The 144,179-nt window shown below is 39.4% G+C and overlaps 2 protein-coding genes across 2 annotated transcripts; one reads left to right on the top strand and one right to left on the bottom strand.

The window, feature by feature from the left end:
• Positions 1-49,929: 49,929 nt before the first annotated feature.
• CEMIP2 (cell migration inducing hyaluronidase 2) lies at positions 49,930-131,328 on the top strand. The gene is made up of 24 exons (XM_027549460.1): positions 49,930-50,460; positions 67,855-68,197; positions 74,815-74,955; positions 75,527-76,088; positions 79,962-80,131; positions 83,896-84,084; positions 85,822-85,991; positions 87,312-87,521; positions 87,825-88,030; positions 88,172-88,241; positions 92,983-93,111; positions 94,892-94,980; positions 100,348-100,479; positions 102,105-102,140; positions 102,869-103,024; positions 105,501-105,678; positions 108,181-108,396; positions 112,462-112,670; positions 116,412-116,594; positions 118,849-119,068; positions 123,481-123,579; positions 126,910-127,064; positions 128,885-128,988; positions 129,327-131,328. The coding sequence occupies exons 2-24, from the start codon at positions 67,867-67,869 to the stop codon at positions 129,521-129,523; spliced, it is 4,152 nt and encodes a 1,383-aa protein (XP_027405261.1). The 5' UTR covers positions 49,930-50,460; positions 67,855-67,866; the 3' UTR covers positions 129,524-131,328.
• LOC113897114 (phosphoglycerate mutase 1-like) lies at positions 89,861-91,218 on the bottom strand. Its single transcript, XM_027549462.1, has one exon. The coding sequence runs from the start codon at positions 91,186-91,188 to the stop codon at positions 90,424-90,426; it is 765 nt and encodes a 254-aa protein (XP_027405263.1). The 5' UTR covers positions 91,189-91,218; the 3' UTR covers positions 89,861-90,423.
• Positions 131,329-144,179: the final 12,851 nt, after the last annotated feature.

Raw genomic sequence — 144,179 nt, 5'->3', positions numbered from 1 at the left:
CAAACAGGAGATGGCAAGAGTAAACATCAACATCTTAGGAATCAGTGAACTAAATTGGACGGGAATGGGTGAATTTAATTCAGATAACCATACTACTGTGGGCAACAGTCCCTTAGAAGAAATGGAGTAGCCCTCATTGTCAATGAGAGAGTCTGAAATGCAGTACTTGGGTGCAGTCTCAAAAATGACAGAATGATCTCTGTTCATTTCCAAGGCAAACCATTCAACAGCACAGTAATCCAAGTCTATACCCCAACCACTAAGGCCAAGAAGCTAAAGTTGTCTGTTCTATGAAGCTCTAAAAGACCTTCTGGGCTTCCCTGGTGGTTCAGATGGTAAAGAATTTGCTACAATGCAGGAGATCCAGGTTCTATCCCTGGGCCGGGAAGATCTCCTGGAGAAGGGAATGGCTACCCACTTCAGTACTCTTGCCTGGAGAATTCCATGGATAAAATAGTAAAAGATGATGCTGTTAAAGTGCTGCACTCAATATGTCAACAAATTTGGAAAACTCAGCAGTGGCCACAAGACTGGAAAAGGTCAGTTTTCATTCCAATGTCAAAGGATGTTCAAACTATCCTACAATTGCTCTCATTTCACATACTAGTAAGGTTATGCTCAGAATCCTTCAAGCTAGGCTTCAGCAGTACATGAATTGAGAACTTCCAGATGTACAAGCTGGGTTTAGAAAAGTCAGAGGAACCAGAGATCAAATTGCCAACATTTGTCAGGTCATAGAAAAAGCAAGGGAATTTCCGAAAAATACCTACTTCTGCTTCAGTGACTATGCAAAAGCCTTCGACTGTGTGGACCACAACAAACTGTGGAAAATTCTTAAGGAAATTGGAAGAGCAGACCACCTTACCTGTCTCCTGAGAAACCTGCATACAGGTCAAGAAGCAATAGTTAGAACCAGACATGGCACAACAGATTCTGGTTAAAAAATGGGAAAGGAGTATGTCAAGAGTGTATATTGTCACCCTGCTTATTTAACTTATATGCAGAGTACATCATGTGAAATGCCAGGCTGGATGAAACACAGGCTGGAATCAAGATTGCAGGGAGAAATAGCAATAACCTCAGTTACGCAGATGACATCACCCTTATAGCAGAAAGCAAAGAGGAACTAAAGAGTCTCTTGATGAACGAGAAAGAAGGTGAAAGTGAAGTCGCTCAGTCGTGTCTGACTCTTTGCGACTCCATGGACTGTAGCCCACTAGGCTCCTCCATCCATAGAATTTTCTAGGCAAGAGTACTGGAGTGGGTTGCCATTTCCTTCTCCAGGGGATCTTTCTGACTCAGGGATCAAACCCCGTTCTCCTGCATTGCGGGCAGATACTTTACCATTCTGAGCCACCAGGGAACCCCGTGTGATCTCACAAAGAAAAATCCCATGTGATCTCACAAAGAAGGAGAAAGAGGAGAGTGGAAAAGTTGGCTTAAAACTCAACATTCAGAAACTAAGATCATGGCATCTGGTCCCATCACTTCATGGCAAATAGAAGGCGACAAATGGAAACAGTGGGAGATTTTATTTTCTTGGGCTCCAAAATCACTGTAGATGGTAACTGCAGCCATGAAATTAAAAGATGCTTGCTCCTTGGAAGGAAAGCCATGACAAATCTAGACAGTATATTGAAAAACAGAGAGACCACTTTGCCAACAAAGGTCCGTATAGTCAGAGCGATGGTTTTTCTAGTAGTCATCTACAGATGTGAAAAAAAAGCATAAAGCATGAGTTCTCAGTCATGTCCAACTCTCTGTGACCCCATTGATTGTAGCCCAGCAGGCTCCTCTGTCTGTGGGATTTTCCAGGCAAGAATCCTGGGGGTAAATAAAGACCACTAAGTGCCAAAGAATGGATGTTTTTGAATTGTGCTGGAGAAGACCCTTGAGAGTCTTTTGGACTGCAAAGAGATCAAACCAGTCAGTCCTAAAAGAAGTCAACCTTGAATATTCTTTGAAAGGACTGATGCTGAAGCTGAAGCTCTAATACTGACTCATTGGAAAAGGCCCTGATGCTGGGAAAGATTGAAGGCAAAAGGAGAAGGGGGCAACTAAGGATGAGATACTTTGATAGCATCACTCACTCAATGGACATGAGTTTGAGCAAACTGTGAGGTAGTGAAGGACAGGGAAGCCTGGAGTGTTGCAGTCCATGGGGTTGCAGAGTTGGACATGACAAAGTGCCTGAGCAAGAACAAAAGAAAAACACTGTAAACAAAAATAAGGTTGTTATGCAGATTTAAATGAAATCCTGTCTACTGGTAAAGAGTTTCTAGAGATTACAAGTCTTATCCTTCTCTTCCTAGTGATAAAGGGAAAAATCCTTACAAATGGAGATTTCCCTGTACATGTAAACATCCTTCACAAAAGGGCAACTTTTGCTCTGCTTTCAGAGATGTTCCGCTGTCTACAGCTTCTCAAGATAATCTTTATGCCAAAGAGGTATATTTTGGTGCGGCAAATTCTATTCCCTTTCAGTTACATGTCATTTTCTACTCTATTTGCTTAGGCTTTCTATTAAAAGAGGTCATTTCATTTAGTCCTTTATGCTAATTTGTCAAAGTTCATCAGTTATCAGTAGAAAACTAAGTTATTTTTTGAGCATTATATGAGTCAAAGACCAGTGTGCTCCTTTGGATTCTTTGTGTTTTCATTCTATGGAGAGTTTAGAGTAGGGTAAGCTTAGCACAGTTTACAGCTATAAATGACTCTTATTCTAAAAGTTCCATATTTTCATTGCTTGTTTTTACTACTGTTTAAGACAATATGTTTTGTGGCTAAAAAATGCAGGGATCCCTTGAAGAAGAAAAACATGGACACTGGCAGTAAAAACACATTCGTTTTGAAATATCCTTGTGAAGATTGAGTAGTTTCTACACTGACAAAATAGATCACATGCTTAAACTTTGTCTGTTGGGAACGTAAGAGGTATGATTCTGGAATGAACGCCGTGTCTTTCTTATTCAACACTTGATTCTGGTGCCTCAGACAGTGCCTGACCCTGCTGCCTGTGAATTTAAGATTCTTTCTTTGTCAGGAAAGAAACTGGAGATGAAGCAGAGAGATTAAGAAAGTAAGTGAAGTGAAGTGAAGTCGCTCAGTCGTGTCCGACTCTTAGCGACCCCATGGACTGCAGCCTACCAGGCTCCTCTGCCCATGGGATTTTCCAGGCAAGAGTACTGGAGTGGGGTAAAGTGAAGGTTTATTTAATAAGGTTATGCTTCTGAGGGAGAGTGGGCAGGCAGGTGCGGAGCTGCAGCCCCAGGCCTCCTTGACAAGCTGGCTATAAGGAACATACAGATGAAGGGGTGGAATAATTACTGGGGAAGGAGGAGTTTTGGGATCATATTCTCTGATTTTTCATCTCAGCTGCCATTTCTTGAGGAGAGGAGGGATCTTTGTCCTTATTCAGCTTAGATCAGAAGTCTCATGGCATTGGTGCCTGATGGGTACTTGTTATCTGTAAGACTAATTTTATTGCAATGAGAGCATAATGAACAATGGATTACATTTGGGCACAGGATATTCCCACCTTTCCCACCTTTCTCTGTCTGCCACTTGGTTCCTGCTTTCCTCTTTCTGTCCAGGGACCCCTGCTGTCCACAAGATGTATAATTTCCTGCCACCTGGCCCCTGCGCCCCTTTCTCTCCTCATATCTATCTACCTGCCTGTTGTAACAAACCTAGTAGGAGCTCAGCAAATATTTGGTGAATGGATAAGTGAATGAGGTAAATAAGCTCATTGCGGGGAATGTCAGAATTTAAAGAACCTAAATATATTGAGGCAAATGAAGGCACCTCTGAAGAGACAGGTTCTTTGAGGTTCAAATTTTTCCCGTTTGGAAGCCACTTGATGATTCTGCTTGATCTATAATAAAGATGATCAGTTGTAACCAGCACAGGGCTTTTCAATTGGATATTCTCCAAATGTTTCTGGAATTGAAGGTGGTAGCAATATTTTTTGGTCCCTTTGTGTTCCTGCTGTTTGTTGCACACTATAATTTTTGAGTCAGGGTTTTCTAGAGTAGTTTTGCTGTAATAAAAGGCTGAATTACTGACAGTCATCTTGTCTTTGTCAACATTATACAGTTCCCTATACTTGTCAGTGTTGGGAAAATGTTACTGCTAACATTAGTATACATCAAGTAACTCAAAGTTATATCGTATTAGTCTTTTGGTGCATATACTCTATTCACATTTTAAATAATTTGCAGTTATTTTCTTATTTTCTTGTCAAGTTCCTGTTTATCTGCTTGTCTCAGATTTTCTGAACACTTTTTTGTCTTTTTTGCTTCTCTTCAGTCTGAAGAATTAACAAATGACAATGTTGGGATGGGGTAGGGGATGGGGAAAGTACTCTATAAATCATCAAAATGCAATGTACTACATATTCTCAGCATAAACTGAAATGAAAAATAAAAAAAAAAAAACAACTGCAAACAGAATCAATTCCTTTGGGCTTATACTGGATTGCCTGCAACACAGATACTGCTATGGGTTGAAGTCATTTTCTACTTTGGCACGACTACGTCCACAGGGAATGGTGGAGTCATGATACAGCAGCAAGGTTCTGGGAGCAGGCCAGCATCTACATCTGTTCTGAACTGTAAGTGGACTGGGAAAATGCTTTGAAAAAAAGCCAGAGAGGGAGGTGAAGGAAAACACAAAACCTTTGCCTTCAAAAGGCCGTGGAAAATGATTCAATCAATTGGAGATTGAATTTAGAGAAAAAACGTTATAGAAATAAAATATATACAATTCTATGTCTTTACCCATTAAGTCTCTCCTTATACTATTAGAATCATATACATAATACGAGCACATCTTATTAGGAAAGACCAAAGAGTCATTCAGACTTCGGATAAGTCTTAGTGATTGAAGTACAATGCCTTAGTAACAGCTTCTAGACCTTAAACATACTTTTAGTGGATCTCTTTCTCCCAAATATGTGACTATACCATCTTGCAGAGATCCTTTATTTATTTATTTTTATTGTTTGCATTAAGAAATACTCTATCAATTGCATGTCATAAAGATCAGGGATAGGAGAAAATGTGGCTGCTTTACTGGAAAGAGTTTGGAAACAGACTGGCCTCGGTTCAAATTCAGACTCCATTATTTCCTGTCTGAGTGACTTCACGCAAGTTGCTTTCTGGCCTTCAGATTTTTCACCTGCACTGGGGATAGTAATACCTAATTCATAAGGTTGTTGTGAGGATTAAGTGAATCCCTGGCTGCATGGAAAGCATGGGATAAATGTTGTCTTGTTTTCTCTATTTTCTATCAGCTCCCTTTTCTTTTATCTTATTGTCCTGCAGACACTGTTGAATATCCAGAGACTTGGTTTCCAGAGAAGGTCTTTTTGTCTGATTGGAGTCAATTAAACAAACTTGGCTTATCTAAACCTGAAATTGTTTTTCTCTAACTAGTAAAGAGTGGCTAGAAAAACCAAGAGAGAAAACAGGCTGCATCAAAACACATACAGAGGGAGATTCTAAGTTTACCTGGAGAAGCTGGGGCAAGGATCAAGTGAGCTATTAAGCCAAAATGCCAAATTCTTTTTGGAAAGACTTTCTGAAACAGCAGTTGAATTTCAGTAAGTGGCAAATGGAAGATTCAAAATAATAGAAATTATAGAAATAATTTCTGCATAATTTAGGAAACTTACGTTTCTTAAATAATTTGTGAGATGTATAAAGAGAGTAACAGGTCCGAGAGCCCTACTCAACTTCTTTGAGTTACTGTAAAATGAGAGAATTGAAATGAAATTGATTACTTCTCCAAAATCACTGCAGATGGTGACTGCAGCCATGAAATTAAAAGATGCTTACTCCTTGGAAGAAAAGTTATGACCAATCTAGATAGCATATTGAAAAGCAGAGACATTACTTTGCCAACAAAGATCCTTCTAGTCAAGGCTATGGTTTTTCCAGTGGTCATGTATGGATGTGAGAGTTGGACTGTGAAGAAAGCTGAGCGCTGAAGAATTGATGGTTTTGAACTGTGGTGTTGGAGAAGACTCTTGAGAGTCCCTTGGACTGCAAGGAGATCCAACCGGTCCATTCTAAAGAGATCAGCCCTGGGATTTCTTTGGAATTTCAGCTGTAGCTGAAACTCCAGTACTTTGGCCACCACATGCGAAGAGTTGATTCATTGGAAAAGACTCTGATGCTGGGAGGGATTGGGGGCAAGAGGAAAAGGGGACGACAGAGGATGAGATGGCTGGATGGCATCACCGACTGGATGGACGTGAGTTTGAGGGAACTCTGGGAAACGGTGATGGACAGGGAGGCCTGGTGTGTTGTGATTCATGGGGTCACAAGGAGTCGGACACGACTGAGCGACTGAACTGAACTGAACTGACTGAAGGTCGCCTTTAATCTAAAATTCTAAAAATTTGGGGAAAGTAGTAGTTTTCTTCTTGAGGAAGCTGAAGAGAGTATTTAAGTTATTTTCCAAGGTCATCCAGTTAGCAAAAGGTAAAGCTTAGATTAAACTGGAATTCTGATTCTAGCTCATGCTTTTAACCCACGTCTATATTGACTGCTAGTATATAGTAAACACATTGCTTATCGACAGTGAAACTATATTCGGTATAGTTCAGTCGCTCAGTCATGTCCCACTCTTTGCGACCCCATGGACTGCAGCACACCAGGCTTCCCTGTCCATTACCAACTACTGGAGCCTACTCAAACTCGTGTCCATTGACTCGGTGATGCCATCCAACCATCTCATCCTCTGTCTTCCCCTTCCTCATACCTTCAATCTTTCCCAGCATCAGGGTCTTTTCCAACGAGTTGGTTCAAACTCAGGTGGTCAAAGTATGGGAGTTTGAGCTTCAGTATCAGTCCTTCTAATGACTATTCTGGACTGATTTCCTTTAGGATTGACAGGTTGGAACTATATTAGCAACAGAGAAAATTCAATCTTTCTGAAAAATATTCTCTAAAATAAATGGTATAGTGAATAACTGTACATATCAGAACTGGGAAATTTGTCAATGCTCTGGACTGTGAACCCCAAGGGTAGGCAATTTGTTGGTTTTTTTTTTTACTTTGGCTCCCGCTTGCCTGGTATAATAGGCATTGAGTAAATTTTTATTGAATGAAATATATTGTATAACCACATTATAAATCATTATAAAGGTTTTTAGGCTAGAAGCAACTTTCTAGCTCATTTAATCTATCTACCTCCCACCCTACTACTTTATAAAAGGAACTGAAATTTGAAGAGTGGAATAAGGAAGCGGTGACTAGCACCCAGGGCGCCTAAGCAATCCAGAATGCCTAAGCAATCCAGAGCTCTTTCTACTTTGTTGCAATATGAATCATTTGCTTCCTGACAGTGTATTCAATGCCTATCTCCTGAGCAGCTGAGATGCTCAGGTCTCAAGTTTATGACCTCTACTTTTTTGCCCATTGTCCATCCTTGAAAAAAGCTGAGGGCATAGCAGGAAATGCCAGCTGGCATGAAACAAAACTCCTTTGAGAGAGAACTAATTTTGCCTGGCCTTGGAGAACTTGCTTGCCTTTTTTCCAGCTGTGTCTGAACCAAGATGGCTGGATTTACAAGAGCCAAGAGGATGTTTCACCATCTGCTTGTTAGGGGGGGAATTTCCATTTCTACTCCTCCAACAGGGTTTTGGAAGGCTACGTGGCTCAGGGCCAGTCCACTGAGGCACTCCTGCTCCTCGGATTGATCACATGTTGCTAAAGGAAAGGAAATTCTGTGTTGAGCTCCAGAGCCAGGGGTGACAAATGGCTCGCATGAATGTGCAACAGGAAGTTATGATCTGAACAGAATTGCACACTGTTGCAAACTTTCTCCTAAATACATGTCACCACATTGGGACAACCAACTGAGAAAGACCAGACTTTAAAGAAAAGAGACAATTTTTTTCTGAATTACAAAAGTACTACATCTTTATTATTATAGAAAATTTAGAAAGTGTAGACAAATACAAAGAAGAAAATAAATGCCAACTATTAGATTATTATTCCAGGGGAATAATCAGGAAGTGCTTTTTTAAAATGTAATTTATTTATTTATTTTTGGTCACACCACACAGTTTGTGAGATCTTAGTTCCTCAATCAGGGATTGAAACCAGGCCCTTGGCAATGAGAGTACACAGCCCTAACTACTGGATTGCCAGGGAATTCCATATTATATATATTCTTTACAGATTTTAAAACATATATATATGGATTCTACATGTAATATTATGTTCTTTTTTCTTAAAATACATCATAAACATTTTTGTATACCATTAAATCTTATTTAACACTGTTTTTAGCAGTTTTGCATAGTCATTTTATGCTGATAACTCTATTGCTGGGTATTTAAATGCTCTTTAGCTTTTTTTTTTTTAATGTAATGTGGTGATAAACCTTAACTGTGACTGTATTCAAAAGCAGAGTCTTTAAAGCACAGTTGTTGAATCATAGCACGACTAGTTTCTAGTTTTAAAGCTTTGCTATCTACTGCTGAATTGCCTTCCAGCAAGGTTATGCCAATTTACATTCCCACCAATGGTGTATTAGAGAGCCAGTTTTTCAGTGTTGCGACTAACACAGGGAGTTAGCTTGTACAATCTTTGCCGATATGATAAGTGCAAAATGTTAGCATTTCACCTTTACACTTAAATATGGGTAGTTGACCACAATACATTTCCTTAATTTAAACCAAGCTAAATTTACAAAAAGGGCTTCCCTGGTGGCTCAGTGGTAAAGAATCTGCCTACTAATAATGAAGGAGATGTAAATTTGATCCCTGGGTTGGGAAGATCCCCTGGAGAAGGAAATGGCAACTCACTCCAGTATTCTTACCTGGGAAATCCCATGGACAGAGGAGTTTAGGCGCTACCGTCTATGGTGTCGCAAAAGAGTCAGACACAACTCAATCACTAAACAACAACAAAAGTTACAAAGACTCATACACAGTCAGGTTTGTTCCCAGAGACAATCATAGCTGAGCCACTTCTATATGCATAATTTTTTTTCTTGTTCCTTGCACAAAAGTCATGATGCCATCCCAGACTCAGTTTTTCAGCTTGCAGCTAATAATACTCATCTTGGAGTAGATAAAGTTTTATATCTTTTTCTTTTTTTGGAGAAGAAAAGTGGTTATTCTGCCTTTTGCAGTTATGATAAGGATATTCCAACAAATATTTATTTCATGAGTATGATAAGTAGGCTGCCAGTAAAGTCAGGGTAAATTCTGTGTAGCAATAGTTTGATAAGAATGAAATGTTTCATACAGTAGAGGTATTGTTGGAGTAGACTTTTTTTTCACTTTCTGGGAAGAAAAACTTGAAACATTTTTGTGGAATTATTTATAAGTTGTTAGAGAGGAACAAGTCATTCTGGTTGGTTGGAGGTTTCAATAGTCAGGAGTAAATATGGCTAGGTTGTTGTGCTCAAGAGAATGACATACTCATCTTCATATTCCTAGCGCTGGAAAACATGTTCTCAGAATTCACTACTTCTCATGAAAGCTGGTACTTGATCTGAAAACAAAACCATCAATGGTAAAGGAGAAAAAAAGTTTATTGTATATCAAAGAAAAGGAGACGATTAAATTAAAATTTTATTTTAAGTAAACTCATGTAATGTTAGCTACCTTTGGCTTCCCCAGTATTTGCAAAATCATCTTTTATAAAAATATATGCACTATATTTCCAAAGCATTTATAGTTTTTCACTTGGATGAAAAATGTTTGCAATTAATAAATACTTTATTTAATATTGAATGTTTATTCTCTGTATAGATAGAAAAGTTTTTCTATACTTGCAACAAGGGGAGAAAATCCTAAGAAAGATGATTTTATTTGTTTTAAGAATTTGGCTTTTCTCGTGTTATGGAAGATCTCACTATGATACAAATGCTGTAGCTAAACACTTTGTTGTTGTTGTTCTTCAGTCACTCAGTCGTGTCCGACTCTTTGCGACCTGATGGACTGCAGCTCACCAGGCCTCCCTGTCCCTCACCACCTCCCAGAGTTTGCCCAAGTTCATGTTCATTGCATCAGTGATGCCATCTGGCCACTTCATCCTCTGATGCCCTCTTCTCCTTCTGCCCTCAATCTTTCCCAGCATCAGGGACTTTTCCAATTAGTCATCGGTTTGCATCAGATACCCAAAATACTGGAGCTTCAGCTTCAGCATCAGTCATTCCAGTGAATATTCAGGGTTGATATCCCTTAAGATTGACTGGTTTGATCTCCTTGCTGTCCAAGGGACTTTCAGGAGCCTTCTCCAGCACCACAGTTCAAAGGCATCAATATTTTGGCATTCTGCCTTTTTTACAGTCCAGCTCTCACAACCGTATGTGACCAGGGGGAAGATCATCGTCTTGATATACAGACCTTTGTCAACAGAGTGATTGATGTCTCTTCTTTTCAACATACTGTCTAGGTTTGTAGTCACTTTCCAATCGTCTTCTGATTTCATGGCTGCAGTCACTGTCCACAGTGATTTTGGAGTCCAAGAAGAGGAAATCTGTCACTACTTCCACCTTTTCCCCTTCTATTTGCCATGCAATAATGAGGTTGGATGCCATAATCTTAGATTTTTTAATATTTAGTCTTAATCTGGCTCTTTCGCTCCCCTCCTTCACCCTTATCAAGAGGCTTTTTAGTTCCTCTTCGCTTTCTGCCATTAGAATAGTATCATTCACTCATTCACATATCTGAGGTTGTTGATGTTTCTCCTGCCTATACTGATTTCAGCTTGTAACTCATCCAGCCCGGCATTTCCCATGATGTGCTCAGGATGTAGGTTAAACAAACAGAGTGACAGCAAACAGCCCTGTTGTACTCCTTTCTCTTCAACCAGTCAGTTGTTCCATATAGGGTTCTAACTGTTGCTTCTTGACGTGCATACAGGTTTCTCAGGAGACAGGTAAGATGGTCTGGTATTCCCATCTGTCTAAGAGCTTTCCACAGTTTGTCATGATCCACACAGCCAAAGGCTTTAGCATAGTTGATGAAATATAGATAGATGTTTTTCTGAAATTCCTTTGCTTTCTCTATAATCCAGTGAATGTTGGCAATTCTTCACCTAAACCCTTAGCTGAAGAAAATATGTTGAAATGGACAAAAGAGGGAGGGATCAATGGATCTAAATTCTGATCCCACCTTTATGACCAGTGAGGGAATTTTGGACAACCCAATACTGAGTCTCAGTTTCTGATCTGTAAAATGTTGGATTGGACTTATTGATCTCTTTCATGTCAAGGAGTTCCTGACTCTATTTGTGATTTTGATAAAGCAGTTTAGCTAGGTGGTACCAAATTTGGCTGATGTCAAATCTAACTAAAGCAAACATCATTTTGCAAAGTATCTCTTTATAGAAGTAGTTTCTTTTTCTTCTGTTCTTTCCCTTCTCTTTTTGGCAGTACGCTATTTCCATCACTTTTTTTTTTTTTTTTTTTTTGCTGCACCAAGCAGCTTGTTGGATCTTAGGTCCCCAACCATGGATCGAACCCATGCCCCATAATTATAACAGCAAAGTAAAAGAAATATGAGTCTTCATATTCCCTGTAGTGGAAGCACAGAGTCCTAACCACTGGACTACCAAGGAATCCCCCATCACTTCTTAGGTGGTATAGATAGAAATACAGTCTTTCCCTTTTCTTCAGTTCCCAAGGGACATCTTTTGCTGAGAGAGGGAATGGAAAAGATGCAATGCTGAAGAAAAAACTGAATTATTGCTATAGAAGCAAGCACAGGGAACTACCCAAAGAAAGAAAAAATAGGGAAGAGGAGAATTGAGAAGGAAGGCTGGAATGGTGAGTGTTTTAAGGACAATGATTCAAGAAGTTAAAGCAACTGACACTGGGGAAAAGGAAAGAATAGGTGGGTGTTTACCAAGGAAAATGTTTATAAAGTTTTGCTCTGTGTTGTGCAATGAGACCCAGAGTTAAGATCTATATAACTCTTGGTTGCTCGCTGGAGCAGGATTGGTCTTTCTTTTAGACATGACAGTGTAATGAACTAGGACAGGAGATGGTCTCTTTGTTTTCAGGTTAGACTTACGAGCTAGAGAGAGTTACTTCAATTGCAGCCACCACTCATAAAATAATGTTATGAATAAATAGGAAGGAAATCCTTTATTATGTACCAGCCCTTTCATATACATTTTGTGTAATATCTTGAACAATTCAACAATGTGGTTTTTTTCCCCTTCATATAAAATTCTGCCTCTGGAAATATGAGCATTTTTATCTTGAGGCATTGCATGCCTATTTTTAGGAGAGTCTCAAAGAAATATTGAATCGAATATGCACAAGTTTGCAAATTTCTGTAATATTCAGCCATTGCTATCTGTCTTCTGCCAGATTAAAAATCAGTTAGGTAATTCTGTATTATATTAATATTACATTGTGAATGGTAGCTGTAGTTAAGTCTTTAAATATACTATGAATATAAAAAGTATGAATGTATTCTTCCAGATCAAATATTTAATGAATATTTAAATGATATAAATACAAATTTTCATAATTATAACAGCAAAGTAAAAAAAAATATGAGTCCTCATATTGAGCATGAATATTAAAAGCCAAGGCAAAGCTTCTAGTATATAGAACTTGGTTCCCTCACTTGTACAAAGTTACTCAGGAATTGGTCTAGCTTGAAAAGAGAACCAGGTCTCTTGACCCCCAGGCCTTGTCTGACTTTTGTTGTGTGATCTACTTCAAAGATATGTCCTCAACTCTCACTCTTTATCCATTTTGTCAGCAGCCCCTAAAAACAGTAATTCAATTATAATTATATTCTGTTTTCTCAGCAGGGATAAGGCTGAACTTAGGATCTTCTGGGTGTTGAAAAGATCAGGGGCATTTTTAGAAAAGCTTAAAGTTCCACACAGGTGCTGTAGCAACCTACCCTCAATCATACCCACACTGGCTGGGTTATTACTTCAGAGAGAAAGAAACCAAGAGCTAGAAGCAAAAGTACTGAATGATAAGCCTTTGGCTCTCTTTGCCTGATAGGCAATGGTGCCCTCTCCTGGCAGAGCAGAGCATTTCCAGAAAGGGGATAGAGAATCTGACTGCTGATGGCTTTGGGTACTCAAATAAATCATTCTATAGCACCTAAGATCTTCCACCTGCCTCTGTATTTATTATGAATTTTATTTGAGTTAGGTGGAAAGCAATATACTTATATTTGTAATTTAAAATGCAAATTTCTATAGCAGTCTAAAATAATTTACAATATTCCTTTTATGTATACTTCATCATATTATCCTTTTAGACATTTTTCAACATAGAAAAGGAATAAAGTTAATCATTATGAAGTTTAACAATAATCATAAATTTCTTCAGAAGAATTTGCTTAGTGTGATGTTAGTATAAAGCTCATAAAAACCAAGCTATTTATATTAGGGACACATTTCTTTTAAAAATGCTATTGGAGAAGGAAATAGCAACCCACTCCAGTATTCTTGCCTGGAAAAGTCCATGGACAGAGGTGTCTGTGGGTTGCAGTCCATGCACATGACTGAGCTTGCGTGCATGAGGGTGGAAGGAGATGGGTTGGTGGCAATAAACTGGTAGAACTAAAAAAAAAATTGCTAAAGAAGAAGATGAAGCCAAATACACACTATACTTTTCAAAAAGACATAAACTATACTTTCAGGTACTATCTTCAGATTTCCCTTACCAATAATATATTCAATGTCCAAATGCCATTGTAGAAAGATGACTAAAGCAACTGTGTAGAAAAAGTTTGCATATAATGCACAGAAAATGTAAAGATTCATTCCAAAAGTCTGCAGTAATAGTTAATACCTGAAAGGCTTGGAGTGTCTTCATATAATTAAAAATTATGCACCTAATAAATTATGTCACTGGAGTTATATCTTAAATAGTATTTGAGGTACAGAATTTGTACCTTTAAAGTGACTTTTAAATTTTATTATACTTCAGATATTTCACTTCTGTGATTTTTCATAGTCTCTAACATATGTGTAATAGCATTTATTTGTAATTAAGATATTTATTTATGATAAGGGCTTCCCTGGTGTCTCAGTGGTAAAAAATCCACCTGCCAACGCAGGAGACTCAGGCTCGATCCCTGGGTCAGGAAGATCCCCTGGAGAAGGAAATGGCAACCCACTCCAGTATTCTTACCTGGGAAATCCCATGGACAGAGGAGCCTGACAGGCTACAGTCCATGGAGTCACCAAGAGTCAGACATAACTTAGTGGCTAAACAATAGTAACAACAATGTATAATAAATGCCTGATCAGTCATGAAAGCTAACTCATAAATACTAGTGTAAAATAGATACATTCTAAATAAGCATTTGTTTAACATATGGATATTGGATTTTTAAAAATGACAATTTTAGAAATCCGCCGTGTTTCATCACACTGCCTCTCTGAACTTCATCTACTTCTTATAAAAAGTATTCTGCTTATTCAAGCAGAAGTTTGCTCCAATCCCCTTCAAATTCTTTCTTTCATATGTATGGTGGATCCACAAGTTTATTGTGTACATGCATTAAACCTTTCGGCAGTTTACAGTTTTAACTCAGTTCTAAAACAGCATCTTCACCATATACAAAACTAGTTGAGGGATGCTGCTGGAAAGGTGAAACCATCCACATGTGCTAGACTCCACCCTCTATTCCTTTGTGCAGGACAAATGCTGGTGTGTATCTGTTAAGAGGGTCATTACCTCCAAAATACAGGTCTATTCCTCCAGCTTCTTTATATTTTCTTTTCAAATGCATCATACTGTTTGTAATTATTCAGCACTCCTATCAAAAATATGAGTAATTCTTAAGATCTATGTCAATGTGTTTTTAAAAGTTATTCTACATGGGAGAACAGTAGCTTTGGGGGGACTTCCCTGGCAGTGCGATGATTAGGACCTCAGGCTTCCATTGCAGTGGTCCGGGATTCTATCCCTGGTCAGGAAAACTAAAATTCTACAAGCCAAGCAGCCAAAAAAAAAAAAAGTGGTAACTTTCAGGATGATTGCTGGGAAATCTTACATATTCATGCATGTTCGATCTCTTCACATATTTAAAAGGAAGGTATCCATTCTTGTAATGTTTTATTAGTTCTTTTATAAGATACTGTAGGCATTTGGAACAGGCCTCCCCAAGATGTGCCACCTTGGCATGTGGATTATTTTGAGCTAAAGGCAAAGAAGACTCTGTGAACTCGAGAGAAACTACTGCTCTTAATTTAATTGGGGGTTTTTCCAGAAAAAATGTTATCAGAAATGCATTTTATCTAAGTGGCCCCAGCTACATGGCAAGGTAAACATCTAATTACCAAATACATGCTCTTTTTTTTGGCCAAGTGGCATGTGGGATCTTAGTTTCCCAACTAGGGATCAAAGCTGTGCCTCCCTGCATTGGAAGGGCAGAGTCTTAACCACTGGGCCACCAGGGAAGTTCCCATCTTGTCTTATCATCCCGTGCATGATCTTCCTGGCCTTGGAAGCCCCAAGCCCCTATTCCATTCCTTGGCTCAGGATGGCATATATACTTCATTTTACCTTTCTGTCTAAAAACTCTCATGTGTGGAAGTCTCTGACTCTTATGTATGTTGGATTCCCATATGTACAAAATTAAATTTTATTTTCTTTTGTTAATCTGTCTCATGTCAATTTAATTAATTCTTAGACTAGTTAGAAGAATCTAGAAGGAGAAAATAAAGTGTTCTTCCTCCTAAACAATATTAATGACGTATATTAGTACACCCAGTGGACCAACAGACTCTTCTGATGCTAGGGCAACAGGCACCCTAGACAGCTCTTTCAGAGAGGAAAAATCTCCTGCTTTACCTTGAGTTATTAGTTGACCACCTATACAATGCTAGCTTCTGAACCTGCAGTTATTTACAGAGTAAACTGAATGATGCTACAAATTAAGATGCAACAACTCAAACTGTATTCTACACAAAAAAATAGATGCCATTTGCTATTTTATAAATTAAACTATTCTGTTCTTAATCATGATGAATACCTAGCTCTTTTGTGCTGGTATAGACATGTATTAGCATAATAGCCAAAGTTGATGAGTCATTTGACAAAGAACCAGATTTGAAGAGGCAATCTGCATGCCATTCATGACTAGACTGCAGCAAAATAACCATACCCACTTTGTATTTTCCTTTCATGATATCATTGCCAACAGAGGCCTGCCATGATCCCACAGCCCACCACTGAGGACTACCGCATTCTGAGACATGAAGAATTTGCAGCAAGTAGCCTGATGTCGCTGTGTGGGAAGAATTGCTTCCATCTTATTTTTTAATTTCCCATACATGTCATGAAACATTTCCATAAGCAAGGATTCTCTTTATCTAGTAAAATATTTTAATTCAAGGGCTTACCTGCCACAATAGTAGATGGCCTAGAAAGCAAATGCAGTTTCAAACACATGGAACTGGGGCAAGGCGCCCTCTCTATTGGCACCCCTGCCAACCTTGCTGAAACACTATATTGAATTTCCCTAAAGCAAGAGAAAACAAAAGGCTTTTATATTGCCCTGTATTTTTATACTAATGGCTTCTTTTGTATAGTTCTATGTATTGCATAATTAAGAAGAAAAAAGGCTATTCACTCTGAGAAGAAAATTCTTTTAAAAATGTTGTTTCTGTTTTTGGATCTCATTGTCTTCACTTTCAGATCTCATTCCCCTCCAAGTCCTTCAACTCTCCCCCAAAGCACCTCAGTAAAATAGTTTGATTTCCCCAGAACATTTTTAATAAATAAGCAAAATGTTGCAAGCCTTGTAAAATATAGCATATGATGAAAAATACTGTTTCTTTTCAATGAAAAAAATTTTTTTAAAAGATTAAAGCTTAATATAGGCACTAACAATCTTACAAGTCTATATATTAGGTGTCAATGAAGTAAAAAATATTTTACAGTGAGGGAAATATGCCACACATTATATTTTCTTCATGCTCTGTACAAAGAATGTGGTATCTTCAAAAATAGAACAGATAGAAAATGGAAGCATATGTTTAAAAAAATGATCTGAGGCAACTACAAGTATCACGTATGCTGAAATTTGGCTTGCTCTACTCTTGTTAAAGTGCTCAGGCAAATATCTCACATGGTTGAATAAATATTCAAAGACAAGCCACTAATAATATTAATAAAAATAAGTCTCTCTGTCCTAAGTGAAAGTCTCTCAGTCATGTCTGACTCTTTGTGACCCCATGGACCGTAGCCAGCCAGGTTCCTCTGACCATGGGATTTTCTAGGCAAGACTATTGGCATATGTTGCCGTTCCCTTCTCCAGGAGATTTTCCTGACCCAGGGATCAAACCTGGGTCTCCTACATAGCAGGCAGAGTCTTTACCACCTGAACCACTAGGGAAGCCCCTAATATCCTTATTTGAAAAAAATCTCAAAGCTATTGACATGTTATCAAAAATTATTAATGTCATTTTAAAAATTATTAATATTATTAAAAATTGAAAGCCCAAGTACAAAACTCTTGAGCTTTGCCTGTTAACAACTTGAAACATGTACTGCAAAAAGACTGAGGCATAGCCTGTCAAACCTTTAAAAAATCAGCTTGAAAAAAATAGTTAGTAACCTTACCTATATTTCCCTTTCATAGAGGGAAGTCTAAGGGCTTACAGATACTACTATTACTCCTACAAATCCTATTTCAAACTGTCACTAAATTTCACAGCTTGATTCTTTCTGTTGAGGTAAGATATGAAGGGACTTGTACTCATTTCAATCTGTTTTATTTTTTTAACAAAGAAATGACCACACTGTGACTAATTTTAAACATTAAGTGAACTTCTAATTTTTATTTATTTATTATTATTAAAATTTTTGGCCATATCATGCAGCATATGGGATCCTAGTTCCCCAAGCAGAGATGAACCTTGTCCCCTGCAGTGGAGTCTTAATCATTGGACTTCCAGAGAATTCTCTCAGGTGAACTTTAATTTCTATAGTTTAATTTCGAATTTAATGTTTCCTACTGAGAAATTTTTGACAAGAGGTAAATAACAGGTTTAAAAGAAATTATACTGAATGTAGTACTTTTCCAGCATTCTCATTTAGGGTGCTCATAAATTGGGGGATTGTTTAGGGAGTGTCATCTTCTAACTCAGTTCATTCAGCTCATTCTGGGAGGCAGAAAATTCCCTTCTCTGAAAAGACTGCAATAAACTTCACTCTAAAGCTGTCATTTAGATAGTGCTGTAATATTATTATAACATGTGACAGTTTATGTTTCCACATTTGTTGATTCATTTGATTCTCTTAACAACTCTAAAGTAGTGAAAATAGACACTGCTGCTAAGTCACTTCAGTTGTGTCCGACTCTGTGTGACCCCATAGACGGCAGCCACCAGGCTCCCCCGTCCCTGGGATTCTCCAGGCAAGAACACTGGAGTGGGTTGCCATTTCCTTCTCCAATGCATGAAGGTGAAAAGTGAAAGTGAAGTCGCTCAGTCGTGTCTGACCCTCAGCGACCCCATGGACTGCAGCCTACCAGGCTCCTCTGTCCATGAGATTTTCCAGGCAAGAGTACTGGAGTCGGGTGCCATTGCCTTCTCCGAAAATAGACACTATTGACCTGTTTTATAAGGTTCCAGAGGTAAGCTAACAAATGCAAGGACACAGAGCTATTAAGAGGTAGAGGCAAGCTTTCAACTCCTAATTTTTGTGACTCCAAACCTCAAGCTCTTTCTACAACCTTAGAGTAAAAGGTTCTAGATTCCTTTTTTTTTTTTTTGCCACGTCACTTGAGAGATTTTAGTTCCCAACCAAGGACTGAAATTGGGCTGTGGTAGTAAAATCACAGAGTCCTAATCACTGGACTACCAGGTATCTCCCTGGATTGCTTTTTTAAACTTGAGATATAATTGACATGTATTAGTTTTAGTTGTACAACACAATGATTTGATATTTATATACATTGTGAAGTGATTCTCACAATAAAAAGCTAGAGACTTTCATAAGGAAACTTACTGCTGCCAACACCCATCACCCCTCACTGAACCCTTCTAGTGGGCCTGAGTCGTGGCCTTCCTGGGTCACAAGGAAAGGAAGGAGAGATAGAGGCAAGTGTAGTCTCAGGATGCTCACCAAAATTTTGGCAGCTAGGTATGTGCTGTCACAGTTTCACCTCTAAGGAATATACGTTAGAAAAGTTTAAATAGATTAGGACTGTCCATTGCATAACTCCTTCCCATCATCCCATCACCGTAGCAACCCACTTGACAAATAAGCAAAAGTTTTATCAGGAAAGCTTGTAAGAAAGTGCCAGCAAATGGAACCCCCATTCCTAGTTCCAAAATTATTTCCAGGATCTCAACTGGTGTTTAGTCTCCTTGTTTTCTGGCATCCTGTGACATTCAGCTGTCACCCATGAGCACTGGAAAAGTCCCAGGTGGATCCCAATACTCCAGACATTTGGCACCAAAGGTGTCACATGGTTTTCCCCATGACTTTCTCAATATCCAGGCTCCATAGATAAGAATGATGCTAGCATTGCATAAATGCTCTTGGTTAAAAAGAAACAAAAAACATCTGTCCTAATAGATTACACACAGTTCAAAAAGGATTGTCATCTATCACTGAATGGCCCTTATGACAACAATGAAAAACAAAACTTACTGAGCATTTTTCATATGCTAAGAAGTATGCTGAGAGCTTAACACGCACTGTATTATTTAATCCTTACAGCCATGTCATGAGACGAGTATTACTCTTATCTCCATTTTACAGATGAAGAAACTAAGTCCCAGAAAGTTAAAGTGACTTGCTAAAGCTCACTTCATTTGTAAATTAAGAAGCTGAAATTTTCAGCGAGACTTACAGCAGGATGTTGGTTATAAAAGCATTGTTTGGGGAGACAAAAGGAAGGACATAGGGGCTAAGAGGTGGTTGAAATAACCACTGACTTCCTTCCTTAAGTGTAAACTTGATTTCATTTATACAAAGCTTCTATAATTTGATGGGAAACAAGTGAGACTGAGATGAATCGTGAATGGGCTCTAATTTTATTTGGATTGGTTAATTGATCAAATATTTTGTTGTACTGTTGTGTAAATAATGCTCTATGAGAACATCTTTTTCTGCCATGCAAATCAAATGCAAGAATCTTTCAGGATGTACTGTGTAGACCGTGCTACAAAGTAGTTTCTTTGCACTGTAAAAGGAAGTAAGAGTAGATTGAACTTTTTTAAAAAAGATAATATGTTTATCCTTTTGTATTTGTGCTTTAATAGCCATGAAACAGTTCTTACAGGTGACCTTATTTTTGTGTCTTTTGTATGTTATTTCTTCATTTCAACCTGAGGGCTCTTACAGGTGACCTTATTTTTGTGTCTTTTGTATGTTATTTCTTCATTCATTTCAACCTGAGAGCCGTGTCAGGGATTTTTCCCATGTGAAGCTACTAAAGTCAAATGTTTGTTGGTCCTGTAAACACTTAGTGTGCTATGACTCAGAGGGTGACTCCTTCAGTCCTGTGATGAAACTGAAAGAGAGTTGCCTCTCATACACAGGTTTTGATCCATTACCTCTCTTTCTTTTTCCTCTACTGAAAAGTAGCAAAGACATTTTAATGGAAAGCAGTAAAAGATTCCCAATCTGGGAACTTTCTTTTTGGTGCCTCTACTTGGTACTTTTTTTCATAGAAGAAAATAAAAACAAAGAAGCAAAGAAACTAGCAAACAAAACCGCATAACTGAATTTCCTTACTTTTCTTTCATATATCATTTTTAAAATTTATAACTAGTTTATTGATATAACATATTCATTAAGCATGCATTCACTCACTGATTTTTCTTTAGAGTATATATAGTAGACCTTATTTTTTTAGAGCAGTTTTAGGTTCACAGTCAAATTGAGTAGCATGTACAGAGGTTTCTGATATACCCTCTGTCCCTACATGTTCATAGCCCCCAACATTATCAATATCCCCAACCAGAGTGATACATTTGTTATAATTAATGAACCTACACTGATACATCATTATCACTCAAAAGTCACTGTTGTTAGCTCTCGCTGCTGTACATTCCATGAGTTTGGACAAAGGTATAATGACACCTATTCACCTTTGTAGTGTCATACAAATTAGTTTCCCTGCCATAAAAATTCTCTTTGTTCTGCCTTTTCATCCCTCCATCTCCCTTAACCTTTGGCAACCACTGATCTTTTTTTACTATTTCCATGAATGTCATATGCTGCTGCTGCTAATTCGCTTCAGTCGTGTCCAACTCTGTGCGACCTCATAGACGGCAGCCCACCAGGCTCCTCCGTCCCTGGGATTCTCCAGGCAAGAACACTGGAGTGGCTTGCCATTTCCTTCTCCAATGCATGAAAGTGAAAAGGGAAAGTGAAGTTGCTCAGTTGTGTCCAACTCTTCGCGACCCCATGGGCTGCAGCCTACCAGGCTCCTCCATCCGTGGGATTTTCCAGGCAAGAATGTCATATAATGTCATATAATTGGAGTCATATAGGACATAGCCTTTCAGATTGGCTTCTTCCATTTAATAATGTGTGTTTAAGATTTCCACATTTTTAATGACTTGATAGCTTAAGTATAAAAATAAAATATAAATATTTTAAATATAGAAGTAAAATAGTATTTAAAAATAAAAGTTTGAAAATGCAAAATATATTTAAAAACGGATAATAGTGCCTGAATACAGAAAAAAGTTAAAAGACATAGTATAGAACACTGATCTCCAACTTTTTTGGTACCAAGGACTGGCACTAACAACTCTTGAACTTTATGAATACTTTCCAAAGTGAATGCCCCTAAAATAACTGCAAATAAGTCCTGAGCTTTTATTTATAATAGAACAATGCTATATACTGCTTAGACCCTTCTAGCAGACTTGAGTCAATGAAAATTTACACATAACAGACAGGTATATTCTCAGATATCTTTTGTGTGTTAGGGGCAGGGGAGGAACAACACTGTACCATTCTGAGCCTTTGAGAAAATTTGTTCTTGCCACTTCCTGTGTTTAAAGAATTGTAATGTATTAGTATCTGACAAGACCCCATTTGTGATAAAAAAAAAATGAAGACAACAGGATGTACTTTTTTCTTGTCAAGGTAGACCTTTCACACCTGGCTAATCAACTAGAAAGTTTGATTTTTGCATGTCTTGGGAAGGAAAAAAAAAAGGTCCTAGATGACCTTGGGGTTGTATTCTGTAGTTTTTACCTACTCTGGCTGGCTTCTTATATACAAATTGAAATTGTTCTGCTGGGTCCCCTGGTGTTCAACTACTTTCACTGTCATGTTTATCAAAAACAGATGAATGCTTGAAGGCATATGTATGTGTTAGTTACCTCTCCAGCTCATATGCTCGGTGATGTGCACGTTGGGCTTTGGGGACCTTGTGCAATAAATCACTTTGCAGCAGGTCCAGGCTGAGGTGTGAGCAGCCTTGTCACTTGAGCCCTAGGACCCTATAGTCTCCGTGGTTTTGGATCTATCAGCAGCAGGAAAAGATGCTGTATGGATTTTGTGGCAAAGAATCACAATTCAGAGCCTTGGGAATTGGGAGCAAGGCCATGTTATTTGCAGTAGAGAATCACATGCCTTTAAAAAAGTATCCTGCCATGCTTTCAGGCCCTAGTAAAGACAGAAAGTCTGTCAGCGGTCACTAAGTGACATAGTGAAACATCTTATCATGCACTGCAGCTGATCAACCAAGTCATAAGAGAAGCAATACCTCACACAAAAAGGTGCTACATCCAGGATTGAGCATAAGCAAGACCAGAGGGCACAAGCAAGCTGCATGAACAGTAGCCTGAACATCCCCGTGGTACCTCCCACTGTTGCTTCCATACTGCCTCGTAGCTCACACATGAAGCTGTATGGGGGATTTGGCATGACCAACTGAAGGAGGAGAAAAGAGTCTGGGTTTGCTTTGCATATGTGAATGCAAGCTGGAAATGGAAGGTGGCTTCTCTATAGTTTCCTCAGAAGTGGCCTTGAAAGACAATGTAAATAGAAAATCCTCCAGTACATGGAGTGCAGAGTGGTATACTTGAACATTCATTTTATACAGAAAGAAAAGTAATCTGAGGTTAGAATATATATGAACTCAAGGGCAGTGGCAAATAGTGTGGCCAGTTGGCCAGTGATCTGGATGGAATGATAAATAAGTTAGGAAGCTTGCAGACAAAGAGGTCTGGAGTAGGGCATATGGATAGACATAGGAGCGGGCATGAAGTGTATCAAATGTTAGCATCTACCAGAGAGAATCTACAGAAGAGACACTTAACAGCCAGTGGTAGGAGAGAAGATGCAATGATTAATTTTTTCAATTTGGAGGGAGATTCTGACATATCCCTTACAACTGGGCTCCTTGAAATTTTGTAGATATGGCAAGCCCTGAATCTTCACAGGGTTTCTTTCTCTGGAACACACATATCTTACAAAGCCCTCTGAAGTGCTAGCCATTTCTCGCTCACCCAGTTCAATCAACACATCATCACCAGTAATAATGGATCAATGTGTTGTTCTGTGAGATGCCCAGGTTCTCCAGATTCCTTTGGACTATATTGTAACAGAAGGAGAGTTAATATATCCCTGGGGAGAAACTGAATATATGTATTTTTGCCTATTACATGAGAATTGAAACTTTCTGTTTCTTCTTTTCTGATTGAGAGAAAAAAACACATTTGCAAAGTCAAAGTCAATTTCTGAATTGCCATTGTCCCAACTATTGAAGAAGCTTACAGTAATGTACATAGAAATGTTTTTTAAACACTTATTTATTTGGCTCTGTTGGGTCTTAGTTGAGGCATTTGGGCTTAGGTGCCCTGCAGTATGTGGGATCTTAGTTCCCTGACCAGAGACCAAACCTGTGTCCCCTGAATTGCAAGGAATATCCTTAACCACTGGATCACCAGGGAAGTCCCCCGTTTATTTATTTGGCTGTGCCACGTGTTAGTTGTGGCCCTCAGGATCTTTGATCTTTTTTGTGGAATACAGACTCTTAATTGTGGCATGTGGAATATGGTTCCCTGACCAGGGATTGAATCCAACCCTCTTTCATTGGGAGCAAGGAGTCTTAGACATTGAACCACCAGGGAAATCTCACAAGTAGTGTTTTTCTCTGGGATATTTGCAGATAGCCAATATAACATGTGTACAGATGTTATACACTCTAGCACAAGTTTTTGGGTATACAGCTGTCTTGGAAAAGGATGATACTGTCTAGAAATTCAAGGGTTATGGATACTTGGTAACCACAGCCAACACTGAAGTAAAATGTGGACAGGAATATTTATGAAAGTAATACAAAAACAATCAAGCACTTAAGCTTGATCCACACAAAGATATTTTGATATTCTTCCAGACTAGAGGGAGAAAAAGAGACTTTAGCTGCTGACTCAGCTGTCATTCCAAAGTAAGGTTTTATTGGTTTAGACCTCAAAGGTCTTATCTCAGCGTCAAGCTAGATCATCATCTGTGCTCACAATTGATATTGCTGAGTACATGTGTCCAACAGAAGTGTCTACCAAAATCTATTGATAGGTCCTCTTCAGTCTATATTCCTGAGGCCATATTATCTCCTCAATCAAAACTATCACATCTGGCCTGGCATCTGTGATTAGACTATTATTTAGTTGAGTTGTTAGTGGTCTACAATTATCCTACTGGATCCATTCTGCAAGTGACAGACCAGTGAATTAATGAAATGTGATAAAGACTACAATCCTTAAGTACTGTAGGTCCTAAGATGCAATATAGCACAGTGGTGTATGACTTTTTGTGACCCCATGGAGTGTAGCCCACCAGGCTCCTCTGTCCGTGGAATTCTTCAGGCAAGAATACTGGAGTGGGTTGTCATTCCCTTCTCCAGGGGATATTCCTGACCCAGAGATCTAATGCGGGTCTCCTGCATTGCAGGCAGCTTCTTTACTGTCTGAGCCACCAGGGAAGCCCAAGATGCAATATTGTTTGTTTCTTAATAACAGGATATAGGCAACATCTGCAGCCTGAGGAAGTTCAAAGAAATCTAAGGAATCAAAATTTTTGGGGATGTCTGCCCAGATGTTCCAGCTCATGTGTCAGAGTCCCTAGTTCCCCAAACAGAGCTCTGACCTTAGTGTAACAGAGTTTCCTTGGTTAGGCTTTTAATCATCTCTGATGTTCAAGCACTCTATTAAGACCGACGCTTGGACCTTGACTTTCTATACTTTCCAGCTTCAGGAGATAAGAACTTCTCTGCAAGAGGCCCTACTCCTTTCACATCTGACTTCCAATGCCTTGTTTCTTACCTTCAGTTATTCTGTCTTTCTATAGAACAATAGTTTTTAGCAATAGCTTTTCAATATGGCTACCCTTACAGCTTCTACTTCCTCCATATGTCTCATATGCCTGGTTCATCACGTCTGCTAGTGCGTTCCTTTCTCGATTCACTACCAGTGAAAGTTTATGACAGAGATTATCTGTGCTCCAATGATGGAGTCCTTATCTCCAGTCTGGGCAGTGAGTGATCTGGCTCTAAATCCCATTTTATCATCTGTTCTTTCCGAAATTTTCTGGTACAGCCCAGGTTCTCCGGAAGCAGATGCTGAGACAGTTTGGCTTGTAAGATATTTGTTGCGGTTAACACTTTTGTAAGGAAGGGGAAGCAGAGGGAGAAATTTATCTTTGATGTAAGCCTGACAAAGTTTCCAGCAACTCAGCTGGCAATGTTGGAGTAAATTACTGTTACAGTTGTCCATCAGTGAGCAAAAATGGGTAGGCCTTTATAACATTTGTCTGTCAGTCACCAGATGCAAGCTGCCCCTCAGATAAGAAGCCCCTCAGTTAAGGCTCTCTGCAGCCAAGGCAGACCCAGAGGGACTGATATGCAGAGGCTGTGTCTGCTGATTGCCAGACATGAAGGAAAATCTGAGCAGTGACTCTCTGCTACACAGACTCACCTTTCTTCATGCACTGCCTGCAAGCTTCTCTCTTCCATTCACTTTTTCTCTTTTCTTCTTACTCTGTAAAATCCTAACCTGTCCTCCCACACCCCTCTCCATGCCCCAAACCCCCTCCCCCATCTCCAAGAGTGGAATCCAAGAACCATTTCTTTGTTTTGTCACGTCCTTCTTTTAGTGGCTTCTAAGTCTGAGCTGGGTTAAGACTGAATTGGAGAGGAGTAAGGTTTTAAAAATAATTCCTTACATTTGCCTAGGATTCACAAAGCCCTTTCAAATACATTTTGGAATTTTACTTCTCATAACTGCTTTGTGAAGAAGCTAGTGTTACTCTCATCTTACAGATGAAGAATCTGAGGTCTAGAGAGATTATGTGACTTACCTAAACTATGCAGGTCCTATGAAGTGTTGGACCCAGGTCTTCTGATCCCAAGTCCAGGACTTTGGATGCTGTGTCTTAGCTACCGTATCTCCCTTGCAGTGGGAAGTGCAAGTCGCTGAGTTGTGTCCAACTCTTTGAGACCGCATGGACTCTATATATCCATGGAATTCTCCAGGCCAGAATACTGGAGTGGGTAGCCTTTCTCTCCTCCAGGGAATCTTCCCAACTCAGGGATTGAACCCAGGTCTCCTGCACTGCGGGTAGATTCTTTACTAGCTGAGCCACAAGGGAAGCCCTGTACAAGGGAAGACTGAGGAAAAGACAAGGCATTATTTGCATAAAGCTAACAGTGTTCTGGTAACCAATGTCAGGAGTGGTTTCTCACATAGTACCAAGCACTTTTCAGACATGCTGACGGGAGTGTTCTGCAAGTCAACTCAACTCTGACACTATCTACCTAAAGATAATGTCATATTCCACAGGTTAAAGGTGCAGTCCTACAAGACTGCCCATCCCCTGGGACCTCCCTGGTGATCAAGTGGTTAAGACTGTGCACTCCCAAAGCAGGGGGCCCAGGTTTGATCCCTGATCAGGGAACTTGATCCCACATGTTGCAACTAAAGATCCTATATGCTGCAACAAGACCTGGCACTGCCAAATAAATAAACAAATAAAAATATATTTCTTTTAAAAAGCATTAAAAAGACTGCTCCACACCCTCCACTTCAGATGCTAATGGCAGGTCCAGTTTGTCTTCAGAGCTTCAGTCCAGCTATTGATGCGAGGTTCCCAAAACAACCCCCTTCGGTTGGGTTAATTCGTTAGAGGGGTTCACAGGACTCACAGAAAATATTCTACTTACTAGGTTACTAACTTATTATAAAAAAGTATGCTATTCAGGAACAGCGAGATGCAAGAAATGCATAAGGAAGGTGTGAGGAAGGGGTGCAGAGCTCCCATGCTCTCCCCGAGCTAACCATGCTCCCCCCGAGCTGACCATGCTCCCTGAATCCCCATGTGTTCACAAATCTGATCTCTGTCTGTTCTTATGGAGGCTTCATTACACAGACATGGTTGATTAAAGCATTAGTCATTGATAACGGATTCAACCTCCAGCCCCTCTTCCCTTCCCCAAGACAGGGAAGTTTCAATCCTCTAATCTTGTGGTTGGCTCTCCTTAGGCTTGGTACCTAAGGCAGCTCATTAACACAACAAAAGATACTTAACTCTCATCACTTAGGAACTCTAAGGGTTTTTGGAACTGTATGCCAGGCATGGGGATGAAGACCAAATATTTATTTTTTATTATAAATCATAACATCACAGCTAATGTTAGGTGGGTGATTCCTGTCTCTCTCCTAGGACCCACCAGCTAGATGTTAGTGACATACTGGGTAGAAGGAACTGGGCGCTTCCCAGGTGACGCTAGTGGTAAAAAATCCGTCTGCCAATGCAAGAGACACAAGAGACGTGGGTCAGGATGATCCTCTCGAGGAGGGCACGGCAACCCACTTCAGTATTCCTGCCTGGAGAATCCCATGGACAGAGGAGCCTGGCAGCCTACAGTCCATAGGGTTGCAAAGAGTCAGGCACAATCAAAGCAACTTAGCACATAAAGAATACAGTTTGATCCCAATAATCTTTGTACCTATGCTCTATTCCTAGGCCCAAAATAAAACCCTGGGTACCGTGTGGAATTGGAAAATAAGCATTTCCTTTCCTCTTCTCTGCCTTCACACTCATCCTCCTACTTTTTCTTTTCCACATAGCAGCTGGAGTGACATATCATAAACTAAGTCAAATCATGATACTGCCTTCCTGAAAACCTTTCGATGGTGGCTTCCCACAACTTTTAGGACGCAACTCAAAGCCCCTCCTGTGGCCTCCGAGCCTTTATGAGGTTTGACTCCAGGATGCCTCCCGGACCTCCCACTACTCCCTCCCTTACTCACCTCACAGTGGCCTCCAAGCTGTTTCTCAAACACATGGAGTGCATTCCCGTTTGGAGCCTTTGCATTTCCTGTTCTGTTTTCCTGGAAAACTCCCCAGATGCTTGTGTGGCTTGCTCCTTCACTCCACCCTGGCACTTGTTCAAGTGTTGCTTTCTCAGCCTTCCCTCACTGCCGTCTGCTAAACAACCTCCCCACTGCTTTCTTTCTTTTGCTGCAGTTTTTCTTTCTGGTACTTAGCACAGTGTGACATTATAGCATGTAATTGTTTGTTTACTTGTTTATCGTCTCCTTCCCCCACCTCCACAAGAAAGCTAGTTCCATGTGGCAGACACTTTTTCTATTTTGTTATGTCTCCAGCTCTTGGAACAAGGCCTAGCATATAGTGGGAACTCAATATAGATTTGTTGAATAAATGAATGCATCTTCAGTTTTCTTTCTTTTTCTTTGTAAGGAATCATGAACTCTTGTCCTTAATTCACCACTTGGGACTATGCTGAATTATTTATTCTGAAAGGCATCATTTTAACTCAAAATATTAACCAGAAAAATGTATAAACTTCCATTTTCTTCCTTTTTAATTTTAAGGTCCAGTTGCTCTGGCTACATTTAAAACAACCAAGATCCCCTATTCCAAACAGAAACAAGGGCTTGACCTCCAAAGTTTTACTGTCGATTCTGCCTATTCTTACCAGGTCTGGTCACCTCCTGCTACAACTTGGATAAGGGACTCTTCACATGGAGTTGCTGAACTTTGATTAAATTAATGGATGGGATTCTAGGGACTCAAGAATCTCCTGGAGTTAAGTCAGAATTGTGTGTGCATCTTTCTGGATTTTAAGGGAGATCTAATGCCTCATACAGAGATTAAGAATTCCTCATATCATGACAGTTATCACCATACACCATGCCTTTATCCACTCTCTGTTGCCAATATAGGACTATTGCTTGGGCAGAGGCTTGAGGAATAGCAGAGGCCTGAATTTCTCTCTTTTCTTCCTAAGGAGAGTATGCGTGCATACATGCTAAGTTGCTTCAGTCGAGTCTGACTCTTTGTGGACATGTAGCTTGCCGTGTACTGTAGTCCACCAGGTTCCTCTGTCCATGGGATTTTCCATGCAAGAATATTGGAGTGGGTTGCCATTTCCTACGCCAGGGGATCTTGCCAACCCAGGGATCGAACTTGTGTTTCTTTTGTCTCCTGCATCGTCAGACAGGTTCTTTACCACTAGTGCCACCTGGGAAGCCCAAAGAGAGTATCAGTTCAGTTCAGTTCAGTCGCTCAGTCGTGTCCAACTCTTTGCGACCCCATGGACTGCAGCACACCAGGCTTCCCTGTGCATCACCAACTCCTGGAGTTTACTCAAACTCATGTCCATTGAGTCAGTGATGCCATACAACCATCTGATCCTCTGTCGTCCCCTTCTCCTCCTGCCTTCAATCTTTCCCAACATCAGGGTCTTTTCAAACGAGTCAGTTCTTCACATCAGGTGGCCAAAGTATTGGAGTTTCAGCTTCAGCATCAGTCTTTCCAATGAATATTCAGGACTGATTTCCTTGAGGATGGGCTGGTTGGATCTCCTTGCAGCCCAAGGGACTCTCAAGAGTCTTCTCCAACACCATGGTTTAAAAGCACCAATTCTTTGGTGCTCAGCTTTCTTTATAGTCCAACTCTCACATCCATACATGACTACTGGAAAAACCATAGCTTTGACTAGATGGACCTTTGTTGGGAAAGTAATATCTCTGCTTTTTAATATGCTGTCTAGGTTGGTCATAATTTTTCTTCCAAAGAGCAAGTGTCTTTTAATTTCATGGCTGAAGTCACCATTGCAGTGATTTTGGAGCCCCCCAAAATAAAGTCTGTCACAGTTTCCATTGTTTCCCCATCTATTTGCCATGAAATAATGGGACCAGATGCCATGAAATTAGTTTTTTGAATGTTGAGCTTTAAGTCAACTTTTTCACTCTCCTCTTTCATTTTTATCAAGAGGCGCTTTAGTTTTTCTTCACTTTCTGCCATAAGGGTGGTGTCATCTGCATCTCTGAGGTTATTGATATTTCTCCCTGTAATTTTGATTCCAGCTTGTACTTCATCCAGCCCAGCATTTCTCCTGATGTACTCTGCGTACAAGTTAAATAAGCAGGGTGAGTGACTGTAAAGTTGGCTATAAATACTAAAGTCTAAAAGCCTAGGATCAAATCTAGCAGTCCATCTGTCCTCCCACTGACCTCTAGTTCTTTATGGAATAATATTCCATGCACATTTATACATGTTGAAGTCCATCCATCCAAAATTTCCAAATGGCATGTCATTTCTCAATTGATACAGAGACATTCTGTTTTCTCTTCAGATTCTAACCCTAATGACATAATTCCATTTTCAAATACACTATTGGTACGACTTTCTTCCCTGCTATCTTTTCTGATCTTGGACATTAAGAATAATGGCTCCAGTAAGAAGTTTGTAACATTGTTCAACACACTTTTGCTGGTGGTGAATGTTCACTAGTAAAGGCGAAAATGAAAAAAGATATTTGCTTCTTCCTGCAATGAAAATAACTATTTTGCAAATAGTCACACTTTACTAAATATGAAAAAGTCAGTTGAAATCAGTTCTAGTCTTCCTTAGTGGCCATCACTAGTGATATTCTGGTATATTTATTTCCAGACATTTTCAACTCTCTCAGAAACACACACATACACATTTACTTTTACAAAACTGGAAATATACTACACATACTATTTTAGGGTTTGCTTTTCCATTTCATATATGATGGCCATCTTCCATTAAATATATATTTGCATTATTATTTAATAGCTAGAAAGAATCTAACGTATTGACAAAATAATTTTAAAAAAACAACTCCTCATTGATAGACATTGAGATCATTTCCTTCCCAGCATTCTCCTTATTCTAAACAGTGCTGGATGCATATCCTTGTAAGACACCCATGTGCACCTGTCTGATTATTTCTGTTGGATGTAGTTTTGGGTTTTAGTCTCCTTTTCTGTAAAACAAGAAGCGGAATTGGATGATATCTAAGGTTCTTTTTAAGAATTCATATTCTGAAAAATATCTTAAGTTATAATGTGATTTCTTGCTTTTCCATAAACATTTCTTACACATATCAGGTAAGGAAATATTTCCACTATTTTTAAAAGTAAGATAATTAAAATTGATTCAATTAAAAGAAAAGAAACCTCAACATTTAGAGATCACTAGAAATTCCCTTAGTAATATGTTTTAGTGCTTAATTATTATAGTCATTGGTTATCTTTTTGCCTAGTTTAAACCTGATATTACCATGTAAAATTTTAAAAAATACTAATTTATTTATCTGGCTGCACCAGGCCTTGGTCATGTCATGCAGGATCTTCGAACTTTGGTGAGGCATGTGAACTCCTAGTTGTGGCATGTGGGATCTAGTTCCCCATCTTGTATGGTATTTTATTGTGCTGAGCTGCTCAGTTGTGTTGAACTCTTTGCTACCCCATGGACTGTAACCTGCCAGGCTCCTCTGTCCATGGGATTTTCCTGGGCAAGAATACTGGAATAGGCTGTCTTTTCCTCCTCCAGAGGATCTTTCTGACCCAGGGATTGAACCCAGGTCTCCTGCACTGGCAAACAGATTCTTTACCACTGCACCACCTAGGCAGCCCTGATCAGGGATCAAACCAGGACCAGAGCATTGGGAGTGGAGTCTTAGCCACTGGATCACCAGGAAAGTCCCTATTGCAATGCAAATTTATTTAAATAAATTTATTCACCAGTGGAGCCTCTCTGAACCGTCTGTCAAAGAATAATGCTCATTATATATACTTTCAAGGTTTAACAGTTAAAATTTTCTCTTCTCTTATAAATGTAATTCTAGCTTTTCCTGGAGAAGATAGAGATTGAATTGATAAAATACTTGGTATCAGTCAATGAGAGTTATCATTATTATTATTTTGCCTATATTAAGGGAGATTATACAAAACAACTCACCTGTACTCTTTGTTGTTCATATCCAGAAAGAGGAATGAAAGACTAAGGGACTGCTCCAGAGTAGGAGAAACTAAAGAAACCAGTGGCAAGGACAGGCTATGGATGATTCTAGACTGGATCCTGGATTCAGATTGGGGGGCAGGGTGGAGTTCTGTACATGACATTGTTTGCCTAGCTGGAGAAACTAGCATACAGACTGTACGCCAAAATTTCAAACTGTGGTGTTGGAGAAGAAGACTCTTGAGAGTCCCTTGGACTGCAAGAAGATCCAACCAGTCCATCCTCAAGGAAATCAGTCCTGAATATTCATTGGAAGGACTGATTCTGAAGCTGAAACTCCAATACTGTGGCCACTTGATGTGAAGAACTGACTCGTTGGAAAAGACCCTGATGCTGGGAAAGATTGAAGGAAGGCAGGAGGAGAAGGGGACAACAGAAGATGAGATGGCTGGATGGCATCACCGATTCAATGGACATGAGTTTGAACACACTGCGGGAGTTGGTGATGGACAGGGAAGCCTAGCATGCCAGAGTCCATGGGGTTGCAAAGAGTTGGACATGACTGAGCAACTGAACTAAACTGAACTGATGCCAAAATTTCTGAATTTGATCATTACACTGTTGTTCTGTAAAAAAAAGTCTCTGTTTCCGTGAGATATACAATGAAGTAGTTAGGGGTAAAAGGGCATGACAACACATCATTTATTTCAAAAGGTTCAGAAAAAATACAGGTAATCTGTAGATAGAGAGATGAAGGAATGTGGCAAAGTGTTCATAACTGATGAACATAAATGAAGAATACGCAGGGGTGGTTCCTAGCATTCTTGTAACTCCTGTAAATTTGAAATTAAAAATGAAAAGCAAGAAAGAAAAAAACAACCCTTTAGAGGATCTTTTTTTTTTCTTTTCTGAGAAATCTTTTTCACATTCAATGTATTAAGCTCCCAGTTGTAATCTGGAATTCTGCAGGGTGGGATGTGTCCAAAGACAGTTATAACTGTAAAATTTCAGTCAAATATGAGGTCAGGCTTTTTCCTCCATTCAGGTGTCACACAGTTTTTATACACTGAAAGGGAGCCAAGGAAAAGGTAAAAGCACAAAAAAACTCTTTAAAAAGATATTTACATGTAAAGGAGAACGTGTCACTTTTCCTCAACAGTTTTTCTTTCACTATGAAAATGTAAGTCCATAGAAAAATAGAATAAGTGAAATAAACACCTATAAATCCATAAGCTAGAGAGAACAATTATAACTATAGTGTCACATGTGCTTCCTTATTATTTTTTGCTAAATTTTTAAGAGATGTCTTAACATTTAATGCCTAATCTTCAGTGAGAGACTCTAAAAATAAAAAAATTTTCTTTATAACTACAGCACCACTAACACACCTAACAACGTTAGCAATAAATATCACCTAATCTCTAGTCCATATTCAGATTTTCTCATTTACTCCCAAATGTGTCTTTCACTGATTTGTTCAAATCAGAATCCAGTCATTACACTTGCTTATTATTTAAGTCTCTTTTAATCTATAACTGTTTCTTTTCTTGCTCTGCGTTGTAATCTTTTTCCTCTTGTGTCCAGCAGAGATAATCTTGGGGGGGAGTGTTAATTAAGCAGTTTGAATAAGGCTGTCTTTGTATACAATATGGGCTAATCATAGAGATGAATTTAATTAAAAAACAAACAAACAGGTGATGTTTTTGTTTCTTAGAGACAAACTGATTACTGATTTGAGTAGTCTAATATTTGAACCTCACTTTTCTCATCTATATAATTGGGATGATAATCCTTGTCATGTCTATTCCATAGGTGTGGTGAGGATCAAACAAGACAGAGTTTGTGAAAGCATTTTTTTTCACAAGCATGTGCATGTAAGTCCGGATTATTATCATTATTATTTTATCCAGCATAATGACTTTTTAACTTGAGAGTTAACAGGAGACATTAATTCTAAATGCTGCCACAGGCAGAGGAGAAAAAAAGAAGAAAAGTCCTCTTATGACCCATTAATCCTCCTGTTTCCTTATCCTTTCAGAATCCAAACCCCAAATCTAAATCCATGAAAATAACTCTTCAAACCATAGTTTCAAATATGTAATGTGGGCACCCCAACTTCCCCTCCAAACAGCCCGAGCCTTGTAGGAGCAGCCGGCAGAAGTGGCCCCGGACTGGAAGAGAGATGCAACTGAAACGTGTCGGCACAAACCGCCTCTCTCTCACCTACTCCCTTTCCTTTCCGCCCTGCGTGCGTCAGCGCCCCGCAGCGCAAGCAGGAGCCACAGCGCTGCTGACAGTGTTATTTTCCTGTGTGAACTGAAAAGTGCAGAAGAGTGGAAGGATGGCTGGTCGCCCTGTCACACGATAACACCTAGGGTTTGGCTTTAGGAAACATTCTTGGTTCACTGCCCTGTCTCCTAAAGCCTGAGCCAGAGTGATTGGCGTGCTCTCCCGAGCTTGGAAGATATATGCTGCCTTTGGCCCCCACCACTGGGTGGGCATCCACTGCTTCTCATTTTACACTCCTTTCTCCTGTCTGTCCAGGGTGACTCCCTTTAGCTGCTCACCCCATACTAATATTAGGAGCTCCTGGGATCTCTGTGATGGAAGGAACGTCAAGGTCATTGATGCCAGCACCCACCCAATTAATAGTTAAAGGTCCATTATACGATTGCTTGTGTATACTTAAGGTTGGAAGAGCAAGACTTCCTGAGTTCAAACTCCTGGCACCTACTAGCTGTATACTCACACAAATTACTGAGTTGCTCTTAGTCATTTCATCTGTAAAGTGTGGATAATAATAGCATTTACCTCGGGTTCTTATATGAAGATCAGCTGAATTTATCTCTATCTATTTTGGCCACCTCATATGAAGAGTTGACTCATTGGAAAAGACTCTGATGCTGGGAGGGATTGGGGGCAGGAGGAGAAGGGGACGACAGAGGATGAGATGGCTGGATGGCATCACTGAACTCCGGGAGTTGGTGATGGACAGGGAGGCCTGGCGTGCTGCGATTCATGGGGTCGCAAAGAGTCAGACACGACCGAGCGACCGATCTGATCTGATCTGATCTATCTCTGTCTCTATCTATCTATACCTGTAAAACATACACAGAAGTTCCTGGCTCATAGGAAGCATTATATGTGTTAACAATTTATATGAAGCTGTCCAGCCTCTGTACAAACACCTCCAGGGATGGAGAACTCCCTACTTCATGAAGCAAGTCATTTAATTGTTGGTCTATTCCAACTATCATGTACAAGCTCCTTATATTGTGGGGGGAGGAAGAGAAAGGTAGTACCCCAAACGTACTAGGTCCTGTGGAATTTTTTATCCTCATTTTACTGCTTTATATATGACTAAACTGAAGTATAGAGGGTTTAAGAAATTTGCCCAGAGTTAAACAATGATCCTGTCAGAATTTGAACTTGGGCCTCTTAGAGGCTTCAATATCTTTAATTATTGGAAGGTAACTGCCCTTTTCCCATTAAGACTCTGGTTTTTAAGTTCTCAAATGATAGGAATTATCATTGTTAAGTTACATTAATACTTTATATGTTTGAACCATTCTTCCCCTCTTTTTTTTTTTTTCCTTGCTGAGGTAGGCTGCTTACAACATCTACTTTACTAGGTTTCTTTGTTTGCCACCCCTTTTGTTTCAACTGAAATAGAGTTGATTTACCACGTTGTGCCTTCTTTAGGTTTCCCTGGTGGCTCAGTGGTAAAGAATCTGCCTGTAATGCAGGAGACCCAGGGTTCTATCTTTGGGTGGGGAAGATACCCTAGAGAAGAGAATGGCAACCCACTCTAGTACTCTTGTGGAGAATCCCATGGACTGAGGAGCCTGGAGAGCTACAGTCCATAGGGTCGCAAAGAGTTGGACATGACTGAAGTGATGGCATCACCGACTTAATGGACATGGGTTTGAGTGGACTCCAGGAGTTGGTGATGGACAGGGAGGCCTGGTGTGCTGCGGTTCATGGGATCGCAAAGAGTCGGACACGACTGAGCGACTGAACTGAACTGAACTGAAGTGACTGAGCATGCACACCTTCCTTACTAAGTTTTACCTAAATGAAATATCAGTAGCATAGTCCTGCTCCAGTCACCAGTGTCCACAGAGACAATGACTCACCAGATAGAGAAGTATTTGACAAGAATCCCTTTTCAAGTTGGTTTCTTCTGTTGCACAAAAAGTTTTAAAGTCAAAAGTCAGTCCCTTAGTGGTTCTGAAAATATTCTTTATTTGAACTAGGGTCATTTTTCTTCCTGAAGATTCAGCTAGAATAATTAGATGTGCTGTGCTATGCTTAGTTGCTCAGTTGTGTCCAACTCTTTTTGATCCCATGGACTGAGACCTGCCAGGCTCTTCTGTCCATGGGGATTCTCCAGGCAAGAATACTGGAGTAGTTTGCCAAGCCCCACTCCAAGGGATATTCCCAGCCCCAGGAATCAAACCCAGGCCTCCCGCATTGCAGGCAGATTCTTTACCATCTGAGCTACCAGAGAAGCCCGAGAATACTGGAGTGGGTAGCCTATCCCTTCTCCAGGGGAACTTCCTGACCCAGGAATAGAACTGGAGTTTCCTGCATTGCAGGAGAATTCTTTACCAGCTGAACTATCAGGGAAACCCAGGATAATTAGATACCAATAGGTTATTCTAACTCTCCATCAGATGCTTAGCTGTAGCTTCTTCTTACATGTGACCAGAATGGAGTGCTTCTGAGGTAGCCTGTTTCATTCTGGATACACTTATTATTTTATTCATTTATTTATTTATAAATATTTATTGAGAGCTGTTGTCAACCAGCTAGGGACTAGGGATACAATGGAAAGTCAGGACAGCAGTTTCTTCATAAGACTGGACCAGATTCTGCATCCCTTGACTTTCTACCTGTTGATATATCACTTTCCCCTCTAGAGCAGCAAAACAATATTAATTTCTGGTCCCTACAGTAACCCTTCATATACTTGAAGATAGTTTTCCAGTCGTTTGTGTAACTAAGACTTTTTCCCTCCATGTTTCCTTGTAAAGATACTGCTTTCTTTAATATTGGAAGGTGATTCAAAGGTGATGAGAAAAGTGGGTCTTATTTACTTTGTCCAAGCCTCAGTTTCCTTATTTGTGAAACGAAGATAATTATCCACAAAAGGTGACTGAAATTTTAAGATATTGTGTTACTTATCTGAAATAGATTGTGTGTGTATATTAGTACATATTAATAGCATTAAATAACTTTCATGGTATGCCTATATGCAGGTACTCTTCTAAATGCTTCACATTTATTATCTCATTTACTGTCGTAACAGCTCTGTGGGGTGGATGTGATTATTCCCATTTTACAGACAAGGAAACAGGCACAGAGAGCTTCAACACCTTGTCCAAACAGCTAGTAAGTGGTATCGCTAAGGATCTGAAACAGTATGACTCCAGACCCTTGGTTAAGGGTCCTTGGTCGGTAGCTATTTTTAAATTGGGAGGGGCTGGGAGAGGGACAAGAGTCAAATGGTCCAGAAGGTGAAGTGGAGCTGAGACTGAACTGATCTTTGACTTGTGGTATCATCTACCTTTTTAAGTGATTGCTTAGAATTTGAAATTTAGTCTTGGATTCACAGTCTAGCCTCAGAGGAGGCTCCCTCCTTCCCTGAATGCAGATCCCTGTCCATTCAGCCCCCTGCTCACATGTGCTGGTTCTTCTGTGCCCCATTGTGTGGTTCTTGGCAGCAAATGGTACTTTTCTTTCCTCAACACATCATTTGTTAGTTTCTGACACTGGTTAAACTGCAGCTTACAAACATATTTTTTCACTTAAGTGTGGTTTTTTGGTATTGTTTGGTTTTTAGCTATTTACCATCTCTAAATCAGTCTACTAAACTGGGAAATCATAGTTTCAACTCAAATAGCAAACAAAAGGATAATTTCCTTAATACTTATAGAGCTTTTACAAATTAATGACAATAAGAGAAACAGCTAAAGAGAAAAATAAGCAAAGGATATGAACATAAAAGTCACAGACAAGGAACTACAAATGGCTCTCATATATGTGAAAAGACACTAATCCATGGTTGAAGTGAAGCGCAGTGAAAGTCGCTCAGCCATGTCCGACTCTTTGAGACCCCATGGATCCAGGGAATTCTCTAGGCCAGAATACTGGAGTGGGTAACCTTTCCCTTCTCCAGGGGATCTTCCCAAATCCATGGTTCAGTTCAGTTCAGTCCAGTTCAGTCGCTCAGTCATGTCTGACTCTTTGCGACCCCATGAATCACAGCACGCCAGGCCTCCCTGTCCATCACCAACTCCCGGAGTTCACTCAGACTCACGTCCATTGAGTCAGTGATGCTATCCAGCCATCTCATCCTCTGTCATCCCCTTCTCCTCCTGCCCCCAATCCCTCCCAGCATCAGAGTCTTTTCCAATGAGTCAACTCTTGGCATGAGGTGGCCAAAGTATTGGAGTTTCAGCTTTAGCATCAGTCCTTCCAAAGAACACCCAGGACTGATCTCCTTTAGAATGGACTGGTTGGATCTCCTTGCAGTCCAAGGGACTCTCAAGAGTCTTCTCCAACACCACAGTTCAAAAGCATCAATTCTTCGGTGCTCAGCTTTCTTCACAGTCCAACTCTCACATCCATACCTGACCACTGGAAATACCATAGCCTTGACTAGACGGATCTTTGTTGGCAAAGTAATATCTCTGTTTTTGAATATGCTATCTAGGTTGGTCATAATTTTCCTTCCAAGGAGTAAGCGTCTTTTAATTTCATGGGTGGAGTCACCATCTGCAGTCATGTTGGAGCCCCCAAAAATAAAGTCTCACACTGTTTCCACTGTTTCCCCATCTATTTCCCATGAAGTGATGGGACCAGATGCCATGATCTTAGTTTTCTGAATGTTGAGCTTTAAGCCAACTTTTTCACTCTCCTCTTTCACCTTCATCAAGAGGCTTTTTAGTTCCTCTTCACTTTCTGCCATAAGGGTGGTGTCATCTGCATCTCTGAGGCTATTGATATTTCTCCCGGCAATCTTGATTCTAGCTTGTGCTTTTTCCAGCCCAGCGTTTCTCATGATGTACTCTGAATAGAAGTTAAATAAGCAGGGTGACAATATACAGCCTTGACGTTCTCCTTTTCCTATTTGGAACCAGTCTGTTGTTCCATGTCCAGTTCTAACTGTTGCTTCCTGACCTGCATATAGGTTTCTCAAGAGGCAGGTCAAGTGGTCTGGTATTCCCATCTCTTTCAGAGTTTTCCACAGTTTCTTGTGATCCACACAGTCAAAGGCTTTGGCATAGTCAATAAAGCAGAAATAGATGTTTTTCTGGAACTCTCTTGCTTTCTCCATGATCCAGCGGATGTTGGCAATTTGATCTCTGGTTCGTCTGCCTTTTCTAAAACCAGCTTGAACATCTGAAATTTCACAGTTCACATATTGCTGAAGCCTGGCTTGGAGAATTTTGCGCATTACTTTACTAGCATGTGAGATGAGTGCAATTGTGTGGTAGTTTGAGCAATAATCCATGGTAATTATTAGGTAAATATACGTTAAAGTTATGATATTGTTCCTATGGCAAAGATGGGTACATATTTCTACATCTATATGTATATCTACATATATATATATAGTGATACTGCCAGTGAGGTAATAGGGAAATAGGTATTCTCATACATTGCTCCTGGAAAAATACATTGGCATAGCTTCTATGAAATAGTCTGACAATTACCTATAAAATCATAAATGCATATACCCTTTTTGAAGTCAGAGTTTCTCAGCCTGGGCATTATTGATATTTGGGAACAGAGAATTCTTATTCTGGACGTTGCAGGATATTTAGCAGCAGGCCTGGCCTCTACTCACCCACTGGATGCCTATAGTACCTCTCCCTCCAGGGTGGCAGTGAAAATTGCTTCTGGATATTGCCAGATATCTACTGGGGGACAAAATTTCCCTTTGGCAAGACCCACTGGTTGAAGGTTTTTTTAAATTTTATTTATTTTTGGCTGTGCTGGGTCTTTGTTGCTGCCTGGGGGCTTTTTCTAGTTGCTGAGAGTCGGGCTAATCTCCTGCTGTGGAGCACAGGCTCTAGGGCACATGGGCGTCAGCAGTTGCTGTGTGGGGGAATGGTAGTAGCAAATTGCAGGCTCTAGAGTTGGGCTCAGTAGTTGTGGCACACAGGCTTAGTTGCCCTGCAGCATGTGAGATCTTCCTGGACCAGGGCACAAATGTTGCCTGCACTGGCAGGTGGATTCTTAACAACTGGACCACCACAGAAGTCCGAGATATTTTTTTATTACTTATTAATATTTTTTTATTAAACTTAATGGCTTAAAATAACAACTAGTTGATTTGCTAATGATTCTGAAATCTAGATTGGGCTCAGTTGGGCAGTTCCTCTGCTGTTCTTGCCAGTGGTCATTCATATGGCTGTGTTTATTTGGTGAGGTAGGTGGGGCTGACCTCAGCTGGGATACTGAGGTGGCTGGGTCTTCTCTCTCTATAAGATCATCTCTCATCCTTTTACCCCGCACATGGTCTCTCAGTATAATGAAAAATTGAAAGTAGAGCACTCTTTCTATGTGGCTTCTCCAGCAGGGTAAACAGATTTTTATATAGCAGCTAAGGATTCCAGGGACACAAAGGTAAAAGCTGTCAGACCTTTTTAAAATTGTTGCTTATGTTCAACTAAGCAATTTTCTATATTTCTATATAAAGTGAAGAATCTGTCTAGAAAATTCTTAGACCTTAATAATTTCTTTTTATTTGTTTGGTATCTGGATAAGGCCAGTCCAAGCAGAAATTATGCAAAAATTTCTCCTGAGTCCATAAATTCCAAGCCTAGATTCCCTGGTCCTCAGGGCTAAGCTTGCTCTAGTCCTTCCTTTTTCAGCATTGTAACTCATCTTCCTTCTGAAATTTCTGTTCTTAGGGTTAACATCCTTAGGTCTTGATTTAACTATCACTTCCTGCATTCAGTTGGCCCTTGAACAGCTCAGAGGTTAGGGATGCCCACCCTACATGCAGTTGAAAATTCTGATATAACTTTGCAGTTGGCCCTCAGTACCCCAAGGTTCTGCATCCATGGATACAACCAACCTTGGATAATGTAGTACTGTTGTTGATTAGTTGCTCCGTTGTATCTGACTCTTTTGGCACCCCATGAACTATAGCCTGCCAGGCTCCTTTGTCCATGGGATTTCCCAGGTAAGAATACTGGAATGAATTGCCATTTCCTTCTCCAGGGATCTTCCTGATCCAGGGATTGAGCCTGCATCTCCTGCATTGCTGGAAGATTCTTTACTGCTAAGTGATTGAGGAAGCCCATGTAGTACTGTAGTACGTATTTATTGGAAGAAAAAAAAAAAAATCCACCTATAACTGGATCTGCACAGTTCAAACCTGTGTTGTTCCAGGGTTCCCTGTATTCTGTGACTATATTATCTTAAATATTAATACCTCCCCCCCCCCACCTCCAACAACTTGCACGAGCACTTTTGAAGCCTCTGCTGACATTGTTCTTCCATGTTGCATTGGCCAAAGCAAGCCACATGGCCAAGTTCAGAGTTATTATGGAAGCGGACCTTGCAAGGACATGAATAAGGAGATGTGGTTCATTGAGGATTATTGATGTAACTTCTATCACACTCATTGTTCATAATTTTGTTTATTTCCCTCAGAGAATTTATCATAACCTTTCCCTGATGGCTCAGATGGTAAAGCGTCTGTCTACAATGCAGGAGACCTGGGTTCGATCCCTGGGTTGGGCAGATCCCCTGGAGAAGGAAATGGCAATCCACTCCAGGACTATTGCCTGGAAAATCCCATGGACAGCGGAGTCTGGTAGGCTACAGTCCGTGAGGTCGCAGAGTCGGACACAACTGAGCGACTTCATTTTCACTTTTCTTTATATTATCATTTGCTTATTGACTTGTCTGTTTCTTTGTATTAGTGAGAGAAATCCATACTGAAGTGCTTTGGCATTGCTATCTTGTTCACTTCAAAGTCTATCAGTGTTTGCCACACAGGCCAACAATAGGCATTAATACTTGTTGAATAAATAACTGAATTTTCTAAGCTGTGTTCAGCTCATTTCACAAAAGACCCTGTGGTGATATGACCATGGAGAGGGTTGAAATTCTTTCTTCCATTTTGAAGCACATTGTACATTTTAACAGTGTTTTTCTGAAAATAATGCCTCAGTTTAAAGACGTGTTGTGAATTTTTATATCTGAATGGAACATAAAATCAGATTTTTCAACTTCTGTCATTTTGGCCATTTTTCATTGTACTCTTAGAAATTGGGAAACATTTGATTAATTTTGTTAGCTTAGAATAATAAATATTTCAAGTAATCTTGATTATCTTTCAGAACAGTCTCATATTCATTTCTTTACAGTGGAATATAGACATGTTGCAAAAGGGATTTGTGGAGTTGAACTGGACTGATGGTAACTTCTGGCAAGTTGTTAATTGTGGATTTTCAAGTCACTGGTGATTTCAAGTTTCTTGAAGAGGACTTTTTTTTTATCCAGTTGAAACTACAGGAATTTATTTTTTTTTCTTGTACTTTATTTAGCCTTTAATAATAACTATGGGAAACAGAGAGCTTTTACACAATATACTTTGGGGAATTTGGCAGCTACAAATTTATGCAGATAAGGTGCTCTTAATCATGCTTTTTCTTTCTAATTCTATTCCTTTGAAGAGTTCACAGGATTCTTGATCTTTCAGTGTAGAGTGAGTTTATGCATCTTTGCTGGTTGCCTGGAAGGGAAGAACAGGAAAGAAGGGATAAAACCCAGGAGACAATGCATGATTTCAGGGTATTGGTATTATTTCACATGAAAATCTATATACATAACCAACTTTCTCAATTCTTACACAAATCCACTATTTAAGATCTATCAGTATACATCTATATATGAATATAATTAAAAGGTGTTATATTTCTCATGTGTATTTTTCAGTTTACTTATATCATACAATCCTCATACAGCAAACATAAGATAGTGGTACCAATACTGTATGTATTTTAGACATTATATAAGAAAATTTTAATCCAAAACAGCAGTAGCAACCCTTTTTAAAAACAAATTTCTTTCTTTATTTGGGTGGGCCAGGTCTTAGTTAGGGCACATAAGATTTTTTGATTTTTGTTGTAGTGTGCAGGCTCCTTAGTTGTGGCCTTTAGTTTGGGATCTTAGTATGGCATATGGGCTCTAATTCCCTGACCAGGAATCAAACCCAGGTCCCCTGCATTGGGAGTGTGGAGTCTTAGCCACCTGACCACCAGGAAAGTCCCAACAGTAGCAACTCTTACAGTTTTAGCAACTTCATTCTAGCTGAGTGACCTCAGGCTACTCATTTCCTTTCTTAGGGACAGTGTCCTCAATTGTGAAATAAGACAATTGGGGAAATGTCCATTCTAGTTCTTGGGTTTGGGTGCCAGCAGCAAAGCAATATCACTTATATAAAGATGCCTGTAAAGGCCTTAAAATAGAAAAATACTAAGGGCATATAATGTAAGAGGGTTTTGTACAAAATCTGAAGGAATCAGGATGGGATATCACTTTTTTCCAGAGTAAAAAGTCATGTTATTTAATAGAAAAAAGAAAAGATAAGTAATTCCTACTTAGTTAACAGAATTTAGAGGCTTAAAAGAAAATAAATATTTTTTTTTTCCTTTCTCTGAGATGACTGTCAGAATTTTAGCTATATCTGAATTGCTTACATCATATTGATACTTTAAAGTAAGAATCTAGGGGAATTCCCTGGCAATCCAGTCCAGTGGTCAGGACTCTGCAGGGAACTCAGATGCAATTCCTGGTTGTTGAACTAAGATCTTACATACGGCATGGTGTGGCCAACAAAAAGAGGGGGAAATAAAGCAGGTATCCAGAGAGTTGAACTGAAAATATATACAGTCCTCATAACAAGCTGATGAAGTGTGAGAATGAGGTTGGCTCGATGGAAGGACATAAAGAAAGAAAAGATGGTTTTGTAGACACTCAGCTGTATTAGAGCAGAGAAAGGTTACACTAATATTCTGTAATGTTATTGCACTGGGTCACTGGGGGGAAAGTTCCTCTAAGACTTTTAATTACTGTGAGGATGGCAAACAGCATATCAATGCCTTCCTAGTGAAGCATGAGTCATCTGGAGAATCATTTCCATATCTTCCACCAAAATGTAACTGGGAACAAGTATGGACAGAAAAACATGGTTTAAAAAAGATCTGTTCAGACCCTCATAGAATGAAAGGCTGTTTGTAGGAGTTAGTTTCTACAGCCTTGGGGAAAACAGAAAGGGAAAGAGTGGGTGATAGTCAAGAGAGGTTCTGTCTTAAAAGGGTTTGGAGCTGGAAAATACAGAGCAAGAAGAGGCACTGAAATGCTGAGCATGAAGCTGAACAGACTGTTTCCAAATCATGGTATTTGGTCCTCTGCTCTCCTGCCCTCTCTCCAAGGGCTCTGTGAACTTCGTCATCCACTCAGTGAGCAGTGTCACTCAACAACTGATGCCCTGAGGATTTAAAAATGAATAAAGATCAATCTCAAATATCTCAGTCTTCAGGTCCCCAGTTTAGCAGCTGTAAGGGAATAGGTGGGATGGGAATAGCTGGGAGGGAGTTTTGTGTAATAATCACAGTGCATTGTGGTAATGGTTGTAGCAAATGAGTGTGCAGAGCCATTGGAGCTGAGAGGAGGCCCTCACTGGTGACTCTAGAATGTTCTCAGAGAGGGTGACATTTGCTACAACTCAGGAGAGGGAAAAGGATAGCGGCAAGTATAGTAAACGGTTGGGCCAGTCAAGGGGCTAGCTTCCCAGGTGGCTCAGTTGGTAAAGAATCTGCCTGCAATGCAGAAGACCTCCTGCAGGAAACCTGGGTTCAATCCCTGGGTCAGGAAGATCCCCTGGAGAAGGAAATGCCTGAAAAATCCCATGGAAGTCAAGATACAGAATAGGAGAACTGGCATTCCAGAGATATGTGAAGAGGGAAGCCAGAGAGATTTGCAAGAAAAAGACGTATTTGGAGTCTGACTGCTATTTCTCATCATTTAAAAGAAAGTTGTAATGTCGTTTAGGTCAGCCGTGCCAATCTTTTTGGCACCATGGGGTGGGAGGGATGTTTTGGGGATGATTCAAGTGCATTACATTTATTGTGTGCTTTATTTCTAATCTAAGGCTGCTGCTGAGGTTGGGGACCACTGCTTTAGGTAATGTTCATTGCACGTATCTCATGGCCTTCACCTCCAGCCTGGATCCAAGCGCACTCAGTTTCCTAATTGCAGGTTGTGATATAAGATTCCAATTTAGCAAATCATGGAAGGCTAAAGAAGAAATGACCAAAGACACCCATAAGGCAATTTGCTGAACACTTATGAGGTGTGCAGCTAAACTTTTTCGAGCATTACCAGATTTAATTCTCATAATGATTCTATGGGCTAGGTACTATTTGTTCAGTCGCTAAGTCGTGTCCCACTCACTGCGACCCTGTGGACTGCAATATGCCAGGCTTCCCTGTCCTTCACTATCTCCCAGAGTTTGCTTGTGCTCATGCCCATTGAGTCAGTGATGTCATCCAATGATCTCGTCCTCTTTCTATTCCCGTTTTTAAATAAAGAAACTGAGGCACAGAGGCATCATGTTCAGTTGAGCTATGCACTCTGCTTCTAACCCAGACAATCTGACTGCAGGGCCTCAAGGCTTAGCCAGTGTGTTACCCTTCCTCATGACTGTGAGCACTGCCACCACCAGGAATCAAAAAATATCAGATAAGTATCATCCCACTCATCCTGGGGCTTTCCCTCCTCACATGGGAAGGAGAGCACAACGGTGAGAATGAGGGTGTCACCACTGTGTGAGTGGGTGACATGGGGTTCACCAGCCAGATCTGCCTTCAAGAGAGGACATGCTGTCCAGCTCTGAGTGCTGTCAACAGCTGGGCCTTTCAGGGACTGCCTCAGCTGCTGAGTCACCTTCTCGAGGTCATGCTACTCCCCAGGATGAACCAGATCCAATGACTAATTCAGAAGGCTGTATAAAGTCCAGACATGTAGGTCCAATACCTCCTATGAGTCAGGCTAGCTGCAGGGCCTCAAAGGGAGGTCTGCTGAGCCTGTTGTTGGGTTTACGTTGACGCTCCACTTCTCCCTTTGTTCCATCCTGCTTCCTGTTCCACCCTCCACAGGTGTCAACCCCATGGGCACTCTTTAATGATCATCCTGCCACTCTGTCTCAGAGTCTGCTTCCCTGGGGACCCAATCGGTGACAACATCAATTCCATTCTGTTACCCCTCACTTTGTCTCCTTTGTAACGTCCTTTCACATTAGTTTCAAAACCATCCTTTTTTTTTTTTTTTTTCTGTTTTTTAAGGACCTTTGATTTTTCATATTTCAGATAAATATCCAAGAACAAAAGTTAATAAAATTCTCAAAGGTAGGTTACACAAAGATTTAACCTGCTCCCCCCCCCTTTTTTGTTTTTGTTAATTGAATTTATTTAGAGCAGCATTAGGCTCACAACACAAAGCAGAAAATGCCATGAGTCCTCCTATATCCCTTGCCTTTCTTTCACATGCACAGCCTCCCCTATTGTCAACATCCATTTTCTTTGGTTTTGGCAATATATATAGGTTATAGAGGGGCTTCCCAGGTGACAGTAGTGGTAAAGAACCTGCCTGCAATTGCAGGAGAGATGTAAGAGATGCGGGTTGGCTCCCTGGATCTGGAAGATCCCCTGGAGGAGAGCATGGTAACCCATTTCAGTATTCTTGCCTGGAGAATACCATGGACAAAGGAGTCTGGTGGGCTACAGTCCATGGTGTCGCAAAGAATTGGACACGACTGAGCAACTGAGCGTGCATGCATACATAGGTTATAGAAATATGATCTCTTTAAAACCAAAGCTTTCATTACAATAGTTTATGTAAACTTTTAATAACTATTTTTGATTTTTGAGTTGTTGGCTGACTTTATTCCAATAGGCTCTTGCTGTGTGAACTTGGCAGGCTCTTTAAACTTTGAGTCTCAGTATCTTCATCTCTAGAATTGGGAGGATTATATGAGATGTCCCAACTTTAAACAAAGTGCTTGGCACATAATAAAGATTCAGAGAATGGACATTTTAATGTAAAGTTGGCACTGGGTATATTTGTTCCCTGTGGCTGCTGTAATATATTACTACAAATGTGGGGGCTTAAGACAACAGAAGTTTATTCTCTGAGGCTCCTGGAGGCCAAAAGTCTGAAATCAAGGTGAGAGCAGAACTTCTATCCCTCTGGAGGCTCCAGGGGAGAATCCTTCCTTGTCTCTTCCAGATTCTGGTTACTGCTGGCATTCCTTGACTGCATCACTCCAATCCCCGCCTTCCTGGTCACATTGCCTCTTCCTCTCTGCCTTCCTTTTGTAAGGATACATGTGATTGCAGCTAGGGCTTACCCTGAAAACCCAGGATAATCTTTTTAACTCAGGATCCTTACTGTGTATACACTCTGTTTCTATATAAGGGGACATTGCTAGGTTCTAGTAATTTAAATCTGATTTTTTGGGGGGACCATTTTTTAGCCTACCACACAGGGTGACACAGTTCCTGTCCTGTCTTTTCAAGGCATGGTTCTGGACATTTTACTTTTCAGTTCAGTTCAGTTGCTCAGTCATGTCCGACTCTTTGCGACCCCCATGGACTGCAGCACGCCAGGCTTCCCTGTCCATCACCAACTCCCAGAGTTTACTCAAACTCATGTCTATCAAGTCGGTGATGCTATCCAACCATCTCATCCTCTGTTTTCCCCTACTCCTCCTGCCTTCAATCTTTCCCAGCATCAGGGTCTTTTCAAATGAGTCAGCTCATCGCATTAGGTGGCCAGATTATTATTGGAGTTTCAGCTTCAGCATCAGTCCTTCCAATGAATATTCAGGACTGATTTCCTTGAGGATGGGCTGGTTGGATCTCCTTGCAGTACAAGGGACTCTCAAGAGTCTTCTCCAACACCACAGTTCAAAAGCATCAATTCTTTGGTGCTCAGCTTTCTTTATAGTCCAACTCTCACATCCATGCATACATGACTACTGGAAAAACCATAGACAACTACAATTGTCGTTTGTTCCCCCCAGTTTTTCCTTGGAAACCATCTACCTTATTTTAAGAACCTTCCTCCCTCTGGTTTCTGTGGTGGCTCAGCTGGTAAAGAATCTTCCTGCAATGTGGGAGACCTGGATTCAGTTCCTGGGTTGGGAAGATCCTCTGGAGAAGGAAATGGCTACCCACTCCAGGGAGTCGGACACAACTGACTGAGCGACTTTCACTTACCCTTTGACAGAAAGGACCGTGGGCATCAAAGTTGGGTGGTTTCTTTAAAGTCTCAGCATTAGACCGTGTTACTATTTTAGAGGCATCTTTCCAAGGTTTTATTTAATTCCAGGATGCCCTCTAGCACTTTTTCTCAAACTTGCACATTCCTGGCACCTCTAATTCAGTAGGTGGTGCTAGGTCCCGGAATCCAAAATTTTCAGTGCCTCTTGGGAATTTTACCAGAAAAAATTTAGAAAGATTAATTCCAACGAAGTTCTGAACCAAAACCCTCGAAATTGGGAATTCCCTTTCCCGCCTTCTGGATGTCACAGTTACATGACTGAGTTTTTATTAAAAGGGCGGAAGAAAAAAAAAGGCAAGCCTGAAAACTGAACGGTCTTATCTGTACAGTATCCACTGAAAGAGTTCCCTAGAGGGAAAACTTCCACTTCCGAATTAAGTGGCGGATGACGACAGCCTGGATTTGGCAGTCCTACTGCTGTCATTAGCCCGGAACCTCGTGGGTCTGACTGATCAAGCGCTGGCCGCGCCCTCAGCGGGAGCCAGGGCTTTCCTCGATGGGAGCAGCCCCAGCTGTTGTGGCCTCAGGGTATCCCAGCCTTGGTATGGGTGTCCATAAGAGAGGTACAGCGTAGTTGGGGTGGGCCAGAGAGTGGTTTTCAGCGCCACTCCCGCAAGCGACAGCCGCTCCTGAGTGGTGCAGGCAAGGGGAGTGGGGGAGACGTAGGTATATTTATACTGAACTGGATGCCGAAGTCACTCTGCCGCCGGAGGAGCTGTCCTGAGTTCTCCCGAAAAGGCTAAGAAACCAGCGCCAGGGATTGGCCAGGTGGGGGCAGCCTTGGTGCAGTGGCGGAGCGCACAGAAAATTTTCGGGAGTTGTGGAAGTCCCTTCGGGGATGCTAGGCGCAGTTTGGCTCAGCCAGGAGCGATGAAGGAGCCTGTCCGGCTCAGCCTTGAGAGGCTGGGCCGCAAAGTCAGGCTCAGCCGGGAGGTGATAGGGGTAAAATGTCCAGGTCAGCCGTGGAGTGATGGGTGGCTAAGTGTCGGGTTCAGCTGGGAGTGTCGGGGTGCCGTTGCCAGGCTCAATGGGGATGTAATGGAGGTGCAGAGTCAAGCTTAGCTGAGACCCAGTGGGGGCTCAGGTTAGGCTTAACCCTGGAGGTGATGCGTGCCTCAGCGGGGGGCGCTGGTTGGGAGGGCTGCACCGGCTACCGGGAGGTCAGGTGCTGTTCCTGGGCGCCGCAGCGAGAGGCGCTAAGTGCTGCTGTCCGCAGCTGGAGCGAAGCTGCAACAGCGGGCGGATCCCTGCGCGGCCACCACCTCCTCCGGCCGCAGGCTCCTCCTCTCCCCCCGCCTTCTTCGTCTAGCCCGCCCGCGCGCCCAATCCGTAGCCCTCGGCACCGCAGAGCCGGGCTGCTTGTCTGGCCGGCGGAGGCTGAGCGCGACTTTAGCGAGCCGCGGCGCCCGCCGACCAGGGACGAGCCCGACTCCCGGGACCCCGCTCTGCCCCCGCGCGGCCGCCCCCTCCCTGTTTTTGCTGGGACGCTCCGGCCGGAGCCACGATTCTCCTCCTCTTCCTCCCGAAGGGGAAGGGACGGCGAAAGCGGAGCGGCTGCACTGGAGAGAGAGAGAGCCGAGGCCCTTGCCCCGGAGGCTCGGGACTGGAGAAGGAGGAGGCGGAGGCGGAGGGAAGTGCGCGTCACTCCCGGGAGGAGAGTGTTTCACCTCCAGGCAGAGGCTGCGGCTGCCAGTTGCGTAAAAGCAGCAGCGGCGGCGGCGGCGGTGGCAGCGGGCTCCGGGGCTGGACGGGCTCCCTGGCCATGGAGGGAAGATCCGGACCCGGGGACGCCAGGAGCTCTGCTCAGTCTCTTTGGACTGCTGTGTAGGCACCTGAATTAGCCAACGCTAAGCGGGGGAGGGGAAGGTAAGAAGCAACTGGGTCACCAGCCCCCTCTCCCTGCCTGGTCTCCCTTGCTCCCCGCTGGGGGCCACTGCGAGGACGCGGACGGTGGTCCTCCGGTCCTTCCTGGCTCCCAATAGTCGCATCTGGGCCTTTCTATTGAAGCGGCAAACATCCTCCCGCCCCCCAACAGCACCCTCCCGCCCTGCCCCCGCGCACCGCCTTTCCCCTCTTTGGATTAGGAGTAACAAGGCTCTCCAGAGTAAGTCCTCTCCATAAGAAAGGGTCTTTGGGAACCGAGTCTTGATTTCTTTTTCTCCCTCTCTCTTTTCATTACTTTTACGGGGAAGGAAACAATGGACCTTTGAAAGTCGGTGGGAACAGCCTTAAACTTTTTGGAAAGGGCTGGATTGGGGGAATAAACCCCACAGGAAGCAGACTACAGTGAAAGATTGGTGGAATGTGCATTGCAGACTTTAGGCTTCAGTGCGCGCGCGCGTACGCGTTTGGGGTGATCTTTGTCTCTATTCCGCTGGGTTGGTTCCCACCCCCGTTGTCCCCCACCCCAGTTTCTGTTAGTTAAGGTGGGGCGATTCTTTAAGATCTCGTGCAGCTTTCTTTAGAGCTGGGGAAAGGCTTAGCACTGGATCCTCCACTTCTCGCTTTCCAGTGCAAAGTTGGGAGGTCTTGGCAAAAGAAGGGGATCTGGTTCTGCGAGGACCCCTGAGTGCTGCAGTTAATGCTGATTGCTGCACTCCTTGCAATAAAACTAAGGCTCTGACGTCCCTGGATGCTCTTTGCTGAGGGTTGATTTGTGTCACCAGATTTCCCGTGGAGCGGAAGCCACTCACTTAAATTCTCCGCATTAGGTTAGGAAAACAGACTTTGATATATGTCTCCTTTCATCAGCACTAGGGGTTACGAATAGAGTGCTTCATAATTTTAAGAACTTTCATTCTGCACAGGAGCCACTCACTGGTTTGTATTCACTCCCCTTCTTTAAGTGTGATTGTGATGCGATATTGCATAATTTCATGTGTTGAGAGTGTGCAGATGCTACCTTCTGTAGCTCTTCCCAGAACAAAGTGAGAATGATTCAGAGGAAGGGGGATGAAGGGAAGTTTCACCTGAGCTGAAGGAGGACTGAATCCTCAAAACAGCCTGCTTACCTGTTGGAAACATCTCTGTTTTAAAAACCAGTACATTTTAAATGTTAGCCTTATGGTTCTTTGGTTGGCTAGAATGAAGCTATTAATGTTTGTTTGACCCTTGAAGGAAGCTTGCTATTTTCAGAATTGGTCGGGCATCACACTTTGGTTGTGTCTTTGATTAGCTACTCAAAGTTCCAAAAGAATTTGCATTTCTGGGCGAAATAGAAGATAGTGCATTTCTTCTGCTTAGTATGGGCTTCGCTTAGTAAGGGCTTACCTTCATGGACTGTATAGTCCATGGGGTCGCAAACAGTCGGACACAACACTCACTCACTCACTTTTGTAGTAAAGGTTGGGTAGCGCCTTCTGGTGCTTTATCCTAAAATCACACCTCTCAACTTTACAGGATGAGTGTGTGTGTGTGTAACTTAAAGTCTTGTAGTTTTTTTCAGTTCGGTCCACTTGATGCTGTTTTACCTTAATGTGTTGAGAGGCCCAGAAAAGTAATGTTAAAAGTGAGTTCTGAGTCACCACCTCATTAACAGTCACAGACTCATTAACAGTCTGTGAATGAGCAAGCAGGCTGAGGACTGGGCACTGTGTACGTGGACAGGAGATTTGAATCAATAAATTCTTACATGGTACTTGTTTAGATTTCCTTTGTCACAGCTAATTGTCTGAGTAAAGTCTCTTTTCTTGATCTGGCTGGTAACCAACCCTTCACATTTTCAAAAGTCTCAGATTTCACAACAGGAAACCCGAATGGGACAACACCTTATTCATGTTCCAATAGACATAATCAAGCCTGTTCTCAGCTATGTTTGAAATGAAAAGGAAACAAAGCAAGAGAGTGAGGTAGGCTTGTGGGCAATTTCTGAAGTTGAAAAGTTACTACTTACTAGCTAGGTGCCTCTGGGCAGGTTTCTGCAATTGAGAATGATGAACCAGATGTCGGGTAAGAAAACTTAAATTTTCATTATCAAATTAACAGTTTTAGACTCACAGGAGATGCTGTATGTATGTAAATGCATATCTGTAAAGTGCTGTAAAATACTTATAAGTATTGCATCATCCTCCATCCACCCACCCACCATCCCTTCAGCTAACAACTGTTAACCACCTATTGTGTGTCAGGCTGTCTGGAAGCAATCTGATTGCCCACTCTCTTGGTGGAGTGTTCTTTTTGGTAGAGAGAGGGAGTTAGATGAAATGGTTGAAATTTGAGAGGTCACCAGGAGCGAAGATAGTCTGTGGTGGCCTCCATCTATAAAGAAAGATAAAACAATCTCTGCTGTTGAAGAAATGAGTCTATTCAGGGGCAAAAGGAAGTGAACAATTAGAAGGCCCAGTAAGTGGAGAATTATGCATAGAATGCTTTAGGAACCCAGAGGAGGATCCAAACGGGAATGCGAGGGGGAAGCAATTTAGTGAAAAAATAAAATTTGCCAAATCAGACAAAATAGTAGGGGCTGGAAACTGATGTTAAAGTACCATTTTGAAATATAAAGATTGGAGAAGTCAGATTTTAGTTGAAAACAAGGCTCTTACAGTTAACCATTTGTTTATTGGGCAAGTCCCCTGATTCTTCACATAATTGTTTCTTCATCTGTAAAATGACTTTATGGAATTCTTTAAGGATTAACTTTGATTTAATTTGCTATATATATGATCCCTGGTGGCTCAGACGGTAAAGCGTCTGCCTACAACGCGGGAGACCGGGGTTCGATCCCTGGGTCGGGAAGATCCCCTGGAGAAGGAAATGGCAACCCACTCCAGTACTCTTGCCTGGAAAATCCAATGGACGGAGAATCCTGGTAGACTACAATTCATGGGGTCGCAAAGAGTCGGAGACGACTGAGCGACTTTACTTACTTACCATATAAGCTAGTGCTGTTTGGTACTCTCAAAATGTGTTCTTTTTTTTAACAGCTGTAAATAGATACAGTTTATATCTTAGTGTAATTGGTCTCAGTCACAGATGTCTATTTTATTGGCCCTTTCCTGAGGGATCTGAATCCCATCTTGAGTGTAAGTCTTCAGCTGTTGTCATATGGTGAAGCTCACTGTTCCCACCATCTTCATCTCAGCCATAGGAAATCTTTTCATTGCGTTTGGGTTGTGAACGCTAATTAGAAGTAAAGGCTGTCTAGTACAGTACATCAGATGAGAGGGGCTTGTCTGGGTGTGTACTGTAACTTCCATGCTCTCCTCCCTGCCTCCCAAGCCAGGCTTGTTTTTCTCCTTTTCTTGATCCTAACAAAAAGCTGTGCATCTGTGTTTCTGAGACCATGAAAATCACCCTTAATAGTTTTCTCCATTTGTAAAGAGGTATAATTTTCAACTACCCTGTTAAAGACTGTGCTCTCAATAGCAACAGCTGCTGTCTAGGTGAAACTTGAATCTGTAAACAGTACTTGCTTTAATATATGTGCCTTAATTCTCCACTTGAAATAGACTTAAGCTCATCTGACATTTTAATAAATTGCCTTTGATAGAAATCCATACTCAGCTATTTAAAACTGCCATGTTACATGTGACTTTTTAGGGGGAAGGGTGGCATGACTATGAATCAGTTCTCAGGACAGTTACATGCTGAGTCTTGACATGCAGTTTAATGGGCTTCAAAAATAATATTAAAATGAGGAAGTTGAGACCCACAGAGGCTAACTAATTAGGTAAGGTCATGTAGTAAATTAATGGCTGAGTGGGGACAAGAACCCCTTTGTCCCTATTTTCAGCCAGCATTTTTTCTTTTTCTCCAATATATTCTATTATGCTTCTGTTTGGTTTTGTTAGAACTTAGTTATTTTAATGTTTTAATAGTGAAATAACTTGGATTTGGGCTTAGGAACCCATTGCACCCAAGTTTAAGGCAGACACTATACCTTCTGTTTCATTTGCGAGAATCTAGATGTGGTATGGTGCACAGAGGGGGTGAAGCTAACTTGTAATAAATTTGTCAAATAAGGAACTAAGTGTAAAAGTATGTTAACTTTACTTGCATTTTCCATAAATAGTATACCAACTTAAAGTATTGTTGAAGTGCACATTTTTAAAAAGAAGCAAGTTCCTGGGAACATTATTCAGCTTTGTGTTTGAATCATATGATAAAAACATGTTAGAAACAGGTTTGCGTGTTCTTTGGTTTTCCCTGTACTTGCTTTGAGAAGACTTTAATGCTGCTTGTTAGAAACTATGTTCAGCAAATGTCTGATTACATTCCTAAGATGTTCAAGGCACTGGCAAGTTGCTGTCAATGATACAAAGATGTGTGAGGCATAGGGTCTTTATTAAAATGTCTCTTTACAAAAAGTGAAACAGACTCGAAGCTGTGTATGACCTGAAGCATAGAATTCCTATCTCCCAATAAATGAGTCCTTGATCTAGTAGGCAAATCTGCTCTGAAATTATTATTAGACTAATCAGGCTTATAACAAGATATTTCTTTTCATTACACGATGACAAGTGATTAATCTTTTACATTTATCAGTGCTTCATCTTCATTTGGACTATAAATAAAAACTTGGCAGCATTTGATGAGATTTTATATTATGAAAAGTTTGCCTAGGAGAGCTTGTGCTGATCTTAGCTTTGCTGTGCTTACTCGCTCAGTCGTGTCCAACTCTTTGCGACCCCATGGACTGTAGCCCGCCAGGCTCCTTTTGACTTTAACATTGCATTTAGAAGTGTGGCTGGAAGCAACATTGTTGTTGCCTGAAACGGTTGCAGTTTGAGACAATCCATATGGAGCAACCAAGAAAAGAATTGTCCTCATTGACTCTGAGTTTGATGTAAGTATTCAAATATAGGCATATTCTCCACAAACTAGATGTCCTAGTCATGTCTGAATACTAAGTGTCTCTGAAGAATAAAATTATTATTGATTTGGGGGCTCTTGCCTAATTACTGGTTTGTAACTTAAGACTACAAGCCTTCTCTTATCATAATGGTCTCTGTTTATAGTGACTCATTTTCCTGAAGAATAAATGAGCTTTTTTTTTTTTAAACACACATCGAAGTTAGAAAGTTCATTCTAATATTTGAGGGATTGGGAAAATTAAGTGTAGCATAAGGACACATGCCTGATTCCTATTTCAGAAGGAATGAAAAAAATGAGTCATTAAAAAAAATGTGGCTAAAAAAAAAACCCCACACATATAACATCGTTTTTGCTTCCCTGGTGGCTCAGTGGTAAAAGAATCTGCCTGCAATGCAAGAGACCTATCCCTGGGTTGGGAGGATCCCCTGGAGGAGGGCATGGCAAGTCCTCTTGCCTGGAGAATCCCATGGACAGAGGAGCCTGGTGGGCTACAGTCCATGGGGCCGCAAAGAGTCAGACACAACTGAACATACATACATAGGATTTAAAAAATATTATACTTCATTAATGCAAAAGATATGGCTTTAATTGTTTAATAGGTGCTTAGTCATAGCCATCCCCTAACCATCCAATGTCATAGAATGAAGTGCCAGTAATGCTGCTGCTGCTGCTGCTGTTAAGTCGCTTCAGTCGTGTCCGACTCTGTGCGACCCCATAGACGCCAGCCCGCCAGACTCCACCATCCCTGGGATTCTCCAGGCAGGAACACTGGAGTGGGTTGCCATTTCCTTCTCCAATGCATGAAAGTGAAAGGTGAAAGTGAAGTTGCTCAGTTGTGTCCGACTCTTAGCGACCCCATGGTCTGCAGCCTACCAGGCTCCTCTGTCCATGGGATTTTCCAAGCAAGAGTACTGGAGTGGGGTGCCATTGCCTTCTCCGCAGTAATGCTGAGAAGCTAGCAATTTGGTAGGCAGTGGGCTGTGTTTGAAGGTATAGGAGAAAAGGCCAAATGAGAGATGAATCATCTTCTCTACATGATTAATGACATCTTTCGATGGATGTTCGTTGCTGTTTTCCCAAGTGCCTGCTGATTAGACACTGCCCTTAGGATATGGCCACACTTCACAATATATGGTCAGTTCTTGGATAACTTTCCCCAGCTGCCTGGTTGCCATGTCATCTGAGCTTGGGCTTAGCCTTAAAGTATTTCTTCTTGTTCCCAAACTGTGTGTGTGGCATGTGAGCTCATCACTCAGCCCCTGTTTGCCTCCTTCTGCTGGCTGTATTCTGTCCCTGTTCAGCCATGCAGAGTCTAGTCTCTGCTCTGGCTCTGAGTAATTGCTTGTTCAGTGGAGGTCCTACCTTTTGACTCTCTGGTACTCTTGAATTTGACGAATGTCAGAGAGACTGTGGAGGAGGTGTAATATGGTCCCTATAGTAGGCCTAGTTTTCACAAGCCCTAGGAGGACAGGGACTGTAATTCCTTTGTATTAATATTTTGGCCAGGAACTCACCTGTGGATGACACCCACCAGGCAGCCTGTCAGAGAATAATGAAAGACCTCATGAGTTTGTTGTTTTCTCCCTATGTTGGTTATTGCTGGACAATGTGTTGTCATTTTAGGGGCAAAATTCAGTGGTAAATTTTATTCACACATACAAAGGAAGCTATTAGTAGTAGTCTGATGGTATACATTTGGGTAAGTGAGTTTGGAATTAAATAAAATCAAGCTATCACCTCTTTAGACACACCAGCCCAGTGTCTTTGCTTCAATGTGTATTATTATTACTTGTTTACCTGTGTTAGCCCCGACCCCCACCTCCAACACTAGACTTTGAGCTCCTTCACTCCCCACCTCCAACACTAGACTATGAGCTTCTCTAAGGTAGAGATCATGTATATTTTTTGTATTACTGGGTCCTAATCTTCACAAAATCTGTCTCATAAATGATGCCCAAGCCCGTACACATTCCCTGTTTGAAAAGGCTTTTCTCTTAGATATACTGTGTTAAAAATAGACTATGTTGTATAGGTAAAAAAATCACACATTTGGATTATGGTCCTAGCCCTATCGTTAATAGAAAATTTGCTTTGTTGCTGAATTGAGTAGCCTGGATCTCTTCAGTCTGGTCATCGCATTATTCATCTGGAATATTTCTTAGTTTGAAAGGCATGTCAAAACATACTTGTTACATGCTTCCTACTGACATTGCATTTTGATGTCTGTATATCACTGGATTATAAACTTTTGGTACAGTTATGCTTATTTTTCAAACACATCTGTATTGTCTTTTCTTTTTGTCCCACCTTTCAATGTTCTACCACCACGACTTTCTTGCATTTTTCTTCTGGAAGAGCATCTTAAAGCTTCGTCCCTGCAGCCCACAGGCAGCTCTGCCCTTTGCTGTGATCTTAATTAAATCGGCCTCCCTCAGGTCAGGCTTAGGCTTTGGTTCTTTTTTTCAAAGGCCAGCTGCAAGGCTGATGACATGCCTGCGCCTGCCATTGTGTGCCTCTGCAGGGCCATCCTTCACTGTCAGCAGGTTGGGAGTCTCTCCACAAGAGTGAAGGGGGATGGTCTAAAGACTTGAGAGGGAGAAGAAAAGAGAACAGCTTTTCAGGAGAAAGAATTAAGGAGAAAGAGGAATCTGAGAAATAATAAGCAGAAGAAAGGAAACAGAAGTGAGGAGCGGAGGACTGGTAGGTAAAATGACACTCTCATTCTGTCTTCAATTTTCCAAGTTGAAAAACAGTCATCCTCTAGTTTTATCCTTTAGTTTAGTTTTTTTTTTTTTACTGCCAACCAGAGGCCTATGTACTTTGCTTTTTTTTTAAATTTTATTTTTGATTGGGCGAGGAATGTTCGGTATTCCTCACTTGTCACCCTTTCTTCCGCCTTGGTGTGTAAATCTGTATTTTTTGCTCCCTTTGCTTCTCTTTTGTTTCCCGGGATAATTCTCCAGCCTTTTCACTCTATCAGCCATCTTGGCTTTAGGGTCAAGCCTTGCTTTTCATGGATAGACTAACAGATTTGAAAAAAGACAGGATTAATGAGTATATTTGGTGGCAGACAAATCAGACATCTGCCTCCTATGTTTTGCATAAATGAGAGGAGTGAAATAATGAATTAAACTATTTCTTAAAGGGCCACTCAACTTAGCTTTAGAGTGGGAAAGTGTTCACTGGGTTTACTTTGGGCATTAGATAGTATAAATACTCTTTGTTTTGAGAGATTCATATTTTAACAAGAGATTCCAATAGAATTTGCCAAGGATATAGACATGAAATTGTAACTAATGAGCTAATCTAAAATCCTTAAGTATAGGCCCCATAAGCATATATTGTTTTCTTGTTTTCCACGTAAGCAAATTCTTGGTATTTGTAGTTAATTTTTCCTTTCCAGGGATTTACTGTTTCTTGACTACAGTTTTCTAACAAAGAGAGTATAGCTTAAATGAAAAGTAAATTTTTAAACAGGGAAAAAAATGTCTTCTAACTTTAAATAATAATTGTTCCAATGCAAATGCTTGTGGCAAAACATTTTTTAAAGTAAATTTAGTCTTTTTAGGGCTATACATTTGAAATGTATTAAATAGAGAGTTATTTCCCTTTGAGGGGAGAGATGTGAGCAATATAGGATGCCAAAGTAGAAGGCAAGTGTCTTTTGATATTTACATAGTAGGTTAACTTTTGAGTATATCATTCATCGTATGTGTCTAAACTGACCAAGTGGAGAAAGAATAGCATTAAAGAGTCTCAGTCCCTTATCCTTTTACTTCATAGGAAGCTATTTATCATTAAGGTTTAGTGCATTCCTCTTCTGCTTCTGAGCATTGATTTGGGTAATTAGCAAAATGAACAGGAACCAGTGCAGGTAAATTAACTGTGCACAGTGTCTTATTTCTTGGGAATGTACCAGGTGATAGTGACTCATCCTGATTTTGAGAGTTGAAGGAAAAAGACAGAAGGGCTGTGGCAAGTGCTGGGCAGGAAGGGAGAATGTGAATGTGACAGAGTGAAGGCTCTTGTTTAGACATCTCAGAGTATTCAGTTCTTTTAGATTCTGCTCACATAAAACCAAGCAGATCTCTGAATGAAAGTGAACTTAATTTTTTCCCACCTTCTGTCTGTTTTCTCTCAAATAGTTGTAGGAATAGACCTAGCATTTATGCTGAATTCCTTCACAGTGTTTGTTGTAGAAAAGGGTATTTTATCTTGTGTGCTCTGATAAGAAACCATGAAATAAAGTATATTCCGCTAAACTATGTATAAGAGAATTCCCCCTTCTGAAACTTCCTTTGCTTTGTTCTTTGCATTTGAAAATCTTTATATGAGAATATTGATAGCACTTAAAATTTGACAGTTTGTGAAATTAAAGATCCTAAAAGTCAGCTTTGCTAAGTTTGTTTCTTACTGAATAGTTTTTATATGATTGAGGTATTGAGCTCATTGTTTATCAGTGACATAACCTGAATCTAAAACAAAACTGGATGGAACATCCTACTTCTCCCACGCAGAGCCCAAACCTGAAAATCACCTTGATATTATTATTTTTTGTCCTTTTCCTATAAATAGGAGATTGGAAGTTAGAACTATTAATTGAAAGCTCAAAGCCATTAGAAGATAGTTAAGAATTTTATTAGGTCATGATTCGTTGTTCTTCAGTTGCTCAGTCATGTCTAACTCTCTGCGACCCCATGGACTGCAGGACGCCAGGCCTCCCTGTCCATCACCATCTCCGGGAGTTTGCCCAAGTTCATGTCCATTGCATCGGTGATGCTATCCAGCCATCTCATCCTCTGTCGCCCTCTTCTTCTTTTCCAGCATCAGGGTCATTCCCCGTATTACTAGTAATTATAAACAAAATTATCATTTGTTTTCATGATAATTTATGAACACCTCTCTTTCCTGGCGTGTTTACTTTTACTTTTTTCTGTGACTGAGCATACCAGTCAATGTGTTACAAAGACGTACTAAGATATTAATAAAAGGAAAAGTTTCCTTAACCAGGTTTTGGCCAGTTGTACTGAAACTGCTGGAAAGTAGACTCACTTGTAAAACTGACCTTTAGCTTGGATACTGTTTCAAGAGTTATGTACTTGCTCCAAGAAAGATATGCTTGAGGAGATCATGCCAGCTTCTCGACTGTTCCTACAAGCCTGAATTTTCCACTCAAAAATAAGCTTTCATATCAAGTGTAAGCAGGATTTAGGAGAGCTTAAATGAGTCAAAAGTGCTGCATTTTCATTAGGAGTTTAGTATGTTGGGGCTAAGGGCTCCCAAGTGGTGCTAGTGATTAAGAACACACCTGCCAATGCAGGAGACGTAAGAGACTCATGTTTGATCCCTGGGTGGGGAAGATCACTTGGAGGAGGGCATGGCAACCCACTCCAGCATTCTTGTCTGGAGAATTCCATGGAAAGAGGAGCCTGGTGGGCTACAGTTCATAAGGCTGCCCAGAGTCAGACCCGACTGAAGCGACTTAGCACACATGGACATGTGATGGGGCCAGTATGTGTGGCATAGCAGTGGGCTTTGGGCTCCCTCAGCATTGGCTTGGAGGGGCTGGATGATTTTGCTGACTATGGGGCAACCGTACTCAACCACTGAGTGATGAGCACTTGTGGTAGGCAGTTGGTCTTCTGTATTAACAGCTCAGCAGCAGAAAGAAAACGAAAACTCAACCTTTTTAAAGAAGGAATTTTCAATTAAATTGCTGCTATCTCTGTATTGAGAAGACGTTTCCTCTGATAAAAGCTTACTTGCTGTCAGCATAACAATATAAAGTGAAATGGAACATTTCCTTTTTCCTAAGTACCTACTGCATTTTATAGTGTGTGGTTAAAACTTACAAAATATTGTGAAAGGTTGAGCTTGTCTAGATAGTTGGCTGCTCTTTATCTTTAGAATTCCCATTTGCATTTGTTAATAATACCTTTTAGTCACCCACTGGGTTGCATATTAGGGTTACATTTTATAAAAATTAATGTGCTGGCTTTTTTGCTTGAAATGTTCTCAGCTTTCTTCAAATTAGGGCAACTAATACAGAGATTAGACAGATTTCCCAGAGCTTCAGGGATGTTGAAAAAGGAGTCAATGGGAAATTCCAATCTGTGTGTGTGTGTGTGTGTGTTATGAGAGAGAGAGAAAGAGAGAGAGGAAAACTTTTAAGTTCTAAGTTCAGTAAGCACTTAACTGAGTTCCTACTGTGTGTAAGTTCCCATGAGAATGCCAAGAAAAGTAAGATGTTGTACCTGCTCTTATGGGGCTTCTGGTCAACTGCAGGAGAGTGATATGTACTTACATCAATTGAAACATAAGATAAAAGCAAGGTGATTCAGTAAGAGTTTTAAACAGAGTACAGGGAAGAACAAGCAGGGAGCTTATTGTGGAATCCTGAGAAGGTGTCATGGATGAAATAGCACAATGTTTGAAAATTTTATAGGGGGATATTTCAATTTTCTTAACATCATGCACCTTTTTAATAAATCATATAAACCCAAAACTATGATCTCCTGGACAGGGAGGCCTGGCATGCTGCAATTCATGGGGTCGCAAAGAGTTGGACATGACTGAGTGACTGAACTGAACTGAACTGAATGTTATTGAAATTTCAAAATATATTAATTACTTTCTGAGATTATTTTAATTTATAACTAAATAAATTAATTGAATTCTCTTACCAACTGCATAAGCCCCTCCCGCAGTTTCTGTTTGAGGGTATACTCTTTTTGTACAAGAAAAGAATTTTATTTTAAATAACAGCAAATTTTTAAGATTGTGTGTGTGTGTGTGTGTGAGGACAACCGAGAATTTGACAGAAGTACTAGGTTTTAAAATGCTTCCCTTTTTTCTCAGCATTTACAGATCTTTAGGTTGATATGATTTTTTCATATTTTAAATAATTTCTTTCATTATCTACTTTAAATTTTGCCTAAATCCCCTGTGCAGATTTTTAATTGCATGATTTTATTTTTAATTAAGTACTACCAAGCTTTTTGGGCTACTAAGTTTTTTAATCATCCAGGAAATAAATACTCATGAGATAATTCTTCCAAGGAACATCTAAATACCAAAAGTTATGCTTCAGAACCTTTTTAAAGTGTATTTCCAAATTTGATATGAATGACTTGGATTATTGTTCATTATGGATTTTCTGCATTTAGAGGTTTAACACAGTCTGTAATAACTCTTAAAATCTTGGTGTGTTCCTTCTGTATTCTGTGCGCTTTCCACTAGAAATACAGTCCTTTTAAAAATGACAGGTGATATAAACAAATGAACAGTGTATTAAGTAGAAACTTCAGGCTGTAGTAAAAATTTTAAAGTGACACCTAATGCTCACCTTGAGTAAAGCGTGAAAGACTGGGGGAAACTCTTCATCCTCTTTCCTCTATTAGGTCTCTGTTTTGGGGACATCAGACTCAAACTAATGCAACCAAAGGTAACAACCTTTCGGATTGAACAGCCTGAGTACCTCTCACAGTATTTTACAATATTTCCTTGGTCAATTTCACTCTTCCTTCAAGCAAGGGATTTAAAAATTGGATTTAGGACTCTATGTATAATAGTGTTTAAAATTTTATACTGTTTCACTTGTGCAAATACTCTTAAAATAAATACTTGGGATAATTTTTAAAAGTAAATAAATAAAATTGAATTTAGGAATTGCATTTCTTGGGGATGCTATATATCTTTTGTCTTTTCACCCATAGTTCTACTACAATTCTCTAATGACAGCAAGAGCTCACAATTGTTTATTGAATGAGTGAAATGTCATTTTTTCCCATGAATTATTGAAAGCTATAACTAGCAATTAATATATTTTAAAGTAATTAATTTATAATACCAATCCTAAACTAAACTCGTAAATGTAAAGTGAAATCCTAAAGCAATGTATTTGTCTTATATATTGTAAAATCATAATAGAGATTATAATCTGCATATATGATTATTTTCTTGTAAATTTACTCTTAAATATAGTTGCAATAATTTATAATTTAGGAAAACAGTGATTGTATTTATTACTATGTATTTTCATGTTTTTCAGTAAAATAGAGCTAATGGGCTCAGAATATTTAGAAAAAATATATATTGTTGTTGAGAAGATTTATAGGGAAAACACATCATGATTATTTCTCATTTATTGATCGTGTCAGTTTGTGATTAACACCATGTGAAATTTCATGTTAGGATACCATTTTGTGAGTGTGAAGACAAAATTTTTTCCAAGTGGGATGGTGATTTCATTGAGCCTCTCAGTGCCTTTTTTGTTGTTGTGGGTACATCTGGAGACATTATCTCCCACAAAAGGGGCCTCCAGCCTGTTAAGTAATAACAGCCTTTCTCACCCTGAAACAATAAAGTTTCAGATGATTGCAGCTTCAAATAAAAGAGTCCCACTCTCTTTCAGAGGAGATTATAGTCTGATTCCCCTCTCACCCTGGTGAGCCTGGCACTCAAGAATATCTAGTTTAGTCCTTTCTTTGTTAATGGATGATCATAAAGGGGTCTTTGTCATACTTTCTCATTTGTTCCAGCAGGATGTATCCATTATTTTGTTCTGCTGCTTGGCACATGCAGCAGTTTCTTCAATAGCACCTTGAATCATGTTGTTTTCCCTTTGTTATGGAGCTTAAGCTTCGTCTAAATAATTACTTTTGTTCAGAAATCAAACTCCACAAACCAAGTGCTTTTGACAGACACACTGACTCTCAGAATGTTCTTTGCCCCATGTAAAATCAGCATCAATTCCTGATTAGATTCCCTTTCTGTCCCCATTAATTTCCAGGTCGTTTGGGTCCTGGGAACACTTATTTGTGGCTTCTTTAATTGGTCACATTTTGTGTTTAGTGGATTTGCTGTAGTTTAGAGCAGTTTAGAGGTACCCTTTTTTGTTGTTTTGGCAGGGGATGAGGGGGATTAATTGTAAGAGTATTGAATGAAGTCAGGTGACTCTGAGATGCTACAGTTGTTAAGGAGGGGAAGTAGTGAACATCATGTTTCTTATTTATCCACAGCTGTTGCAGTAAGAACATTAAATGACAAGGCTTCTTTCGCTTTTCCCCCCTCCCTCCCTTCTTCCATTCTTTCTCTTTTTCTCCCTCCTGGCCCCCTTCTGTTTCATTTGACAAAATTGGAGTCAGGTTTCATTTAAAACTTATTCTTTTATTCAAAAACTAAATGCTTAATATAAAGAATATAGAAAGTAAAAAGGACTGCCTTTTTGTGTTTGTGTCAGGTTCTCTTAGATTAGAAAGAATTATATATAGTCTGGTAGACTTCTGCATTAAGAAGTTCTGAGAATACTAAAGTGCCCTTTCAGACTCAACACAGTTCTGGTTATACCCTTGCAGAATGGATTCTTTGAAATTACTGTCTCACAAGTGTTTTGGAAGACACCTTAGTGTAATTGTTAGTCAACATTCTTAGGTTCAAGTCCTGGTTCTCTGTAAACTAGCTAATTAACTTTTCTAGTCCTCAGTTTCTGGTGTGTAAAATGGGGATAATTGCACCTATTCATGGATTTGTTGTATTAAATGTGTTAGGTGAGTTAACACATGTAAGGTGTTTAGAACAGGACCAGGTAGGAAGTGCTCTAGCAATGTTCAGTTCAGTTCAGTTCAGTCGCTCAGTTGTGTCTGACTCTTTGTGACCCCATGAATCACAGCACGCCAGGCCTCCCTGTCCATCACCAACTCCTGGAGTTCACTATTTTTTAAAACCATCTTAAACATGATATTTGAATGCCTGCTATTTTTTAAAACAAAATTTCAGTATTTAAAAAGATAGTATAGACTTTCTCATTAAGTGAATTCACAGGCTATTAAGTGATAGCATGGTTAAAAATAAGTTATATTACCAAGATAACAACAAGGGTGTGATCACTCACCTAAAGCCAGACATCCTGCAGTGTGAAGTCAAGTAGGCCTTAGGAAGTATCACTATGAACAAAACTAGTGGAGGTGATGGAATTCCAGCAGAGCTACTTCAAATCCCAAAAGATGATGCTGTTAAAGTGCTGCACTCAATTGGCCAGCAAATTTGGAAAACTCAGCAGTAGCCACAGGACTGGAAAAGGTCAGTTTTCATTCCATTCTCAAAGAAAGACAATGCCAAAGAATGCTCAAACTACCGCACAGTTGCACTCATCTCACACACTAGTAAAATAATGCTCAAAATTCTCCAAGCCAGGCTTCAACAGTACGTGAATTGTGAACTTCCAAATATCCAAGCTGGATTTAGAAAAGGCAGGGGAACCAGAGATCAAATTGCCAACATCCACTGGATCATAGAAAAAGCAAGAGGATTCCAGAAAAATATCTATTTCTGCTTTATTGACTATGCCAAAGCCTTTGACTGTGTGGATCACAACAAACTATGGAAAATTCTGAAAGAGATGGGAATACCAGACCACATTACTTGCCTCCTGAGAAATGTGTATGCAGGTCAAGAAGCAATAGTTAGAATGGAAAATGGAACAACGACTGGTTCCAAATTGGGAAAGGAATATGTCAAGGCTGTATAGTATCACCCTGCTTATTTAACTTCTATGCAATGGCACCCCACGCCAGGACTCTTGCCTGGAAAATCCCATGGATGGAGGAGCCTGGTAGGCTGCAGTCCATGGGGTCGCGAAGAGTCGGACACAACTGAGCGACTTCATTTTCACTTTTCACTTTCATGCATTGGAGAAGGAAATGGCAAGCCACTCCAGTATTCTTAGCTGGGGAATCCCAGGGATGGGGGAGCCTGGTGGCTGCCGTCTATGGGGTCGCACAGAGTTGGACACGACTGAAGCAGCAGCAGCATGCAGAGTATATTATGCAAAATGCTGGGCTAGATGAAGCACAAGCTGGAATCAAGATTGCAGAGAGAAATATCAATAACCTCAGATATGCAGATGACACCACCCTTATGGCAGAAAGTGAAGAGGAACTAAACAGCCTCTCAATAAAGGTAAAAGAAGAAGTGAAAAAGCTGACTTAAAACTCAACATTAAGGAAGATCATGGCATCCAGTCCCATCACTTCATGGCAAATAGGTGGGGAAACAATAGAAACAGTGACAGACTTTATTATGGGGGGCTCCAAAATCACTGCAGATGGTGACTATAGCCATGACATTAAAAGACGCTTGCTCTTTGGAAGAAAAGTTATGACCAACCTAGAAAGTGTATTAAAAAGCAGAGACATTACTTTGCCAACAGATGTCCGTCTGGTCAAAGCTTTGGTTTTTCCAGTAGTCATGTATGGATGTGAGAGCTGGACCATAAAGAAAGCTGAGCAGAGAAGAATTGATGCTCTTCAACTGTGGTTTTGGAGAAGACTCTTGAGAGTCCCTTGGACTGCAAGGAGATCCAACCAGTCCTTCCTAAAGGAAATCAGTCCTGAATATTTATTAAAAGGACTGATGCTGAAGCTGAAACTCCATTACTATGGCCACCTGATGAGAAGAACTGACTCATTTGAAAAGACCCTGATGTTGGGAAAGATTGAAGGCAGGAGGAGAACGGGATGACAGAGGATGAGATGGTTGGATGGCATCACTGACTCAATGGACATGAGTTTGAGCAAGCTCCATCCAGGAGTTGGTGATGGACAAGGAGGCCTAGTGTGCTGCAGTCCATGGCGTTGCAAAGAGTTAGACACCACTGAGTGACTGAACTGAACTGAACTGAAACATGTATGCTTGCCTCTTGGAACTTGTGGTTCCACCTTGTGGTCCTTTGACAGATGGACTTTAACTTCCGTTTGAAGAGCTTTACAGTAATTATACTCAAGGGTGAACACCTGATTCAGTGTCACCAAGGTACATTTTAAAAATATAAACTCCAGGGCCCACTTTCCACCCACTGAGCCAGAATCAGTGGGGTGGAGAGCCTAGGAATATACTTCTTTAACAAGCTTCCCTTGTGAATCTTATGCACAGTTGAGAAAAGCTGCCCTAGAACAGTGGTTTTCAACCAAGATGCCCATTAGAAAATCTGTGTCATTTAAAAGCTATGGTGGCTTGCCTCCTGACAATATTTGGGGTGTGGCATTGGGCATTAACATTATCAGGTGATTATAGTGTGTAGAGTGGAGAAGCAGTGGTGTTAGAAGTAGATCACTGAAGGTGATTGTTGACATAGTTTAATATATCAGGATGTAAGCTGACTTGATATTTTCAAAAAAGTCATTACAGTGGTGACTGGGGAGAAGGAGGGAGATGTTTTTGCTTCATGGGTACAGAGTTTCTGTTTGGGATGATGAAAATGCCCTGGAAATGGATGATTGTGATGGTTGTACAACATTGTGAATGTGCTTAATGCCGCTGGATTATACATTTATAAATGGTTAAAATGCTAAGTTTCATGTTATATATATTTTACCACACTAAAAACAAAGGCATTACAGTTCTCACATTTCTGAGCCTAAATTTTTTTTTTTCTGTTTCTTTTCACAGTGACAGTGTATCATGCATGCCACTAATTCCAGGGGACACTCCCCTGCTTTCCTGCAACCTCAGAATGGAAACAGCCATCATTCATCTGGCTATGTTCCAGGGAAGGTTGTCCCACTGCGTCCCCCTCCTCCTCCAAAGAGCCAAGCTTCAGCCAAATTTACCTCCATCCGACAGGAAGCCCAGGCCAGCTTTGGTTTTTCATCTGAGGAACAGCAAGTCCAGAGAGAGCGCCGAAAGCAGAAGAGGCACAAAAATACTTTCATTTGCTTTGCTATTACTAGTTTTTCATTTTTTGTTGCACTTGCAGTCATTTTAGGAATATCCTCAAAATATGCTCCAGATGGTGAGTGCATATAGGAGAAGAAAGAAGGGAAGGAAATAGAATAAACTCTGAAAAATCTTTTGTTATCTTAACTTGGCTCTAGCTAACTTATATATAACTAGGTAATAGGAGCTATAACTTCTTATGAATGAGAGCAATTGTTAAAGGAATCCATTGAAAATGATAAAAAGATTGCTCTTCCTTTCCATTTTGCCACTTTGCCCCAGGGCTCAAGACCTTCTTGGAACATTTCTTTTCAAAACAGTAATATTAAGAGTCTTTACTGAAATCTTGTGGTGGCACAATTTCATCTTTTGTAGTAAATTTTCAGATTGCCACAAGTTTTTAGTAATAAGAATTACTAAAAGGGAAAGTGAAGTTGCTCAGTCGTGTCCGACTCTTTGCAATCCCATGGACACCAGGCTACTCAGTCCATGGGATTTTCTAGGCAAGAGTACTGGAGTGGGTTGCCATTTCCTTCTCCAGGGAACTTCCCGACCCAGGGATCGAAGTCAGGTCTCCCACATTGTAGACAGACGCTTTACCGTCTGAGCTACCAGGGAAGTCTTAAGAATTACTAAATGCAGCGATAAAGTACATTTAATTGGGGAAAAAAAGTGAAAGCGATAGGATTTGTGTTCTGCCATTTGAAACCAGTTGAGGGGACAGTTCCAAAAGAGAAGCTCCCAGTATTTTTTGAGGAATAACGTGTATCCTTAAAGGAAAATATCCATTAGTAGGTATAAGTTCTGATACACTTGGCTTCATAGTTAAACTTCATTTAGGAAGATTTTAATTTCTTAAATGGTTTTTGCTTTTTGAGTTGGTAACATAGCAGTACTTTGAATGATATTGTCAGTCAGTCTCAATATTGTGTTGCTAAAATGTGTGTGTGCTTAGTCGTGCCTGACTCTTTACAACCCTTTGGACTGTAGCCCACCAGGCTTCTCTGTCCATGAGATTTCCCAGGCAAGAATAATGGAGTGGGTTGACATTTCCTCCTTCAGGGATCTTCCCAACCCAGGGATCAAACCTACATCTCCAACGTCTCCTTCATTGGCAGGCAAATTATTTGCCTCTGAGCCACCTGGGAAACCCCAGTAGCAATAAAGACTGGCCTTATAATACATCCCATCCATCTCTAAAAACCAAAGGGCTCAAAGCTGTGGAGAAAGCAGACTAGGCCACCAGGATTAGCACCATATTGGTCTGCATTTTTTAATCGTCTACAACAGATTTTTGTTGAATTCAGTTCAGTTCAGTCGCTCAGTCGTGTCTGACTCTTTGTGATCCCATGAATCGCAGCACACCAGGCCTTCCTGTCCATCACCAACTCCCGGAGTTTACTCAAACTCACGTCTATCAAGTCAGTGATGCCATCCAGCCATCTCATCCTCTGTCGTCCCCTTCTCCTCCTGCCCCCAATCCCTCCCAGCATCAGAGTCTTTTCCAGTGAGTCAACTCTTCGCATGAGGTGGCCAAAGTACTGGAGTTTCAGCTTTAGCATCAGTCCTTCTGATGAACACTCAGGACTGATCTCCTTAAAAATGGACTGGTTGGATCTCCTTGCAGTCCAAGGGACTCTCAAGACTCTTCTCCAACACCACAGTTCAAAAGCATCAATTCTTCGGTGCTCAGCTTTCTTCACAGTCCAACTCTCACATCCATATGTGACCACTGGAAAAACCATAGCCTTGACTAGACGGACCTTTGTTGGCAAAGTAATGTCTCTGCTTTTGAATATGGTATCTGGGTTGGTCATAACTTTCCTTCCAAAGAGTAAACGTCTTTTAATTTTCATGGCTGCAGTCACCATCTGCAGTGGTTTTGGAGCCCAGAAAAATAAAGTCTGACACTGTTTCTACTGTTTCCCCATCTATTTCCCATGAAGTGATGGGACCAGATGCCATGATCTTAGTTTTCTGAATGTTGAGTTTTAAGCCAACTTTTTCACTCTCCTCTTTCACCTTCATCAAGAGGCTTTTTAGTTCCTCTTTACTTTCTGCCATAAGGGTGGTGTCATCTGCATATGTGAGGTTATTGATATTTCTCCCGGCAATCTTGATTCCAGCTTGTGCTTCTTCCAGCCCAGCGTTTCTCATGATGTACTCTGCATAGAAGTTAAATAAGCAGGGTGACAATATACAGGCTTGATGTTCTCCTTTTCCTATTTGGAACCAGTCTGTTGTTCCATGTCCAGTTCTAACTGTTGCTTCCTGACCTGCATATAGGTTTCTCAAGAGGCAGGTCAGGTGGTCTTGTATTCCCATCTCTTGAAGAATTTTCCACAGTTTCTTGTGATCCACACAGTCAAAGGCTTTGGCATAGTCAATAAAGCAGAAATAGATATTTTTCTGGAACTCTCTTGCTTTTTGCATGATCCAGCGGATGTTGGCAATTTGATCTCTGTTTCCTCTGCCTTTTCTAAAACCAGCTTGAACATCTGGAAGTTCACGGTTCACGTATTGCTGAAGCCTGGCTTGGAGAATTTTGCGCATTACTTTACTAGCGTGTGAGATGAGTGCAATTGTGTGGTAGTTTGAGCATTCTTTGGCATTGTCTTTCTTTGGGATTGGAATGAAAACTGACCTTTTCCAATCCTGTGGCCTGTGCTGAATTTTCCAAATTTGCTGGCATATTGAGTACAGCACTTTCACAGCATCATCTTTAAGGATTTGGAATAGCTCAACTGGAATTCCATCACCTCCACTAACTTTGTTCATAGCGATGCTTTCTAAGGCCCACTTGACTTCACACTCCAGGACGTCTGGCTCTAGGTGAATTAGTGCCTTCTTAAATGGATATAACATTTGAGAAAAATGGCAATCCACTCCAGTACTATTGCCTGGAAAATCCCATGGACCGAGGAGCTTGGTAGCTATAGTCCCTGGGGTCACAAACAGTTGGACACGACTGAGCGACTTCACTTTCCTTTACTGGTTATAGGCTTCCCTGGAATGAATCAGATGGTAAAGAATCTGCTTGCTGTGCAGGAGACCTGGGTTTGATCCCTGGGTTGAGAAGATCCCCTGGAGAAGTGAATGGCTACCCACTCCAGTATTCTTGCCTGGAGAATTCCATGGACAGAGGATCTTGGTGGGATAGAGTCCATGGGGTTGCAAAGAGTTGAACATTACTGAATCACTAGTACACTTTGACTTACTGGTTATAAGACTTTAGAAACATTAGTCTATTTAGTTTTCATGGGTGATTTAAGGGTCTTAAAGACTTTAAGGTTTAGGGGGAGATAATGTCAATACTTGTGAAAAAGTATACCTGAAGTAAGAGAGATGTTCATTTGACTTTTTATTTTTTTAATGTATATGTGTTTTTTTTTTTTTTTTTGAGTGTAGTTGCTTTATAATGTGTTAGTTATTAGTTGCTGCTATACAGCAAAGTGAATCAGCCATGTGTATCCATGTATTCCCCTCTTCCTTGGATTTCCTTCCCATTTAGGTCACCATAGAGCATTAAGTAGAGTTCCTTTTGCTATACAGTTGGTTCTTATTAGTTATCTATTTTATACACTGTAATGTATGTATGTCAATCCCAGTCTCCCAGTCCATCCCACCCTACCTTGCTGCCTTGATATGTCTCTATTTCTGCTTTGCAAATAAGTTCCTCTATGCCATTTTTTCTAGATTCTATGTTTTGTGTTAATATAAAATATTTGTTTTTCTCTTTCTGACTTATACTTCATTCAGTATGATAGAGTGATGTTGAGGTGTCTCTCAACATCTTTGTTGGCCAAGCCAGTGGACCACATAAAGAACTTGCAACATTGCTTTTCATTGCACATACCATTGACTTCTTTCCTCTTTTCTCCAGAGAAATAACTATGTTCACTGCTGTTGATTCATTCTTTCCAAGCAATCTGCAGTAAATGGATGCTAGATTATGGAAAATCAGAGCTAAAATCTGTGGCTTTAATTGACATTTTCATATTCCAGCTAAGACAGTGAATTGGTGATGTGGTTCCTTGACTCAACATTTTTTAGTTTCACATTTTGGCAGCGTAAGGGCAGAATATCAGTGGAAAGATCTGGTGCTGAAATATTTCAGAATCAGCCCTACTGTGGTTACTGCTGTTACATAACTTTAATAATGGATCCCACTATTCAATAAGTGGGTAGCCAAGAAGGTGGGGCTGGCTAAGCTATTTTTTGATGCTTTCTGCAGACTACATGTTTTCTCATTAAATGTACTTTACTGGAAAAAAACAGATCGGAATTTTGGGTGATAAAAAATTTTTAGTGAATATAATATAAATATTATAAATATTTATAAACAATTAAGGGGAATTATATAATTATTATAGTAGGCTTTAGATCTTTTGAGATTAGATTCCTTCTGAATTTTCTTCTCTAACTGGGTCCATTGCTTGTTTCTTGGGACCTACATTTGCTTGTAATATGATGGAGAATTCCAGTTAAATGTTTTATGGGTAGAGAGGGAGGTACAAGAAAAGCTCAAGAAATCCTCAATATTAAGTCAGAATGAATTCAAGACATTTCTTGTTTCTTTGAAAAGTTTGACTATTCTTAGTATATTAGTGATGACCATTGATTTATCAGAATTAAATATCAATGATTATGAAGCTGCTAGGACAAAAATTAATTCCATGAAGTAATTGCCAAGGTCTTACCTAGTAGGACTAATTTTAATGGTAGTGGTTACTATCACCTCAAAGAGAAAGCATAAACCAACATGAATGCTTAGAAATAGATGTTTGCATTGGTGGTGTGCAAGTTCAAAATGAGGAGTCACAATTTACTTCCTATAAAAAACTGTGTCTTTGTGATGTATGAAGTATCTCTACTTTTTCTCACATTATCCTGTAGTATATACCTTCCACCTTCATACAAGTGTATCCTGTCCTTTCTAATCTTTGCTTAGTTTAAATGTAGGTGACATCTGGCTATTCTAAATGAGCAACCAAATGGACTTGGACCACAAGGGATATTTGCATCTCTAGTATTCATATCTCCCCTTCATGCTCCTCTTATTTAAATTCTGTCCACTCTTTGGGGATCTAGGTCTGCTCTATTGAAGCTCTCTCAGTTACTCTAGCACCACCTCTCCTTTCTCTGAGCTTTTTTGCATCTAAAGAAACTACCATATTTTTCAGTATTATTTCATACAAAACTCTAAGGGCTGTGAGCTCATTCTAAATTTTATGTATTATAAACTTTATGAATTTTACACTGTCTAGTCCAGAGTGGACAAATTGGTCCTCCATAACTATACTTGGTCATTAATTGGTCAAAATTGATGTGATAATGGAGAGAGTAGCATGAAAACATATATACTGCTGCTGCTGCTGCTAAGTCACTTCAGTCGTGTCTGACTCTGTGCAACCCCATAGACAGCAGCCCACGAGGCTCCTGTCCCTGAGATTCTCCAGGCAAGAACACTGGAGTGGGTTGCCATTTCCTTCTCCAATGCATGAAAGTGAAAAGTGAAAGTGAAGTCGCTCAGTCGTGTCTGACTCTTGGCGACCCCATGGACTGCAGCCTACCAGGCTCCTCCATCCATGGGATTTTCCAGGCAAGAGTACTGGAGTGGGTCGCCAGTGCCTTCTCCAAACATATACACTAACATATGTAAAATAGTCAGTGGGAATTTGTTATATGATTCAGGAAACTCAAACCAGGACTCTGTGACAATCTAGAGGAGTAGGATAGGGTGAGAGGTGGGAGGCAGGCTCCAGAGGAAGAGGACATATATATATCTGTGGCTGATCCAAGTTGATGTATGGGAGAAATCAACACAATATTGTAATTATCCTAACATTAAAAATAAATTTTAAAAAATTGGTGTGATATTTTTTCCTCCCTCTTCCAAATTATAGCAGAAATGAAAGGTCTCATGCATTAAATGGCTTTGGCAATGCAAAATACTTTTTGATTTTCATCAATCATGTATTCAAGAGGCAAATTGTAGCAAAGGAACACTGCAAGGAAAGTAAACCTCATTTCTTAAAGGGGAACTTTCATATCACTCAACTTGCTGAGTAGTCTTGGGTTTGGCTTCTCTAATCTGTAGTTTCCTCATCTCTGAAAATGAGAAGTCATGTTTTTGACCATTTGCCTCTTGCAGTTTTGTTGGGGAAATGTACGTGTCTGAAGATACCGCTATTTATCAGCAGCTGCCTTTGTGATAAAGGAAGTCCCATTATCACCTGCTTTATGATTCACCATGCATAGGAAGGAACCTGGGAAGACCTAATATACATATTGCTTAGCAATTTTCCTGTTGTTTTTTTTTTTTTAATCTATCAGTGTGTTGTGAACTTCTTTTCTTTTCTAAACACAATTCAGAGTTTTACCTCTTACTGTTGATTTGTTTCCAGAGTAGATAGTTCAGAGGAACTCTGTTTTTACTGGACTCTGACCCAAACTAGATGGCAGCAACTTGGTTTTGTGGTGAAACCTTTTTTATGTTTTGAGGAAGTAAAGGATTTGACATAGCTCTGCTTGGTGGGATGGGGTAGGAATTCCATCGTTATGGAAAGAAATGAAAATATGTCAGCCCATTACTTGAAAATTGCAATAAACAACAGCAGTACTTGAATTTGGCTAAAGGTATTTTTGTGTCTTGTTGGTTTAATGGGGTATTGATGTTGCTTTGTTTTATAGAGAATTGCCCAGATCAAAACCCCCGTCTCAGGAACTGGGATCCAGGACAAGATTCTGCAAAACAAGTTGTTATCAAGGAAGGAGATATGTTTCGTCTGACCTCAGATGCCACAGTGAATTCTATAGTTATTCAGGATGGAGGTAAATAACGGTCCCTGTCTATGGGAACAGCAACACTTGATGTTCTTTATGTAGAAAACTATCGTTGGCATTTAGAATGTGGTGTCACTCTAACTGTGGAGACAGGAAAGATTCCTAAGTTAGAACCGTAGAATTCAACAGTGAGAAGGGCCTTAGAAATCACTCAAGTCAAGACCGTTGATTTATACAGAAAGAAAGAGCTCCAGAAGGTCATTTCTCATAGCTAAATCTTTGTTACAACTATGGAGAGTGATGAGAGAATTAATGTAGGTTAATATAGGTAAAAATGAGATTCAGATGTGTAGAGTCTTAGATATTTTTCTAGAAATGATTTACCTTTAAAGTGAATGGATTGAAATTCTTACACATGGGCATGTTTAGCGTGTTCAGATATGAATTCTCCACTTCTTTGTTTTTAAAACAGATTCAATTTCCTAAGCAGACTTTTAGTAAATTCTTTTTCCCAACTTAACTGTGGAAGTGCTTTTTTCCCCTCTTAAGATGAAAGCTATTTTTCTGTATCTTAGAAAGATACTTCAGAAACTGGCTTACTTAGTGTTATTCCCTGCAGGACTGCTTGTATTTGGGGATGATAAAGATGGATCCAGAAATATTACTTTGAGGACTCATTACATCCTGATCAAGGATGGTGGGGCGCTTCATATTGGAGCAGAAAAATGCCGCTATAAATCCAAAGCGACAATTGCCTTGTATGGCAAGTCAGATGAAGGTGAAAGTATGCCAACATTTGGCAAAAAATTTATTGGTGTGGAAGCCGGCGGGACACTGGAATTACATGGGACACAGAAGGCATCATGGACATTGTTGGTGAGAACTCTGAATTCTTCAGGCTTGACCTTTGGCTCCTATGCCTTTAAAAAGGACTTTTCCAGGGGCCTCAATGTGAGGGTCATTGATCAAGACACAGCCAAAATTTTGGAAATTGAGAGATTTGATACCCATGAATTCCAAAATGAAAGTAGGCGACTTCAGAAATTCCTGAGAGACCAGGATCCAGGACGGATTGTTGCCATAGCTGTTGGAGATTCAGCTGTTAAAAGCCTCTTACAAGGAACCATACAAATGATCCAGGACCGGCTGGGAAGTAAGCTGATCCAAGGGCTGGGCTACAGGTAGGCATGCATATCTTTTTTTTTTTTTTTTTTAGCATGGAGATATATTTTACAATTTTTTATTTATTTAATTTTGACTGTGCTGGGTCTTCCTTGCTGCAAGGGCTTTCTCTAGTTGTGGCAAGCTGAGGCTGCTCTCTAGCTGTGGTGCTTGGGTTTCTCATTGTGGTGGCTTCTCTCGTTGCGGAGCACAGACTCTAGGGCCCTCAGGCTCAGTAGTCGTGGCTTGAGGGCCCAGTTGCCCCTTGGCTGGTGGGATCCTCCTGGACCAGGGATCAAACCCATGTTCCCCTCATTGGTAGGTGGACTCCAAACCACTGGACTACCAGGGAAGCCCCATACATATCTTTTTTTTACTTTCCTTCCCCCTGCATATTTGAATCTGTGTCTGTGTAAGAGGAGAGTGTGATGGAGAAAGTCAGGTGTCAGAATGGCCTCTACAATTTGGAAGTCTGGTTGCCTCTTGCTTTGAATTGGAGGACAGAATACTGGTTACAAAGCTCTTTTCAAAGCTTTGATTTACGAAACACTTTGTGAATCTTAGCATTGAACTTGTGAAAAATTAAGAACAGGAGTGTGGTTCTGAAAAACAATCAGTTTAAGGAAATTGACTTCCTTCTTATAGTATCTTCTGAAGATCATATGAAATTCAGGCTAATTGAGGCACCTTATGAGTTGGAAGGGAGAAGGCAATGGCACCCCACTCCAGTACTCTTGCCTGGAAAATCCCATGGTCGGAGGAGCCTGGTAGGCTGCAGTCCATGGGGTCGCTGAGAGTCGGACACAACTGAGCAACTTCACTTTCACTTTTCACTTTCATGCATTGGAGGAGGAAATGGCAACCCACTCCAGTGTTCTTGCCTGGAGAATCCCAGGGACCGCAGGGCTTAGGGCCCCGTTCTGAGCTAAGGTGTAAAAGTTATCTTAAAAGCATGAAGAGGGGTGGAACATGCACAGGTTTCTTTTTCTTTTCTTTCTTTCTCTTTTTTTCTTTTGTTTTTTGAATCCTTTAATTTGAGTCTTGTTTGATTGGCACTGTCTATGAGACCCTGGCACAAGTTGGAGGGCTAGGAAGTTCATCCAAATAGTAGTATTCATTCCTATAATTTATTCTTGTCTTCTTGTGCCATATTCTGGTTAATTATGATTTCTTAATGCAGTTCTGGGGAAGTAGCTGGCTCAACATTTACAAAGAAAACAGAAGTTTTCTGCTTACTGTTCACAATAAAGTCAGGGGATATCTGCAGTGAAAAGTTAGAGAACTTCAAAACTGGCATGTTGAAATGATCTAGTTTCTCTTTTTTTCCTTTGATGGTTGATTTATCTAGTTATTATTTTTTCCTTTGGTTAGTGTTGGAATGGAATATTATCTGTAGAAGTTGTAGAGAAAGTTAAGACAAAAATTAGTGAAGAAAAAGGGTCTGTAATGGTTTTAAAACTCTTTTTACTCACACAGGGAATATTTGTTGTTGTTCTGTCGCTAAGTCATGTCCCACTCTGCGGTCCCATGAACTGCAGTATGCAGGCTTCCTTGTCCTTCACTATCTCCCGGAGTTTGCTCAAACTCATGTCCAGTGAGTCAGTGATGTCATCCAACCATCTCATCCTCTGTCGCCCCCTTCTTTTCTTGCCCCCGGTCTTTGCCAGCAACAGTCTTTTCTAATGAGTCGACTCTTTGCATCAGGTGGCCAAAGTACTGGAGCTTCTCTTCATGCTCATGTGCAGGTATTTCTGTAATTGATAGACCTAGGAGTGAAAGCATGGTCTGCTCAGATACCCACTCTATTTCATTATCCAGTAGTACCAGAGATAGTAACTTTTGTTTCTTTATGTCATTATTGTTCTAGATTTGTGTGATCATTAGCTCTGAATGTTTTGTTTAACTTTTGGGGTAATCTTCTCCCTATTGTTTTCAAATTCCTTTTAAAATATTGTGGCTGATTTGACGGAGAAATTAGAATTGTGATCCTTTGCCAATGTTCCTTTGCATTGCCATTATCTCCAGGGTACATAAACATGCCCCTTTGAAGATAATGTTCTGGCACGTTGAAATTTTCCTCAAGTGGAGGAGGGAAGTAGGAGTGTTTTGGAGATAGTGTCAGTAGAATAGAACATTGTTTAATAGTTGCTGAGGCAGTTCTGGTAAATAAAGGAAGCCTCTGATAGTCTTCCTCTCCTTCCCTCATATAGGAGATAATAAATTGAAGCATTCTTCATTTGATTCTTTCTGCTGTATCAAAGAATATAAATAGAGCTATAAAGCACAGTCAGCCAAAGAGTAGCTAATCCATGCAGGGGCGGGTGTGGGATTTGTAAGGATGTAGGCATGCATTGGTTAACTTTCATCTGTGAATATCCAGCCATCTGTCTAGCATAGATTATATTTGGCATTTTTTCCCCCTACAATAGGAAGCTGAGATTTTTCTTTTCATGTTTTAAACCAGGAGTCTTAAGGCTAATTTTCTGATGTTTTGTCTTTGTTCTTTCTTTCTTTCTTTTTTTTGAATTGACTTTGATCATAAGCTTGAGCAAAGTCCCTGGAATGTTTATCACAGTATTACAGTAATAAAATGGTGTTTTTCAAGTGTATGCTTTCAACAAATAGTTATAAAGCATATAAAATTAAAAACCTGTTGAATAGTGATTCTATAGCTTTAATAATATTAAACTAATAACCCAGTGGTCTCAGCTTTGTTTTCACATCTGAGATCTTAAAAAGTCCCATGCCCAGGGCCCACTGTACATCATTTACATCAGGATCTCTGAAGCATAGGACATCCTCCCCGCTCCCCACTGGCAGGGTGTGCAGTCAAAGATGACACTTACTGCTCTAACCTCTGACCTGTGACTCAGGTTTTCAGTGTGGTTCCCAGACCAGCAGCATCAGCATCACCTGGGAACTTGTCAGTAATTCTATGGCCCCACATCAAACAATCAGAAGGTGGGGCCCAGCAGTCTGGTTTAACAAGCCTTACATTTAATTCTGATACCAATGAGGTTTGAGAACTCCTGCTCTAACTTGGTGGTTTTCCAGTGTGGCTGCACAGTCAGAGCTTCTGGGGAAGTTTAAAACAGACTAATGCTAGGCCCCACCTGTAGAGATGTTGGTTGCATTGGTGTGGGCTGGGTCTAAGCTTGGATATGTTTCTAAAGCTCCCATATGATTCTGTTATGTAGTTAGCTTTGAGAACATTGCAGAGATAAGAGTGGAAAAGAGACCAGACAATAATCATTTAAAAAGAAATGGGGGCTTCCCTGGTGGCTCAGATGGTAAAGAATTTGCTTGCAATGCAGGAGACCTGGGTTCAGTCCCTGGGTTGGGAAGATCCCCTGGAGAAGGGAGTTGCAATCCATTCCAGTATTCTTGCCTGGAGCATTCCATGGACAGAGGAACCTGGTGGGCTACAGTCCTTGGGGTCACAGAGAGTCGGACACACTGAGTAACTAACACACACTGGTGATCCAGTGGTTAAGAATCTATCCTCTAATGCAAGGGATGCGGGTTTCATATCTGGTTGGAAACTGACACCCCACATGTTGAGTGGCCAGAAGATTAGAAAAAATAGTAAAAAAAAAAATAATGTGAATGAAAAGAGTGTGCATTGAGGAAGTCAATGATTAATTGAAATCATAGTAATCAGTGTTTCACCTGTTACAGAACTGGACAAACAGGGATTTAAAATCCAGGTGCATTTCCTTCTGTGATGTCAGTTTTTTCAGTCAAGTTTGTACTTGCAACCACATGTGGAAAAAGAGTTGGAGGGATTGACAAAAATGAAATAGAATTAATAGCACCTGTCATAACATCTGTGTTGGGGATTTGGGTCAGTACCATAACAAATAATCAGTTGCACCTGCTCTTTTTCCTTCTAGGCAAGCTTGGGCTTTGGTTGGTGTCATTGATGGTGGCAGTACTTCTTGCAATGAGTCTGTAAGAAACTATGAGAATCATAGTAGTGGAGGGAAGGCTCTCGCCCAAAGAGAATTTTATACTGTGGATGGTCAGAAGTTCTCTGTGACAGCTTATAGTGAATGGAAGGAAGGTAAGCGAGCAGTTTATACTCTTGTTAATACGTTGGTAAGTATTGTGACAGACGTTTTTTAAAGTGACATTGTATTCAAATGACAGTCTATTTCGATTTCTCAACTGGTTGAAGAAGAAACCTGTAGTTTTCCAACTATAGTTGATCTTTTAGGCTGAAACAAAACTTTTTTTTTCTGGATTAGAAAATGATCTAGTTTAGGCATCCTCAGTTGGACATTGTTCTTCATTCTTGAGTCATTAGGTGTGGTTAATGGATTTGTTTCCTAGATTTAGTATCAGTCGAACCAATCTGGATGTGAGCTGTCTTTTATTATGTTCTGTGATAGTGAACTGGTTTTGTACTTTGGATCTTATTGTTATATAGCTGTATGGACAAATATTACCTTTAAACACACGCTGTGTAAACGAATTACTCATTTTCTTGGCAATGTTTCCATGATAATTCAGCTACTACGTTTATCTTATAGACAAACTGGAAAACGGAGAAAAGTACAAAATTAAAATTAATGTTTCACCCTATCATTCAGAGTTAATTAGCATTTAAAATCTATGTTCCCTCCCCTAGTGTTCATTTTGTCTTAACCTGCTTTCCTTTCCTTAAATAATATATTATAAAGTTATCTTAGGTCTTTACTTTTCTTGAGCATATTTTGAAAATTAGAATCCACCTTTCAGAAGAACTATCATGTCTAACAATGATACTCTGACTTTTTTTTAATGGAAATTCACTGAAGAATTTCTGTATTTTGCTGCTAGATTTTTTTGGCTCCAGGTGAATTGGCAGTCTCCTGTCTGTGCTTGCCCACTACCTTTCTTTTCCAAGCCAGTATTATACCAAAATTAATGTCAAATGAGTAATTAAAAGGTGCTTTATTACATCTGTAATTACCCAGAAAGGTTTATTTTAGGCTGGCCACATACCTCTGTTTTTAGCAGTACTGTAGCAAAGTATTCACTGAAATGGATTTCTGGAGACAGAATGCCTAGGTTCATGTCCCAGCTCTTTTGCTTACTGTATGATGATGGCATATAACTTTAACTTCCTAACCCTTAGTTTCTTCATCTGAAAGTGGGGATAATAATGGAACTACCACGTAGGGCTGCTGTGAATATCAAACATGAAGAATATGACGTTTTTAGCACAGAGTATATAGTAAGCACTCAATAAAGGTTAGCGTTTTAACAGTAATGCAAACATGACTTGGGATATAACTGTATTTTGTGTCCTTGTAATTAAAAAAAGAGTCTTTTGCTTTAAAACAAACAGATAAACAGTTCCTGGTATATAATGGGACTTCCACATGCTCCATTTAAGGAGCCTTCTGAGTTTGAGGTGAGGAGATGGTATCTATTTATGGATGAGACTGGAATCAAGGCTAAGTTCTCTGCCTCCAAGACTATTGTTTTTTCAACCACATCATGGTTGGCCTCTGGCAAAAAACATAGGTAGATGAGAAATATTTCTGAGCAGGAATTTGGACTTGCATGAAGAGTTTAGTGGAACTTCTTTCAGTAAGATTCCAGGCAGAGGACGACAAACTTGGAGTCAACATTTCCTTTGTGAGAACTTTTGCTTACATTTTCACATTACCAATGACTGCTCTTTTCTGGGAAAGTATACATTCTGGCTATCTATTGTAGGATATTGTTTGTGTTCTGTGTTCTCAGTATTTCCTATTTTCTGGAAGAGGTAGCAAGTCACTCCAGGAAGCTAGGATGATGAACGTATTTTCTTTCATACTTCCAGTTCTAGTGCCAGTAGGAGATATCTCAGGAAGGATTTTCTTCTACATCCAGAAAAAAGTGAAGAATTGTTGAATAATACAGATTTTTCTCTATGTAACCTTGCTTTTTTTTTTTTTAACAGAAACAAATTCTAATGATCTTTTAAGTTAAAACTTATTTATCTAGAAAAATTTTTTAAAAACATCATTGAAATTTTTTATGAAAAAAAGTTAATATTTCTTAGTTTCCCTTTTTTAGATAAATCTTTTTGGTTAAATCTGAAATTTTGGGTAGTGATTATCATTGCTACCGTGATATTTTGGCTTATCTTTACTCTTAACCTGCCTGTTTTAGTTCTTAGGAAGGAAGAATGATATAGAGGTTAGGAAAATTGGACTCTGGAATTAAATTAGCATTCATTGTGGGCTCTTTTTTCAGCTATTAGTCAGACTCCCTGGCCTTTGCTTCTTTTATCTCTAATGCATATAATAGTTCCTCTATCTCAAAGTTGTTTTGATGAAAGGTTATTATGTATGTGAAATCCCAATAATTGTTAACTGTCATTGATAGTTATTATCTTTATTTAGACAAAATTCCATTATGGGCTTTAGTATTTATGTGAAAGAAACATAAAGAAAAGACACTTTACATTTTTAGGTTCCTTCCTTTTTTTTTCTGTTTTGTTTTGGTGCTTTGTAGACACAGGAAAGCATGGTAGATCAGTCTAATGGAGCAGATTTCAGAACTTGCTCAGGTTAGGTATTACCAGGTATCCCTAAGACTGTAAGGATATTTGTATTATTCTTTGTGTCTTGCCTAAATATCTTGCATTTTGATTCCTCTAACTTAAGTAAATGAGTTTTTTTATTCCTATTATTGACTATTATATTTTTTTAAATTAAAAAAAAAATTTTATTTATTTGGCTGCACCAACTCTTAGTTGTGGCATGCGGGACTTTAGTTATGGCATGCAGGATATATTATCCCGACCAGGGATGGAATCTGGGTCCCCAAGCACTGCAAACTTGGAGTCTTAGCCACTGGACCAGCAGGGAAGTACCTCATCGACTTTTAGGGTCAGTATCTTCAAGTAGCCCCAGAGTAGTTTGTCAATTAATTGGAAAGGTGATACTGAAATACAGATAGTAAACAGATATCTTTGAAATACGGTGTTTCCCCACATTTCCATATTTTCCATAGCTTCCATCTATTCCATATTCATTTGCATTAAATCAGGTTTGGGACCATGACAGGTTGTATCATGGACACTTTGAGAAGCAGGGAACAGTGTAGAAGCAGTGCAGAAGCTTCTGCACTTGGTTGCATGTTAAAGAGTGCAAGTTAGAGAGATGTTGGGTCAGCTTTTCAGTTTCCATCTGCCTAGTTGGGAACCAACTCTGAATTTCAGAAGGGGGTCTCAGGAAAGATCAGTGATTAGTAGTTCCTGGATTGCATGTCTGATGTTACCCCAGGAAAGGTGCTGAGTTGGCCTGGGGCACTATCACGTGGCCTTTAGGTCCCTTTGCAGATGATCGTGGGAACACTCATCCCTTCAGTAGACATTTGATGAGTCTGCACTGTGAGACAGAGCAGTGAATACATGGTGCTTTGCTCGCTTCACTGATGTTGCTTCCAGGGAGGTGAGCTGTCTTCCCATTGGAATGATACTAATCATACCAGAGAGAAATAACAGAATAAGAATACTGGAGGAATGGTTACTTCCAAGAGGATGTTTGGGAAGTCCAGAAAGGTTTGCCTGAACTTTATAAGATGAATAGTATCTTGGTTGGTAAATTAAGAGTAGATGGACACTGTAGACAGAGACTAAATGATGAGCAGAGGTCTAGAAATGAGAAATCACCTAAGGCCAGCTTTTATATTTAATGTTAAGATTCTGTGTGTTCATGTCCTGTCATTTCCTGTGCATGGGTCAGACTGAAGCATTGCTGGCTTACATTTATCTTTCAATTTGTGAATCAGTTGAAGGGGTTGATTTTAGAAAAAAAAAATCACTTTGTTTCTTGCTTTTTGGTCTAGGTATTTCTTTTTCAGGTTTCTGGGTAGAGGCCATAGATGGAGTAAAACTGCACCTGCTGGATGATGTTAGTAGTTGGGAACCCGGAGATCAGATTGTGGTCGCAAGCACGGACTATTCCATGTACCAAGCAGAGGAGTTTACTCTTCTCCCCTGTCCTGAGTGCAGCCGCTTCCAGGTCAAAGTCAAAGGTATCAGACTGCTCAGAAGGCTTCTTGGGAAACACTCTTCTTGAGATATGATTCTTGGGATTCTTTGTTTTTCATTGAGTCGTCATTGTCATCATCATCGTCATCAATATTGAAGGTCTTAGCAGTAGGGTGCTTTGAACACTAGAGTCCCGGAGGATGTTAGATAAAAGTAGTCATTGAGCAATAATGTTGCTGTTAATGATGTATCATAGACAAATCAGTGTTTTTATGCCAGTTTCTATGTTTAAAAAAAAGAGATGCAAACTAGATGGATTGAATTTTTTCTTTCAAGATGCTTTCAAACTTCTTTTTTATTAAATTTCTGCTATTAGATAATAGTAAACTAGGTTTATTTTTTAAATAGAAGTGTCTCTTTTTTATGTAAAAAAATGAAACTCACAGTCTTTGAGTGTCTGCTTTCTTGGCTAGAAGTAGATCTCACAAATATTTAAAATGAAACCGAAAAGATACTTTCATAAAACTACATTTCCTATTATAATCTTGACGAATGTATTTTTTGAGAGAGAGCAATATACAGTGGGATCCTTACTGTAATCTCTGTTTAGAAAGGATGACTGACATTTACCAGTTACTTATTTTGAGGCTGGTGATAGGCAAAGCTTCTTCCTTCATTGCCTCAGTTATGGAATTCATTGTGCATTCATTCATTATATTGCTTTCCATGCTTCTGTAATACAAATTATGCATTACACATTTATGATACAAAACAAAAGAATTTAGAGTAACTATTTAATAAGTACTCACTCAGTGGGTAATTTAGAACTTTCAAGGTTAAAGGAAACTTTTTTGCTTTAAAAAAAATGAAATTGACTCACTTGGCAGTTTTTTTCCTGCTTCACTCAGTGTTGTACTCTTCGTTCTTGACTATACAGGCCATAAGCAGAAAACTAAAAACTAAAAAATCATCATACCATCTGGCATTAATTTTGTTTGGAAATTCCCATTGTTCCTAACAAGTATACATGATAATGAATCTCCATTATTTGGTTTATTTGTGTTTTTCCTTCCTGAGTTTGTATGGTTAAGATCAGATAAAAGCTCGTTGGTAAAGTGTTTCTAAGTTTTTAGTAAAGGTGGGGATTTAAATGTGCATAATCATATTAAAATAACAAGTGGAAAGAAAAGGTGGTTATTTCTGGACTGTTAATGTCCAAATGCAGGTTACTTTAGCTTTGAAGGAGAAGCAAAAAAAACTTTCCACCCTATTATCAACATCTACAAAATCATTAGTTTTCCTAGGTACGGCATGCACTGGAGTATTCATGTATCCTCAGGGGAGCAGAACAAGAGCACATGGGCAGGAAGCAGAGACAGCATGGATTCTTAGCTAGCTTCCAGATTATTGGTGCTGTTCAAGAGAAGACTGAACTATTGGCTTTGCCAAAAAGTTCGTTTGATTTTTTATGTAACATCTTCTGGAAAAACCCAAATGGAACTTTTTGGCTGACCCAGTACTTTAGGGAGGAGTAAGCTCTCTGTGTGTGGGTTTGATAGTTGGGAGTGAGGGTTAAGGGCATTGAGTGTGGGTGATTGGAGCAGAAAATCCATAAAATCTCTGCTTCCTGGGATTCTTTTGTTCTGAGGTATCGAAGAATGGAAACAAACAATAAATTTAATAATGTCTTGAAGTTACAAGATAAAGATTACTGTCTTTTTGATATAAGTTTTATGTTTTCTTTGTTCTGATGTTATTTTTGCCTTGCCCTCATCGACCAGAAACGCCTCAGTTCCTGCACATGGGTGAGATTATAGATGGTGTAGACATGAGAGCTGAGGTTGGAATTCTTACCCAGAATATTGTTATCCGAGGAGAAATGGAAGACTCATGCTATGCTGAAAATCAGTGTCAGTTCTTTGATTATGATACCTTTGGAGGACATGTCATGGTAGGCAAAAGGATTTAATGAATTCTTTGAAACTGTGACTGCTAAGTACATGTTTGACAAAGCTTTCAAGTTTTGGAATGGCATCTTTATGGCTATTAAAATCACATTTTATTTCTCTTTTCAATGACAAGGAGATTTTAGATGATTAAAAGATAACATTGTATCTTCATGTAGTTGATCTGGACTCTTAGTTAAATCATTTAAGAATTGTCCTGTGAAGAAGGAAATCAATTTATATTGGGAAGAATCAGTTATAAAGACAAAAAAAACCCAAATAATCTCAGTATCATGCATGCAGTCTCTGAAAGGATCAGGTTTTTTTGTTTTTTTTTTTAAACATGATATTATGAAAGGGTAAGCAGTAGTGATGTACATATTCAAGATATGTTTCTGTAAAGATATTTTTTATATGCAGATTTTTTATTCTGTAAAAGTACTGAGCACTTATATACTAAATGTTGCTCTGTGTACTACTAATCTATTTGACTCCTGGGCTGCATTTTGGCTACATGTGTCTTAAAATCAGTTTTGTGTGAGTAGGATATTATTTTTGGCTATGTTTCTGTTATGCTGATTTCTGAAATGTTGGTCAGTGTCATGACTTTGTTTTTAGTAGTATGATTGAAAATCCAGAGTTTATAAATATTGAGACTGCCTAAGTTGTGGATCATAGAGGCATTTTTTAAAAAAAACAGAAGTAAACAACATTATATGCTAACTAAATCATTGAGGGAGGATTTAGAAATAATTATTTATCAAACTTCAGTGGAGATTATAGAAATGAAAAAACAAGACTAGATAGGAAATGACCAAAATATTTGAACAAACCCACACATATATACAAAAATCATTTTTGTAGCCTTCCTGGTTACCTTTCCTTGATTCCTAATAAGAGGCTATTTTTTATTACTCTTTAAAGTATTCATTTATGTAAAGAAGCATTTGCTAAATTCTGAGCTGGAGATCCAGGAAAACAGGATGTAAAAGAAAGATGCTTTCATTTCTGGTCTCCTTCAGATATTTTCTATTAAAACAATATTTTGGGGGAATTTCCTTGATGATCCAGTGGTTGAGAGTCCGCCTTCGAATGCAGGGGACTCAGGTTCGATCCCTGCTCAGGGAACTAAGATCCCACACACCACAGGGCAACTAGAGAGCCCATGCACCCAACAAATATCCTGCACGCTGCAACTAAGACCTGATACAGCCAAATAAATATTAAAAAAAAAAAAAACAATGTATTTTGTTACTTTGCTTCTGAGCTACTTTACCCTAAGCTACTTTGCTTATGTGTTGGTTTGATTTTTGGTTATCTTATAGATAAAGAAAAATTTTACTTCAGTCCATCTTTCTCATGTGGAATTGAAACACATGGGTCAGCAGCACCTGGGGCGGTACCCTGTTCATTTTCATCTGTGTGGAGATGTGGATTACAAAGGAGGGTACAGACATGCAACATTTGTGGATGGCCTGTCTATTCATCACAGCTTCTCCAGGTGCATCACTGTGCATGGGACAAATGGCTTGCTGGTAAGTAACCTCATATTGTGTTGATATATTTTATGAAAACAGTCACCTCTCCTTCATTCCCATGACTTGTCAATTTTATACAAGTAAGCCGTTGGGCCACAAGTCTTACTCTATCCTGCTTTCCTGAGAATTCTGCTGTTTTTCTCTGTTCTCTTAAGAGATCAGTGAACCCTGACATTTGACTTTGCCCCATCAGCTAAGATGAAAATTTTTTGCTTTTGTACTCAGCATGCCTCATGAATAGCACTTGTCAACCACAGCCAGTCTTGTTACCAACGACATTATACACTTGTATTTTGGCAGATAAAAGACACCGTCGGATTTGACACACTGGGTCATTGTTTCTTTCTGGAAGATGGTATTGAACAGAGAAATACTTTGTTCCACAATCTGGGACTCCTCACCAAACCAGGCACACTCCTTCCCACGGATCGGAATAACTCCATGTGTATCACCATGCGGGAAAAAGTATTTGGAAATTATATCCCTGTGCCTGCCACTGACTGTATGTGAGTAATTGGTGGAGTGAAAAGCTCACGTGTGATGGCCAAGGCCTGTTGGCTTTTGGGGATATGTTTAGTGGGAGGTTTTTAGAAGATGGGATTTTTCCTGATGAATATTTAAATCACCTTAAAAAAAATGTCTTTCAGGGCTGTTTCAACTTTCTGGATTGCTCATCCCAACAATAATCTGATTAATAATGCAGCTGCAGGCTCACAGGTAAATAACACTAAAGTGCATCTGTGTTTTTTTGCATTCTTGTTTGTAAGTGTCCTGGTTTATGTGTATATGCAACAGAGTATGTGGTAGTCTAACTCAAGCACCTTGCTTTCTGGTACTGCTTATTTTAGCCAGCTCTCAGAGCAGGCTGTGGTTGAGATGGTTCTTCTGTTTCTTCACATCATTTGTGCCAGTTAGTATTTATGAGTGTACAAAGACAGATGCTAAATGGAAGAAAAGAGGGGGCTAGTATATCGGGTTATCATGTCATCTCCAGAGTGTATTTTTAGTGTATTATGTACAATCCTTTTGGCTTCTCCTATTTCAGTCATATGTTCATGAGTAAAAAAAGCCCTATGAGACTGGGTTATTCTGTAGAATATTATGACAGTGGTCATTCTGGTCAAAGGGCATATCCTTTTTGTTAAATACAGGGATTTTATACACTTGGAAATTCCACCTCCTTAGTAAAGCAAGGATTCAACTGTGTGCCTTTATTTAACTTATTTATTTATTTTTGGCTGCACTGGGTCCTCGTTGCTTTTCTACTGCTTTTTCTAGTTGCAGCAAGTGGGGGCTACTCTTCATCGTGGTGAGTGGGCTTCTCATTGTGGTGGCTTAACTCTTGTTGTGGAGCACAGGCTCCAGACACACGGGTTTCGGTAGTTGCTCCATGTGGGCGTGGGACTGTAGAGGACAGACTCAGTCGTTGTGGCACACAGGCTTAATTGCTCTGAGATGTGTGGAATCTTCCTGAATGAAGGGTCGAACTTGTGACCTCTGCATTGGAGGGAGGATTCTTAGCCACTGCACCACCAGGGAACTTCAGCTGTGTGCCATGTACTAGTTATGAACCTTATATTGTTTCACATATACTCAGGGATAATTTAAGAGAATAAATGAACTATTTTTGGATGACAGAAATGTCTCCTGGATAAACTTGGAGAAATTTACATCTGTAATTGAGTGTTTTTATAATGCAGCTGCTAATTTATAATGTACAAATGAATCTTTAAGACATAATACTATTATGATTATATCTATGCTGAAAACTGTATAGCACAGAAACATGAGCTTTCCAGCAAAACCTGAATATTCATATACATACATCATGGCTATTAGCACTTTAAAAAGGAAAGGAATACCTATCATTGTTTTCCAGAATAAAGGAAAAAATTACCTGAAGGGAGTATTTCTTCAAGATAGCCAGAAAACAGGTAGCACTGGGTGATGGTAGAATTTACATCTGTGGTTTTTCTTTTTTTTTTTTTATTGCACATCACTCCTTTATTTTATACTGATCTGGAAAAAAGATATTTTTAGTACAGTTATGCTCAAATGAGTACTGGGCCCACGTGCTGGGCCAAGCAATTGTAACATGATTCAGAAGTCAGGCACAGTGAGAGACACACTTGGACATGATCAAGAGGCATTCTGCTGCCACAAAACAGTACGGCAGGGGAGGGATTTTAAAACACACAGCAGGATGAACTCCTACACCTTAGAAGTCAAGGAGCTTATCCCATGATGGTATAAGGAATGACTTATTTGCTGATGACCACATGTGGGAATATTTCAACCGCCACTAAAAACCCCAGAAGGTTTTTTTTTTTTTTTTGTATTTATATATATATATTTTAAAGTAAATGCAACACAAAAACATTCAGGATTGATCCAGCCTTTTAGAGTCAGGGAGGAATATTTGATTGAGTCACCATGCAGGTTACATTCACCTTCCACTGGAATGACTGGAGCCCTGAGTCACCTAACAACTGTGCCCGGCTGGCCTCTGGGGACATGAACAGGCTCTTACTTCTCCTCATTGGTCACACCTCAGCATGGTTTTCTCCCTGTCCCCTACTCAAGCAGCTCCTTAGTAATAAACCACCATCAAACCCCCCAGCGATGACCTCTCAACACTTCTGGATAAGTCTTCCCTCGGCTTGGACTGAGGACCATGCCCCAGACGTGCCATTCTGACTAGACTGTATGAAGGGAGTGGGAGCAAGAGATAAAATGGCTAATGTGGAATTGGGAGCCGCTGGTCCCCACCTGCAGCTACAACTTACGATGCCTATAGATGTCATCAGTGGGACATGTGCCAGGGAGAGGTGCAGAGGAATAGGGTGGGCCAGGGCAGGGGAGGACGGTAATCCTTGGGAAAGTAATCATCTGCTTGCCCTCACTTCTTGGCCTTGCCCTGGGCAGCCACAGCCTCTATGGCTTTACGCATGGTCTCCTCATCCCTCAGGAACTGCATGGGCTTGATGGGCTTCAAGTTCTTGTCCAACTCATAGACCATGGGAATGCCAGTTGGCAGGTTCAGCTCCATGATAGCCTCTTCAGAGAGACCCTCCAGATGCTTGACGATGCACCAAAGGCTGTTGCCATGGGCTACAATTAGTACCCTTTTCCCCTCCTTGATCTGGGGGACAATTTCTTCATTCCAAAAGGGCAGAGCTCTGGCAATTGTGTCCTTCAGACTCTCACAGGAGGGCAGCTGGTCTTCAGTGAGGTCTGCGTACCTGTGATCCTTACTGATGTTGCTATAGAAGGGATGGTCGGGCTCCATGGGAGGTGGCGGGACATCATAGGAGCACCTCCAGATCTTTACCTGGGCCTCACCATGCTTGGCAGCAGTTTCTGCCTTATTGAGGCCAGTCAGACCCCCATAGTGTCGCTCATTAAGGCGCCAAGTTCTCACCACTGGCAGCCACATTTGGTCAGTGGCATCCAGCACTGTCCAGAGGGTCCAGATTGCTCTCTTCTGCACTGAGGTGAAGCAGATGTCAAACTCATAGCCAGCATCTCTCAGCGCCTGCCTGCCTCGCTTCGCCTCCTCATGCCCGGCTGGGCTCAGGTCCGCGTCGTACCAGCCGCTGAAACGGTTCTCCAGGTTCCATGTGCTCTCACCGTGCCGGATCAGCACCAGCTTGTAGGCAGCCATGGCTACGGTTCGGGGTGCGGCGCAGACTCTGGTTTTTCTTAAAAACATAAAGCATAAGATTCTTACTTGACAGGGCAGAGACCTGGGCATTCAATCATTTCAGTCTTCTATTCATTCATGTTTCATCAAATATTTGTTGAGCACATATAGGATTTATACTGAGATGAGATTTTGAGTAGAGGTGGCCAAGGATTTGATGTGCAGTCTTACCCCAGGATCATCTGATCTACATTACATTACAAATGAACACAGAGCAGAGACTCCTTTTAGCTATTTTCAGAAATCATGGGTTGTAGATCAAAGTAAATTGCAAAGAGTCCATGAAAAATGTAAGTTGTGGTTGCCAGACATCCTTATGAGGGCTCATTTGAGAAAAGAAGAAAGCAGGTGTCTATCTTTTTCCATCTCTTATATGTTCCTCTCCCTTTTCATTCTGTGAGTTCTTTTTTTTCTCTTTAGAAAAACTGCTCCTGTAAAGCTCATGTTTTGGCAAGGGTTTTCCTCCCAAAGTAAATCAAACTCTTTTTTCTTGTACCTTTCCACTGCCTTTTACAAAGCTCCCTTTACCTGTCTTGACACCACAGTGTTTTAACAGGAAACAGCTGCTACCTCCTTATCCCCCTTTTTCCATCCCTCAGCCCCAAACTCTACTGCGTCTTGGGAGGGTTCACTGCCCTTAGTTTATAAGGCTATGGTGTGGAGCCTTCTTCATAGCCCTCTGAGTCTGTTTTGTGCCCCAAAGCACAGAGGTGGCAGACACATTCTTCAGAGGAGTTTGTTTTTACTGAGACCTATCTGTAAAGTTTTATCATGGAAAAATGCCAAATACTGCTTTCATTTTGCTGATATGTTTTTCACAATTCATCTATGTTCCTAAAGGACTTTGTCAAAACTGGTATAGTACTTATTAGCTATACTTTAGTTGTCTCTGTGTTTCCCATGAGACTATGAATTCTTTGAGAATAGGCTATTGTATACCTGGCACTAAATGAATGTCTCCTAAATTTGAATCGATACTGTACTTTTGGACTATATATTTGAGTTTTAGCAATCTGCTTAATCAGTGTTCCTTGATGTGAAGTTGTCCTTCACATTGGGCTGATTTTTAATTAAATTGTAAAGTAAAAAAATGTCACAGAGATTAAGAGCATTTCATTTCATTTTATATCCTATTTTGAGTGTCAGAAAATTTCAAACTCTTAACACTGAGATTGAACAGACAGGACCCAGACTGAGACAGCATCCTGATTCATGCATGTGGTGGTTTTTTCTCTTTGGCAAAAATTTGCCTCAGGATAGGAAGGGCATTGGAGTTGTTTGAAAGAAGTCAGTGATCTCTGTGTGTTGATGGATAGTTGTTTAATAGGTATGACTCATCTATTGATCAGGTTTGGAGGTAAATAGGAAAAAAAACCCCATATTGCTAAAAGGCTATCCTGTCCTGGTCATGTGAAAGGAAGGGAGGCTTGTTTGGTTCTAGTTCTGCATGACTTTTTAAAGCTAATGATAGGAAAGTTATTTTGAATAAAATTTTGGTATCAGCCAGTTCTATCTTTTGTCCCATCTTAAAAGCGAAAGTAAATTAGCTTTTAAAAAAATCAAACCTGATACACTGCTTTGAGAGTTGGTTACATGAGTACACAACTTTTTAGAGTCAACGCTGAAGCTGAAACAATGAACAATTCGTGTTAAAAAGATTAAACTTGTTTGTGAAATGCTTAGTTTACGTGAGGGTGTTTCATAGAGTGGTTTTATAAAAGGATGCCTTTAATGACCTTGCCCTTTTAATTATAGGATGCTGGAATATGGTATTTATTCCACAAGGAGCCTACGGGGGAATCGAGTGGATTGCAGCTCTTAGCAAAACCAGAACTCACTCCACTGGGAATATTTTATAACAACAGGGTCCATTCAAGTTTTAAGGTAGGTTCCTAAGTTTTAGCAATCAGTATGTATAATTTACAGGATAAAGGATGGACTACTGAGAGATGTTAATACTAGTTAGAACTTGTCATCAGAGAAAGTAATTTGTGATTAAAAAAGCTGACTCTTAATCCTGCCCCATTCAGGATGTATAGACAGCTTTCTGTTTATATACACACAGAAATAAATGCTGTGGCACACATGTGCATGCACTCTGAATAATTATAATAATGGACTTGAACCATGAGTCTTCATCCTCTTTCCTTCCGCTCACTTTCCTTCCAATCTTTAATATCATTGCATGTTTCTAAGGATGTACACATTAGTGTATTATATGCTTTTGGGGCTTAAAAAGCATATTTTCTCTCTTCTCTCAGTGCTGATGGAATGTCCTATTGGACATTTAATATAGTTAAACAGTGAAATACTGTTTGAGAGTATTTGACCTAATTTAAAATGATATGTAGGTCAAATAGATGAAAGGCCATTTAGGAACTCTTAATTTTCATGGTATTTGACACTTAACCTCCTCGGTGATAAACACATCTGGTTCATTTTGTACTCTTGAGGCATCTTGATATTTTTATCATGTGATACAGTACCCAGATTCTTTCCTCTGATGTGATCCACATCAAAGTTCAATTAATAATTTCCCTTTATGAAACTCAGAGGATCCTCCTTTAAAAACCTAAGTGTGATATAATTTGAAGAACTTAGAATCACTTGATGAAGACTTAAGAGAGGAAAAAACTTTACACAGAATTGTGATATTTATGAACTGAATAGTTGATTAAGAGTGGTAATTATTGAAAACAGCGCTTCAAAGTAGAAGTCCTCAAAATTTTAAAATTATTGGTGGTATTACAAAAAAAACCTCATTCTAATTAATTTTGTAATATCATGTACCATGAGGAAATGTAATATTCTACTATATCAATTCAAAATAAAAGATATTAGATCTGAATAAAGGGTGGATTATTAGATTTTAAATTTAAATTTGTTAAATTGGAGACTACAGTATTCTTTCTTAAAATGCAGTTGATTACATAACCTTTATTAAAATCCTGTTATCTGGATTCTTAAGCATACTGACTCTGCATCATCTGGCATTTGCTTCTCTTTAGTCTTCTTTCTTACCTTCCTCCCTCCATATATTTCCTGATAATCCATCTAAGATTTTTTTTCCCCTCAGATGTGCATGCTTTCTCTCATCCCCAGAGGTTTTGTACAAATGATTCCCTGGAGTGCTTTCCTCTGGGTTCTTTAGATGTTTCCCACCCACTCCCTGCCCTTCAGTCTCTGACCTGGTCTTCTGTGTGGCTGGTTCCTTCAAGTGTCAGCTTTCGAATTCAGGACATTCCCTGAATTCTCTCTCCTGCCTTCACAGAAGGTCTCATCTTGGTGCCTTTCTTATGTGCTGCCAAAGCATCATCTATTTTCTTCGTTATATGCTTACTATATTGTTTTGTAATTGTTTATTTAATTGCGTATCTTCGTCCTCGTTTATGGAGTAACAGCAAAGACCATGATTTTCTGGGTGACGTATAATTCTTGGTGACCCCCAAGGTGGGCACTAAAGAAAGGTTTGACCAAATGCATAAAATTATTAAAAAAAAACACAACAATAAAGTAGCCATTTTTGTAATACTTTTTTTGGCTGTTTACCTCTTCTCCCTCCTTTTTTGGTAGATGTGATAAGCTAAAACTTATTTTCATGTATCCTATATGTCATTATAACGTGGGATTTATATTCATTTCAGTCCATGATTATGTTTTCCAGGCTGGCTTATTTATTGACAAAGGTGTCAAAACAACCAATGCTAGTGCTGCTGACCCGAGGGAGTACCTCTGTTTGGATAACAGTGCAAGGTAGAACTGGTCCTTTTAAGTCACACTCGAGCCGTATCTTGCCAAAGTAAAACTTTCTGAGTTGAGCCATTGCCCTCTTCTCCAGTAACATAGTTAAACTGAAGTTTTCTAGGTTTGTAGGAGGGTTTTGAAAAAACATTTATTTTGCTGTTCTGGGTACTGTGGCTGGGCTTTTTATCTTAGTTAGATGCCAAAGAAATTGATGCTTCTTCTCTTTTTGACAGTTGCAAATTGATGTTAGAAAGAGTTGTAGAAAGAGAAATAAAGAGAGATATGTTGAAAAAGGGTCCAAATTTGGCCTACAGTAGAATATGATTCATCAAAAAATAAGCTAAGACGTTTTAGTATAATCCCTGAAAACCAAGGAATATGTAATTTATTGTTAGTGGTCAAAATGGAATATTGCATTAAATCTATTTCAAAGGGAAAAGTCTCAAACTTGATCAAGCTAGTTCTGGTTCAGTTGTTTGTAGTCTCAGATTCACATCATAGCTGGGCTCTTTGTTACTCTCCTTTATAACCACAAAATGTAATTGGTATATGGATCAGCATTTCAACAAAGTTTTTCTTTTTTTCTGAACATCCTGTAAATGAGCCAAAATAAATAAGATGTCTCCAATGGAAACAAAATTTTCCGGAAGATGGCAACTTAAGGTCATACTCAGTAGAAACTGTGTATGACCTTAAGTTGCCATTTTTTTTCTGGGAAATTTTGTTTCTATTGGAGACATTTAATTTATTTTGGCTCATATACTTCATGTTAAAAAAAAATTTGTTGAAATGCTGATCTATATCCCAGTCATTTTCCAGGTGGCTCAGTGGTAAAGAATCTGCCTGCCAACGCAGGAGACATAGGAGACATGGGTTCGATCCCTGAGTCAGAAAGATCCCTTGGAAGAGGAAATGGCAACCTACTCCAGTATTCTTTCCTGGGAAATCCCATGGACAGATGAGCCTGGTGAGCTACAGTCCATGAGGTTGCAAGAGTCAGACATAACTGAGTGACTGAGCATGAGCATGATATGAGCCAAAATAAATAAAATGTCTCCAATGGAAACAAAATTTTCTGGAAAAGATGGCAACTTAAGGTCATATTCAGTAGAAGCTGTGTGTATGTTATTTTTCTATACTTCAGATGGATTGACCAACTAAAGGATTTGAAAAGGAGCTAGGTTTAATAGACTCTGTTTGCAGTCATTTATTAAAGGATGCCAGGTGCTGTTGTTCACAAAGGAATAAAGTAGGAGCCACTCTGTAGGTAGGTGAAGCAGAATCACTGTGACACAGTAATAAAAGAGAAAACCTGAATATGTTAGTCACTCAGTCATGTCCGACTTTTTGTAACCCCATGGACTGTAGCCCGCCAGGCTCCCGTGTCCATGGAATTCTCCAAGCAAGAATACTGAAGTGGATTGCCATTCCCTTCTCCAGAGGATCTTCCCAACCCAGGGACTGAACCCAGGTCTCTTGCAATGCAGGCAAATTCTTTACCATTTGAGCCACCAGGGGTGGCACTTAAAGAAAAGGATGCCAGGTGTTGTTCACAAGGGAATAAAGTAGGAGCCACACTTTAGGTCAGTGAGGCAGAATCCTTGTGACACAGTAAAACTGGGGAAATAAGTTAGTAAAACTACTCATTATGAAAGATCAAGTTAAGCCTGAAAAATATTAAAGCAATGCTCAGATGATGTTTGAGAAGTGGAGAAATTGTGAGCATTGTTTAAATAAAACGCAGAGTGGTAGACACTTAATAGCTGAGCAAGATATGACGTAGAAAAAGAGGAGATAAACTTGAGATGAAAAAGGAGCATATAGATGGCAATAAATTATGAACCAAAAAGAGAATATTAACTGACAAAACAAAGGAATCTTGCTAGAAGATTACTACTGTTTTTTGAGAGTTTGTTATAACTGGTAGAACTAGTAATGTGTGCTTTGCTAAGGTATTAATAGTATTAACCAAAAAATCTTTACATAAAACACAATCGACTCTCTTATCTGCCTTAAAAATTATATGTGTGTATATGAAGGGATGAATGAAGAGAATGTATTTCAGAATCTGTTGATGTTTTCATTATACTTGACAATAAAACAAACCTACTCATAATGGCTTAAGAAGCTCCTTAGCCTGTGTATGCATGTCTCATATCATGATAACGATGATCTTTTCTGTGCTCTCTATACTTTTCTCACTAGTTTATAAAGCATACAGGTTGGTAAGGAGTTAGACTCCATTTGGAAGTTGTTATTGAAAAGAACTGATTGTAGAAGAGTAATAAGACATTTGGCAACTAGTATATACATTTAATTTTGTATAAACTGATGAATAAAATATGCCCACATGCATTCATGCAGTCCAGACATGACTAAAAATGATGAAACTCAAACACAAATGAGTAATAAGTCAGCCCATGAATTAAACATCCAGTTCATGGGATTCAGAAGGTATTTAATGTGTTCATCAAAGGGGAAGCTGACTTAATAGTTAATCAGATGAGTCTTTCCTTATATCTTCAAGATGTGAAACTACAGGAATCCAAAGATAAGAATATTTTAACTCCAGAAAGCTCTCAGGTTAAGACAGGGAAATTTCATCTAAGAGAGTAAAAGAACATGAAAACTGACTAGTACATTTAAAGCAGAAGACAAGTGAGAGTCGGGGAGTGTGCTGAAGGCTCATAAGTTGAAGGGGATGGAAAATTAGCTGCATTTTCTACAGACTAAGTGGAAAGGAGGATGAAAAATAAAGGGCATTTAAGCAAGTGGTCAACGATCTATATGGATAGGAATTTCATAAAAAATGAGATGGCTACAGCAGAAAATTAGATGTTGCTTTATTGTATTTTTTTTTGGCTTTCTTTTAGAACATTGTGTAGTTTCCTTTCCAGAACTGTTCCATCTGCTTGATATTATGTAATGACCGCAGATCCGTTTTGCAGCAGCTACAGTGCCAAAAGAGTGGGCGACGGCTCAGTCTTTTTACCCCTTAGGTCAGAGCTATTTAGTGTAAGGGGTCACATACACAATCTTGTGGAGTGCTTTCTAGAGTGCTGTCCTTATTATCTGTTCTCCATGATCCTGTCACCAAATAGCAGCTAGTGACCAGTTAAAAAGTGAAATTCGGTTGTATCATTGCTCTGACTCCATGTTTCTGACAACTTTCCATCACACTTATTGATCCGCCTACTTTATTCAGGTATGATTGACATGTAAAAAGCTGTGCATATATAGTATCAAGAACTCAGTAAGTTTGGAAATAAGTACACACCTATGAACCATCAAGGGCAAAGTTTCCTTCTGTCTCCTTTATGGACATTATTTTATGAAGTAAAAAATTAGTTTTTTTTGTCAAAAGACCTATAGACTAGCTGTCTAGAATTTATTTATCTTATAAAACTAAAGCTTGTATACCTTTGACCATCACCTCCCCATTTCCTCCTCCCTCCAGCCCCTGGCACCGCCATTCTACTTTTCCCATTGCATTTAGAATAAAGAACCACATCCTTGCCTGAAACATGCCTTCCTCTCTGTCCTCTTCCTCTTGCTTTGTACTTACCAGCCAACCTGCTGGTTGTTCTTGAACATGCCAAGCTCGCTCCTGCCTTTGCACTTGCTGCTTTTTCTGCATAGCTGCTTCTCCCATTGTAACATACGTCTTTGGTGGGTACTGCCATGTCCCAGCAACTTTCAAAATAGCATTTGTGCGAATGATACTTCATGGTTATATGGTTGAAGCATCTCAACTTGCTGAATGGGTTTTTGTAAAACTTTCTAGTTTTTCTCTCTCCACCTCCCCAGCTTTGTAAGATTATGATGGAAGTGATCTTATTTTAAGTTAGGAGGCATTCTGGAATTATTTGAGCTGTTACACTTAACAGTTTTTAACGCCAGTTTTTTTTCCTTGGTCTTTTCATTAACATCCTTGTAAACATTTTAGGAAGAGAAAGAAAAAGTAAAATTGTCTTTATAACTAATAAGTCGATGAAATACAGTCTACTTTTTAAAGTGCTGATATTTTACTTTTTATATTTTTATAATAATAGATTTACAGTATATTAGTGTCAAATGTTGGAGAAGGCAATGGCAACCCACTCCAGTACTCTTGCCTGGAAAATCCCATGGGCAGAGGAGCCTGGTAGGCTATAGTCCATGGGGTCGCTAAGAGTCAGAGACGACTGAGCGACTTCACTTTCACTTTTCACTTTCATGCACTGGAGAAGGAAATGGCAACCCACTCCAGTGTTCTTGCCTGGAGAATCCCAGGGACGGGGGAGCCTGGTGGGCTGCCGTCTATGGGGTCGCACAGAGTAGGACACGACTGAAGTGACTTAGCAGCAGCAGCAGTGTCAAATGTACAACAATGATTCAGTGTTTTTATAGATTATACTTCATTTAAAGTTATTATAAAATAATGGCTTCATTTCCCTGTGCTGTATGGTATATCCTTGTTGCTTGGGTTGCCATTTCCTCCTCCAGAGGATCTTCCCCACCCAGGGATCGAACCTGTGTTGCTTATGGCATTGGCATGTGGGTTCTTTACCACTAGCACCACTTGGGAAGCCCTGTTTATTTTATACATAGTAGTTTATATCTCTTAATCCCATACCACTATCTGCTCCCTCCTCCCTTCTCTCCACACTGGTAACTATTCTGATAACTACTCCTTTGTTCTCTGTATCTGTGAATCTCTTTCTTTTTTGTTACATTCGTTTTATTTTTTAGATTACACATATAAGTGATAATGTGGAGCATTTGTTTGTCTTTCTTTGTCTGACATATTTCACTAAGCACAATACCTTCTAGGTCCATCCACATCACAGATGGCAAAATTTCATTTTTTATGGCTGAGTAATATTCTATAAATATAATCTCTTTTAAATTTAGGCATTTTATAGACATTGAACTCAGATTTCCCTCTATATCTAAAACATTTCACCAGCATACAACTCAAATAATACTCTGGTTCACAGATATGTATGTTGGAATATATGATTAATTTACTCAGTAAGTTTATTTTAATGTCATGTAACTTAAAAATTTGTGAAAACATGCTGTATTTCTTACTTTGAGGTTTTTGTTTATTTTTGAAATGCTTTTAGTGCTTGGAATATTCTGTAATGTCCACTCTATAAGATAAATTGATGAAAAACAAATACGAAATCAGTTTTCTGCAAATTTGTGATTTTTTTTTCAGTATTTTAAATGTAGATATTAAGTTGTATCTTGGTTTTTTTGTCTTGTTTTGGTCAAGACAAAATCTTGAATCTTGTTTTTTGACACTTAAGCTTATAATTTTAAATAGCTGATTCCCATTGCCTTTTCATTACTCTTTAAAAGTGTCTTTTTTTTTTTTCTCCCAACCCTAAGGTTTCGGCCTCATCAGGATGGAGACCCTGAAAAGCCACGTGTTGCTGCTTTAATTGACAGGCTCATTGCTTTTAAAAATAATGATAACGGAGCTTGGGTTAGAGGAGGAGACATTGTTGTTCAGAATTCAGCGTGGGTATTCTCTATGAAGTTATTATCTGATGACACTGATGTATTTATTTTAAGACTATTTTTAAAAACTCAGTAGACCGAAAGTACAGTGGTGGTTTCTGGAGTCATAGTATCATTACTAATAGACAGGACAAGCTCTGAGGAAGTATATTAACCGACTGCAAATGTTTGGAATCGTCTCATTCTGCTGCTGTTATTGGAACTAAACTTGTCTGGTGACATGAGAGCTTTTTGATGAGATTAAACAGAAACTGGGACTTTATATAACAAACATGGTCTATGTCAGAGAACTAAATAAAGATTTCGAAACTGCCTTCACTTTTTTCCTTCCTCTTGGAAACTCAGTTTCATGATGTTCTTCCACTGCCATTCAAAACAAAAGTTGAATTCCACCTTAATAAGTCTGTTGACTTATGTTTTAACATGACTTGAGGCAGTAAGCCTCTCACTTCTTTTCCATTTGTATACTTTTAGGAGAAGCCTGAGGTATGTCGAGCTAAGATTTGGTGTTCAGGAGTTTAGAAAAATGTTTTTTTCTGGCTGATACTGATATTAGTTGCTTGACATTTATCATGAAAAAACTGACACTGTATAAAATCTGTAGAAATAATTTGGAATTAATATTGAAAAGTTTTGAAGAGAATACTATGATCTAATTGATAAAAATTAGTCATTCCTTGGTATTCATGGGGGATCAGTTTCAGGACCCCAATGGGTACTAAAATCTTGACGCTCAAGATCCTTATATAAAATGTCATAGTATTCAGTATTTGCATATAACCTATACACATCCTTCTGTATACTTTAAATCATCTCTAGAGTACTTATTATACTCAAGACTGTAAATGCTACCTAAATAGTTGTAAATACAATGTAAATGCTATGTAAATAGTTTCCAGCAGTACAAAAAATTTTGCTTTTTGGAGTTTTCTGAGATTTAAAAAAATATTTCTTATTCACAGTTGGTTGAATCTGTGGATACAGAACACACAGATATGGGAGCCAACCTAATGATAAAAATTGTAAATATAGGTTTTTAACACATATTCTCTTTGGGCTTCTCTGGTGGCTCAGATGGTAAAGAATCTGCCTGTAATGCAGGAGACCTGGGTTTGATCCCTGGATTGGGAAGATCCCCTGGAGAAAGAATGTCTACCCACTTCAATATTCTTGCCTGGAAAATTCCATGGACAGAGGAGCCTGGTGGGCTATAGTCCATGAGGTTGCAAAGAGTCGGACACGACTGAGTGGCTAACACTTTCACTTTTCATGTGCTCTTTACTCTGTGCCAGACGCTGTTCTAAATAGTTGAAATGAATTAGCATTTTAATGCTCAGATATCCTATGAGGAAGCTTATAGTGTTATTTCAGCCTTTAGGTGAGAAAACTGAGGGACACACAAGTAACTTGCCCAAGGTCACACAGCTAGTAATTGGCAAAGCTGAGATTCAAACCAGGTGCCTTTACCGTGGAGACTATGCTTTTAGTCATTGGAAAGTGAAATTTTTGTGTGGTCTTGGAGAATAAATATTATTGGAACTTCTTGGATTTTATGACAACTAAATATTGAGAGAATTACTTCTTACATGATGTGATAAACTAAAATGTTCCTTCATTCTCTTTAGATTTGCAGACAATGGAATAGGACTGACCTTTGCCAGGTTTGTAATTACTTAAAAAATATTTATCTGTTTATTTTAAAGTTGTAAGGTAAAATAACCTTGATTTTTTTTTTTGAATAGCACAGGAATGCTGTATCATTTATTAACATTAAAAAAATAGCACTCACTTCTTGATGCCACTAGAGGGCCAAAAATACATTTTTATTGATTAATTGAATTCACACCAAAGTAGGTTGCTCTAGCTGGAATTGCACAGAAGGATAGGCCCATCACATTTTTTGCTTAGAAGAAAACCCTTGAGCTTTCGATTAAAGATCTTAAAAAGCAAGGGAATAAAGAGGAAAGGAGTAAAAGTTGGCAGCAGATTAAATATTTTCTTTCTTAAAAGTTGGTCTCATTTCACAATGGTCCTTAAGAACTGAACTTTTTATGTTATATATTTTTCCCCAGATAACAGTTACTCTCATGCCCATCTTAAACATGTTTGTCATCTCCTTGTATTCAGGGCAAGTTTATTCTCCTCATTTGCAATATTGTTGCTTGAGACCAAAATAATTAGTTGTTGCTGCTAAATTAAATCTCATTTGTTTAAGTCTAATTTCCAAACCACATATTAATTTATAAGAGGTATACTCACAATTTAGAGGCACCTTTTGATGACTCGCTAATATGTATTTAAGAAGCTGCTGGCAACTTTGAAAATTTTTAGGTTTTTAAAGTTATAGCTTGCCTTCCTGTGTGATTAATGATTATTCTTATTTTAACAGTGATGGAAGCTTCCCAAGTGATGAAGGTTCCAGCCAAGAGGTATCTGAATCTCTCTTTGTTGGGGAGAGCAGGAATTACGGCTTTCAGGGTGGTCAGAACAAGTATGTAGGCACTGGAGGGATAGACCTGAAGCCTCGGACATTACCTAGGAACAGGTGAGCATTGCTGTATCAGAGGAATGTTACCTTTAAACAATAAATGAAGCTCTAACCCTTAAAAATGTTTCCATAATAATCCTGAATGGATTCCCACTGTAACACTTTTCCCACCGTATTTTTTATTATTAAAATGATTCATGTTATTATTGCTATTTCTATTGTATGTATTATCCTCTGGGATTCTGGAGCATTAACTATTAAACATTATATGTAGATGTCATTATCAATTTTATGGGGCTTCCCTCAGTGGTAAAGAATCCACCTGCAATGTGAAAGCCCTGGGTTTGATCCCTGGATCAGGAAGGTCCCCTGAAGAAGGGAGTAGCTACCCACTCCAGTATTCCTTCCCCGGAAATTCCTTGGACAGAGAAGCCTGACCGGCTATGGTCCACGGGGTTGCAAGAGTCGGACATGACGTAGCAACTAAACCACCACATCGGTTTTATAATGAAGGAAACTATCCTGTTTATCCTTTTTGGATAAAGTCTTATGTAAGCTGGTAGTTGTTTTTTTTTTTTTTTTTCCTTTCTTGAGCCACAGAAAGTCACCAAACCATAAACTATGGACATCAAATCAGTTTTTCCTTAATATGGTGATGTTAGTTTTAAGAAATAGCCACTGGAAAAAAGAAATTACTTATTGAAAAGAGTCCTAGAAAATCAGTTGATAGATGCCAACGCTGACTCAAAACCTAACTAGCTGTATAATTAACAATATTTCAGATGTTGAAAGGGTATGGGGTAGACTTTTGGCATGTTTTCTGTCAAAATAATCACAGTCATTAAACTAGTACTTAGCACTATAAAGATTCTTCAGAACTTTTGGGAAACTATTACCTAATTAGTCAGCTTTGAGACACAGTTTAGAGTTGTCGTCATTTTACTTGTAAGAAAACCAGGTAGAGAAAAATTAGTGTTCTAAAGTCCTTACATCAGAGCTAATGTCAGATTTCATTAAGCATCAGTCCCCTTAAAGCTATCCATTGTGTCTGGATATTGGGCTAGGACAGGTCAGCGGGGTAAGGCAAACAGACAGGTGACTTTAAGGGACAGGTGGTGAATATTGGCCAAAGGGCTTAACTAGCTTCTAGCAAAGGGCAGCCTATCCTTGGCCCTATCCTGTGCTTATTGTTGGGAAATACTAAACATCTTTACTACATGCTACACTACATGTAGAACTTCTTTTAGTCAGACCATGGAAGCCACTAGGAAAGGAACTTCATGGATTTTTAATAGTTAACATTTATTAAATGTTTATTATGTATCAGGCCCTGTTCTGAATATTTTATTATTCAGTTAATCCTTGTAAGCCTGGTGAGGTAGGTGTTGTCATCGTCCTGCTTTATAAATGAATAACTTACTAAAAGTAGCTAATGTGGGACTCAAAACCTGTTAGTTTGGCTTCAGTGCTCTGCTCTTCACAATTAAGCCAAAGCTGTCTCTTCTAATATGTAAATTAAAGGGGAAAAAAAAAGCTGTATTAGTTGGGTATGGGCTGCAGTAAAATGGTGGGCAATTCAATTTCATTATTTTTATTTTACATTGGCCTCCAATTTTACTTCAAAATGCTGTTGCTTCTGAGCTAGCAAGGAATTTTTTAAACAGATTGCTGGTTGGTCAATGGGCCTAATTTTTATTTTACTGTATCTTTGCAGCCTTTTCTATGGCAGAGGACCATTTTGCTATATATTCTTGGATACACAAAGATAGGCATAGATTTTTAACCAGATTATTTGACTTTTTTGGTAGTGTTTATGATTTTTTATTGCAAAACACTGCCAAGTCGTAAACTAATTAGTTGCTATAGAAGTCCTCTGCAATGCCATTAAAAAACGTAATAGGGGAAAAAACCTAAGGGATCCAGAATATTATGGGTTTTGTACATTAATTATGGTTAATAACATATGATTAGTAAGTTAAGGAGCTTATGTTTGGACAGAAAGGAGTAAAATGAATAAAATGAATTTCTCAATCTAGCTATAGTAAGCCTTGCAGACTTGTACTTTTAAGTATATCATTTCTCCTTATTACTGTCATTTAGTGGCTTGAAAGGAGGTCTCTCTGATTAAGCACAGATTTGTCTTCTTGTGCTAGAGATTTCGGAATTAAAGCTAAATGGTATGATTTATCAAAGAAAAGATCTTAACTGAGTTGATTCAAGGAAGGCAGTCACCTCTTGGAGAGGCCTTCACTGTATCCTAAATAGCATCTCTGTCCTACTCAATTCTATTCTATTCCTATGTCTTTTGTTTTCTTATGGTCTTATCTGAAGTTACCCATTATGTTTTTGTTTGCCTTTCTCACTGCAGTATAGGTTTCATTAGATTGGAGATCTTGCTTCATTAGCACTGTATCCTAGAATTGTACTCAGTGTATATGGGATATTTAACAGTATTTATGAAACAAATATGTAAGTGAAATGCTGTTAAACAGATGGGCCCATATGCATTAAACAAAATTTTGTATTTCAACAGGACATTTCCAATTAGAGGCTTTCAGATCTATGATGGGCCCATTCATCTCACCAGGTGCACTTTCCAAAAATATGTGCCAACTTTAGATAGATATACCAGTGCTATTGGCTTCCTCATGAAGAATTCCTGGCAGATAACCCCTAGAAATAACATCTCCTTCGTGAAGTTTGGTCCACATGTAAGTACGTTCTTATGGTTCCTATACAGTGACTATGGTACCAAGTGGAGGGATGGCACATTTCCAGAGAAAGAAACACAAAGATGGGATTTGCACTGAGTTTTTAGGCTTAGGAGGTGAATCCTATGCAAGAGTAACTCCTGATTTCAGGTACTCTGTCCTGCTGAGTTTAGGATGAGAACAGAAGTCCCATGTGACCTAGAGTATTTTTGATATCAACAAAGGGAGAATGACTTAATGTGATGATCACTGGTGGGAATTGTAGAATTTCATAGGAATAAGAGGACGTATGATTTTGGGGAATTCAGTATAATAATCCATAAAGAGATTTGGGTTTTACCTGGTATTTTACTTTTCTGAGATTATTCTTCTGGGGAGCTGGAGAACAAAAGATTGGGAAAGAAGAGAAATACTGGGGTGATAGGAAACAAATTGGGTTATTTCTGATATAAACTATTGGAATATTTTTATGAAGATTGCAAAAAAGACTTAGAAATAACTGTTTACAATATAGTAGGCCACAGAACCAGAGAAGGCGATGGCACCCCACTCCAGTACTCTTGCCTGGAAAATCCCATGGACGGAGGAGCCTGGTGGGCTGCAGTCCATGGGGTCGCCAAGAGTTGGACACGACTGTGTGACTTCACTTTCACTTTTCACTTTCATGCGTTGGAGAAGGAAATGGCAACACACTCCAGTATTCTTGCCTGGAGAATCCCAGAGACGGGGAAGCCTGGTGGGCTTCCGTCTAAGGGGTCGCACAGAGTCAGACACAACTGAAGCGACTTAGCAGCAGCAGGCCACAGAAATCGTTTTCTCAGTAGCTTCACCAGTACCCTCCTTACCATCAATACATAGGCCAATCTGATTATATACCCCCAGCCTCTTCCCATCTTGCCACTTCAAAGATGACAGTGGTGTAGAGATTGAGTCTCAGACCATCTTGCTTTCTGCTCCCACAGGCAGCCACAATTGTAAAGTGACTCATAGTTTTGTCGTTCATGTCCATAGGCAAACTCTGTGGTTCCCCAGTTTAAAAGAGAACTTAGGTTAGTTTATCAAAGTCTATAACTGGTTTTTGTGAATAGACGAGGCATGGAGCAGAGGCACAGGGGCAAACTGATTGGTTCTCATCTAGACTGCATAACTCCAGGGGAAGAGGAAGAGCTACACTGTGGACAGGGCTGGATGTAAATAGGGTGGGTCTTGGATTGCCTCTCCATTGTGGAGGTTGGCAGCTCACTTACAGCCTGGATGTTCACTCCATACATTGAGTTTAGTGATCACTGACATGGTCATACTTAAAAATCAGTTTTTAGATGTTGCATTTGTTGTAGAGTTAGAGTTCTCGCAGCCTAAGAGAATCCATGCTGTTTAAGGCCAGTGTTTCATCAGCCTGGAATTTTCTAGGTGCTGATGCTCTGGAACCATTTGTGAAGGGTATGTTCCGCAAATTTGTTCTTCCTAAAAAGATGGAGAATATGTCCTAGACTTTAAGATTTAACCATGGGAGGTATAAGTGAAGAGAGAAAAGAGTCTAGAACTAAGGACTTAGAACCATTTGTCCTACACATCACTGACTTTCCATTGAGTTGCTTATCATTTAGATGTTCAGTTGATTTTAAAACTTGCCAGGGCAATGAGTGCATAAAAGCATCATAAGGTGTATTTGCATGGTTTGAATAACATTAGCCTGGTGGGCTACAGTCCATGGGGTCGCAGAGAGTCAAACACAACTGAAGCAACTTAGCACGCACTGAAAGATTATAAATTATGTAACCTGTAGCCTGCTTTGTAGCTAGCTATGTACTATGTGTTTGATAAAGGTATTGAATTAATGTTACCTGACATGAAAATTACTGAGCTGGACTTAGTCTGTGTTGAGGAGGGGAAAAAAATAACAGACACCTTTCAACAGGTTCTAATGAGTCCAATGGTCAGGCAACCATACCAAGACAATATTTAGACTGTTTCAGTTTGGAACTGTACTTATTTTTTGGTGACAGGAGTCATTCACAAGTTAACTAAAACATTTGAAGTAAAATGAAATGATTAGCTTAGGAGATCAAACTTGTAATATATTTTAATTTAATTGAGGTGTAATTTGCATACAGGGACATGCAGAGATCTTAAGTGAAAAGTTTTTAAGTTTTAACAAATACCTTGACTACATAGTTCCTCTTTCCACAACTATTCTGGTTTCTGTTACCATGAATTCGTTTTATCTGGGGAACAGGTAATCAAGTTGAAAAAAGGGAAAACATCAAAGATGAAGTTGAAAGCTTGCTGCAGAAACTAAGGCTTCAGGAAGTTTTTTTTTTCTGTTCAAGTCATAATTAATAAAAAATGTTGGTTGACAACTATGCTGTGTCTCAGAACTGCATAGTCTTTAAGGTTTTATAATGAATTGTAATGAATATGAAGTTGGGTTCTTGCAGGGGATGCTGGGTACCATGGCAGCAGCCCTCATTGTAGGATGTCCTTGTTTTTCATCGCTGTTAGGTCTCTCTTAATGTATTCTTTGGAAAGCCTGGTCCCTGGTTTGAAGACTGTGAGCTAGATGGTGATAAGAACTCCATATTCCACGACATTGATGGCTCTGTGACGGGATACAAGGATGCTTATGTGGGAAGAATGGACAACTACCTGATCCGCCATCCAAGCTGTATAAATGTGACCAAATGGAATGCAGTGGTGTGCAGTGGGAGCTATGCCCAGGTAGGCCAGAATGCATTGTCTGATCCCCGCCTCCCAGCTCCTGACAGCACTGTTTCTGTGAGGAGTACTCTTCAGATCTTCTGGCTGATGGATACTTCTCAAAGCATGATATTCTTTTTTTTAAAGCGGTTAAAAAAAAGAAAAATTTCATTAGAAATCATAGACTCATAGAATTTGATTTAAAGTTCCCCCACTACAAACCAATTTAAAAGTGGAAAAGTGAGCCCAAGAGAAGTAGGATTAATTTGCACTTGGTTAAATATGGTTGGGAGATAGTTGGGGTGAGAAACCATATTTCCTGAGTCTTAGGCCAGGTTTTCTGGCCATGCTACAGCTATGCCCCCTGAGAAGGCATTTTATTCTTTGCTTTTAGGGTTACTGATGCTAAGTTGCTTCAGTTGTGTCCAACTGTTTGCGACCCTATGGACTGTAGCCCATCAGGCTCCTCTGTCCATGGGATTCTCCAGGCAAGAATATTGGATTGGGTTGCCATTTTCTCCTCCAGGGGATCTTCTCAACCTAGGGATTGAACCCGTGTCTCTTACAGCTCCTGTATTGGCAGGTGGGTTCTTTACCACGAGTGCTACCTGGGAAGCCCTTCAGAGTTATTATCTCTATTTATCTCTAAATTAGGGAATCTAGCTTGTGAGGCAGAATATCAGTAGGTCACATGGAAAGTAATATATTCTCAGAAACAGAGTTGGGAATTGGAAATAAGTGGACAAGGAAGGAATTCAAGGAAATTCTGCAAATCATAATGTATCTATGAAAATATGAAGGAGATGCTATAGATTGGGAAACACGTCTTTGAAAACATTAAGCTAGTGTGCATTTATTAACTGGATGCCAAGTATAAGAGGATGGAATACTTTGGGAGGTATAATGTTCAGAAAATAGATGCTGGAACTAGACCACATGGCTTTGAATCCTGGCTCTGTTATTTTCTTAAATACGAGATGCGTAAGTTAATTAGCTGCTCTGTGCCTCTGCACAGTGAGGATAATATTAGTTTCTTTCATATGTGGCTGTTGTGAAGATAGAATGCATGAGTACTGATAATACATTTCACCCATGGCCTGGCACATAGTGAAGTGCTTGCTGCAATTAGTATTATTTGAAGAACAGGGCTCTAAGTTGCAAAGATGATTTTAATAGTGACATTTTGGATGGATAGAAGATTGCAGAATGAAGGTACCAGTTGCCCAGAATTTTGAAGAGAGCAGAATTTTGTTTCCATATTTTAGACAATTACATAGTCATATTTAATAATAAATGTTGAGGGAGATAAAAGAATAAAGGAAAAGGATAACTGGAGCATGAGGAGGAGAATTAGAGGAAGAGCAAGGTATTCTCCAAGGCAGACTGGGCTCTGATAGTCTCAAAGGCAAGAAAGAAGCCTCACTTGCTGATGTGCTGCTGAATTCTCTTATTTGTAGGATGGGTTTTTCCTGGGGAAGGACCAGTTTGGTGATGGAGTACCTTTGCTGAACTCTGGCTACTTTACCCATCAAGTGTGTGTTTGTGGCGCCAGCTTTTCAATTTCTTGAGCCCCTGGAGTCTTATGGTTTCTGCCATTTAATAAGCCTTCTGTAGTGGGAGTTTCTTATAGCAGATTTCTTTATTAATCTTCAGACTTTGAATCATCATTGTTAAAGAATGCTATGATTCTTAAAAATAAAAAAACAGCTTCAAAAAGATTCTCATCAATAGACAAGACAAAGGGCTTAAGAGGGATAAAGATTAGAGAGATTTTTCTGGTTTATTTTAATGGAATACTAGCTTCTTTGTTGTGGGATTTCTCATCCCCATGGGAGCAAGAAGAATCATATTTGCCTGAGTTCCAGGAAGGACCAGGGAAGGATGGAGAATTAATTATAGTAAAAAATAAAGAAGAAAAGAATGTGGTTAAAAATGTGATTTATTTTTTCATTCATTTTATTCTTAACCAGATTTGCCCTCTAAAATTAAGTAGACTCATTAATGCCTAAGAAGATGTAGAAATTTGAGAATTAAAACAAAATAAGAAGCTTTTAAATTCTTTAATAGCTACAGTTGTAGTTAAATTGCTAGCCATGTGTATTCAAAGGTACATGTATCTGTTTGTCTTTCTGAACCTGGTATGTACTCACTAATGAAGACTTTATATTTTATTTTAAATGTCTCCATAATTTGGATTTGATATACTTGAGAATGTGAACCTGATACTTCTGTCTTACAAAGCAAAGTATTAATTCTATTTATTTGTTGTTTTTGTTTGTTTAATCCTGCCCATGAGGCTCTGGGAATGGTAAGATAGAAATTTTCTCCTGGGGATTTGAAATTTGGGCTGGGAGCCCAGATCTACAGCCATTTGTTGTTCCTTGGATGATATATAATACTGTACGTTTTTAGCAAAAATTAGAAACAAGTGGATCTCAAGATAGAATAATCATTATTTAGCTATTTGTAAATATTTTTAATGGAATGTCTGCTTTTCGCTGACCCAAGGATAAAGGTCCTCAAGAAGAAAGGTGGTATCATAAGGAGCATGCTGTGCTGTGCTGTGCTTAGCCGCTCAGCCGTGTCCGACTCTTTGCGACCCCATGGACTGTAGCCCGCCAGGCACCTCTGTCCATGGGAATTCTCCAGGCAAGAAGACTGGAGTGGGTTGCCATGCCCTTCTCCAGGGGATCTTCCCAATGCAGGGATTGAGCCCGGGTCTCCCACATTGCAGGCAGATTCTTTACTGACTGAGCCACCAGGGAAGCCCAAGAATACTGGAGTGGGTAGTCTGCCCTTTCTCCAGGGGATCTTCCTGACCCAGAAATTGAACCAGGGTCTCCTGCATTGCAGGCGAATTCTTTACCAGCTGAGCTATCAGGGAAGCCCTCATAAGGAGCATGTGCCACCTCAAATCTTTGGATTTGGAAGAAGGCAGGTTATAGCTATGTGTTTGGGGTTGGGTGTGTATTTTATTATATTTTATATATGACCTTTATATAACCTATTATTGGGTTGGCCAAAAAGTTCATTTGGGTTTTTCTGTTGCAACATAATGAAAAAACCCTGAAAGAACTTTTTGGTCAACCCAATGTAATGAAGTACAGGTCACATATAAACATTTAAATAAACAATAAGTAAATATAATATATTAAACATATATATTTAAATGAAGACAATCAGTCTCAAACTATGTATTTCCTATCTATATTTTAATCTTTACATGGTGTCATTAGAGAAGAGTTATATCAAAATAGTCAAACACAAATCAAAGTTAAGACTTCCTGGCTCAAAGAATTTATAATTAAGGAATCACTATGGACAAAACTGTGGAAAAGAGAAACAGAAAACAGAGAAGTTGTGTGGATTAAATGCAGCATTCTGCAGATGTTTCGATACTTCTGGGGAATTCTGTTACAGATGCAGATTTGTTTTAGGAAATTGTTCTGAGGTTGTTCCTTGGAGGATGCATTTGGGAAAGATTTTGTTTTGGTGTAGCATGGGGCCCAAATGCCACTGGAATAAACCCAGAGCTTTCAAATTTGCCTCAGTTTAATATGTTTTTCCAGTTTTTGCAGAACACTTTATAACTTTTTTTTTAATGGGTGAAAAATGACTTCTTGGGCTGATGCAGGTCATGGAAAATCGAAAGCCAAAGCTCTAAGATATTTTAAATTTCCACCTCTTATTTCAGAGGAAAGCCTTTCAGATTTAACTAGAGGGTATCAGTTTTCACATTAATTTACTAATTTTTTATATGTGTGTACTTCAGATTGAGGGATTTCTTTGACAAGCTATGTAAACCACAAAGGTTTTATATTCTGATGAATAAGCTGGCCTGTTGTGGAAGAGATGATGAAGATCTTGGCTAGCAGAACACATGGTCTGTTTTTACCATTTCAGTTTAAGTAGGCTTCATTGTAAGTGGAGCTTAGGATGAAGTTGGCTACTACTCATTTTTGTCTGGCACAGATCATAGAATCTCTCTTTTGAAAGTAGAGACACTTGACTTTTGCTGGAAATGTTTTTTTTTTAGCTATTTAAATTTTCATTCTCTTTTCTTTAATTCTTAATTATTTTTTGAAGGTCTATGTGCAGACATGGAGCACTCCGAATCTGACTATGACCATCACACGAGATGAGTATCCAGACTACCCTATGGTGCTCCGAGGAATTAACCAGAAGGCAGCTTTCTCACAGTACCAGCCTGTGATCATGCTGGAGAAGGGCTACACCATCCACTGGAATGGGCCAGCACCCAAGATTGCTTTTCTATACCTCATAAACTTCAACAAGTATGCTTTTGTTACCGTTATTTCAAATAGTTGAGCAAGTAGTAATTTAGTGGAGAGAAATAATAGCCGATCTCCTTTGTAGCAAGTAAAGAATGCCGGCTTTACGTACTTTGTTCCTCCTGTGGAAAGGCTATATATGTTATATTGATGGACTTAAGGGATTATATAGGTTAAATCCTCTCCTTTTAAAAGCATGTATTTTTCTCTATGGCCAAGGTATTTTGTGCAGAAAGCCATTTAAGATTTTTTTTTTTTTTTTTGCTGTGCCACGTGGCTTTTCTGTGGAAATGTGGGATCTTAGTTCCTCCCCAGGGACCGAACCTGGGCCCTCAGCACTGGTGAGAGCACCAGTCTTAACCACTGGCCTGGCAGAGAATTCCCCAACAGTAGATTTTAATACTGTATGCTGAATACTTGAATTCTCCGTAGCTGGGATAGGAAGACATTTTTATCTGGTGTTCCAGCTGAGCACTTGGTTACCTAGAAAGTAAAAAAGTTTTTGAGGCCAAATTTAGACTTGACAGAAGAGAGTGGTATGATTGATTATTCATGTCATCAGTGGGCACGGAGTGGAAAATTGTGGCATGAATGCCAGATACTTTGCACCTCTGCCTGTATGTGAAAGCATCTTTCTATTTCCTCTTGACTTCTCAATTGTCTGCTCTCATAGTATTACTTTTTTTTTATAGTATCACTTTTAATCAAGACCTCTGTTTATTTATTTAATTAATTTATTATTTAATTTATTTAAATGTTTACTGTGTGCCAGTTGATATAAGGATGACCAAGAGAAATACTTGTCCTTTAGAAACTCACAGTATACAGGTAGAATAAAATTTAAGTAAATAAGCCAGTACTATTATTTTAATGGACAAAGGATAAGAGCAATTATTCTGCATAAGGGAGTTGGGCCAGGCTACACTGAGGAAGTGACAGTAAGTGATCATTTTGTTACAAAAGCAGCAGAGTCGGTAAAGGGCTAGTTCTGCTCAAAGACTGATGTATTTATTGATTGCGGTGGGAGCCTAGGTTAGGGGAGTGATAGAGATGAGACTAGAAACCAGAGCTGGGACTATCTAGATATGTGTGGTGGTTAAACCATGGGACTCCATGAAACTGCTCAGATATGTCCCTGAAAAATTGAAATGGTTTGTTTACCTGATTGATCATAAACCTTGACTTGTCAGAACTCTCTTAAAGTACTAACTGAAATGAACAGAAATGGACATAGATCATATAGGAATTCGCCTCTAAGTAGGGCACTTTAAAGAGTGGCTGAACATACTGTAGATGCTCTTATTCTGAGATGTTAGGCCTCTGGCATATGCTCTAAACTGAACCACTACTGTTTTCCTGTAATACTTGTTGCTGCCAAAGAACTGCACCTTCACTTACTAAGTCAACCAAGACAGAAAAGGAAAACAAACTCTCAGGACTCATCTTTGGCTCTTTCTTTTCTCTCATTTCTCCATCCTATTAGTGGCCAAGCCCGGTTGGTCCTGTCTCCTTAATATTGTTCAAATCTCTTCACTCTTGCCACCCTCACTGCTTATGACTGAGTCATTATCATCTCACCTAGATCCCTGCAGCAGCCTCCTACTCGGTCTCCCCGTCTCCCCCCACTTCCAATCCTTGGCCCACATTGTGTCCAGGGTGTAGTTCTTTTTAAAAGCCAGTCTGATCATATCACTCCCGTCTGTGAGCTACCTAGAAGTCAATGAAAGAACAAATGATTGTCAGAGAGGGTGGGGGATACATGCCAAAGAGTGATCAGCAGTCCAAAAAGTTATAGCTGGCAGATTGTGAACCTGAGGGTGAGATATTACAGTCAAAAGGTAAACAGGGTTCTGTACATACCAAGCATAATTTTTTGAATAAATACTGAGCAAGTAAAAAACATTTTAAAGTGAAAAAAGGGCTGAGCCAGAAGTTTCAAAACTCCATATGGGCTTGAAATTCAGTCAGACTTTCCTTGTTTAATCATCTAAAAGTTTGTAAAAATTATATCATGGGCAGAGGCAAGAGGAGATGTAAGTTTTTTTTCCCCATGTTTAAGATAATTACAGAGAGATCATGGATTTTGTCATAGTGGCACTTTTGAAAATAACAGTTTAAAAGATATAAATCTATACTTATTGCACAAACTAAGAAAATGCAGAAAAACATAAAGAAAATTGCAATAACCTATAATTCTTCTAATCAAAGTAAGGCATTATAAATGTGTATAGGGTTCTCGTCTCTTTCCACCCTCAAAGGTTCTCTGAGTATATCTCATACCAAAATGTGTTTAACTATTCCATTCCCCCGTGAACATTTAGATTGTTTTTCTCCTGTCCCTCCTCTCCTTTTAGTATTACAAATAATACTGGATAGAACATTTTTCTTATTATTTTTGGTCTGTATTTCTAATTCTTTAGTGGGATTACTGAATGAAATTTGTGTGAACACTTTTAAACCCTCATTACATATTGTGGTAAAATTCTTTAGAATGATTAAAAAGTTCTGGAAATGAGTAGTGGTGATGGTTGTACAACCTTGTGAATGTACGTAATGCCACTAAACTGTAAAGTTAAAAATGTCTAACATGGCAAATTTTGTACTTCACCACAATTTAAAGAACATCAGAAAAAAGCAAATGATAAAAAAAGGAGAAATATTTTTAATGGTTTTCGAAGAGTATTAATTTTATATCCAAGAACATTAGGTAAGAAAAAACACTATTGCAATTTGGTAATATTATCAAAGACTTAAAAAATGCATATACCTTTGTCTCTAACAATTCTAAGGCTTCCCTGGTGGCTCAGTGGGAAAGAATCTGCCCACCAAGCAGGAACTGTGGGTTTGATCCCTGGGTTGGGAAGATCCTCTGGAGAAGGAAATGGCAACCCACTCCAGTATTCTTGCCTGCAAAATCCCACGAACAGAGGAGCCTGGTGGGTTACAGATACAACTTAGTGACTGAACAATAACAAAAACAGCAACTGGCAATTTTGCCACTAGGAATTTATCTTGCTGCTGCTAAGTTGCTTCAGTCGTGTCCGACTCTGTGTGACCCCATAGACGGCAGCCCATCAGGCTCCCCTGTCCCTGGGATTCTCCAGGCAAGAACACTGGAGTGGGTTGCCATTTCCTTCTCCAATGCATGAAAGTGAAAAGTGAAAAGTGAAAGTGAAGTCGCTCAGTCGTGTCCGACTCTTAGCGACCCCACGGACAGCAGCCCACCAGGCTCCTCCGTCCATGGGATTTTCCAGGCAAGAGTACTGGAGTGGGGTGCCATTGCCTTCTCCAGGAATTTATCCTAGTGTTATTATAAAAGATACAAATATATTTATGAATAAAAAAATCCTTTGGAAAACTTAGCAGCGTACATTTCCACAATCAGGCTATTAGTGTTTATTCCATCTTAGTGTACCCATTCCCAACCATCTCATTTAATTTTATTATCTGCTTACAGTATCTGAGTACATTTTATCCAACATCTATTCACATTCTCTGAAATCTTGTTGCAAACAAGATTTTTCTAAGCCATATCATTGTAAATATACGATGAGAGAAATCTGGGTAACGTGGAAAGGTGGATAACTTATGTGTGTTAGGGTTCAGGACTTTCATTGTTAGTGGCTCCATACACAGTAGAAATTTAAGAAGGAGAAGATCATGGCTGAAATTTACATATGCTGTAATACTCAAAGGATATTGGCTCAAATGTGGACTTGTGTTTTTATTGTCTCTCCTTTATAGGAATGACTGGATTCGAGTTGGTCTCTGCTATCCGTCAAACACAAGTTTTCAGGTTACCTTTGGCTTTTTACAGCGGCATAATGGCTCATTATCCAAAATGGAAGAGTATGAGCCTGTGCATTCGCTGGAGGAATTGCAGAAGAAGCAGTCTGAGAGGAAATTCTATTTTGACTCCAGCACGGGGTAATTCAGGGCAACCCATGAACGAAAATTTTTGCTGTTTTTCTTTAATGGTGAAATTACTAGTTCTTCAGTGTAACTAAGAATAGGCTGTGATGTGACGGCTAGTTAGAAAAGCAGCTGATGTGGGTAATTCTCTGCTTATCACCATTAGAGGTTTAAGAAGAACTAGAATGACTCATAATTACAGTTGGCAATAGGAATCGAGTGAGATGTTTGCCGTATACCTATTAAGGCAATTTAGAGAGAAAAATTATCCTTGTCAATAAAGAACCAGTAGGCCCAGTTGAAAATTAAAATAATGTTTTCCATAACAACTCTAAAGATGATTATTTCCATATGATATAGTTCATATTTTAGCAAAAGCTCATTTTTCTCTTCCTTTAAGGCTATCTCTCAAGTTGACCTTGGGTTTAAAAAAAAAACAAAACGCACTGTGTAACCATGGCATATTTGCTTTCAACTTTCTCTAGGCTGCATCTTTCCACTTTTTAATTCTAATCCTGTTCACCTGGGGTCCTGTTGGCTTTGTCTGCTTTTATCCAGTTACAGTCTCTCAGCCTTTGGGTTATGGTAGGCTTGATCTCCTGTACTCTTCCAGAAAGTAGCATGCTCCTCCAATATCCATTCCTTAAGCTGACATTTCTACTCCATACCATTGTCTAGGTACTATAAAGATACTCATGTAAATAAGATGCATTTCTTCTGCAAATTCACTGTCCACTGAAGGATGTGGGCATGTAAAGCAAGTAGTTAGAAGGTGAAAGGTTTAAATGCTGTAAGTCTTATAGCATGCCTTTTGAGATAATCTGCAAGTTCAGCCTTGGGTGGTCAGTGACACCCACGAGGGTAACATTGGGGCTAACTCTTGAGGAGTGAGTAGGAGGAGACGAGTAAGTGTTCCAAGAACAGTGTGGATAAATGCATGGAGGCATGAAAAACATGGCATGACATGTTTGGGGAAAGAAAATTTTGGACTGAAGAGAAGGGTGGCAGGACTGACTGTGGGGGAATGAGGTTGGAGTTCACTCAATTGTCTTGTTAGCCTTTGGGTAAGAAGCAACTCATTTGCCCTCCAGGGCTGGTGCAGCAGCCAGTGTGATTAGCTTAAACCCTTTAGTATCATTTTCTCTTACTTTTAATTTCTAATTAACCTTTAAAAATCTAGTTGGAGTTTTATTCTATAGATGACAGAACAGCTACATTCCCAGTTGATCTTCTGCAAAAATAAATGTAAGGCCCAAATTTGTAAGGACAGTCTGGTAATCACAAATTAATGATTAATATGTACAATGATAGGAAATATTGCTTCATCTGGGTATTTCTAGAACCTTTCAGCCTTTGAGGTTCAAATTCTTTTTAATTCTGTTCATTTTGATGGTTTTAATTATATATCAAAAGGCACATGCCTAATTAGATCCCTGTCATTCCTTATGTATATGTTAAAATTACTAGATGTTGGAACAGTGGCTGATTTTCACCTCATAATCTCAACGTTGTATTGTTTGTTGACTTCATTTTAAAATGTGAACTTGTGAACTCCAGTAATCAATCACAGTTGATCAAGTCATTTTTGGAATCTTGACTTCCTTTGGTTTAGAAGGCCTAGGTTTGCTGACAAGACATTGGACTGCTGCCTAGAAGTTGCTTTTCCATTCATTTTGGAGGAGAATTCAGACTGGGTAGGACTGATCATTTCACTTGATTTTGGCCAAAGTATAGACAGAAGGACTCCAGACCCATCTGCTCTTAGTATACATCACAGAAATTGATTTGAGACCATATCTTGGCCTTAAACAAACCAGTCTCAAAGTTGCTGTTTTTATTATTCCAGTTTTGTGCCTTAAAACAGAATAATGTATAAACTAAAAGAAAAAGAAAGAAAGAATAAACCACCCTAATTTACCGAATTCTAAACTCAACATAAGTATTAGTTTTCCAAGGAATTTTTGAGCCAAGCCAAATTCCATTTTCCCAAATTACCTATTGAGGTTATTCAAACCAGAAATTTACTTTGATACTGTCCATAATGACGGAATCAGATTTTCATGATATTTTCTGAAGTGGAATTGTGTTTGACTTAGAACTCTATGAGGACAGAAAGGAAAGAGAAGCAACTTTATTAGTTTTATAAGTTATTTTCCTTTTGAGAAAAAAATTACTTTATTGGAGGAATATCCCCACTGGCCATGAGTTAATTTGAAAAGTTTTTGAAAGTCAAAATCTAATACCCTTTGGACTGGTCTGTTTTGTGCAGGTTGCTGTTTCTGTATCTTAAAGCCAAAAGCCACAGGGATGGTCACAGTTACTGTTCATCTCAGGGATGCGAAAGAGTCAAGATCCAGGCAGCAACAGACTCAAAAGACATCAGTAACTGCATGGCCAAAGCATATCCCCGGTATTACAGAAAGCCATCAGCCCTCAAGTCGATGCCGTCCATGCTCAAAGGACTCTGTCAAGGCTGTGGAACCCGTCAGGTAAAACAAGGAATAAAAGTGGGCTTTGGTCCAAGAGAAAAAGTCAAAAGGTTCTGTGCAGTCAGCACATTCCCCCCCCACCCCGAAACATCTGTGCTGCCCATTTATTTTATTTTTAAATTTATTTTTAATTGGAAGATAATTGTTTTACAATATTGTGTTGGTTTCTGCCATACATCAGTGTGAATCAGCCATAAGTATACACATGTCCCCTTCCTCCTGAACCTCCCTCCCACCTTTCACCCCATCTCACCCCCTAGGTTGTCACAGAGCACCTGATTTGAGCTACCTACATCATATAGCAAATTCCCACTGGCTATCTATTTTACGTATGGTAATTTATGTTGCTATCCTACTGTCGATTTGTCCTCCTTCCCCCACAGTGTCCACAAATCTTTTTTCTATGTCTGCATCTCCGTTGTTGCTCTGCAGATGGATTCATCAATACCATCTTTCCAGGTTCCATATATATGCATTAATATACAACATTTGTTTTTCTCTTTCTGACTTCATTCTGTATAATAGGCTGTAGGTTCATCCACCTCATTAGAACTGACTCAAATGCATTCCTTTTTATGACTAAAATTCCATTGTATATATGTACCACAGCTTCTTTATCCATTCATGCTGATGGACATCTAGGTTGCTTCCGTGTCCTAGTTACTGTAAATAGTGCTGCAGTGAACATTGTGAAAAAGAACGTGTGTCTTTTTCAGTTATGGTTTCCTCAGGGTATATGCCCAGTAGTGGAATTGTTGGGTCATGTGGTAGTTTTATTTCTAGTTTTTTAAGGAACCTGCATACTGTTCTCCATAGTGGCTGTATCGTTTACATTCTCACCAGCAGTGCAAGCACCAGGGCTTCCTTTGTGGCTCAGATGTTAAAGCATCCGCCTGCAATGCAGGAGACCTTGGTTCGATCCCTGGATTGGGAAGATCCCCTGCAGAAGGGCATGGCAACCCACTCCAGAATTCTTGCCTGGGGAATCCCCATGGACAGAGAAGCCTAGCGGGCTACAGTCCATGGGGTTGCAAAGAGTAGGACACAACTGAGTAGCTAAGCACAGCACAACAATGCAAGACGATTCCCTTTTCTCCACACCCTCTCCAGCATTTATTGTTTGTAAAATCATAAATTTTTTGATGATGTTTGCTGCCAGTTTATAAATATTGAATGGTTTCTCCTGAATTTTGGCCCACTCTAGAATTTAATGATCATAAGAACCAAACCAGTCCAAATTTATAATAAAATCAGTCAAAGTGTATTTACACATCAGTTTGCCCTGGGTCATTATGGATTTATTGGTTGTCATCTTTTCTTTCTCAGCTGTGATTCCAGTACATTATCACTATTATGTATACATGTCAGTGATGTGGAAATATCTGTTTTCTTGGCAGTGTGAAATTTATCTTCAGAAAAGGCATTCATGGAAATTGTTTCCTTTAAGATGAAAAACTATTAATTTGAAGCATATGCTATTATGTTTACCTATAATTAAAAGTACAAACTGACTTTGGCTAGAAGTGAAGTGCTTCCTGTGACATATTCTTAATGAGACAGTCTTCTAGATCTTGAGAAAACTTGGCAGTGAAAGTAAATCCAAAGTATGAGCTAAAATCAGGCATGGGAAACCCCATAGGAAGTCACATTGATTCCAGGAGAAAAAGAAGTACAGAATCAATATTGCCCTAATTAATATTTAACCTATATATAAACAAATATGGGTCAAGAGGAATGGTTCTCAACTTGTGGTCCCCAGACCAGCAGCATCAGCATCACCTGGGAACTTGTGAAAAATTCGAACTCTTGGGGCCCACCCAGTTCTACCCAATCAGAAACTTAAGGAGTGGGGCTTATGGTCTTTGCTTTAACAGGCCCTGCAGGTGATTCTGATAAATGTTCACATTTTAGTTTCATGGGCCTGGAGGAGTTTTTAAAAAAAGTTCTTACTGCCACAGAAATGCATACTGTAATCAGTTCAGTTCAGTTCAGTCACTCAGTCGTGTCCAACTCTTTGCGACCCCATGAATTGCAGCACGCCAGGCCTCCCTGTCCATCACCAACTCCCAGAGTTCACCCAGACTCATGTCCATCGAGTTGGTAATGCCATCCAGCCATCTCATCCTCTGTCGTCCCCTTCTCCTCCTGCCCCCAATCCCTCCCAGCATCAGAGTCTTTTCCAATGAGTCAACTCTTCACATGAGGTGGCCAAAGTATTGGAGTTTCAGCTTTACCATCAGTCCTTCCAAAGAACATCCAGGACTGATCTCTTTTAATAAGAGGGAGAAAACCTCTAAATATTTCTTTTATTTCTTATTTCTAATTTTTCTTGTTTCTGTCTGTTGGTGGCAGTAAGAACAGGGAAAGGAAGGGGGATTTATGTTTCCTGTTGTGATATAGGATGATTATTTTTCTGGTGACAACTCACTATCATGGTCTTGGTTTCTTATACTCTTGAGCCACCTCTATACTCCAGTTCAACTAAACTAACCAACAGACCAAAAAATAAACCAGGTATATAAATAAGCTTATATGAATCCTTGCCTGTCCTGTGTAATGTTTTGACTGTTAAAGTGAAATTGTCAGATAATCTTTGTGGAGAAGTAAATTTTCCAGCCTAATTCTCAAGTTGAATTTGTTAAGAAAGTCCTTCATTACTGAGAAGACTTCAAATAATTTATACTTGTTATAAGAAATACTAGAATTTGTAAAGATAACTTAATCATCTTCGAAACTATTCTAGGCCTATCTTGTTAAATGGTTCCATGCATTGATGTTTAGCATTCTTTATTTTTGGGCTTAAAACATTGATCAGAATTCATTTCTTAAAAATGTATTGACTACTGACCTGGCAGTTGAGAAGTATTTGAAGTGTCTATGGACACCACTTTTACTTGGAAATTTGAGGAGAATTTTTATTTTAATGTCAAAAACACATGTAAATTAGAGATAAGTAGGAAAATTCGCAAGAATTTTTGACGTCAGACCTGAGACTTCAAAAAATGTTCAGCTTCTGGATGCTTAATATAATGATTATCTGCGCTTGCCATGATTATTTATTCTTGTTGACATTGATTTATAAGAATATACATATATATATATATATTTTTTTTAATTTTTAAAAATTTTTTGACAGTACCACATGGCTTGTGGGATCTTAGTTCCCTGACCAGGAATTGAACTCAGTCCAAGGTAGTAAAAGTGCTAAGTCCTAACCACTGGACTGCCAGGGAATTCCTTGGTACATATACTTTCAAGTGTTAAATTGTGTGAAGAGTTGAGTGCTTTTAATTGAGAAGATAGCCTTTAGGGAGGAGGTAGATGGTGGGATTTGGAGGCTGGAAGTGGTTTGAAGTAGAAGGGAAAATGGAAGGGCGTTCTTGGGGAAGGAACAGCATCTGAAAAGGCAAGTGGCAGAAGAATGGAAAACTGAGAGAACTGCCCTGCATGTTGAATGTGGATAGTGGGAAATAGAATAGAATAGTGGCTCTATTTGTGGAACATTTTGCAGGTCAGGTAGAGGAATTTAAATAAAATTGGTGATGTACAAGTCCCCTAAAAGTTTTTAAACAGAGTAATCCTTGTCATCTATACTTCTTTCCTCAATACTGGAGTGACTGAGTCACAGTTGAGGATAACTGGTTTGAAAAGAGCCTTCAAAAAGATTTGTAACTTTTTTGCATGAAATGTTTACAAAGATTTAGATACAGAGCATATTTATATAGTCATTTAGAGAGCTATCTTATTAACAAGATTGCAATGACTTGAAACTGGGATTGCTCTAGAAAATGAGGCATATACCATTCATGTATGGATGTGAGAGCTGGACTGTGAAGAAAGCTGAGCACTGAAGAATTGATGCTTTTGAACTGTAGTGTTGGAGAAGACTCTTGAGAGTCCCTTGGCCTGCAAGGAGATCCAACCAGTCCATTCTGAAGGAGATCAGCCCTGGGATTTCTTTGGAAGGAATGATGCTAAAGCTGAAACTCCAGTACTTTGGCCACCTCATGCGAAGAGTTGACTCATTGGAAAAGACTCTGATAGCTGGGAGGGATTGGGGGCAGGAGGAGAAGGGGACGACAGAGGATGAGATGGCTGGATGGCATCACTGACTCGATGGACGTGAGTCTGAGTGAACTCCGGGAGTTGGTGATGGACAGGGAGGCCTGGCGTGCTGCAATTCATGGGGTCGCAAAGAGTTGGACACGACTGAGCGACTGAACTGAACTGAACTGAACCATTCTCCTATTAAAGCTTAAATCAAAAAATAAAATTCCAGGTCATGAAATACGTACAGAAAGTTCAGAGGAAAAAAAACAAAAAAACCATTCACTGGCTTTGATATAGTTGAGTTTATTTTGAAGGATCTTTTTGGAAGGTTAACATAGATATGGAACTTCTTCCCCTTGTAGGTGGTGTTCACAAGTGATCCTCATATAAGCTACCTCCCTGTGCAATTCCGGTCACCCAGTCAAGCAGAGATTCAGCGTGGAGATGCGTCTGTTATTTCTGTGAGTACCATCTGCTGTGTGCACTGCCTCAGCTTCTCACTTTTTCATTCTGTCCTGGTAACATGAATTATCTCTGACAACATTCACTTGTTTCTAATCACATTTTTATTGTTTGTAGTGAGCTATACAACAGAGGTATAAATACTCCTAAACATATGTATTTTTAAATAAATGAAATTTATTAAATTTTTTTTCTCAGTTAAGTTTATTGATTACTTTTAGGCAAATGTTAAAATTATTCAGGTGACCCAGATTCCTTTTCTATAGGAGAAAAGGTATTTTTGGTTTAAAAAATTGTCATTGGTAATCAATATGTAGAAAATTGTTTTTAACCTCAGTTTTTGAAACTTAAAGAAGCTCCCCAGTTATTTGTCTAAAATATGGAAGTTGAAGATTTTAAAATCTCCTCAGCCTCTTATATTGAGATTGCTTGCCTCCCAGTTTTTCAGATAAGGAAGGTGACAATGCAAAGTGTTAACTGTCTTTAAGTAGGTTAATGGAAGTATAAACGTTAGCCTGAGTGTCAATATTGGAATTTGGCCTAAAAGCCAAGTTTGCCAGCAAGGTTAATCAGCTCTAGGAGTGAAAGTGAAAGTCACTCAGTCGTGTCTGACTCTTCGAGACCCCATGGACTATACAGTCCATGGAATTCTCCAGGCCAGAATGCTGGAGTGGGTAGCCATCCCCTTCTCCAGGGGATCTTCTGAACCCAGGGATCAAACCCAGGTCTCTCGCATTGCAGGCGGATTCTTTAGCAGCTGAGCCACCAGGGAAGCCCAAGAATACTGGACTGGGTAGCCTATCCCTTCTCCAGCAGATCTTTGGAACCCAGGAATTGAAACGGGGTCTCCTTCATTGCAGGCGGATTCTTTACCAACTTAGCTCTCAGGGAAGCCCGCTTTAGGCATGTGGCCTGTCCCAAACTGAGTTGACCAGAGTGCATCTGTATAAAGGGCTCTTTGGGTAGGAGGTATCTAGCCGACTGATACCCAGCCAGGGCCTGGGCTTAGTCTCATGTGGTCTCTTTGGGAGAGAGTGGTGGACAACACATTTACAAATTCACATATATGTGAAAACTTAAATCTTTTTTTTTTTCTCTCTCAATCTCTTTTATTATGTTAAAGTACACATAACATAAAATTTACCATCCTAACCATTTTTAAGTATATAGTTCAGTGGTATGAAATACATTCATAATATTGTGTGGCCATCACCATTATCCACCACCAGAACTTAACTCTAAATTAAGAACTTTTTAATAATTTTGAATTAAAAATACCCCTACTTAAGATGAGGAAGGTGAAACGCAGAGTTATTAATCATCAGGCATAAAGTTTCAGTTGAGTAAAATACTACATAAACTCTCAAAATCTGTTTTACAGCATTTTCCCTGTAATCAGTAATAATATATTGTCTACTTAAAATATTTAAGAGGATGGATTTCATGTTAGTGTTCTTACCACAATTAGAAAGAAAGGAGGGAAGAAAGGAAAAGAAAGAAAGATCCTTACTTAAATATAACTCCAAGGTTTCTCACATATATATACCTATTGCTCTATGTTAGCATGTCTTCATTTTGTAGTATGTTCATGATGGAGGAGCCTAGGGGGCTGCAGTCCATGGGGTCGCTAAGAGTCGGGCACGACTGAGCGACTTCACTTTCACTTTTCACTTTCATGCATTGGAGAAGGAAATGGCAACCCACTCCAGTGATCTTGCCTGGAGAATCCCAGGGACGGCAGAGCCTGGTGGGCTGCCCTCTATGGGGTCGCACAGAGTCGGACACGACTGAAGTGACTTAGCAGCAGCAGCATGATGTAGGAAGTTTGTTAGCTCAACATCTCAATAAAGTCAGCAGTGTGAGGAACCCATCCCAGCCTCCTTGTGTGGAATCTGGTGGGTGTCAGTTGCAAAGGGATGCCACTGGGTGCTGAGTCTCTGCTCTACTAGCTTACTAGGTAATTAAACAAGATAAGGTATTGCCCAGACAATCTCAGGTAGGGTATTCCTTTGGGTGTGCAGACATTGTTTGACTCCATTGCTGGAGTCACTGCATGTCTGGGACCCTAAAAGAGGTCACAGAGGACTGTGTTTTGTCATGTTTACCTCCACTACTTTTCACATGTATTACATGAAAAGTCTTTGCTGGACGTGGCCTTGCTTTAGTTTTTATGGAAAATTTTGTGTTTCTTTTAAGCAGCAGGTTTTTGGAGGTAATTTTCAATCGGACAGTTTGAGTGTGTTAAAGATCATGATTTTTTTTTTTTAATCAAATGTGTCTCAGTTCTAAGTATTTGGATTTTAAAAAATGGGTCACTTTCAGTCTTTCTAAATATAGAATGGCACTATATATTAAGCACTTCTAGAATTATTCTCTGGACTAGAGCAGTTTAAATACAGGCAAATAGCCATTTTGAATTCCTGTGAGATCATTAGTGATTAGAAATACAATTTAAGTATAACTTCTTCAAGTGAGGACAGGTGTAATGAAGAGAGCATCTCTCCTTTGTTAACTTTTAACATAGTTTATAATTTTACACATTTTAAAGAGAATCAGTGCCTATGGCGTAGTGTTAAATCATTTTTCAGTCAAGATTTTTTTCTTTCCTTTTTTGGTTGAGGAATTTATGAGATTTGGGTATATCTGGAATTCCTTTTTCTTGAAAATGTCTCGAGCCATTAATTTAAAGAGAACGACTGGAACTTTCAGTTCACAGTAATTATTTGAACAAGATATCACTACCCGTGGCTTAAATCCTGGTAAAATTTCCTGTTTTCCATTTTGATTTGAAAGGAGACCTATATATGGAACAATGCAGATGAAACTATCTGCCTCCTCTGATGTTTCAAACCTAAACTCTGACGGGGCGGGAGTTTATGTGGGTTAAGGAAGTCTATCTCTCTACTTACCTACCTATACGACTAGATACCTATTGTATACAGTTATATATTTTTTTCCTGAGCCAATGTGACAACATCTGAGCTTCAGTATAGAGGCCGTCGCCTGATCACTGAGTTGGAAACTGACCCCAGTGAGAGAGTATGTATATAAGAATGAAAGCCCTGAACCTGCAGAGTCATCCTACTCAGCTGAGTGTAGGCTGCCATGTCTTGCTTAGAGCATCTTATCCAATCAGTAAAGACCAGTCAAGGTAAAAGCCTATGAAAACACAGACTCAATTTCAAATATTGGCAGAGGAAGAGTGATGGAACATGCAGTTTGAGTTTTGGAATTATTACTTTTGATTCTTGGGTTTAGAAGACAGAGGGAAAGGGGCTAGAAAGATACTGAAATGGTGATGACAGCAGAGGACGATCTTGTGTTCTCAGATCAACGGCACCGACTTTCCCTTACGAAGTGTGGGCGTCCTCCTCCTGATTGTGGATGCCTGCAGTGTTCCCTTCCGGTTGACTGAAAAAAAGATTTTCTCTTTCACTGATGTCAGTCGCATGGAAGAATACTTAAAAACAAGCATCCCTCCAAGGTAGGTGAAGCTTGCCCTGTATAAGGGATAAGATACCTTAAGGATGACACCTGGCTCACTCTGAGTTTTGGCTTGTCTACTTTTTTACTCTGGGTATTTAGGATTCTTGAAGGATGGATACTCATTCTTTTCCCAGTTTCAGGTTGATGCCTGTGTGATCTAAGTTGCTTATCATTGATAAGTGAGGACTTGGATGTTAGAAGAGTTTGCAAATGATGGGAAGGTTCTTGGAAGGAGGAAAAGCTCAACATTTTGGATCGTTCCTATCCCACTTCTTAGTATTAAGCTGATCTACATTGTACCCAACTCTCTCAGAATGCTCAGTATCATTTTAAAACAATTTTATTGAGTTTTGCCTTTGTAACAGTCTATCCTGCTGATGAACCCTTGGACAGCATTGGGCTATGACTCTGGTATAGGAAGTTGCCATCTGGGTCACTTGGAATTGACTGGAAAGGACTAAATTGATTTTTTAAGTAGATGAGTGTGTGATCTCTTTTTTAAGAGCCCTAAGAGTCGGGCACGACTGAACGACTTCACTTTCACTTTTCACTTTCCTGCACTGGAGAAGGAAATGACAACCCGCTCCAGTGTTCTTAGTGTCTGAACAGAGGTGCACCTTGCTGTATTTGTGTTAGGCAGACCCTGACTGGAGGCAAGAAGATAAATTCAGTCCCCTTTCTGCCCCCTTTGCTTTGCTGCGGACATTGATTTACACACAGGCTTTCATTTAATGAAGCCCCAAAGTGAGGAACATAGGCTTCCCGCAAAGTCCTATGTAGCTTTTGAATCATCATCAACTGATCTGGTCAATTCCGCTCCTTAAACTTTAAAGAACCAGATCTCAACAAGTCCCGTAAAGTCATTATATTCTTTGAGTGTAACATTCTTTGTGTACATATAGATCTATCTTCTGGTTTAATACATTTGTAGGTATTTACTTTGCAAGGCCTCAATTTTCTTTATGTATCTAAAGATTTTTTTCCCTAATGTTGGAAAATAAACACAGTCAGTCACTTCACCTAAAACAATCTGGAACATAAAGCTCACTACAGATGTTTAGAGCAACACAATAGTCATGCAAGGCACCCAATATATTAAGAAAAGAAATGCTTTATTAAAGGATATATGATAAGAGTAAAAGTAGAGGCTCTCCCTGCTTCTGGATGGAAAAGTTAATACTGTAAAGATGTTCAGTTCAGTTCAGTCACTCAGTCATGTCTGACTCTTTGCAACCCCATGAATTGCAGCACGCCAGGCCTCCCTGTCTATCACCAACTCCTGGAGTTTACTGAAACTCACGTCCATCAAGTCGGTGATGCCATCCAGCCATCTCATCCTCTGTCGTCCCCTTCTCCTCCTGCCCCAATCCCTCCTAGCATCAGGGTCTTTTCCAATGAGTCAACTCTTCACATGAGGTGGCCAAAGTACTGGAGTTTCAGCTTTAGCATCATTCCTTCCAAAGAAATCCCAGGGCTGATCTCCTTTCGAATGGACTGGTTGGATCTCCTTGCAGTCCAAGGGACTCTCAAGAGTCTTCTCCAACACCACAGTTCAAAAGCATCAATTGTTCGGTGCTCAGCTTTCTTCACAGTCCAACTCTCACTAGTTTTCCCTGTATTTAGAGACCTCCTTGTAACAGAAACGTTAAGATCTAGGTGCAGAATTGAAGTGGACCCTTGTGTCAGCAAGGATGAAAAGGCATGTGGAGTGCTTTTTGTTTTTTGAGTTCTGCTTTTATCTAGTATATACTTCAGAAAGGTACTCAGTGAACACATGCTGAATTACTGAAACTTGCTCTGATTTTCTAACTTTTACAGGTCAGTTGTCCTGTTGAGCACAAGAGGACAGATAAAGCAGTTCAATATTTCGGATTCATTAGTACCTCTGGGATTAGCCAAGCCAGCCAATCTTTATAACAAAGGTTTGTATCTGTATTCTTCCATAAAAAGTTTTTAGGAGAACAGCAACATATACATTTTTATGGTGGAGTGTAGGTATCAGCCTGCTTTCATGAGCTTGTTAGGCTGGGGTGGGTATTATGAAGTAATTTCTAAATCAGGAGACAGTGTTAGAGGAAGTGTGTTGGGATGTAGTTTGTTATTTGGGGCAGGAGGTGGGTGGTAAGAGTTCATTCTCTGACGTAAGGAAGTATAGTTTTTTTGTTGTTTTTTGTTTCGCTCACCTCCACCTCACCTTTCACATTATCTTGCCTGAAACTAGTAGAGATACAAATTGAACTTTGTTTTTTTTCTTTTAAAGGGAGTACCATATTTTTGGGATTCAATGGAAACTTTAAACCATCCTGGACTAAGCTGTATACCAGCCCTGCTAGACAGGGCCTCGGGCTGCTTGAACAATTCATACCTTTGCAGCTGGACGAATATGGTTGTCACAGAGCTGACACTATCCGCCGAAGAGACCTGGAGCTGTTGAAGCAAACTTCAAAGGCACATTAGAGATTTAACTGTAACTTAAGTGCTGGGGGATAAAATGTGAACTAACTTATTTAATTTATGGCATTTTAAAATGACACTGTTAACCCAATGGAACCATTTTCCTGTTTGAGGCAGAAAGGGGAGAAAAGTAAGAGTTTAAAGTGATCGCTTGAATACCAGCTCATGCACCTTCTAGTTGTACAAAATGTTAAAGAATTTATATGTATTTGTTAGGCTGGTATATTTCAGAGATCAGTTCTCTTATCCCTCACATCCCACTCCTGTGTTTTGTAGTGACCATAAGCAGTGCTTCACCTTTTGTACAAAATGGGATGTTGTGAGGGAAGGGGAGCTTCTGAGAGTCAGCCTGAGTCCTTGAGAGGACCAGCTCTTGTAGCACCTTGGATACTTGAAGTCTGATGTTCACTTGTGTCGTTGACTTTGGGTCAGCAGTTGACCTGGGTGGCTGGCATGTTCAGGAATGCCTTGGTCCCTGATTCCAGGCAGCCTTTGAGGATTTTGTATGATACTGAATGATGGAGTTTTAAGTGGCAACTCAGGCCCAGCTCATGCCCTTTTTTGCTTGGACATGTGCTATTTTTATTCATTTGTATATTGATTCCTTCTAAGGATTCAACTTTAAAACAGCAAGTATTATTGGGAAAAAAAGGGCTTTTATGGGTTCGACATCCCTTTAATCTGTGACCATTGGGCAAAAATTGGACCCGCACCTTGGTCTGATGTTGGTGGGACCATTTTTGCAGCTTTAATCCTTAGCCTGTTTGACTGTATATTTGTATTTAAAATGCAAGAGCTGAGCTAAATATTTACATTTTTTTAAAAAAGAAGCAGGCCATTTTCCTGAACTATTAACTTGTGTCATTTCAACTTGCACAGAGGAAGTCTGTTCTTGGAGTACTCCTGCACCCGTGTGGATTTTTTTAAAAAAGCTTCTCTGCTCACCAACCTGGCAGGACAATTGCAAAAAACTTAATGATACCCCAAAATATTGTACTCAGGGAGAGGAAAAACAGGAGAACCTTTTAAGGGCCAGAATCAAGGAGAGAATATTCAGAAACAAACCTCTTTTTAGCCTTAGAGGAGTCCATCACTCTTAAGAAAATCATTAGAGCCCACTGAAAAAAAGGCACTGTGATGCCCTATTTTTCTTCCTACTGGGTGTGTGCATCTCCTGCCAGTGAGGACTGCATGTGGCTAAAGGAGATTGGTGCCAAAGCCAGGGTGTCACTACACCAAGAGGAAAGAGGTGTTGAAACACTTTTATCTTTTCCTAAACCCACAATGTATGAAGTGTAACGTGGGGATGGCCACAGCAAGGAACATGGTCAGGCTGACTTTGGCAATGAGTACAGACAAATTCACTCTTCTCTATCAAGAGCAACAGCTAACAGCCTGTCCTTTTGTGCCCAAAAGAAACTGCAGAGCGGCTCTGTGACTATTTCCATTACTTTACAAAATATGCTACCTCAGAGTGCTACCGATAAACCTTTCTAACTGTAAGTACTCTTGTTAAAAGAGTACGTGTCTTAATCAAAGTTTAGGTTTTGGGGTGTTTTTTTTGTACATTGATGAATGAAATCTTACCTATTAAATATATTATTGGATCATGGTTCCTCAAGGTGATTAAAGTTTGTTTGTGTGTGTGTGTTTTTTTTAATGACAAATATCTTTTATGTGTGATTTTTAGAGTTTGGCTCTTTAAAGATTTGAAGAGGATATGTAAGTTCTAAAGCACTCAGTTTTTCTGATTTATATGCTAATGGTCAGGGCCCAATTTAAATAAAATAAAAATATGTGTGCATGTATTTTTTCATGTATGTGTGTGTGACTATCTAGCAAGCAATTTTTTTTTTTTCATTCCATATCCCATCTGTAAAGAAGCTATGGGCAGAAATAACGAAGAAATTTTCATCCACTAGGTAGATTTTGTAAGACTAAGTAACTTCAGAAGGCCGGTGCAGAGGTTCTTAACTTTGGCTGCGCATTGGAGAAAGCTTGGGAGCTTTAAAACCTAAGATGGCCTGGTCTGTTCCCTCCACTCCAGCTCCTGCTTCACATTTAATTGGTGTGGGGTGCAGCCTGGCCATTGGAATTTTTTTAAAAGCTCTCTGGTGATGCTAATAACATGTAGCCAGGGTTAGGTATCACTGCACTAATATAATAGGCCCACTGTTTAACTTCAGTCTATAATTTTTTGTGTGATAAAAACAAAATTATAATTATCTATTTTTATTTGTGATTCCTATATTGCTTATGGAACTCCCAGCCCTAAACAAAACATTTTGCTATTGTCTGAACTTTCAGATAGTGTTTTTAGTCCTTAGTTGTCTCAAATTGTTAAATTGGTTATCAAAGCTGATATACACATTTCAGGCCGTTGGGAGCTTGCAGTCTGTTTTATTTCTACTGGGAAAATGTGTTCAAAGGTGATTTATAAGTTCATAAGCATTTTCCATCAGGTGAGGCAGTTGGTTGAGTTCCAGAAATGTGGCCGTCCACGAATTGGCCAGCTGATGAGAAACACAGGGCCTTCTCATATATCGACAGACTTGGGTTTTAAGTCTTTCCTGTGAGATTTCTCCCTCTCCACCTGAATCAGCATGTTGTATATTATCTTCAGAGGCTGGAAGAGAGTGCTTGTGAGAAGATGAAAGGCAGGCTCATGGTCTTACAGAACAGGACTCCAAAGCAGCCACTAAACTGATGTTTAGACCTGAGCGTGGGGAGGAGGTTTATGACTCCTCTGTTCTCCAGCTCCATCAGAAGAGAACATATCCTTGTACCATTAGATGGAATATTTGGTTTGGAGGAGGGGTGGGCAATGCAGTGATGGATAGAGGCTTGAATGCTTCAGATAACTTAAGTTTTCATTCCTTAAGGGATGAAGTAATGTTTGGATAAGTCCAGTTGAAAGGCATTTCAGTAAGCAGGTATGCACTTAATTTAAGTGTGTGTGTGTGTTTTTAAGTTGGTTGTAGTACGTAAGTACTTAAATTCCATTGTGACAGTGTTTGTTGATTTCATGATGTGTGGTTGGAGTTTACCCTCCAGAATTCTTGTTTGGCTTTCAGATACTTGTGAAATCAAGTTTAATAACCTGAGAAATTCCCCTAGAAGTGAACACCATGAATGGGAGTAATTGGGTAACAGATTTGTATATTTATGGTTAGTCTTAACTCAGTAATAATCCAGACTTTTAGAAATATGAGTGCAAACTCTGGACTGGAGCTCATTTTCAACAAAAGGGAGGGAAAAAAGTTAAGAAAAGGCATCGCCAGCCCCTTGCTCACAAATAACAAAATGCTGTTTACTTTATGCTGGATTCTTGGCATCATTTGTAAGATTGAAGGTTTTATTCAAATTTATCTTCGATAAGAGAGAGAAGCTGAAAAAAAGGATGCTAGTTAGGCCTTGGTGTTGTAGGGAAGGGCACACAACACTGCTTTTATATGACAAAATTAAAGAATGACTGATTGAACTATGAAGATTTCTGAATGAGGAACTGTGCCCCACAGGGCATCCAAAAATATCAGCCATAGCAATATCCGAAAATCCAGCAAATAGTGGGTCAGAAAACAACTTCATAGATTCATTTAAAATTTTTTTCTAACATGAACATTGTAATTAGCCTGGTTATGAAAGTAATAACAGATTTAAGATTTGTCCTCAGAAAAACTTAGACTTTTTCATCAAAATTGGTAAGTCAAGAACTGGAAAACTAACCTGTCGAACAAACCTGTCCCCTTGACTGGTTTTGTACTAATTTTGAGCTAAGAATGGTTTCATATCTTCAAATATAACACGTTAGAAAAAGTCAAAAGAAGAGTTATATTTTATGATGTGAAATTATGTATAATTTATATTTTGGTATCCATTAATAAAGTCTTATTGGAGGACAGTCATGTTCATTTTGTTACATATTGAGTATAGCTTGCATATGGCAATGGCATGTTTGAGTAGTTGCCCAGAGACCATGGCCTGCAAAGCTGAAAATATTTACAGGCATGCCTTGTTTTATTGTGCTTCACTTTATTGCATTTCCCATATATGTTTTTTTTTTTTTAACAAATTGAAGGTGTGTGGCAATACTGCATGGAGCAAGTCTATTGGTACCATTTTTCTAGTAGCATTTACTCACTTGGGTTTCACATTTTGGTAATTCTTGAAACATTTCTAACTTTTTCTAACAAATTATATTTGTTATCATCTGTGATCCGTGATCTTTGATGTTACCACTGGAAAAGGATTACAGTACTCCCTGAAGCCTCAGATGTTGATTAGCATTTTTTAGCAATAAAGTTTTTAAATTAATAAATGAACATAGTAATGCTGTTACCCACTTAATATACAACAGTATAGTGTAAACTTTTGTATGCACTAGTAAAAAAATTTGTGTGACTTGCTTTATGGTGATATTGTTTTATCACAGTGATCTGGAACCAGACTGGAAGTATCTCTGAGGTATGTCTGAACTGTATTCCTTTACTGAAAGAGTTTGCTGACCCTTGATCTTGGTGTAGAGTATACTGGTGTTCATTGTACTGTTCTTGGAAACTTCCTAAGGCTTGAGAATTTTTAAAACAAAATTAAGGGAAAAATCTTCATCAGAATCACCTGAGGTACTCGATGAACCTGCAAAATCCCAGGCTCCAACTCAGACTGGAGAATTGGCATTCTTGGGAATTGCAGCTGGAAATACAATTGTATAACACGCTTCTTGGGGGACTTCTCCGGTGGTCCAGTGATTGAGAGTCTGAGCTTCCAGTACAGGGGGCACTGGTTCAATCCCTAGTTGAGGAACTGGAACCCCACATGCCGCACAGCACAGCCAAAAAATTAAATATAATAGTAACAATAAAAACAAGCTCCCCAGGTGTTTCTTATGAGCACTAACATTCGAGAACCCCATAACAAGTAGTAAACCCCTGTTATCGCTCTCTCTCTTTTCCTTTAATAGAGGATACAGCTGAACAAATGTGGTGTTTTTTTTTTTTTTAAACTCTGACAGCTCCATCTACACTGTCTTCCCCACAATGTTTGGTGACTAATACAGGGCAGAACTGGTGCACAACACAGTATGTGGTTGTTTCTGGGGCAAAGGTTTGGAGCCTGTAATAAAGTCTCTTCACTGCCTGAAATTCTCACTGTTAGAATTATTCCTTTGACTAAAATTACTTCTAGAAAGAAATCCCAGCCACCCTTGAAAGTTCTTTTTATTATTTTAAGAAGTCTAAAGGGAAATGTACAATAAGCTACAATCAGGCTGCATGACTAACAAAAACATAAGTTTCTTTGCTTTTGGATGGAACTGTATTCATCCTAGTTATCCCACATTTATCAAAGTGCTGATTGGCAATTGCAGGTCTATTTTTTTTTAAGGTAGAATGAATTATTTCATATAAGCAAGTTGCTTTGTACACAAAAGCCTCTTAATACATGAGCTTCATGGAGAGGTTTTGGAGACGGTTGGATGGATTTGAGGGGTCCTTACCAGGAAGGAGGGTAATATACTCTCTGGGAGGGCATAGAAGGTTTATCTTGTTCCACCTTCTCCCACCAGCTTTCATTGATCATAACACCCAGTTCCTGAGGGAGGAAGGCTTTGGTCAGATAGGTTTCTGATGTGGGAGAATTTAAGATCTTCAAACTTGGGAGACAAGGGGCATCATTAGTTCCAATATGGGTGAGAGAAGAAGGGAGTTCTGACAGGGGAAAGACCATGCCAGAACTTGTTGCCTCTTTCAAAATTATGCATGTAGCAGTCTTCTCAGGAAAACAGCTCAGTGAATAATGGATTCCAGACAGAGTGACGTGTCTGATAGGGTTCACTGTTGAAGGTATGGTGGGTGTTTTATCTGATGCCACTAAGGCTCTTACCAGCTGTGTTTCTTCAAACTGTTTCCTAATCCTGATCCTCAGCCTTTTCATCTATTAAGTGGAATTACTAATAGTTTTGTAAAATTACAGAGGGGATCAACTAAGAATAGTCAACAAACCTACATGTTTTATTTACAAAGAAAATCAGATTTCCAGACGATTTGTTATCTGAAAACTAGGTTTGTCTCTTGTTGGGTATTAAGCTGAAGGACACAACCAAGCTACAGATTGGGAGAATGAAAATTTATTACATGTGATGAGTAAGAAGAACACCAGGGGTCTTTCCCAAAGCAGTGTCCCCTGGAACAGCAAAACTGAAGTTTTAAGCTAAGGGTACAAACACAGTCATGAAGGGGCTTGGCTGCAGACCGAATCCAAGCTTTAGTTGACTGAGGTCAGAAAAGGTCAATATTGTTGTCCTGTTTGTTGTTGGTCAGTGACTAAGTTGTGTCCAACTCTTGGCAACCCTATGAACTGCAAGTCAGGCTTCCCTGACTTCACAATCTCCCAGAATTTGCTCAAACTCACGTCCATTGAGTCAGTGATGCCACACAACTATCTCATCCTCTGCTGCCACCTTCTTTTGCTTTCAATATTTCCTAGCATCAGAGTCTTTTCCAGGGCTCTTCACATCAGGTGTCCAAAGTATTGAAACTTTAGCTTCAGCATCAGTCCTTCCAGTGAATATTCAAGGTTGACTTCCTTTAGGATTGACTGGTTTAATCTTCTTGCAGTCCAAGGAACTCTCAAGAGTCTTTTTCAGCACCACAGTTCAAAAGCATCAATTCTTTGGTGCTCAGTCTTCTTTGTGGTCCAACTCTCACATCCGTACATGACTACTGGGAAAACCATAGCTTTGAGTATAAAAATCTTTGTTGGCAAAGTGATGTCTCTGCTTTTAAATACACTGTCTATGTTTGTCATAGCTTTCCTTCCAAGGAGCAGGCTCTTTTACTTTCATGGCTGCAGTCACCATCTGCAGTGATTTTGGAGCCCAAGAAAATAAAATCTGTCATTGCTCCCACTTTAACCCCTTCCATCTGCCATGAAGTGATGGAACCAGATGCCATGATCTTAGTTTTCTGAATGTTGAGTTTTAAGTCAGCTTTTTCACTCTCCTCTTTCACCCTCATCAAGAGGCTCTTAAGTTCCTCTTCACTTTCTGCCATTAGAGTGGTATCATCTGCATATCTGAGGTTGTTGATATTTCTCCCAGAAATCTCGATTCCAGCCTGTAATTCATCTAGCCCAGTATTTTTGATGATGTACTCTGCATAGAAGTTAAATAAGCAAGGTGACAACATACAGCCTTGACATACTGCTTTCCCAATTTTGAAGCATTCCATCGTTTCATGTCCAGTTCTAACTGTTGCTTCTTGACCTGCATACAGGTTTCTCAGGAGACAAGTAAGGTGGTCTGGTATTCCCATCTGTTAAAGAATTTTCCACAGTTTGTTGTGATCCACACAGTCAAAGGCTTTCGCATAGTCAATGAAGCAGAAGTAGTTTTTTTCTGGAATTCCCATGCTTTCTCCACGATTCAACAAATGTTGGTAATGATCTCTGGTTTCTCTGCCTTTTCTAAATCTAGCTTGTAAATCTGTAAGTTCTTAGTTCATGTACCGCTGAAGTCTGTCTTGAAGGATTTTGAGCATTACCTTGCTTGCATGTGAAATGAACGCAACTGTACTATAGTTTGAACGTTTTTGGCATTGCCCTTCTGTGGGATTGTAATGAAAACTGACCTTTTCCAATCCTGTGGCCATTGCTTAGTTTTCCAAATTTGCTGACATATTGAGTGCAGCACTCATTGATTTTTTTTTTGAGGACTAAGGATTAGGGAATCTGTATTTTTTAAAATTAATTTTTATTGGAATATTGTTGATTTACAATGTTATGTTAGTTTCTGCTGTTGGGAATCTGGAATCTGTATTTTTTAAACAAACTTCAGAGATAATGTGAGATTTGGGAACCACTGAGAACTCATTACGAAAGCCCCTGCCCTAGTTTTAACACACTTCCTGTACTCAGTTGTTTGTATCTAGAAAAGAGGCCCCCAGGGCAGGCAGTGCTTGTTTAGTGAGTTGGTTTGAGCATCCAGAATGAGGTTTGCATTTAGGCCCTTCCTTGGACTGGCACCACAACTCAGCAAACCAGCTGTGTTCAGACTCCAGCTATGAAACGTGGAAAGACCACTGTGAAGTGGAAACACGCGGCTGCACCCTGCTCTGTCGCTGGCGTGTGCAGTTTCCTGCTCTGCACTCTCACGAGTCAAAACTATCGTTAATGGTTTGCCTCTTCTAATCCCTTTCAGCATAAACTAACATGAAATGCAAAAAACTCATTTCTGATTCTTTTTCAATACTTTATCCACATTTCACTCCTACTTATCAAGTAGGAGAAATGCTGTTGTGCAGTGAAATGGTTCAGAGGGAAGGTTTATGTGATGAGCTGAAGCTGAGTTAGAGGTCTTGGAAAGTGAGTGCCTTTGGCAACAAATCTTACTATGTTTATGGTACCCCATTTCTTTCTAGCACAACTCCACCTCCATCTCCTCTTCACTGCCCACTGCTATGGCCTTGTCACACTGGGCGAGACCATGTTCCCAACCCTCTTTGTACCTTTGATTCCCCATCATTGCTCACATGTTCCATGTCCAACCCTCAGCATCCTTGGCCCTTTATAAACTAGTTCAAAGTCAGACTGGTTCACGTGTCTAAAACAAATTCCTTCTCAGGCAAAAAAGCCATTTTCATATCTGCCCACAGTGCCTATAATGCTAAAAGTAGTGTGTGTTGCTTGAAGTTTTAACTGATTTGGTTGGTTTTTAAGACAATTTTGCCCTCCTACATACTTCACCCGCACATGAGGCTGATTCCATTGAAGCCTGGAGAAAGTTTACAAATCTGGGGTACTCTTTCTACCCCCTTCTGATGCCTATGTCAGAAGCTTTCTCTATCTCCTTTATACTTTAATAAAACTTTACTACAAAAAAAAAAAAAAGAAAGTTTACAAATCTGGAAAATTTACAAACTGGATAATCATTCATTAGGTAATGGAGTCACTACCATCTACAGGATATGAATAGTTGTATTTGAACGGAGTCCCTTCCAATGAGCTTCAGGAAGGTTATGGATAATACTGTGATTTTCCTCCTGCTTAAGCAATGTTCTCAGAACATGGAGACTAGATGAGTAACTCTACCTGGCTCTGAAACATATAATCTATTTGGATTGCAGGCCCAGGGTCTTGGCCACAAAAAAGTGTATTTATTCCAACATCTTCCTGGAAGCTGTGCTCTGTGAGCCCTGGAAAATCCCCTTTGTTTATGGTATCCTGCATTTCTGTAAATCACCTTATTTCAATAGCTGAAAGGAAGAGATTTGGTAATTATAGCTTTCCTTTGTTGCAGCTCTATATTGAAAACATGCCAACAAGGTTAGGTAAGAATCCAAGTAGATAGATGATATATAAACAAGATTAGGAATCATGAGGATTAGGGGCTTCCTGTGCAGTTTTATCCAGAAGAAAAAGGTCAATTATAATACAAACCCCAAATTAGTTTTTTTTTTTTTTTTTTGCTGGAGGGTGTATGGTTTTATTAAACCAATAATCTATGCTTTCTGTCTCTTGCTTACAATTCCTTGAAATGAGTTAGTTTATTTCAATTATAAATTTTTAACATGGTATCTACAAATATTACATTTAAAATCTATTAAGTATAACTGTTGGGTAGTCAACTTCTAATTTATCAACTTAACACCTATATTGCAGCTACCTATCAGATTAAAATAACGAGAGTTTCTTTAAATTTTATTTAGTTCTTTATTTTATCTGTTTACAGAAGGTAAATGATAAATATGAAGCATAAAGGTAACCAATGAAAGACTTGGAAGTAAAGGGTGAGGAGAGAGAGGAATGACTCTACACTGGTTTTCTTTAACTTTTTACTTAAGCTCTCTCTGTACTTAAGTTAACCAGTCAGAGCCAGTTGAATCTATCCAGTCATTGAACTTCTGAGTTTGCTTAGTGAGATAATACTATTTTAAACAAATCCTTCCCTCCTTCTTAGTGTGTGTGTTTTGCTCTCATATGTCTGAAAGTTTATTCATTGAACCAATATCATTATTTTGGTGAGAGCTACAAAGAGAATATTACACTGGTGACTATGATGTTAAAGGAAAAATATTCAAGACACTTGTTAAAGATGGTAAGGCAGACTTTATTCAAAGGGGCTATTACAATGGAGTTTTGCAGTAGGGGAGAGAGATGGAGTGCAACTCCAAATATAACAAGGACATGTGAAGAATTATACCCAAGGAGCAGGGTGGGAACTGGTGGATGTAAAATGACTAAGAAAAAGCAGCAGGGGTTGGGGGATTCTGGCTTGACAGGAGTTTTGCTGAAGCTGGGCCCAGGTGATGAAATACTAAAGAGTCGGGAAGGGGAATGAGAAATTTGATTAGATATTAAGGATGGGGAGTTTTCAGTAAATTGGAGTGTTGCTAAAACTGGATTAAAAAGGCCGAGGACAGAGCCCAAGGTCAGGAACCTCGTCAGAAAAAAGACCCAGAGGAGCCTGACTCAAGTTTGGTCATGGAAAGAGCCTTTGTCAGTGGTTCAAGAGTGAAAGTAAGTTTACTGTTAATTACTATGGGGAAGTTAGCTATTTAGATGTGCTCACCTGCTTGGTATTAAATTGAAAGCTAGATAAAGAGGGTTTAGACTTTCTCTCTGATTAGATTTCTGTGAGTCAAACTGCCTTGAAATGGGCTGTTGAGTTATGAATGATAAAGTTTCAGATACAACACGGAAAAAGAACAGGTTTTAAAGATGGAGGAATCCTGGTTATGGATTCTGCCATTATCTATTGTTTCCCAAAGTACAGGATTATCCTTCTTAAAATGTAGTTTGTGGGCCGTTTCTATCAGAACTATGCGGTTTACTGTCAAAACTGTGGATTCGTAGGTTCCATTCTAAATGGGTTGAATTAGAATCTTTGGTTAAAACCCAGAAGTCTGCATTTAAACAAGCAACCTAACCAGTGAAGTGAACCAAAAAACCCAGAAGCAGGTTTGTAACAAAGATGGCATTACAACCAATGGGTAAAGGATACACTATCCAATACATGTGAGAAAGGTTGATTTTCCACATAGAAAAAAATGCAGTTAAATCCCTACCTCATTGTATGAAGAAAAAGGCCATGTAATTGGAATATTTAAATGTAGAAAGTAGAACTATTAAAACTTCTGAAGTGAAGTGAAAGTTGCTCAGTAGTGTCCCCCAAGAACTGTCCATGGAATTCTCCAGGCCAGAATACTAGAGTGGGTAGCCTTTCCCTTCTCCAGGGGATCTTCCCAACCCAGGGATTGAACCCAGATCTCCTGCATTGCAGGCATATTCTTTACCATCTGAGCCACGAGGGAAACCCATTAAAACTTCTAGACAGTGGGAATTCCCTGGAAGTCCAGTGGTTAGGACTCGCTGCTTTCACTGCCATGGGCTGGGATTCAATCCACAACCATCCAGTGCAGCCAATAAATAAATATATAAAGCATTTAGAGAAAATATAGAAGAATATAATTTTGATATTGGAATGACCTTAAATACATGAAAGATACAAAACATGAAAAAAATAATTCTACTAAATTACAATTTAATAATTTTGTGTCACAACAGATAAAATAAGCAGTCAAGAGAAACACTACAAACGTGGATAGGGTATTTCTAACAAGTATAACAAATAAGAATTGGTATAAAAAACCTAAGAATTCTCTAAATCATTAAGAAAAATAAAAGCAAACCAAGGGAGGTTTTTAATCATATCTAACTCAGAACAGGGAATCTGAAGCAAATACATATATGAAAAGATGTCTAACTGTATGATTATTTAGGGGGGATTCAATTAAAAAGTGAAATATTATTCAAAGGGTTCATGAATATGTAGAAAAAATAAATTTTTTAGGTAACACTGTTGGCTGGAAAGTATACAGGTACAAACACTTTGGAGATCAAATTGGCAATAAATATCTAATAGCTTTGTGTGTATGCTATCCTAATTATATATATGCCTATGAATTTCTGTTCATGTGTGCAAAAGAGGTATGTAGAGATACTGCTGTTTTTATATGGGTCAAAAATTGGAAGAATGTGAACACTCATCATTGATGGACTGCATAAATACATCATATCAATACTATACTCATACATGGGACTACCATACTCCAGTCAAAATGAATGAATTGTGTCTTAGTGCATCAATATAGATACAACCTAATGCTGGGTAGCGGAGAAGGCAATGGCACCCCACTCCAGTATTCTTGCCTGGAAAATCCCATGGATGGAGGAGCCTGGTAGGCTGCAGTCCATGGGGTTGCTAAGAGTTGGACACGACTGAACAACTTCACTTTCACTTTTCACTTTCATGCATTGGAGAAGGAAATGGCAACCCACTCCAGGGTTCTTGCCTGGAGAATCCCAGGGACGGGGGAGCCTGGTGGGCTGCCGTCTCTGGGGTCGCACGGAGTTGGACACGACTGAAGTGACTTAGCAGCAGCAACAGCAATGCTGGGTAGACAAGGTACAAATTGATACATATGAAATGATAACCTTTATGGATACAAACTCAGGGAGTTGGTGATGGACAGGGAGGCCTGGAGTGCTGGGATTCATGGGGTCGCAGAGTCCGATTCATGGGGTCGCAGAGTCCGACACGACCGAACGACTGAACTGAACTGATGGATACAAAATATTGTTGAAGTTGCATGATCCAATTTCCTCTTACAAGAGGTTTTCTTTCTATTCTTGCTAACTTTGGAAATTAATTATCTTGTATTTTGATATCAGAACATTCAGGCTAAAATTACTTTATCATTCATATGGTATTATCACATCCAATCTTTTGTATTTTGTTTTACAAACTCTTAAAATTAACTGTTAATTTTAGAATAGTTTTAGATGTATTGAAAAATTGTGAAGAGATTTCCCATATACCTCACATCTAGTTTTTCCCATTATTAACATTATATCTTACATTATTAGTATATTATATCTGCTATAATTAATTAAATAATAAGTCAAATAAAGTTCATATTTTATTCAGATTATCTTAGTTTTTAACTAATACCTTTATTGTTCTAGAATCCCATTTAGGATGCTATGTTAAATTTATTAGTCATGTCTCCTTAGGCTCCTATAGGTTGTAGAGTTTCTCAGACCTTTTTTTGTTAATGACTTTGACTGTTTTGAGTTGTACTGCTCAGGTATTTTGTAGATTCCCTCATTGGAGTCTGATATTTTCCTCATGATTAGATTGGGTTTTGGAAAAGAAGACCACAGAGATAAAGTACCGTTCTAATCACATTATATCAAGAGTGCCTATTATTTACATTTACTTATCACATTAAGTGGTAATCTTTATCATCTGGTAGAAGTCGTGTTCGCCGGGTTTCTCAGCTGTAAAGTTGTCTCTTTGTTCCCTCTCTCTATACTGTACTTTTTGCATGGAAGTCACTATGGGCAGCTCACATTAATCTCCTTTTTAAAAGAGAAATTGTAGCTCAGAATGATGATGTAATTTGCCTTACCTCATGGAGTTACTTATACCTAATCCAAGGGCCACAGTAAGAGGCTTACTTCATGTAATTTAATTTTAAAATTAATCAATGTGATTCAGTTAATTTTATTTCACTTAAATTTTACATTTAATTTACACGTAAAGTTAAGGTTAAGAGAGTGCGCTTAGCACATGGAAAATAGTGTCTCCTTGCCCCCAACAATCCTTCTACTCAAAATATATAGTTTTATTAAGTAACATGTTTTGTGCATGTGTGCATGCATGCACACACACATACACACAGCTGAACTCAAAATGAATACAGGAAAATTTATACAGGTTGGAACTGGAAAGGAACTAGTATCAAAGAGCAGGAGCTAAAGTTCCAAGGGAACCAGAAATTTAAACCAGAAACTTAGTCTGCCCCTAACACTTGCCATCCAGGCAGGAAATTCCAGGGTCCTGAATCTTTGAAATACGGTCCAGAAGACAAGAGGTGCATGCCCAGATGGCTATATCTTCTTCAACTCCTGGATGAAGGCCAGAGGGACCCTTTAAAGTGCTAGGTCACACATCATCAGGGCCATATACCCAGGTCCGAGGGTGTTACTCTGAATAGTCAGGGAGACCATACTCCAGGAAAGAGAAAAATGATTGTAAAGTGAAGCTATGGGGTACAAGAAGTGATGATGAACAAAGGAAGCAGTAAAACATATAATTCTAAAAAATACTTTCCACAGAGTAACAGGCATAACAATATTTGTGTTTGTGTTTGAAAACAGACTAGAAATAAAATACCACATGCTAACTTGAAAGTTATGAGGTAGAGGAAGGTGCTAAGTGCTAAGGTCCTTGTCTTTTTCAGGAGAGAAAAGAGAGATTGATTGGCTTTGTCATCATATTATAAATGCTTGCTAAAAATCAAGCACAAAATGCATAACTCCCAAACTGGAAAGTAAAAAGGAAAGTTTGAGAAATCTATTTAATGAAAGCTAGCACCACACCCACAAAAAAAAAAAAGAGAGAAAAAAGAAAACCAATAAAAATAAATAGCAAAAAATAAAATAGAGTAAAATGGCAGAAATTCAAATGTATCAATAATTACAGTAATTAGCTTCAGATTAAATTCACTTTTCTAATATTGGATTAAAAATCTGGTTAAAGAAATAAAATATAAGCTGTTTATAGTCAGGCTTTACACAAAATATTATGGAATAATTACAA

This window comes from Bos indicus x Bos taurus, chromosome 8 (assembly GCF_003369695.1).
Source record: "Bos indicus x Bos taurus breed Angus x Brahman F1 hybrid chromosome 8, Bos_hybrid_MaternalHap_v2.0, whole genome shotgun sequence".
Classification (NCBI taxonomy): Eukaryota; Metazoa; Chordata; class Mammalia; order Artiodactyla; family Bovidae; genus Bos; species Bos indicus x Bos taurus.
Note: the sequence above shows the minus strand (reverse complement) of the source record. Positions and strands in the feature narration are given on the sequence as shown.

Coding starts and splice junctions, on each gene's coding strand:
- LOC113897114 (XM_027549462.1), bottom strand. CDS start 91,188: ATGGCTGCCTACAAGCTGGTGCTGATCCGGCACGGTGAGAGCACATGG.
- CEMIP2 (XM_027549460.1), top strand. CDS start 67,867: ATGCATGCCACTAATTCCAGGGGACACTCCCCTGCTTTCCTGCAACCT. Junction 84,085..85,821: donor CTTCCAGGTCAAAGTCAAAG/GTATCAGACTGC, acceptor CTCATCGACCAG/AAACGCCTCAGTTCCTGCAC. Junction 116,595..118,848: donor TATTTTGACTCCAGCACGGG/GTAATTCAGGGC, acceptor TGTTTTGTGCAG/GTTGCTGTTTCTGTATCTTA.